The 122,868-nt window shown below is 44.0% G+C and overlaps 1 protein-coding gene across 6 annotated transcripts; it reads left to right on the forward strand.

Moving 5' to 3' along the window:
- Positions 1-38,135: 38,135 nt before the first annotated feature.
- On the forward strand, positions 38,136-121,486 carry ACCS (1-aminocyclopropane-1-carboxylate synthase homolog (inactive)). 6 transcript variants are annotated; one of them, XM_084631670.1, is made up of 17 exons: positions 38,136-38,250; positions 69,659-69,797; positions 74,775-74,886; positions 104,155-104,777; positions 106,327-106,386; positions 108,848-108,918; positions 109,550-109,619; positions 110,156-110,222; positions 110,803-110,900; positions 111,579-111,656; positions 113,458-113,558; positions 114,229-114,318; positions 115,404-115,449; positions 115,601-115,742; positions 116,383-116,525; positions 117,171-117,324; positions 117,534-120,928. In XM_084631670.1, exons 4-17 carry the CDS (start codon positions 104,190-104,192, stop codon positions 117,830-117,832), a joined length of 2,007 nt encoding a protein of 668 aa, XP_084487796.1. In that variant the 5' UTR covers positions 38,136-38,250; positions 69,659-69,797; positions 74,775-74,886; positions 104,155-104,189; the 3' UTR covers positions 117,833-120,928. The 6 variants fall into 6 exon arrangements, with proteins under 6 accessions (XP_084487796.1, XP_084487795.1, XP_084487798.1 ...); XM_084631669.1 differs by lacking the exon at positions 74,775-74,886; XM_084631673.1 differs by lacking the exons at positions 38,136-38,250; positions 69,659-69,797; positions 74,775-74,886 and adding exons at positions 84,508-84,515; positions 94,342-94,399 and having other exon boundaries at positions 117,534-120,929.
- Positions 121,487-122,868: the final 1,382 nt, after the last annotated feature.

The following is a 122,868-nucleotide window of genomic DNA, read 5'->3' on the forward strand; positions in this document are numbered from 1 at the left end:
GTAAATGCACTGAGGCTTTCCAGTTGCAATTTAATTCCAATCCCAAAGGCAACAGGACATTTCCACCCTGCTAACTGCATACACGGTTCCTTTATTTGACTCCATCACCCAAAGTTTCTGAACTGGTGGGATGTTGTTCTAGTCACCAAGTGTTTAAAACTGATGCAGAGTTTCTAGGTTTATATCTGGGTTCCCCCCCCCCCGCACTCTGAACTCTGGGGTACAGCTGTGGGGACCCACATGAAAGACTCCCTAAACTTATATTCTACCAGTTTAGGTTAAAACTTCCCCAAGGCACAAATTCCTTTCCTTGTCCTTAGTATTGCTACCACCACCAAGTGATTTACACAAAAATTGAGGGAAGGGTCACTTGGAATTCCTATCCCCGCAAAATATGCCCCCTGGCCCCTTCACCCCCTTTTCTGGGGAGGCTTGAGAATAATATACCAACCAATTGCCTTAGCAATGTGAGTACAGACCAGACCCCTTGTTTTTAGGACACTGAAAATCAATCAGGTTCTTAAAAGAAGAACTTTATTATAAAGAAAAAAGTAAAAGAATCACACCTGCAAAATTTGGATGGAAGGTAACTTTTACAGGATAATAAAAAGATTTAAAACACAGAGGATTCCCCTCTGGGCTCAGCTTCACAGTTACAAAAACAGGAATAAAACTATCTCTGTAGCATAGGAAAAATTCACAAGCTAAAACAAAAGATAACCTAATGCATTTCCTTGCCCTACTTACAATTTTTGTGATTTTAAATGGATTATTCCAGGTATATTTTCAGGAGATGTTGTACTGTTTGGCTTCTCTCTCCATCTGGAGAGGGAACAAACTAATCCTTCACCCCAGATTTGAAAGTATCTTCTTTCCTCATTGGTCCTTCTGGTCAGGTGCTAACTAGGTTATTTGAACTGTTTAACCCCTTACAGGTAAGGCAATTCAGTACAGCTACCAAGGGGGGATTTTATGTGACTCTTTCCTCTATATTTATGACAATTTATAATAACCCTATGAGGACTGTTTTGTGTTGTGTGGTCATTGGTACAAATAGGACACCTAAACTGTAGAGGTACAGGGCTCTCATAACTCCAACTGACTTCAGTGGGGTTCTGGGAGGTCAGTTCATTGTAGAATTTGGTCTGTGGCAAGCAGTTTCTTTGTCGTAGTTCTGTTGCATTAGATATTGATAAACAAAAGCAGTACTGCTAGCTTGGCTGCTGTTGGTCTGATCCTGCCATACCACTCAAGCCTGTGAAAGGACTGCATGTAAAAATAATTGCATACATAGTTACTTGACTTACATAGTAACTTCAGAGCTACAGGACAGAACAAAAACAGGAATATATACTTAATTGTTTGGTTAATAGTGAACTATAGTTACTATGTAACTACCTGCTGGTTTAGTTAATAGTGTAGAGAGTGATATATATTAATAGCTCCTGTCATATACAAGGGTCCCAAATGATTTCAAAAGAGCATAAGAGATGTTGCAGCCAGACAATCTGTGGCTGCGATCCTGTTGAAGTTCACACATTAAGCAAAGTGGTTTAGGACCTGTATCTGGATGGAGGACCTTAAATGAACACAGGACACTGCAGAAAGTGTTCCTAGTGATTCCGGAGGTGGTGGTTTTTCTTCTGAATCTGTACTGAACCAATGCCCCAGTGTGGGATTAGGGGGCACTCTACTGGTAGAGGTCTGTGGTAAAATTATGATCCTCATTCCTTTCATCCAGGGGATGAGCCTTTGTGTCCTGGCTAAGTTCCTCCTCGGGGAATTACATTCTGCCTCCCTAAATTCCCCTCGCAGTTTCCATTGGGTACAGTATTAATCATCTCCTGCCCTAAATGATTGTTTAGTGTTGCTGCGGACACTTAAACTTTGCCAAGTCTCACCCCTGAGGTGACTGCATCCAAGTGATGGATGATGTGATTCCTGCCTGTAGCGTATACCATTTCAAACTCCTAACACATTTTTGTACTGTAGAAATGTAAGGTATTATCAGGGTAAATTGTAAAAGCAAACACAGAAATCATTGTGCCCAATATTAGCTTTCACAAGCACGGGCCATCAGCTCCTGTTTACTGAGAAGGGGATGTTGCACGGGACAGTGGGATTATTATTTAGCCCTCAAGGCTTTCTCAAAAATCATTATGGGCTCTTTAACTCCCAGCTGGGCAGCCACCTGAACTAGATAGAAGGCAGTCCAGTTTAACATTGGATCCAAAGCATCCTGTAATGGCATATTACTGTTCCCTGCTCAGTCCATATTGTCTAGAGGCAAGAGTGTTACCAAGTATGTCAACACCACCTGGCACTTAAATATACAGGGCAGCATTTAATGCCACTTAACTGATGGTACAACCAGTTTAACTGATGCCAAGGGACACTGAGTACTCCTTTTGGCTGCACAACTAACCAGTAACTGCAGTGTCATTATCATGTAATTCTCGGGAGTCAGAGCATTAGTATCAAGCCTAAATGTATGACCTCCATAGTTACGCACTTAGGACTTCTGGGTTAGCAAATGTCATCAGTGGGTGAGTGTGTTCTAACTACCACAGGGCCAGCTCCTGATGTCAGATGCAGTGGTGGCAAACTGGAATAATTTCACTTACTTTCTTGGAGTTACTCTAGATTTGCCCCCATATAAGTAGGATGAGTCCAGTTCTTGCTATACCCCTGGTATTACTAAGCATGTTTCTGAACCTAGCACAAATGTGCAAGCCATTGTTTCTCTGCTGCATAACGCAGATGCTACCATTTTGCTTAGAACAGTCTTACAAAGTTTAATCTGATTTGTGTGCCAGAAGCAATGCACAGTGTGCGCCAGCAAGCTTGACGACATCTGTTTTCTGCTCAGACACAAGAGTCTGTGGTAACAGAATCCAATTGGGGGGTGGATTTGGTATTTCTTCTGGAGTTTGTATTGTTTCTGAAATGCAATGAGACTTCTTTCTCTCCCTTTCAAATTAAAACAGGGTCTATTTGACTCTGATTTCAAACAAAACAAGATCTGAGATGCTAATTTATGAGGTGACTCTTTGTTTCCAAATATTTGCATTGAGGAGGTTGAGTTTATTTATTGGTGGATGGGAAGTTATTTTTCTTAGTCTGATTTAAAACCCTGTTGTTGTGGAGGATTATTTTCCCTGTGAAGAAAATGACCTTTCTTGGGCAGGAGGAGGTGGGGAAAGAAGAGGGCGGGATAGGACACAGCATGTCTGTGAAATTACTCTTGGGTAATAGAAAACTGTATGAGGGATATTTATCTGCTTGTTACTTTCCATCTCGGGTTCTGGTAACTCAGTATTTTCCCCTTTGAAAAATGTTCTGAACCCTTGACCCCTTGTGTTCATCAACAATCTATCTCATGGCTCTTTTCACAAGAGCATGTCATGTCCTAGGGTAATTACATTCTGCTGATCCAAATTCCCCAGCCAATTTCACTTAGAAAACATACTTTTTTCACTATTCTTAAAGAGTGCTGGGTAGTTAGTGCCTACTTTTAAACAGCTGCTGTGTTCCACACAGGAGGTGGATGCATTTGAGTAGTGCGTAAGTAATGTCTGTATGGCACTGGTATATCAGCTGGTAATGCATCTATATAGGTATGTTTCACAATGATGTTGTTCATTGTGTTATTATGGTCATTGGAGCCCCAGGACTCCCTGACACTTTCAATATATAAATCAGTGCAGGCTAGATTATCATATTTTGGAGGATGGAAAAAGCCCAGAAATCTTACAGACAGAAAGAAGCCTGGAAAAATGTAAATCTGATTGTCTGCAGAGAGGTAGTTAGGATACAGCGTTCTCTGGGAATGGAACTGCTGGACTGGAATCAAGGAAGGGGGGAAAAACTAAAAGAAATCCAGGGAACAAAAAAGAAGATAAAAAATAAAAAACCCAACCCCAGAGTGGAATTGGATGTGACCCATATGGCTTAGAAGGCAACCTAGAGAGTCTGTTTATAATCTGCTCCCATAAGCAGCACCCATAAGCCCAAGCACCCACCGAAATGTGAATAGCTTTGCCTAGTCATTCTAAGTATGAAGTGTATTGAACTTTTTATTTGGATCCTTTGTTTGTTTCCCAAAATAAACATTAGAGCCATGAGCCATATTAGCTTCTCTCATTCTCTCTTGTTTCTGCCTATTACATTTGTTTTATGGATGTTTATTGCTGGATAAACAGTGTCCCTATGGAGTCAAATCATAAAAATGGAGAGAGACTGTAAATGGGTCATTAGAACAGGGGATTGGGTGTCAGGACTTCTGGGTCTGGAAGGCAGTATGGTCTGGTTAGAGCATGGGGTTGAGAATCAGGACTTCTGGTAGTATTCCTGGCTCTGCCACTGACTCATTGTGTTATTTTGAGCAAGCCACTCTGTCTCTGTGCCTCAGTTTCCCCATCCATAAACCCAGGGGGTTGTGAGGCTTAATTCATTAATGCTTGCGAAAGTAAACTGCTATGTCTGAGTATTATGCAGGTCACTAGAAACAACGGTCCGTTTGCTGAGAAAGGAGAGGATTGCTGAAGAGACAGGACTTGTTCTTGGGAAACCAAACCCTCAGCAATCTGATCTCAGAGTTTATATAACAGATAAATTGCAAAACCACCTGCTGTACCAAATAATAAGGGCTTACGCTGCCTGGGACCTGAGGACAAAGACTGGCCCTGTCATGTTCAGACTCCACTGTATAGATTAGCACCAATAAAAGACAAGAGTGGCAGCCCATAGGATCAAGGCAGGCCCCTCCCCCTGCTTACACTGCAAGGCAGATGTGTTAATAGGAAGCCTAGGTAAGTAAATGAGAGACAGGATCCTGCAGCTTGTTTGTGAGCCGTGTTCGGGATTCCAGTCTGAGAAAGTTGCGTAACTATATTCACACTCTGCTAGGCTTCCATATACCCTCAAACAACACCATCTCTGTGAGCTCTGGGACATGGGTATGGATTCCCCACACCCTCCTCCCCTTTGCCGGGATCAGGTGACGCTTCCACTTTAGGAAAGGGTTTATTTCATTAGCACATGTGGGGGCAGCCTGAGCCTGTGGGAAAGGATGGATTTCTTGTGATTTGGGCAGAGTGCATACTGCCTGGGGAGTCCTCAGAGCCAGCCCTTGAAAAACCCAGAAAAGTCTCTAGTTTATATGTTTTAGTCATCTGTGAGACTGCAGCCTTGTAATCACAAAACAAACTTCCCACATGCTAATGGATCTCACCCTGACAAGAAAAGGCTTCCATTGGGACATGGAGTCATGCCCCTGGAGGCACGGGGTACATACACACGTTTTACTGTCCTGTTGATGTCCCACTCCAAAAGGCTGCTAGTCTCCTGCATTCTCACGCCTGCTCTTTCTCATCCTCCCTCCCCTCCCAACTTTACTGTTAGGAGGCTGCCTCACTGCACTGAATAGTTCAGTCTGCGTGACCCCTTCAATCCATACCCTTTCTGCTGAGTGGCAGCCACAGATCCAGATAGGGCCACCTGAAAGAGGGAATTTTGAAATGTGCATAACTAAAAACTAAGAACTGGGGCCAAGACTCACCAACTCATTTCACAGAGTTTGCAAAATGAAACAGTAACTCAGTCCCTACGGAACCGGATTGGATTCAGACTCCCCCCCAGACGTTCTTATTAAACCCTGGATTTGTGCTGGAAATGGCCCACCTTGATTATCATACACATTGTAAGGAGAGTTGTCACTTTAGGTAAGCTATTACCAACAGGAGAGTGGGTTTGTGTGTGGGGGGGGAGAGAAAACCTGGATTTGTGCTGGAAATGGCCCAACTTGATTATCATACACATTGTAAGGAGAGTAATCACTTTAGATAAGCTATTACCAGCAGGAGAGTGGGGTGGGGGGAGGTATTTTTTCATGCTTTGTGTGTATAAAAAGATCTTCTACACTTTCCACAGTATGCATCCGGTGAAGTGAGCTGTAGCTCGTGAAAGCTTATGCTCAAATAAATTGGTTAGTCTCTAAGGTGCCACAAGTACTCCTTTTCTTTTTGTGAATACAGACTAACACGGCTGTTACTCTGAAACCAGACAGGTTGAGATGATGAAAGGCTACATATCCCATTACAATTCCTGTGCATCTACCCATCCATCTATCAGTGCATCAATATCGTGCTCATCACTGTGGTATCCAAACATCTGATTCTCTGAGTCATTTCAGTTTCCATGTAGAGTTCAGAGTTTCTTTTTTCTCTGCAAGTTGAGGGCACTTCTGAATATCTCACAAATAGGCAGCTGGTAGCCCAAGAGGCTATGTGTATATGATGTATAACACAATGAATTCATTTGTGTTGAGTCAATTTACCTTCTTGGAAAAGGGAACACTTCTCGGTCTTCGTTTATATCCTGTTGGATTCAGGTGATTCCCAGGAATATATTTGCTATTTCCTTCTTTTGCTTTGATTTGTCTATATATTATATAATGTCAGATGAGTTAGCTAACTCCTAAGTACATTTACATCACATATTCTGCAGCATGTTCTTCCAAATCCCACCGGGCACAATCATGGAAGAGACCACATCAAGAACTGCTGGAAACTGTCACCATTGAAGTCTTATCTTTGCCAGAATCTAGGGTCAAAAGGTTGAAAAGAGGTCACTGATTTTGAGAGTGCAAATGTCAAGACCCCTGAGGCCTGGTTTTAAGAAGTGCTGAAAATATGCAATTGCAGCTGAGGTCACTGGGAGGTGGAGATGCTCAGCACTTCTGAAAATCAGGTCCCCGGGGTCTCAAAATTTGGGGATCCAAAATTAGTAGCTATTTCTGAACATTTTGGCAGCTTTATGAGCATGAAACCATGATAGCCCCCAAGGTAAATCACTGTTGCATATTCCCTGTGGATCTATCCCAGAGGTATGTTTGATTTCCTGTTTCTGTTGTTAATTTCTTTCTAAATATCTGGGGCCTGAAGTTAAACTGACCAACAGCAACCAACTCCAGAAAAGTTCTAAACAAATGGATGTTAAGCATGGTGCTGGGATTTGAGGTTTTTTCAAATCCTGAGTAAGCCATGCAGAGGAGCTTGGTGATTTTCCAGGGTTAATATAGAATGGAAAATTTCGGGACCATGGTTAGAAAAAATAAGTTTTTCCCAAATAAAAATGGACGTGGTCCAAATTCTGTGCTGACTCAGTAACTCCATTGCAGCTAATGGAATTATACCGAATGGGGGATAAATCAGCCTTGAATTTGGCTCCGTGTGAGTTGCTGAAACCCAAACCTCACTAACAAGTAGAACAGAATAGTAGGTGGAAAGTGGGAATTTGTTTCTTGCTGGTAGAAATGGGCAGGGCACATTTGGTATCTGATGCATTTCTAATTCAGATAGCATGGACTGAAAGTCTCTTGACCCTGATCACACCCCCCTCTGATTACAGTGGCTCCCAGTGAGAGGAAGACACAGATAAGTTCATACTGCTACATGGGCATTTGGATGCTTCTCTGATTCACACCAAGAGCCTGAAATCTTAGCCAGATAGGCTGTGGTGCTGGGGTTTCTGATACTTCCTGCTTCTGTTCAGGTTGCCAAGATCTGGAAAGGACCCTGATGCTGCTAAACCTGGCACTGTCCTGTGTGGCAATGCTTACCCTGGAGGAAGAGCTGTGATTGCTGAGTAGACCCCTTTTCTCTTCCTCCTGGGGAAAGCCTATCACACCACTTCACCTCCTCTCTCCAGAAAATCATATCTCCTCCCGCCACCCCTCCACTTTCTTATCAAGCTAATGAAGTTTGTACAGACCTGGGGCCTGCAGAGAGGGCAGTTCCCACCTAAGTAAAGGATCCTTGGTTTGTAGCAAAAGTTGTCTCAGCTATAAAGCAGGAAGAGACTAAAGGGAGAAGCTGCTGCTATCTGATATATGGCAGGGTGCCTCTGGCACTCAGTGTGTGGGGGAGGACTGTGACAGAGCTTACTGCAGGTGGGAGGCCTCTCTGGCTCTCAGCCTGTTGCTGAGGTAGGGTCCTTTAAGGCCAGACGTTATACAGCAGACATATACTGTCTGGGAAGAGGATGTGGGGTCCATCACGTTCCCCTCAGTCCTGGCTACCTGTTGTGTCCTTCACTCCTCTCTTGGACTCACTAGGATTCCACATCAGACTGACCTCTCTTGGAGTGAAATGCAAAATCATCTTAATAAAATGACGTCAGCACTGATGAAAGGTGGCCGAGACTAGCAAAGTGAAAATCTGCTTGCCCTATCTGGGAGAGATGCACAGAGACCTGCCAGGACGTGCCAATACTGTGGTGATCAGGGCTGCAAGGGGATGTATAATGATGCTCGGTTGAACAGAGATACAGAGTGATAAGCAGGTGAGCCACCATAACATGCAATAAGTCTTGGCTGTGCAGTGACACTGGGTTGAGCAGATGCATGGGGACTCAGAGATGTGCAGTAACTTGCACAACTCAGTGGCTGAAGGCAGATGTATGGGGACACATTGGGACACAAAGTGATTTGCAAGGACGTTTGGAAAATGTAAACCGGCTTTTTGGATGCCATGGGTTTAATAAACTTCTGAAATCCTCAGTGCTGCTGCCCAGTTACAGTGCCACATCCATGACCACTCTGAAGTCCTGAAAACACTCCCAGTGCCATATCTTTATTTCCCATAGTATCTAGTGAAGATAGTTTTAGCCCTGAGGAATCTATTATAGCCTGTACTATGTACCAGATAGCTTCCCAAAGTGACTGGCTCTTTGTATTCCCCAGTCAAGCCTGCTGCAGTCCTACCACAGGCTCTGGAGTTATATTATGTGTTCTGCTGGAGAGTGCAGTGTTTTTCCCCATCTCTCTTTTCTGAACAGTAGGGAAAGAAACATTCTAGCAAAACTTATGCCTGTTTGTATTGTTGATTAGCTGACAAAGACCAAGAGCTCTTTGGAGCAGGGTCTATCTATTTCTCTGTGTTTGGAAAGTGCCCCGTGACCTTGAGCACTATTGTAATCCAAATTACATTCACAAAACTATGTTAAAAGAACTCTGTTAAGGCTGCAAAGTCAAGCACTCAAAAGTTAGGCAATGCCAGAATTCAGGTTTTCTGTGCAACCTTAATTCAGCCCCCTTGGGCATATTTATCATGATACAGCCTAAAATTACATGATCATATACTATTTTTTACACAGGACCCTGCTTCATTCAGTGCAAAGGATGGGCAGTGGTCACTTAATATTCAATATTTTGTTTTATCCTTTTTGTTCAGTGTGTGACCTTGCTATAGAATTATTAATTTCCTCCTGGACTTTTCTATGCTACTCATTACTATAGTATTTGAGTGCTTAATGCACACTAATGGATTTATTTCCACAACACCTTTGTGAGATAAGGGGTTGTTATTATTCCCATTTTACAGATGGGAAAAGATTAAGATCAAAAGCGTCCATGAATTTTAGGAGCCCAATTTGAGATGCTTAGGGTCTGGTGGGGGTTTTTTCGGAGAACTTAACAATATGTAGCACTTTATATGCTCAAAGCACAACTCCTATTGACTTCAGTTGCAGTTGTGAGTGCTCAGAACTTCTGCAAATCAGACCCCAGAGTCTAAGGTCAGGCAACCAGAAAATGAGGGACACACAATTAGTGACTATTACAGTTCCCAAGGTAACTGCACCTTTGACCCCTTTGTTGCCTCACTGAGAGCATCTCATGTAAGTCTCCGGCCGGCAGGCATCACCACCGACAGCCGTCACCTTTCTCAGGACGAAGTCCGAGGACTCTCTCCCTCTAGACTGGGGAGTTAGGCTGCAGTTCTTCCTGTTATTCACTGTAATTACCCCCAGCAGGTCTGAGCTTAGTTCAGTACCAGCAGCTCTGCTCTCTCTCAGGGGCAATGACGGGGTTAACCAGTGACCAGCCAGCCTTTAGAAAGCAAAGAGAAAATCATTACAGAGAAAACATAGCTTAAAAATAATAAACAGCTTATATGCAGGTCTTAGTTTATCAGGTGCCACCCATCATCCCCAGAGAGACCCTGGTAGGAACAAAGGTCCAGATTCTGATAGGAACTTAGGCTCCTAACTTCCACTGATTTCAGTGGGAAAAAGGACCTACATACTTTTGAGAATCTGGGCCAAAGTACTTCAGACCCTTTCTTCAGGGACCATGCCTTTGAGTCGCACCGTCATGTCAGTTCTTGGATCAAAGGACAGTGATTTCCTCCCTGGGCCAGTATGGTCACTTTTTGACAATTCAGTTCTTTGTTAACATTCTTTAACCAGTTCAAGTCAGTATAGCCAGCATCCCCTAAAGGGGAGAGGCTTCCCCAGGCTTGTTGACCTGCCTGCAGATTTGCATTAAATATCCCTCCCCACTGCCCCATGGTTTTAGTTTCTGCATCCTGGGATAAGCACTAGTTCTTGGGAGACTTAAACTCTGATCTAATCAGCATGTATTGGATTCTGAAAGGGAGAGCCACCTCCTGATGCAAATCTATCCGCCCCATCCCCCAGTAACATGTGTTTGAATAGACCAAAGGAAAGAGGATATTGTTCTACTCTTGTTTGAGCTCCTCGCAGAATGACTTTGAATGATGTTCTGGGTTCATGCCTCAGCCGTTCACTTTAGAGAGTTAGCTTCAAATCCTGCCTCATGTCATAAGTGAAGAGGAATTCAGGGGGCCCACACTTATCCTGCTAAACATGAGTAGTTGTCTCTGCTTAGAGGAGGTCTACAGCTGGAACAATAGGAGGCCTGCAGGTCTGGACTGATATGCATCAATTGAGCTGTGTGGGGATGGGGCTGCAGATCAGGATAAAGGTATTAGAGTGCGTTATGGGGTACACAAACCCACACTGGCCAGGAAGGGTTAATGAGCTCCTGTAGGCTCAATCAGCCCTGCCCTGTTTCACCTGCAAGAGCAATCAGGCTTGGGAGGCGGTGGGGGGTTCAAAGGAGAGAACCCACTTAATTGGGGGCAAAGTAAGAAGGAGCGTGGACTGGCAGTTCTAGTGTTGTGTGAGAAGACTGAGTGGGCCCAGGAGCTGAGTGAACACTGGTCTGCCAAGATCTCTCTGTGAGTGTGTAGGCCTGACACAGACTGTTAGTTTGAGTTGTTACCAGGACCCTGTTGGAGAGTATTAAGACAAGCTGCTGCAGCTGGGGTGCCTGAAAGGAAGGGGCTGAAAGCTGATCCCACCTGGGCAGAAGATTCTGGTTGTTTGTGTTTATGTGGGACTGTGAGATGGAGATGCTGCTACCCTGGAAGAGGATGAACTTTTTTAGTGGTTTGGCTGGAGAAGACTCTGGAGGAAACTGAGGCAGAGCTGCTGCAGTAACGTACTATGTCATGAGGGAGCATGCAGGAGCCCAGGCCTGGACTGAGGTATGTTGCAGAGCTTTGTGGAAAGAGAAGCTTGCATAATACTCTGGCCAGTACAATTGGGAGGTACTTTCTTGAGCACCATATCCATCCACATCTGTGACTTGCTGGGGCTGTTAAAGGGATAAATGTCATTTGGGCAACAGAGCACCAACTCTCTGAACTGTGTCCCCCAAAATTGCATTGGCAGTGCCCTGAAGCTTATTTTAGCAGCAGTGGGGAAATTTCCCCATACAGTTTGTCTCTGTAAAGTCTTGTGTGAATACAGCTGGCAGTTAATGTTCAGAGCTGAACAAAAGCTACCCCCAGACAAGAAAACTAGGCCCCATATAGAGCAGAGAGCCTCTTCTCCCACTTGTTCCATCCATCATGAAACACCCTGTGATTTCTTGCTGTCACCCAGAAGCGAAGCTGTTGAATGTACCTCAACAAGAGCAATAATTTTGCCTGATGTTACAGCTGGCTGACTGCTTCTTCCCAGCCCTCCACACACCCTCCACACTGATTTATAGTTTAGAGACCTCTTGCCTCCATAATCCCAGCAGATTCACATTTTCCATTTTATAATCACTCTTCCCGCTTGACACACTCATGAGCAGGACAGGGTGCCTGACGCGGACTCCCTTCAGCAGATCCTACCCTGTATCACATTTTTCAAAGTAAATGTTATTGTTATTCTCTGTCCTCCTCCCACCTCCCTTGATGAAACTGATCTGAAAGCAGATCTTAGTCTTGCAGATTGCAGCTGGGTTCTGATCACAACACGTGTTTTTTTTTTTTTTTTAGCAGACCGCTTGCACAATATTTAATAATCTGGTAGCCACCAGTAGTCAACTGTTTGTATAAAAGAATCCAGGGCTCTAGGCCAAGGAGAAACCTTTTTTCTATTCCTCTGCATGTCTTTGGGATTCTCCATTAGAGTATAGCTTTTAGAAAAATAACCAGTCTTGATTTCAAAATTCTCAGTGATGGAGAACCCGTCATGATCCTGGGTAAATTGTTCCAGTGGTTAATTACTCTCATCGTTTAGAAATGTACACCTTATTTCTAGTCTGAATTTGTCTAGCTTCAACTTCCAGCCATTGAATTGTGTTGCACCTTTCTCTGCTAGATTGAAGAGCCCATTATTAAATAGGGGTTTCAGAGTAACAGCCGTGTTAGTCTGTATTTGCAAAAAGAAAAGGAGTACTTGTGGCACCTTGGAGACTAACCAATTTATTTGAGCATGAGCTTTCGTGAGCTACAGCTCAGCTCACGAAAGCTCATGCTCAAATAAATTGGTTAGTCTCTAAGGTGCCACAAGTACTCCTTTTCATTATTAAATATTTGTCCCCCATGTATGTACTTATAGACTGCAATCAAGTCACCCCTTAACCTCTTTGTTAAGCTACACAGATTGTGCTCCTTGAGTCTATCACTGTAAGGCAGGGTTGTTGTGGTTTTTTTTTTTTTTTAATCATTCTCGTGGCTCTCCTTTGAACCCTCTCCACTTTATCAACAACCTTCTTGAACTGTGGACACCAGAACTGGATACAGTACTCCAGCAGTGGTCACGCCAGTGTCAAATATAGAGGTGAAATAATCTCTCTACTCCTACTTGAGATTCCCCTGTGTATGCATCCAAGGATTTCATAGCTCTTTTGGCCACAGGCTCACAGTGAGGGCTCATGGTCAGCTGATTATCCACCACAAACCCCAAATCTTTTTCAGAGTCACTGCTTCCTAGGATAAAGTTCCCCATCCTGTAAGTATGGCCTAGATGTCTTGTTCTTAGATGTATACATTTAGCTGTATTAAAACACATATTGTTTACTTGTGTCCAGTTTACCAAGCGATCCAGATTGCTCTGAATCAGTGACCTAGCCTCTTCATTATTTACCATTCCTTCAATTTTTGTGTCATTTGCAAATTTTATCAGTGATGATTTTGTTTTCTTCCAGATCGTTGATAAAAATGTTAAATATTATAGGGCCAAGAAGCAATCCCTGTGGGATCCCACTGGAAACACACCCACTTGATGATGATTCCTTGTTTACTGTTACATTGTGAGACCTAGCAGTTAGCCCAAGAGGAGAGATTGAAGTGCATCATGGGTGGTAGAGTGTAACCAGGGAGCTTGCCTTATAAAGGAGAATGGGGGCACACGGCATCCAAACTACAATTCCTGTGAGGGACCACGGTGGCATTCCAGAATCAAAATATTTTGATTTTCAATGTTTTGCCAAACAAAACTTTTCCATGGGAGGTAGGGGGAATTTTCTGACCATCCCCAGTTAATGGGAGTTATATGGCTGTGCCATGGGGATATAAGACACCCTCTTCTTCCCCCGCACCAACGTTGCAGTAGTTCTCATTTCTAGTGTGACTTCCTGTTACCGTAGAAACGTTTTGGAACCATCCCCTCCCATCTATCCATAAAGAAAGAGGGTGGACACAACATCCTACCTGAGAAGCTGACTATACATATAGCTATGGCAGGCCCAAGCACATCAGAGTGCTATACCAGTTCCTACCATAAGAGGACAAGTTGCATTCTGCCTGCTTAAGCACCATGAAGTCAAGTCACCTAATAATGCAGTTCAGTGCAAATGTCTTGCCCCCATCTCTGAGAGCTCTGCTTCCCTTTGGGCAGTACTTTGTCCTGATTATAACTTAAAGGAAGGGCGAATGTTTGACCTTGGTGAATTTCTCACCCAGGATATTTAATACTGTACCAACCCCAGCTGTTCTCACCCTACTCTAGCTCCCTGGAAACCATCTACCGCAACATACACAGTCACACCACCCACACAAGCTACTCCTAGACCTATGCACATAATACACAGCTATCCACCCGAACCAGCACATGCCACATATAACCAAGCACACAGCCTATGTACGCTCATGCACACCACACGCAAACTGGCAGGTACACCCAAAGTCTCTACCCCAGCACTGAGCATGCACAAACACAGCACCCCCTGCCTCCTCACACAGGGTTCATCTGTTGACTTTCCTGCATAAGCAATAAAAACTAACTGGACAACCAGTTCGGCAGAGGGAAAAGCTAAAGCCAGAATCCCCCCTGCAAGCTGAAGACATCAGGAACCAGCGCTGCTGATGGGTGGCTTTGCACTTGGAGCTGAATCAGCTGGCTTCTGCCATAGAGCGAACTGCCAGCTAAACACAAAGGCTCCTTATAGTCTGTAGCTTGTATGGCTGGATTGAGCCACAAAGAAGACAACTGCAGGAATATGTACCTAAACCACACATGCACACACAGCTGCACACACCTCCCACAAATCACACACACACCTTCCAGGAGATGAACATGTGCATATACTTCCATACACAAGCCCACATGCAGGTCCATGCACACATCCTACAAAAGCTCATTCACAGACAAAGTGCTTTACAACAAAGCCACATGCAAGTCCATACACACATCATATGCACACATTCAGGAAGCTACAGTCTCCAGGCACTAGTTGAAGTAGATGGAGCAGGCAAGGCTCTTAGAGATGTTGAGCTGTTATATACAAAAGCAAGACCTCAAAAAGGAATGGTCAGCAAGGAGTTTTGAATCTGCACTTTATGGCACTTTAATATTAATTACAGAAATGAAGGGCTGGAAAGGACCTTGAGAAGCCATGAGGAAGGACCAAGTAAACCTAGACTATCCTTGACAGGTGTTTGTCCAACCTGTTGTTAAAAACCTCCAATGATGGGGATTTCACAACTTCCCTTGGAAACCTGTTCCAGAGCTTAACTACCCTTTTACTTAGAAAGTTTTTCCTAATATCTAACCTAAATCTCCCTTGCTGCAGATTAAGCCCATTACTTCTTGTCCTACCTTCAGTGGTTATGGAGATCAATTGATCACCATCCTGTTTATAAGAGCTCTTAACATATTTTAAATCTGTTATCAGGTCCTCCCACAATTTTCTTTTCTCAAGACTAAATATACTCAGTTGTTTCTAACCTTTCCTCAGAAGATTTTCTAAATCTTTTAACATTTTTGTTGCTCGCCTCTGGACTCTCTCCAATTTGTCCACATCCTTCCTAAAGTGTGGGGCCCAGAATTGCACTCCAGCTGAGGCTTTACCAGGGCCAAGTAGAGCAGGACAGTTCTCTCTCATGTCTTACATGAGACCGTTTGTTTACATTGACCATCCGCCGGGAATGGCGAACCGCGGCCACTGGGAGCTGTGTGGCTGGGCCTACTGATGGTCAATGTAAACAAACGGTCTCACGGCCTGCCAGCAGATTATCCTGATGGGTCGCAGATTGCCCACCACTGCCCTAAATGCTCAGTTCCTAGATATGCCATGCAACCCAATGATCAACTCCTAGCTAGACTAAGCCACCTGAGATCAGTTCCTTGCTAAGCCACACTACCTATGCCAATATTTATGAGACTAGTACGGGTTTCTTTTTAAAGTGGCGGCCCAGGACAATAGCAGGCGTGAAATGTCTTTACAGTGTCACAGCATGGTGTTTGAGTCACAGTGTGGTGATGCAGCACCAAGGCTTCTCAAAATGACTCAGTCCCTTAGGACAGAGTGCAGTGGCTATAGGGTATTGAAGCATAGAAGGAGATGGTGTCAGGGCTACTTCACATCCTTTTGCCTGATAAAAGGTCTGCCACAGATTTAAAGCACATTGACTAACCTAATGGTTTCCTGTCCCTTGATCCCCATCTTTTCTCCTTCTGCCACATTATAGGGGCTTATCTTAAGGTTCTAGCTAAATACTTTTCCAGGGTACGCTTCTGAGGGGCAGGCCCCCTCTCTTTTCACCAAGTGTTTATACACATCATACAGTTATGGCAATGTTAAACCTGGACTGATATTCAGAGAATCTGAGCCTAAGTACAGTGAGAGTTTGGTACCCCCCCGGAGCAAACTCTTAATGGACTTACGATATAGGAGAGAAACAGTTGATCCTTTACAACACTGGGCTGCAAAAGGTTGTTGTTCTGTGGGTGTCTGTGGCTGCATGTGGGGGCTGGCAGCAATTGCTCAGTTCTGTGTGTGCTGAGTGTGTGTGGTAACAAATTTGAGATGTCTTCTGTATGAACTGTTTCCTCCTGGCTCTCACGGATGGGTCTGATCCAAACAGCCCTTTGGCTGTGTTGCCTCAGCTTCCCTCCCTCCCCCCGCCCTTCCCCTTTTCAGTTCTACAGAAGGGATTAATCTGATTTCAGCTTTCAGCAGTTAGCTATCCTGGGGGCAAGTAGAAGAGGAATATAAGCCAGAAGAGAAATGGTGCCTGTTAGTCTTCTCTGTGTGTCTCAGAGAGTGAAGTTCAGCATTGTTGTTTAAAGGCTGACAGCTCTCCTTCTGCACAGTGTTCCCCAGAGGCAAGTGCATAAACCACCAACTCCTCATGTATCAAGTTCCAGCAGGAGGGGATCCAAAAAGGCTTTTAGATGAGGGATTGCTGCTCTCTGACTATTGATTGGTGGGAGGGAACAAAATGCTCTTCATGAAAAGAGAACCCACATATCTCTGCATCTAAAACCATGAAGCTTAACCCCAGCTACTGAGCAGGAGGGCACACCCAAGGAGGGAGCATTGGGTGACAGGGAATCTCTTAAGACACAGCTCATCATGAGGGGACTGCTAGGTGCCTGACTTCTGATCTTGGTTACTTCTCATAAATGGACCATCAGGTGTGATTTAGTGGTGGGAGCAGGGAGATGGGACTGGTGGGTTCTCTTCTGTGCCTTAGTTTCCATATCTGTAAAAAAGGGAATAATACTTGTCTTCCTCAGGATGTTGGTTAGGGATGTCCATGGTATTGGGAAGGGGTTGGGGGTGCATGGCATTCATTCATGCCTTGCAGCATTGGGCACTTGCAGCTAGCCATTTACCCTTTCCTTTCCTAATGAGCACTTCATGCCAGATGCAGAGTGGGGCTGTTACAGCATTTTTAAAGCAGATGGGCCAGCAAACAGTGCCAGGAACAAGTGCTGTGATCTGTTATTCCACTGAAAGAAAAGGAGTACTAGTGGCACCTTAGAGACTAACCAATTTGTTTGAGCATAAGCTTTCGTGAGCTATAGCTCACTTCATCGGATGCATTCAGTGGAAAATACAGTGAGGAGACTTATATACACGCAGAATATGAAAAAATGGGTGTTATCATACACATTGTAAGGAGAGTGATCACTTAAGATGAGCTATTACCAGCAGGGGGGAGGGGGAGAGAAAACCTTTTGTAGAGATAATCAAGGTGGGCCATTTCCAGCAGTTAACAGGAACGTCCCAGGAGCAGTGGGGGGGAGAGGGGTGGGGTTGTGGGAAATAAACATGGGGAAATAATTTTACTTTGTGTAATGACACATCCATTCCCAGTCTCTATTCAAGCTTAAGTTAATTGTATCCAGTTTGCAAATTAATTCCAATTCAGCAGTCTGTCGTTGGAGTCTCTCTTTGAAGTCTTTTTGTTTTAATATTGCGACCTTTAGGTCTGAGATCGAGTGACCAGAGAGATTGAAGTGTTCTCCGACTGGTTTATGAATGTTATTTATGACATCTGATTTGTGTCCATTTATTCTTTTATGTAGAGACTGTCCAGTTTGACCAATGTACATGGCAGAGGGGCATTGGTGGCACATGACGGCATATATCACATTGGTAGAGGTGCAGGTGAACGAGCCTCTGATAGTGTGGCTGATGTGATTAGGCCCTATGATGGTGTCCCCTGAATAGATATGTGGGCACAGTTGGCAACAGGCTTTGTTGCAAGGATAGGTTCCTGGGTTAGTGGTTCTGTTGTGTGGTGTGTGGTTGCTGGTGAGTATTTGCTTCAGGTTGGGGGGCTGTCTGTAGGCAAGGACTAATACGCCTTTTCTTTTTGCGAATACAGACTAACACGGCTGCTACTCTGAAACCTGTTATTCCACTGAGATGAGCTATTTCATGTCACCACTTATGGGAGATGTGGGCTACTTGGTGCATACTTTGGTAGGATAAAGGGAAGCCAGCATCCATGCCATCAAGTGAGGAGTAAACTCCATCCAATACAGAGCAGGTCTAGTGATGTGTAAAGTGCTGCTTCTGGCCTTTCCTTATGAATCAGGGTATATGCTGATCACCAGCTGGGAGCCTCAAGAAAAAATAACCCCCACCACCATCATTACATTGAGCATTCAGTGGGAAGATGGGTTATGCCGTCTTCTAAAGAATCTCACAGTCTCCATTGCTGGAGACTAGACCCCAGACTAGATGGACTTTGGGTCTGCTCTGGTATGGCAGGGAGCCAGGGATATTAAACAAGATGATACAGTACAATAAGCAGGCAGAATAGTAGCCTATCTGTACCAGTAATTCTAGCTTGTATGGCAGGCTGGCAGGATGTGGCTCTGTGTGTGTGTTTGGAGCTTATTCTCTAAGCTGGAAAGGACCCAAGGTCCTTGAATAAGGTCCCAGATGCTTGATCATGCTCTAGTTAGGGTTTAAAGGACTATATCTGCATCCTAAATTCTGTGAAGATCCCTTATTATCTAAGCTTTCCCTACTGCTGGCTTACAAGGGTCACATCAGGCTCTCTCACAGATACCAAATACCCTTCTCTCTTCATGGTCACAGCTGAGAGTTCAGAATGAAAGTGATGCTCCAGATGGGAAACTAGTCTCTTCTTCTAAGGATGAACTAAATAAATGTCACTTATATATAGGCTGTTACAGCATCTCCCAAGAGATGTGTGGGAGAGTGGATTAGGCCCGGGAGCCATTCCATGGACAAGGGAGGTGAATGGCTGAAAGGAAAGAACAAAGCACATTTAGGACAATTCCACTAATTATGGACCATTCATTTTCATCAATTTTGTATCCTCTTAACCAAAGGATCTAGGTAGGTTTTTAATTCTGAGATGGGGCAACCATTAGATCACGGGAAATGCTATTGGTCTCCCCCTGCACCCATATGAGCTATCCACATGCCTCATTCTCTCCTCATCTTGTATGTAAATGATGTTTTGTGTCCTGTCCTGTGCACACATGTTAGTGCACAGCAGTAGATGCTACATGTCTGTATTGAAAACTGTGGGAAAAAATTGTACAGTATATGTAGTATTTGTGAGAGAAAAGAGACTGTCTTACTACAGGAGCTGTCTTTGTTATAATGCCTGTACAGTGCCAAGCACAATGGGGCCAAGACATTTTTAAATCAGCAGATCCAGATAATTTGCATCCAAGAGTTTTAAAAGAGCTGATTGAGGAGTTAAGTGTACCATTGATGTTGATATTCTGTGAGTCTTGGAACATTGGGGAAGTTCCAGAAGACTAGAAGAAAGCTAGTATTGTACCAATATTTAAAAAGGATAAATGGAATGACCTGGGTAATTATAGGACTGTCCATCTAATGTCGATCCCGGGCAAGATAAAGGAGTGACTGATACAGGACTCAATTAATAAAGAATTTAAGGAGGGTAATATAATTAATGCCAATCAACCTGGGTTTATGGAAAATAGATCTTGTCAAACCAACTTGATTTCTTTTATTTGATGAGATTAAAAGTTTGATAAAGGTAATAGTGTTGAGATAATATACTTCGACTTCTGCAAGGCTTTTGACTTTGTACCTCTTGATATCTTGATTCAAAAACTAGAACAAATATAATGAACATGGCACACATTAAATGGGTTAAAACCTGGCTAATGATAGGGTCTCAAAATATAATTGTAAACATGGACTCATCATCAAATGGCTGCATTTCTAGTGGGGTCCCGCAGGGATCAGATCTTGGCCCTATACTGTTTAACCTTTTTTTTAATCAATAACCAGGAATAAAACATAAAATCATCACTGATAATGTTTGCAGATGACACAAAAATTGGAGGAGAGGTAAATAATGAAGAGGACAGGTCACAGATACAGAGCGATATGGATCACTTAGTAAACTGGGTTCAAGCAAACAATGTGCTTTTTAATACAGTTAAATGTAAATGTATGCATCTAGGAACAAAGAATGTAGGCCATACTTGCAGGTTGGGGAACTTTAACCTGGGAAACAGTGACACAAAAAGATTTGGGGGTCATGCTCGATAATCAGCTGAACGTGAGGTCCCACTGCAACGCTGAGGGCAAAAGAGCTAATGCAATCCTTGGATGCATAAAGAGGAAAATCACAAGTCGGAGTAGAGAGATTATTCTATCTCTGTGTTTAGCACTTGTGCAACCACAGCTAGAACACTGTGTCCAGTTCTTGTGTCCACAATTCAAGAAGGAAATTGATAAATTGGAGGGGGTTCAGAGAAGAGCCAAGAGAATGATTAAAAGATTAGAAAACCCGCCTTATAGTAGTAGTTTCAAGGCGCTCCATCTATAACTTAACAAAGATAAGTTTAGGGTTACTTGATTACAACCAGTAAATATCTCCCTGGGGAACAAATATTTGATAATGGGTTCTTCAATCTAGGAGAGGAAAGTGTAACACAATCCAGTGGCTGGAAGTTGAAGTTACGCAAATTCACACTGGAAATAAGGTGCAAATTTTTAATAGAGAGTAATTAATCATTGGAACAACTTACAACTGTTATGGTGGATTCTCCATCACTGACCATTTTAAAATCAAGATTGGATGCTTTTCTAAAAGCTCTGCTCCAGGAATTATTTAGGGGAAGTTCTATGGCCTGGGCTATGCAGGAGGTCAGACTAAATGATCACAATGGTCCTTTCTGACTTTGGAATCTTGGAATTTCAGAATCCCCCCTAGGTGCTACCACAATACCTATAATAGATTAGATTGTCTAATGCATTTTCACCAGAAGCAAAGTTAAGGCGGCAATTCACATTTAAAATTAGCATTTTGCAATGTTTAAGTGCTTATTAATGCAATGTTAATGTTTTCTTAACATAGCAAATTGGTTATATGTCAGGGTGGGGAGGGGACGTGACTGTAATTGTGATGGGTTCGGTCACAGAGATCCTCTTGGGACTGTCACCTGATGTGTTGAGATTACCTCTGAGCCTGTTTTCTCTGCCAGTTTGGGCCTTCAGAACCCTGCCTTGTTGAGCCAGATATGCTAATCTGCTGCAACACAGACCCAAGGTCTGAGTCATGCCCCTAAAGCTGCAGACTTAACTGAAAAAGCTTAGCAAGTGCTCCTGTCTCCAGCACCCAGACACCCAGCTTCCAATGGGATCGAAACCACAAATAAATCTGTTTTACTCTGTATAAAGCTTATACAGGGTAAACTCATAAATTGTCTGCCCTCTGTAACACTCAGAGAGATGCACAGCTGTTTACTGCCCCAGGTATTAATTACTTACTCTGGGTTAATTAATAAGCAAAAGTGATTTTATTAAATATAAAAAGTAGGATTAAAGTGGTTCCAAGTAATAAAAGACAGAAAAAAAGTAAGTTACCAAGCAAAATAGAACAAAACATGCAAGTCTAAGCCTAATACAGTAGGAAACTGAATACAGGTAAATCTCATCCTCAGAGATATTTCAATAAGCTTCTGTCACAGCCTGGACTCCTTCCTAGTCTGGGTCCAGCAATCACTCACACCCCCATAGTTACTGTCCTTTGTTCCAGTTTCTTTCAGGCATCTCTCTGGGGTGGAGAGGCCATCTCTTAAGCCAGCTGAAGACAAATGGAGACGCTTCCAGGGTCTTCTGTATTCTCTCTCTTGTGGGTGGAAACCCCTTTGTTCTTCTGTGAAAAGTCACAACAACAAGATGGAATTTGTAGCCACCTGGGCAAGTCACATGTCCATGAATGATTCAGGTTTTTGCAGGCTGACACCATTTTTTACATGTTAGTTTGAATGTTCCCAGGAAAGCTCAGATGTGGGTTGGCATCTCCCAAAGTCCAGTGTCAGTTAAATGTTTCTTGATTGGGCACTTACTGAGTATAGTCCTTTCTCAAGAAGCTGACCAAATGCTTCACTGAGACTACTTAGAATCAAACACATTGAGATACAAGTACATAGCCAATATTCATAACTTCAAATACAAAAACGATACACATATATAGACAGCATAATCATAACCAGAAAACTATAACCTTTCCATAGACACCCCACTTGACCTCTTCTGTACAAGACCTGGTGCAACTATAGAACTCTGGTTGCAACAATGGTCTATGCTGTCACAGTTCATGTCAATAACATCACAGTAATTATCTATGGTCATCTAGGGCTTCCTTGGTGTCACTGTGCTGCACACCATGGTTCCTCAGAACTTCACAGCAGCAGTGAGAGAAGTTGGATCCTCCTGCTCTGAAAGCACAGAACCCCAAACACATGATTTAGAGAAGAATCTCTCTTAAATGGGAGCCTATGACACAGAGCTGAGCAGTTTTGATTCTAACCAGTAGGGGCAGCAGTGCACATTACAACACAATGTAAATGCAATTTAAAATGTACTCTGTGTTAAACATATCTTTCAGATTCTCTCCCCACCCCTGATATTTAAATGAAGCTGTCAGTATTGCCATCGCCAGGCATTCAAAAACCATGAGTCAGGTCCCTCAAAAATCATGAAATATGGTTTGAAAATCCTGAGATTTTAAAAATTATAATATATTTTGGATTTTTTCTTATTTGCCTTCTAGCTTGTTAACTCGTTAAGTGCACTGGGATCATATTTTCAAGCTTTTCTGCAGAACCATGCGAGATAGAAACTTCTTTTTAAAAAAATGAAAGCTTTGATTCTCACATGATTCCAGAAGCTGGGACTTCAAGAAAAACAGCAAATATTATGAGACTTGCCAACACTGCTCCCTACTGACACCTGAATTAGGGCTCAGATCAATCAAGAAAGCAGGGTCCCACAAACTCTTCTTCAATTGTGTGTATGAGTGGGGTGGAAGGTGACAATTACTGTAAAGATCAGGTGTTGGATAGCATAGGATCAGAGTTGGGCCTTCAGAGGTCTGGGATTCTCCTAGTACCATCAGACTACAGTGGCACGATTAAATTAGGCCCTGTCTCTGCAGCTGTCCGATCTCTGAGTTTCCACTGGTAGGTGATTTTGGGGAGTTTCCCCCATAAACTGCAGTCTATGCTACAGTACATACCAAGGCAGCCCCTAGCTCACAGTTGTCCACTCCAGGAGTTCACATGTTGACAATCACTTCTGGCCCAATTCTCCTGGAGCGCACATCAGTCATCACCAGCACGTGCTGCTAAACTTTTCGATGAAGCAACTCTGCACTCTGTCCCCTGACATCATGTTCAGCTCTGCTTAGTAGTTACCTCTTCCTACTACCCACACACACTTACTCCCTCTGTGCCCTCCAGTGCAATTATTTGTGGAACACATGATAGCTGCATGTGTGGAATGTCCTGTCTTTCTGCTTTCTCCTCTTTGAAAGTGATGCAGGGAAATTCTTCTCCTCATGCACACTTATGGATGCAATGTTCATACAGATCTCTCTATATAAAATAGCCAGGGTCACTTCTCTATTTTTAGTCTGCCTGGAAATGTTTTCCTTGCTGTGCATTTCTTCTGACACTGATTTCCAGTACTGTTTTGTGGTTACTGTTTATTTTTTGTTTTTCATCATAAAAAGCCCCACAAAGGCAATAGCTTTGGTTCTCTTGGCCCACGGATCAGAGTGGAGGTAAGTAGGAAACAATGGCACTCAAAACATGCCCACAAACCCAGGCTCCACCCATAATCCCAAGGCAGCTGGATATTTCTGCTAAAATGATCAACAGACATTCAACAGTGGAAGTTTCTGATATAATCATTAGGATTCTGAGAGAACAGCCCATTAAAATGAAAACAGACTGCTCACACCTCTCAGAGTCTGTCTGCAGACTCAGACAGGTGGCCCTGCAACAGGCATATTCAGTAGTTTTCCTCCTAATCACTGGGGTTAGAAACAAGCAATGCTTGAACCCTGCAGAAATCTGTTGGAAGCTCTGGTACAGATACCACCCCTCAGTGACACAAGCCCACCCCGTGTGCCTATTCTATTTAATGCTTATCTAGCACAGTGGATCCAACTGCATTATTTCCTTTTATTGATTGCTGTTTGACTCTCTGGGACAGCTCCAGTAAGCATAGATGAGACGGAGTGAAATAACAACTACTCTATTGCTGTGCCAGTATCTTATGTGTTAGGTGCATGGTAAGTGTTTCCTGCTATGCCTCAAATAATTTGTTACCGTCACCACTGTAATAAGGAATGAAGTGCTAATTCTGGGCAGCAGCTGGAAACTTCATGGGGTTTGATTTCTGTATTCACTCTGTACGTTGCTAAAGTCAAGGCATGTTTGAACAATTTTACAGCACAATGTGTGTGTGTCTAACTGTTGTTTAAGCCCCATAATAAAGGGGCCAGGCAGGTGGCTAACTCAAAGCACAGGGGGCAAGGGAAAGAGAATGTACAGAGACAATGAAATGAGGGCAAGAGGCAGAGCTGGGATGAAGGACAGAGAGAGAAGAGCGGAAGAAGCAGCATCAGGAAGGGGAGTGAATTCTGGAGAGCATCATTATTTCTTTATCTTGATTCTCAGCAGAATCTCTGTTTCTGGATCAGGATGACATGCCCTTCCCCACTGATTCTGCTTTTGAACTGGGCTCATGCACCCTTCCAGCTGGCTCCGCATAGCACTTTTTCTGAAAAAGACTTAAATGTATAAACCCTGGGAGTTCTGGGATTAAACTGTTACGGCCACAGAACTCACTCCAATGTCTATATAAACAGCACGTGTTTTGGCTTGCATCCATAGGGGGCTTGCCCCCACGGAATGATTTACTTTAAAGAGCTCTGGTATTGCCAAGTCTCACCATTTTATTGCAAGTCTTGCAATATTTGGTGTTTTTTCTTAATACCCCAGCTCTGCAAATATTCTGGTTAGGTGAGAATCTGCTTTTTTTTTAAAAAGAAGTTTCTAGCTCTCTGGGCTGCAGAGAAAAGCTTGAATATGTGTTCCAAGTGCACTCTGTCAGCTCAGCAATCAGCAGGCAATTTTTAAAATTTCATAATTTTTAAGCCAGTCTCATTTTGGGTGGGGCTGATTCGCCATTTTTGCACACTTGGTGTTGGCAATGCTGGGGCTCACACCAAACAAGCATTCCACAGCTCTCTTCAGCTCGGTAGCTGAGAAGAACAGTAAGGTGAGGGGAGAGCTGGCAGTAGCAGGAACGGAGACCCACAAGTGCCCCCTGTGACCCAGAAACAGGAAAACCCCCCACAAAATGGAGAATTGACAGGAAAAAGAGAAATAGCAGTGCCCTTAGGGGTCAGTTCATTCTCACGTCTGTGCAGGCCAAATCCTTCCCGAAGTTACATCTCTGCAACCCCATGGATTCAATAGGGTTGTATGGTATAATCAAGAAAGGATTTAGCCCCAGAATTAGGTACCTAAATACCTTTACAAATCTGGGCCTAAATTCTGAATCTGTTTTCCTATTGACAGAATCATCCTGTAAAGTTTCTGTTGGTTCTGGTATTTGCAAAGCACTTACCTCAAAACTAACCATTCCAGTTGTAACATGCCCTGCAGTGCTGTCAATGACATCTCAAGTTGGGCAGAAGACTATTGCACCTTGCTTTCAAACGGATGATGTGGGCTGTGTCTTGCCTTAAGGGGTATGGCTTGGGAAGAAGGACAAGAGTGGGATTTAATTCACTCCCTTCTCCTGTCCTGTGAAAAGGTAGTGACTTATAAGACTTCATGTCTTATGAACCCTGTGAGAACTTGCCCCATGATGGAACAGCCAGAGACTCTGATCTATTGAAGTCCTTGGCAAAACTGTCATTGACTTCACTGGTTGTAGAGTTAGAACAATGCTGAGAGCTTTTGAAAATCCCACCCGAAAATGTCAACCAGGCATGTTTCCTAAAGCCACAGGCTAACCGGAGTTTAATTCATTCACTTTATATCCTGTATCTAGCAACCTCTCATTCAGCCTTAGCTAACCAGCTTCCACCAGAGCAGAATATTTTAATTGCATTCTGTTACACAGTGATACAAGTAATGGCAGGAAATCTCCACTTTGCTTATATCAACTCCGAAAACACTGATATCTCTCTCACTACCAACTGGTTGTTAGGAGACCATTTCAGTCTCCAAGGGATTGAGGAACAGTCTTCAGGGAACATGAGGAATAAAGGATCTTCGGTGCATAGACACCAAGGTGATTGTTGCCTTTATAAATAAACACAGGTAGAAAAGACAGAACCCAAGTTGGGCAGAGAACCCACAATAAGGGAGTCCAGATTTGTTGGCTCTATGTCATGGTTAGAAGAAAGGATGGGGAACCAGAAGGAACCTGGGCTTGAATCCTGGCTGATCCCATTTTCTCCTTCCATTAACAGTGAACCCTATGCTAGTTATACAACCTCCTTGTTGTGCCTCAGTCAGTTCAAATGGAAAAGTGGGGGTGAAAACCAAAAATAAATTGCCACCAAAATAATCCACTCCAATCCCCATGGAATTGCTGAACAAGATTGTTTGTTCCACTTCAGAGTAGCTTTCAGAGGTTATTTTAATCCCTTTTTAGTTGCAAATATCATTTATCAGAAGAAGCATGGGCTGGTTGCCAGCTCTTTCAGAGCTTTGACAGTCCAGATGGGAAAAGGCTCTCAAAAATAACTGACTGCCCTTCTACTGCATATTTCCCTGCCCAAGGGATACTTGGGATGTAATAATGGGAAACAGTCATCTGATGGAGCAGAGCTCAGGGACTAGTATTGTTTGCTTGGAACCAAAGATTCCTGTGGCATATTCACTAGTTAGTTCCCAGGCTTCAGAGCTTCCTGTCACTGGTGTTAATGTCTTCAAAATCAACACAACAATCATTAGGAGGTAAGAGGCCTGGGACTGGATGAGCAAAGGGCTATGGAGTCCCTCATCTCTAGGTCACTGGTCTGAATGTGAACCTAGCTAATAGTGACCATTTTATGGGATTTAGTGGTCTCAATGGGTTGATGGTTTCAACCCGATTCGTAGTAGATCTATCCATTTTTGTGTTTTGTTTTTTTTTTTAAAAGCATCATATTTGACACTAATTGGCATTTTCAACGGAGAAGCAAAATACAGAACAGGCCACAAAGCCTGAACAATTTTCCTCTGAGCCATGTTGACAATGGACAGATTATGGGAAGCTTCTCTACTTCTGTGGATAAATAAAAGGCTTCAGACTCCACTGCTGTTAACCTGGGATCTTTTACAAGCACCAACTTAATTTAAAAATGTTCTAAGAATAGACTGTGAGCTGTGGCCGATCATCAAATTTCACTGCACAGGGGGAGGTAGGCAGAAATGAAGGGGGCGACAGGTGGGTATGTACAGTACAGTGGATATGGTTTGGTGGGAAGGGTGTGTGGAAGGACTTGAGAGGTTTTTTTAATTCTCCCTGGAAAATGTTGCTAGATTTTGTTTTTCTGTCCTTCTCTAGTGTTTGCATTGACTTTGAAAGTTGTCGACAATGGGAACCTCAGCCAGAGAGTCTTTCAACAGCAGTGTGCTTTAAAAGGGGCATCTGAAAAAGTGGTCACCAGGAGAGCCACAAGCAAGTACTAAATAAGTCTGTGTGAATGGATGGGATACCGGGGCCTGTACCAGTCTTGGGGAGAGTACAGAGAGGAGGTCCCTGGGCAAGTATGTTTATAATGGCTATGAATTATTTGCACCTAATTTTTCTTTTGATTTGATACAATAATACCCATTCCCACCCCACTACCCAAGGCCTGATTGTGTAACTTGCCCCATCATGCAAATTCCTGTATTTTGCAAACCATGGTATAAATTGCAAATTGTGATAGAAGCTGACTTCATACTGCATTAGTAGATACTGATAAGCCATGCCCATCCTGGTAACATCCTTGTTTCTTTATGTTCCTGATATGTTTCAAGGAAGGGATTGGGGTAACTAAAATAAGTAAAAACAAAATGTAAGTGATAGAAATAGAGCTGCTCAAAGATGTCAAGATTTAGATGAAAAAATGTCAGCGGATATGTTTTCATTTTTTCACCAGCTAGGTGTGAAAATACAGTTGCCCAGGGAGAATGGGGTGGCACATGTGTTTTGGGTTTTTTACAAGTTTACTGGTTTTTACAAGTTTAACTGAGGGTATTGCTCCTAATGGGTCTGCCAACCTGTCATTTGTAGAACCCTGTCACTCTCACTGCAGAGTGAAGGCACCATGACTTGTTTCAGAGTAACAGCCGTGTTAGTCTGTATTCGCAAAAAGAAAAGGAGTACTTGTGGCACCTTAGAGACTAACCAATTTATTTGAGCATAAGCTTTCGTGAGCTACAGCTCACTTCATCGGATGCATACTGTGGAAAGTATAGAAGATCTTTTTATACACACAAAGCATGAAAAAATGGGTGTTTATCCTACACATTGTAAGGAGAATGATCACTTTAGATAAGCTATTACCAGCAGGAGAGTGGGGTGGGGGGAGAGAACCTTTTGTAGTGGTAAACACCCATTTTTTCATGCTTTGTGTGTATAAAAAGATCTTCTATACTTTCCACAGTATGCATCCGATGAAGTGAGCTGTAGCTCACGAAAGCTTATGCTCAAATAAATTGGTTAGTCTCTAAGGTGCCACGAGTACTCCTTTTCTTTTTACCATGACGTGCATCTCTTCCTGAAAAAGTGTAGATAAAAATTATTGCTGGCTTGTGTTACATCTTCTGAAATCCAACAAGCCAAATATTCTTTTTTTAATGAAGTACGACTGTAATTTGATCATAAAAATAAGAAAAATAAGGTAACAGCAAAGATAAATCTACTCAGCACAGTGTAGTATTTACCAGTTATGTCCAATCCCATGTCATTATTTGGTTCAGTCATAAAATTGACTGCTGACTTTAACCTCTGCATCAGAGAGTGTCCCATAACTTGAAGGTATTATAATGTAGATTGAAATGGGAGTAGGAGATCACCACGCAAGCAGGGTGGGGGACTGCTCCCAAGCCAGGGAAAGGAAGAGGTGTATTCTCTCTCCTCCCCTCTACTTTAACCTCAGTTTAGAGGTGCATTATTCACACAAAGTCACCCACAGTTCAAGCTCCATCCACCATTGGTCTGAACCAGAATCCTAGTTCCTAACACTCCAAAACTTGGTGGACCTTCAAATCTCAATCCATACTTTGCTGTTCAGACCCATCCCTGATATAAAAACTTAAAAGTGCTGAATTCCCCTGTGACTTAGAGGGACGGGCCCTGCAAGTGGACCTGAAGTTCTTTGAAACCTGCCAGGGACTCCATGTGGACGATGGGTGGCACCTGGTAAGCTAAGACCTGCACAGCAGTTATTATTTTTCAAATATGTTCTCTGTACTGCTTTTGTTTGAATAAATAAGACTGATTTTATGAAGGCTGGCTGGTCACTGCTTAACCTTGTCATTGCCCCTGAGAAAACAGGGCTGCGGGTGCTGAACTCAATTCAGATCTTCTGAGGCAATCCTACTGAGTTTGCAGGAGGAATTGCAGCCTAAATCCCTAGACTAGAGGGAGAGTTGTGGGACTCCTCCCTGAGAAGATTGGTAGCTAGAGGCTGAAGACCAAAGTGGCCTGCCCTCAAGAAAACCATGAAGAGGTCTAAGGTACAGTTAGCTCTGGAACTCTAATAGCCTCTTCACATATGCTCTCTGGTCCTCATGCAGTTAAATGTGCCAGGTGGAAATGTCCTTCTCCCTGCAGTGTCTCCATTGGATGAAATTCAAAAGGTTCAAGTGTGGTGGGAAACATTGATGCCATAAGTGGATCTCTAATCTGGAGAATAAAGGAGTCCGGGTTTCTTTGCTGCTATAGCCACGTATATGTACTAGGCGTCTGAGACATCTTAAAAAGTTATGACTTCTCAATGTACACGTGCTGTGATTGATGAGGACACCAGGTTTTACACATAAAATCCATATTTCAGCCCAATGTTAATGGTATTACTAATAAAGGAAAGAAGTAACACATTAACCACTTAAAGGCCTGATCACCACTGACGTTTATGGGCTTTGGATCTAGCCTTAAAATTCAAAAATTCGGGGGAACAAACATGGAATAAGGGAGAAGACCAAAGAGTCTTATTCAAGAAAAGGAGGAGAATTGAGGGGGTCTGAGGCGGACATCAGGTGTATTGATCTGGGTTGCTTTTCCTGTTAAAATTGAATTCATTTGTAATGAACTTTGGAGATTTTTGGTTTCGTGAACATCACAAATTCTAACTTTCCTGTTCTGGGTTTCCCCCCTCATTTCTAGGCTTGTTTGTAATGGAAAAATCTGAGCTACTTCCTGTAAATAGCTTCACCATGCGCTGTGGCTGTGCTGAAGTTCACATCTGGGGGTTTTCTGTAGCTTTTTCTCAGCATGCCGTGAAGTGCTGTAATGTGGCAGCACTCCCAGTCCTCACTGCAGGCCCAGAGAGAATGAGAATGGTAGAAGCAGTTGTAACCCCAAAACCCACAGAATGGAGCAGAGCACTCCCAGCTGGTGCCCCTGCCACCCAACTTTCTTTGCTGCATTACACTTTTTTCCACTGTGTTTTTTGCTGGCCAAAGCTCCTTGAAATCCACTGTTGATTTACTTGGTCAATAAATATCCTGAGGAGGAGGAATGAAGATGTAAGCATCTCTGCCACATCTGAGCACTGTGCCAAAGCTTCCAGAAAACAATTCCAAATGGTTCAAGTGAATGCTGGAAGGGCTGATTTAGTGTCTCAGCACAGGTTTGAAAATGCATAGATCCCCTCCTCACCAGATTCACTGCCTAAAATAACATCTGGGCTGTCTCTGCGCTTCATCCTTCCTGTACAGATAGGTTAAATCTGATGTAGATTACTCTGTGAAGATCTGTTGGGTCAGATATTAAAAATGGAGGTTCTGTATGGACATTAAAGCTGCCATAGTGCTTCCTGCAAGGGAGGGAGTTTGTTCTTGGCCCAGAGGTCCTCTTCCCATTATATTTTTGCAGTTTGGCTGTAGCCCTCCACCCCAGAGGTGAGTGCACTTCAGTGCATTGAGTATATGTTGTATGTAAAGTGCTTTAGGATAAAAGTTGTTATATTTCCATATTGCTGCTAGTGGTTTTTTGCAGTAGCCTCACAAACTTTTGTTGTTGTTGTTTTGAGGGAGAGCAGAAAGGAGACTGAAGTGGGGGTGGATTGTGGTGAGGTGAGAAGGGTTTAGCGAATCGAGGGAGCAAAACAGGAAACCAGAGACTTGGGGGCAGAAGACTGGTGGAGGGAGAAACCCAGACGGATGGAGAAGAAAAGAATGACACCTCTCTACACCTTAGGGGCTGGGGGGGAAGTAAGTGGAGTCCCCTTCCTAGTAGTCAGTGGGGGAATGGTTTACTGGTGTGGTTTTTTTTTTTTTTTTTTTTTGCATGTCTATTTAAGGTTGGAATTTTCAGCTTCTAATGATCACATACATTGGTGGCACAGTTTCCCCTAAAAGCCCATAAATCACACTTAAAAACAGTGATTTCTTATTTCTTTGAATCACCTAGTTTGAAGGCAATCTCATGATTTTTGGAGAAGTCTGACTCATGATTTTTGAGCACTTAGGATTGGCAATACTGGAACAAAGGATTCTTCCTTCACTGTGAGCTGCATGCACTCATCTGTAAAATGCCTATGAATCCTGAACATACTGTCCAGTCAAGAGGCATAATCTCAAAACTCGGGGAGGGTTTGTCCTCTACACAGCAGTCCGGAGCTTCCTGACTCCTCCTCCATTTTAGAAAGATCATTTGACACACTACTTTTTGGGATTGGTGTCAGAAGACATTTTAAGGCTTTCAGTTTTTTGATTGATAGCTGGTAAAACTTGCCCAAATTATACAGCTTTTTTGCCAGTTTAAAAAGTTCAAGAAGCCCTTTCCTGCCCTCTTAAAAACAAGCACAGGAAGTACACAGTAGGCACCTCTTGATTGCCTTTATCTCTCTCCCTTTCCTCATATTTGTTGGCCTTGTTCCAGCTCTTGGTCAACTTTATGCCTAGGAAGCTGATTGCTGGCAGTGACAATCAGAGGGGCAGGACTTCTAAGGGCCAAAACAACCAAAAGTTGCTTTCCAGCATCAGAGAAAGAGAATAAATTCCCTTGATTTTTTCACTGATAAATGAATGTACCATTAACTAGAAAATCCAAAGCGAATCTGCACTTGCAAGCACATGAATTACTGCAGAGAATGCACGCATCTTTTAACAGATCATTGACTAAGAGCAATCTTGATGTAAATGTAATCATGTAACAGACCTAGAACCATGGACTCCAGCAAATTCCAGATAGACAGCATTGCTCCACCCTTAGAACAAGGAGTTGAAGCCCTCATGAATCATTGTCATTGTATACTAGTCTTGATGGTTGACATGCTGGCCTACTATGGCCCTTCATTCCGATCGCCCACACACATTTCCTTGGGTTTCTGACACCATGTGCCAAATGAAGGAAAGGGTGGACACGCCAGCACTAGTGGTAGAAAATGAAGACTGGTACAAACAGGATGGAACATAATGAATGCTTCCAAGCCTATGCTGAGGCTGTATTACAGGCCAAGAAAATCTTCCTTTCTGCAATGTAATGCTAAACTGTATTATATGGTTCAGCCACAGTAGACCCTCGCTATAATACCCTTCGCAATAGCAAACCCTGGGTTATAGCAAATGTGGTCCCTAGATCCCATCGTCATCCCTGAGCGCTGAGAGGTCCTCCCAGCCCTGGGGCTGCGGCAGGGGCTGACTGGTCCTCTGGCCCTGGGGCCATGGCCAGGGCACAGTGCTCCTCCAGCCTTGGGTCACAGCGCTGAGGCACAGAGCTCCTTTAGTCCCGGAGCTATGGCTGAGACTGAGAACTCCTCCAGCCCTGGGGCCATGGCAGGAAGAGAGAGCTCCTCTGGCCTTAAGCTCACAACAGCCATCAGTTAGTGCATAAAAGTGAACTTGTCTCTTGTGTATCTCTCTGAGAAGGAAGGTCTGTAGCCATCCCAAATCTGGTACAAGAGCCAGGGCTGCTAGTAGCAGCCCTGTAATCTACTGTGGAAAAGTATACGTGACATGATGTCGGAAGAAAACTAGTGCCAGAGGAGAATAGAAACAGAAGGAAAACTGCAACAAAAGTTGCAGAAAGAAGGGGGGGGGGGAATGGTACAAGGGTTGTAGGATTGATCTATCAACATGCCGCTCTTCAGTGTCCTAGAGAACTTCAGCTTTGGTAGACCGTCAGAATGAACAGAGTGGAAGCAGTATTCTGAAAGATTTTGCATTGCTGCAAAACTCCATAAGAAACAGGAGATATTCAAGTATCCTCTTTAATTTTATGCTATGAGAAAGCAGGCAGAACATACGTTTAAATCATTTACCTTTACTGAAGACAGTCACAAAGATGACTATGAAAGAGTTCTGGCTATGTTTGATGCATTCTTTAGTCCTCAGAGAAATGTGGTTTATGAAAGAGCATGTTTTCACCAGATAATTCAGGAATCAAGAGAAAATGTTAAATCTTTTATAAGAACTTTGCATGCACTGTCTGAAAACAGTGACTTTGGAACATGAAACATGAAAATATCAGAGACAGGCTGGCTATCAGGTTATCAGATGAGAACCTCTTATAGCAACTATAATTAAAGATAGACTTAAATCTACCCACAGCTAAACAGATAGTAAAACAGTCTGAACTAATCAAACAGCAGAACAAAAGGCAGGAGCAACTTGAAAAACCTGAAACTAGCTTAGATGCTACAAACAGACACAGCATGAGTGGTAAAAGTAATTATCATGAGACCCTTAAGGCTCAGAGGCAAATTGCAGGCAAACTACAAAGCCTTTCAGACTAAATGTACAAGATGTGAAAAAATTCATAGCCCGACAGATGTATGTTTAGCCAAAGGCACAAGGTGTAATGAAGGCACAAAATATGGGCATTTTGCAGCAAGGCAGTCAGGGAATTGACTAATATTACAAACAATCAAGAGCCATTGTTTCTGGGATCTATCATGTGTGATGACAGAGCCTATCTGGAGGGTGAAACTGAATATTAATTATAAGACTTTCAATTTGACTCAGGAACAGACATCTCAGAAGGAATTTACAATCACCTTCAACCCCTCCCAGAGATGAAATCACCTGACACAGCCCTGAGGTGTTCTGAACTGCATGGGTCAGTTCACCACAGAAACAACTTACAAAGACAAAAGCTATGCATTCAGTGTGTACATGATCAAAGACCAACAACAACCTTCTCAGCTGCAGCATGGCAGCTATGACAGGCTTAATGAGAAAGATGGAAGAATTTGATGGAGTATGTGGTAATATTGGACTTTTGAAAGGAGATCTAATACAAATAACCTTAAGAGACTAATGCTGAACCATATGGTGTACATCCACCTCCTAGCATTTCTATTCCATTATTTCATAAAGTGGAAACTGGCTTAAGGAGAATGGAACATTGTGGTAATCAAGACAATCTGTGAGCCAACAGTATAGTGTGCCCCAATGGTCCTGGTTATAAATGGAAAAATACAAATGTGTGTGGATCTTAAAAGACTTAATTAAGCAGTTGTGAGAAAAAAATATATTCTCCCAATATGGAGTGACTTTCTCTCCAAAGTAAAAGGAGCTACAATATTCTGCAAAATGGGTGGCTCAAGTGGATTATGGCAAATTCTTTTACCCAAAAAAAGTATTAAACTGACTACACTGATCACACCCTTTGGCAGATTTTTCTTTCAAAGATTACCTTTTGGGATTACCAGTGCATCTGAAATTTTCCAAAGAAAGATGGCAGAATTGATAATGAATACAAATGGAATTGTTGTTTTCCTGGATGATACTTTGATATTTGGGTCTTCAATGGAAGAACACAACAAAAAAATCTCACCTCAAAGAGCTATCCTGAATAGGTAATCACTTCATCAGTCCTAAGTGCCTTCAGCGGACATCAGAATAAAGCACCAAGTGCTGTGAGGAACTATCATCCTTCTTCACTGAAAAGATCATGTAGATTCCAGAAAGCTTCCAAACAACATGGATCCATTCTGCCTGCATACACCAACCAGCAGCCCACCTACATTCCCAAAGTTCAGTACGTTTACTCATCAAGAAGTTCTGGATGCCCTAAAGGAATCTCAGCCCAAGACTTATGAATCTAACTCATGTCCTTCCTGGTTTGGGAAAGAGAGTCATGAGCAACCAGTGCCACTCCTGACCAAAACAGCAATGCCTCAAAGAGGGAATCTTCCCTTCCTTCTTCAGACACACAATAGTCTGACCAACACTGAAGAAACTCACTCTGGATACATTGGCCCTACCCAATTACTGCCCAAACCTTAATTCCTGAGTAAGATCACAGAGAAGCTAGACAAAAGGTAACTATAGGGTCATATAATTTAAGCTAATATTCTAGACCTGGCACAATCTGGATTCATGCCAGGACACAGAACTGAAATTACTTAAGTGGCACTGATGGATGAGCTCTTCCTGTCAATGGACAGAAGGCAGACATGATAATCCATTTTCATCCTCCTGGACCCCTCTGCAGCATTTGAAATGTTGACCATGAGAGAGGCTGTGATTTAATCACGAAGTCACAGCTTCTGTGACTTCCAAAGACCTCGGTGACTTCAGCCAGCCCTGGCTAGGAGCTGCACCAGCGGCAGCAGGCGGACCTCCTGTAGCTCCTGGCCACCGCAGGCGGCAGGAGGACCCTTGCAGCTCTCTGGCAGGTGGGACCTCAGGAGCTCCGAGCCTCTTGGCGGCAGAGGGATCCCCCAGAGTTCACCGCCACCATCAGAGGGGGACCCTGGAGCTCTCAGCCCACCTGCAGCTGCCCTGGCTCCTCATTTTATCATGGATATTTTTAGTAAAAGTCAGGGACAGGTCAGGGGCTTCCTGAATTTTTCATTATTCCCCGTGATCTGTCCGTGACTTTTACTAAAAATATCTGTGATGAAAATTTTAGCCTTAACCATGAGATACTGCTGTCTTGCCTGTGAGAAGTAGAAGGAGTCAAAGGTAAGGCACTAAAATGGGTTGAGTCCCTCCTGGAGGGAGACACCCTATGAGTAGTGATGGCAAATGGCACTTCACTTGTGGAGTCCCACAAGGATCAGTTCTCTCTCTGGTCCTTTTCAACACCTACCTGCAACCACCAGATGAACTAGTCAGACATCAGGGCCTCGATTGCCAGCAATATGCAATAACACAGCTGATGAGGATGAAGAACAGCTGGTTGAAACTGACCCCAAGCATGACAGGAGCATATGCTGGTGGGCAGAAGAAAGGGCATTAAAGAGTTTGCAGCCACAGTGCAGTCTTCTTTGGGTGAAGGTACTCACCCATGATTGGTCAATTCAGTCCATAGATTAGAAGTGTTCTGGGATGCCTTCTGGACACTGAGCTGTCACACACAATGCATTACTTGTGGATGCTGCTACCATTTCTGGTCAGCTAGAAAAGTGGTTCTCAAAAGGGGCATGTATACTCCTGGAGATACAGAGATCTTCCCAGGGTACATCAACTTATTTAGATATTTGCCTAATTGTACAACAGGCTACATAAAAAGCACTAGCGAAGTCAGTACAAACTAAAATTTCATACAATGACTTGTTTATACTGCTTTATAGACTATGCTACTCTGAAATGTAAGTACAATATCTGTATTCCAATTGATTTTATTATTATATGGTAAAAATGAGAAAGTAAGCAATATTTCAGTAATAGTGTGGCTGTGAGACATTTGTATTTTTTTCTGATTTTGTAAGAAAGTAGATTTTAAGGGAGATGAAACTTGGGGGTATGCAAGACACATCAGACTCCTGAAAGGGGTACAGTAGTCTGGAAAGGTTGAGAGTCACTGAGCTAGAAGACTCCATCCCACCCTGGTGAATGATGAGCTGGCCTCAGTTATTCATGCATTCATCATCATTCAGCCAGACTGCAATGCAATGCAACATACTTGGGCATGAAGCCTTCAGCACTGAAGAAACTCCACCTAGTACAAAATGCTGTAGTATGTCTCTCAGCAGCACGGGCTACCATAAACACATCAAACCTGCCCTCCTGCTTCCCATACCATTTCAAATCAAGTTCAGGGTCTCAGTCCTTATCTTCAAGGCACTTCATGACCTGGGCCCTGGACAGCTAAAAGCCTGCCTAAAGCTCCAGGATGAAGACTGTGATTGAAAATGCTGCTTCTCTGGCCCAATGGAACTCTCTACGAGAAGGATAAAGCTTGTTCATGGGGGAAACAGAACTTTCTTGGGGGCCAAGCCAAGATTGTAACATGAATTCACCCAGGAACAGGAACCATCACAAATCTCAGCTTCTTCCTCTCCAAGTGCAAGGCACATTTCTTTGGCCTTTGCCTTCTCTAACATAAGCATATAGCAACATGGATATTATATTAAAAAAAAACAAAAACCTAACACCTTACCAAAACAGGACACTTCACTGTGCATGCTTCTCCCCCTGGGGAAAGGATTAGAGAATGAACAATGGGTGACACTGTACGGGGAGACTTTGGCAAACCAGTAAAGTGCCTGAAACCACTATGGCTTTTTGCTAAAACCAGCCAAGTCAGCAGGCTGTAAATAGCCAAGTCAGCAGGCTTAGCTTAACCAAGGATGGAGGGGAGGGGGGTTTTTGGTGCCACAGAGAGGGCAGCTTGATCTCCTGTCCTTCCTGATAAGGATTGTGTTGAAGTTGCTGATACATGCATCTTAGAAGAGCAGGATCTGCCCCAGGAATGTCTATTGGGGCCTCAAGGCTGCAAACTCTGGGAAAAACCCACACCTGGTTAATCGATAATCAGGAGGAGCCTTTTGCTTGCTTAACAAGTTTTCTTTAAGGGACATGTCATTCTATTACTAATGTATAAATAACAGGGGAAAGTTTGAGGTTGGGGGACTCTTCAGGACTGGACTCTTTTTCTCTCTGGATGCATCTCGTGCTTCCCAGCAGCAGACGGGCTGCCACTGTGCCACTCGAGAGTCACATTCAGCTTTGGTAATTATCAAGGGTTTGGGGTGTTTTACTAACCTCTTGCGGACGTGTGTATAAGCGCTTGAGACTAAGTAAAGTTTAGTTTTAAGTGAAAGCACTCTTGTGTTGTCCTGTTTGTGCCAGCCATCTATGGGTCGGATGGCTGTCTCCCCTGATTTATTTCCTGACACCACCTCGCACAGAGTAAAAGTTACCAAGAGCTTTGGGTTGAAAGAATCCCGGGTAACAACAGATGTGTTGTAATATCGCTTAATGCTCCCCTGTAAGGTACTCAGATACTGTGATGATAAACACAGTATAAGAACCTATGTAGACGAGAATAGATAAGCAGTTACTTTCTTTGGTATTATTTATACAGTGATTATATGTGTGTATTGCACTTTACAGATACTTAAAATACACAGTCTCTGATGTTAAGAGCTGTACTTGGGAAGCCATTTGTGGTACATAACAAATTACTGAACCTACAAATGTATGAACAATGATATGTATGGTTGTTTCAGCAGATAGCACTATTTATATTATCTACATAAACAGATCTCTCTTTTATATATGTAAGCAGAGTCAGGATGAGCTCTACCCTGACATCTGGTGGCGAGTCATGGTGGATTGTGGAAAAGAACTTTAAGGGCTGATCTCATTTGCATAGGCACACCCACCCTGCCTAGATAGTCACTTTGGCTGCTCTAGGAGCCCCAGTTTCTGTTGTTGGTGCAGGAATAAATTGTTGTTATCCTGATTATGTGAATCCAGGACAGTGGAACTGTACTTGGCCTTTTGTTAGGATGGAGGGACTCACCATCAACTAAGCAGCACTTGCTAAGCAAGGGTCATGGGTTCCAAAACCCAGTGAAGAGAGAGAGGTTGAGGGACAAATATTAATACTTGGTGGTATGGCTTGCCTTACATGCTAATTGCACTTTTTCCTCTCTCCACTGTGGAATATCAGAGCTAATTTTGATTCCATTAGGAATCTAGTTACAGGCTGCTGAGCTGACTGCACTTTGAGCCTCAGTGCTGGTACACCACTGCCCCCCCCCCCCCCCGCTACAAGCTGAAATCACAAAAGAGCTAAACTTACTAAGAGCTGAAATCACTGAGTGTTGTGTTAAGTAGTGGAGGAGCCTGAAGATATCTTGCAGAGCCGTTTACGGGACAGCTGGCAGAGCGGAGTGGCTGGTGGAGCAGAGCAGTTTGTTGGATGCCTGGAGCAGCTCATAGAATCATAGAATATCAGGGTTGGAAGGGACCCCTGAAGGTCATCTAGTCCAACCCCCTGCTCAAAGCAGGACCAATTCCCAGTTAAATCATCCCAGCCAGGGCTTTGTCAAGCCTGACCTTAAAAACCTCTAAGGAAGGAGATTCTACCACCTCCCTAGGTAACGCATTCCAGTGTTTCACCACCCTCTTAGTGAAAAAGTTTTTCCTAATATCCAATCTAAACTTCCCCCACTGCAACTTGAGACCATTACTCCTCGTTCTGTCATCTGCTACCATTGAGAACAGTCTAGAGCCATCCTCTTTGGAACCCCCTTTCAGGTAGTTGAAAGGAGCTATCAAATCCCCCCTCATTCTTCTCTTCTGCAGGCTAAACAATCCCAGCTCCCTCAGCCTCTCCTCATAAGTCATGTGTTCTAGACCCCTAATAATTTTTGTTGCCCTTTGCTGGACTCTCTCCAATTTATCCACATCCTTCTTGTAGTGTGGGGCCCAAAACTGGACACAGTACTCCAGATGAGGCCTCACCAATGTTGAATAGAGGGGAATGATCACATCCCTCGATCTGCTCGCTATGCCCCTACTTATACATCCCAAAATGCCATTGGTCTTCTTGGCAACAAGGGCACACTGCTGACTCATATCCAGCTTCTTGTCCACTATCACCCCTAGGTCCTTTTCCGCAGAACTGCTGCCTAGCCATTCGGTCCCTAGTCTGTAGCGGTGCATTGGATTCTTCCATCCTAAGTGCAGGACCCTGCACTTATCCTTATTGAACCTCATCAGAGTTCTTTTGGCCCAATCCTCCAATATGTCTAGGTCCTTCTGTATCCTATCCCTCCCCTCCAGGGTATCTACCACTCCTCCCAGTTTAGTATCATCCGCAAATTTGCTGAGAGTGCAATCCACACCATCCTCCAGATCATTTATGAAGATATTGAACAAAACCGGCCCCAGGACCGACCCCTGGGGCACTCCACTCGATACCGGCTGCCAACTAGACATGGAGCCATTGATCACTACCCGTTGAGCCCGACAATCTAGCCAGCTTTCTACCCACCTTATAGTGCATTCATCCAGCCCATACTTCCTTAACTTGCTGACAAGAATACTGTGGGAGACCGTGTCAAAAACTTTATGCTAAAGTCAAGATACAATACATCCACTGCTTTCCCTTCATCCACAGAACCAGTAATCTCATCATAAAAGGCAATTATATTAGTCAGGCATGACCTTCCCTTGGTGAATCCATGCTGGCTGTTCCTGATCACTTTCCTCTCATGTAAGTGCTTCAGGATTGATTCTTTGAGGACCTGCTCCATGATTTTTCCAGGGACTGAGGTGAGGCTGACTGGCCTGTAGTTCCCTGGCTCCTCCTCCTTCCCTTTTTTAAAGATTGGCACTACATTAGCCTTTTTCCAGTCATCGGGGACTTCCCCCGTTCACCACGAGTTTTCAAAGATAATGGCCAATGGCTCTGCAATCACAGCCGCCAATTCCTTCAGCACTCTTGGATGCAACTCGTCCGGCCCCATGGACTTGTGCACATCCAGCTTTTCTAAATAGTCCCTAACCACCTCTATCTCCACAGAGGGCTGGCCATCTCTTCCCCATTTTGTGATGCCCAGCGCAGCAGTCTGGGAGCTGACCTTGTTAGTGAAGACAGAGGCAAAAAAAGCATTGAGTACATTAGCTTTTTCCACATCCTCTGTCACTAGGTTGCCTCCCTCATTCAGTAAGGGGCCCACACTTTCCTTGGCTTTCTTCTTGTTGCCAACATACCTGAAGAAACCCTTCTTGTTACTTTTGACATCTCTCGCTAGCTGCAGCTCCAGGTGCGATTTGGCCCTCCTGATATCATTCCTACATGCCTGAGCAATGTTTTTATACTCTTCCCTGGTCATATGTCCAACCTTCCACTTCTTGTAAGCTTCTTTTTTATGTTTAAGATCTGCTAGGATTTCACCATTAAGCCAAACTGGTCGCCTGCCATATTTACTATTCTTTAGACTCATCGGGATGGTTTGTCCCTGTAACCTCAACAGGGATTCCTTGAAATACAGCCAGCTCTCCTGGACTCCTTTCCCCTTCAAGTTAGTCCGCCAGGGGATCCTGGCCATCCGTTCCCTGAGGGAGTTGAAGTCTGCTTTCCTGAAGTCCAGGGTCCGTATCCTGCTGCTTACCTTTCTTCCCTGCGTCAGGATCCTGAACTCAACCAACTCATGGTCACTGCCTCCCAGATTCCCATCCACTTTTGCTTCCCCCACTAATTCTACCCGGTTTGTGAGCAGCAGGTCAAGAAAAGCGCCCCCCCTAGTTGGCTCCTCTAGCACTTGCGCCAGGAAATTGTCCCCTATGCTTTCCAAAAACTTCCTGGATTGTCTATGCACCGCTGTATTGCTCTCCCAGCAGATATCAGGAAAATTAAAGTCACCCATGAGAATCGGGGCATGCGATCTAGTAGCTTCCGTGAGCTGCCGGAAGAAAGCCTCATCCCCCTGGTCCGGTGGGGGTGGCTGGCAGAGCGATTTGTGGGACGGCTGGTGAAGTGGAGCGGAGCCCCATGGAGAGGTGGGGCAATCAGCTTTGGACCATGTAAGGTGCCCCTTAAACCCCGCCCCCATCTCCACCCAGGTTGGGAGGTAAAACTCTGCAGATAAATTTTCAAACTCTGGGGCTGTCCTGACCAGGGACAGACTTTTGGGTTGTTGGACTTTTGGGACTTTGGGTGATTTTGGGTTGCTGGTTTCAAGAACCAAAGGGAAACGACATGCCTCAATTTGCTTGGGGTGGGGTTTTTGCTCATGGGTTGTGTTATGAATCCTGTTGGTGGTGTTTCCCCAACATAATGCCACATTGTTTCTCTCTGTTATTAAAAGGCTTTTGCTACACTCAGACTCTGTTTGCAAGAGGGGAAGTATTGCCTCTTGGAGGCGCCCAGCGGGGGTGGTATATATTTGTCCCAGGTCACTGGGTGGGGGCTCTAGCCGATTTTGCATTGTGTTATTGGAATGGAACCCCTAGATACTGAACCCGGCCCGTGTTGCTGCCAACTCTGACGGGCAGAAGGGTTACATATATACCTCTTGTAACACCTGCCTCAAGAAGCTCACAGTCAGTTTGAACTTAACACAGAGTGAGGGGGCTACACACAAGGTAGGGATGGTTAAAAGAAGTGTTGCAATAGTGTGTACTTATGAGAGATGCTGACTGTCATGTGCCTATCTTGTTAATTCCTCCCTGGATTTTTTTTTCAGTATCTACTTTAGAATATTTTTCTATCTTGGGGGGGGGGGGAAATCATGGAGGGAGAGGGTTGAAAGTTGATCTGTCTTGCTCCCAGTCATCACCTTCTGACACCATGTCTCCGTAAAGATGAGAACCCTAGAGTTTAGAGCTGAAAAAGATCTATTAGGTAGAGCTGTTAAAAAGTCAGCCAAAAAAAAATTCCCAAAAATTTTAGGGGCTTACCAAATTTATTGAATTTTTTTTAAAAGGACCAACTGGTCAAAAACCAAACAATGAACCCTTTTTATCCATTTGTGGGGGGGTCAAATTTTCAGCAAAAAATTTAATTGAAAAATGTTGGCCAGGTTTACTATTAAGGGCAGTGGGGAGGGTCTGCATCAATCATCAGGCCCCTACAGTTTGGTTCCCAACAGGACATCATCTAGTGTTTTTGTCAAACCTAGTTTTAAATATCCTGAATGATTGGGCTGGTACCGCTTTCTTAAGGGCGATTATCCAGGCTTCAGCTTTAGGGATATTCAGCCTCAAAAAATCATGAAATTAGATTAAAAATCATGAGGTTTTTTTAAAAACAATTATACATTTTGGGTTATTTTTATTTGACCCTTTCGTGTGCACTCAGTTTTTCTGTGACTATGAGAACTAGAAACTTTTATTTTAATGTGAAAGCTGAGATTCTCACCTAATCACATGCTTCTAGAAACTGGGACTTCTAATAAAACATCAGATATTTCAAGACTGGCAATAAAATCATGAAAGTTGGCAACACTGCCTTCCATATAAACACACAGCCCTTACTTGTCACTAAACCAAGTTATAAGGAGTCAGTTAGTTATTTGAATTATTTTTCCTAAATACCTCCTGAGATACCTGTAGGAGTCGACAGTTTCCAGATCTTGCCTGAAGAAGGATTTTCAAGAACATATAACCTCGATATATATGCACATCATGGGCGGCGGCTATCACAGGCCAGGGGAGGCTCCTCCCCAAACAGCCCTGCATGGCCCCACCCACACTCCTCCCCCAGGCCGCTTCCTGCTGGGGCTAGTGTGGTCCGGCCTGCGGCCCAAGACTCTGGGCAGCTGGGGCCAGTGCTTGCACTGCACTCTGGTGCTCTGGGGTGTTGTAGAAGCCAGGCAAGGTACTAACAAACATCAACATCTGAACACCACACGGGGCTGGGGGCTGCGCAGCCTGCCCCTCTCTCCGGGGCTGGGGGCACTGGGGGCTGCACTCTCGGTGCTCCAGGGCTGGGGCACTGGGGCCTGCGCCGCCCGCCTGCCCGGTGCTCCAGGGCTGGAGGCGCTTGGGTATCCCGGGGCTGGGGCGGTGGGGCTGGCAGCCGCAGTGCGGGGTTCTGAGCTCTAGTGGGGGAGGGGAGAAGAAAGGGCAGGGGCTAGCTTCCCCAAGCCGGTGGTTCACACACCACCCATGATGCACATGCACATACTTGTCATCTTTTCTTAAAGGGCAGAAGGAAATGAAGGCTCCTGTACAGTAAATTGGCCAACGGAGCTGGCTCCTAACCGCAGGGGACCGTTGCTGATTCAGTGAAAATAGTATAAGCAGCTCCAGCTCCCAGAACATCTCTCTTCCAGGCAGGGATGCCCCCTTAATGTCTAGTGAGAATAATGGCTCTGAGAGGTTCATGCAACCTCTGTTCAGCTCCTTGCTGTTAGTGACACATTTGGAGCTCACCTGGTATCCCCTCTGCCTCAGGAGCTATGCCAGCAGATCCTTGTGTAGCATAAAGTGGTTTGGAAGGTAGCAGAAACTGTGTATCTGGCTTATGGTCTCAGTAATTGATTGTTTGAATAAAGTGAAACCCTCATGCTCCTGAATGTCCCTGAGCCTTTAACTCTCAATTCTTTTGTTCATTACAAAGAAGTCCTGGTCAGTGCAGTCCCCTAATATCATTCCAAAGAGTCTGAATGTGGCCCTGTTTTGCCCTCCTGATTAGGTAGATTCTTCTGATCTGTGCCATGGGAGATCTCATTTGGCCAGCTGTGATTGTCACCTGATAACCAGACTCTAGAGCAGATGTAACTGATTAGGGCAGACTTCTGCATTTGGTGACTGGATTTTTGTGTACAGTATGTGCATCCTGCATGTTGGCACAACCAAAAGTGTGGTCTGCAGGCAGAAATGATATGTTTTTTTCTGCTTTTTTTGGGGGGAGACAGATATCCTGATGATGAGTCAAGACAAGTTGCTGCTCTGCTTCCTGTAGATCAACAGCAAGACATCTGGTGTTGCCTTTTCAGTTGTATGTCTATTTAGCCACAGCCCCAAATCAGAACCAGATGGTGGCAGTCTGGGATTTTTTTAAACAAACATATTCTGTGCAGCATTATTCTGTTTTGAGTTCCTGTTTCCTTTCCCATCTGTCTGAGAAGCTGATTCATAAATCTACTGTACATGCTTCCTCCCTCCTCATTCCACTACTCTCCAGATTCCAATAAGACAGTTTGCAGGCATGGGTTTACATTGCTCACTAGACTTGTGCAAAGCATGGCGAATTCGCATCAGAGTGGTTTTGTGTCAACTTTTTTTGTTCTTGTTTTCACCTGCTTAGGGTTTGACTCCTCCTGAGTTTTCTGGATTTGAATGACCCCAAAATCACAAAACAAAACTCCATTGAAATGGACAGGTTTCATCTGGTTTTGCATCATTCATTCAATGCAAAGTGAGTGTAAAAGCCTACCATTCTGATTTGGTAGTATTTTCACCCACTGTGCATAGTCCTAAGTAACAATACCAGGGTCAAGGCCAGGGAGAAATAGGTTCATGAGCTGGACAAAAATATTCCCAAAGAAATTTTAAAACCTCCAAACTGGAAGTTTTCTCATTTTATTTTGATTTGGGGGGAAACTGTCTAATTTTATAAAAATGCAAAATTTTACATTTAAAAGTGTAAGCCAGATTCTACTCTCAGTTACTCCAGTGTAAATTTAGGTTAAGTTCATTGACTTCAGTAGAGTTATTCTGGATTTACATTTGTTACACTGAAACAAGACTTTAGCCCCATGTCCCTGTTTTTCCCCCTCTCCAAATATCCTTTTTCCTTTCAAATGTTGTCAGCTATGTGAGGACAATTCCCATTTAAGTTTTCTTCTTTATTCTATTGAAGAAACTTTTTTTAAAAAGAGATGTACTCTGCCTTGTAATTACAAATAATAATTAAAATTTCCTCTGTATCACACACACATTTTCCTCTGAGATTTTTAATAATTTTATAGGTCAGCAGGGTTTTAACCAGGCATGCATTGCCAAGAAAGCTGTGCACCTCTTTAAAGACTTTTCATAGAGTCATAGATTTTAAGACCAGAAGGGACCATTATGATCAACTAGTCTTACCTCCAGCATAACACAGGCCAGAGAACCTCACCATATAATTTGTTCTTCAAGCCCATAACTTCAGTTTGAGTTATAGCATATCTTTTAAACAGATATTCAGTCTTGATTTAAAGACTCCAAGTGATTGAGAATCTGTCACATCCCTAGGTAAATTGTTCCAGTAGTTAATTACCCTCATTATAAAATTGTGCCTTATTTCTAGTTCGGCTTTGTCTAGCTCTGTTGGATCTTGTGATGCCTTCTTATGCTAGATTTAACAGCCCTCTGCTATCAGACATCTCTTCCCCATGCAGGTACTAGATTGTGATCAAGGCACCTCTTAACCTTCTCTTGGTTAATCTAAACAGATTGCGCTTCTTAAATTTCTCACTCTAAGGCAGGTTTTCCAGACCCCAAGTCTTTCTTGCAGCTCTTTTCTGAACCCTTCATAATTTGTCAACATTCTTTTTCAAGTGTCAACACCAGAACTGGACACATTATTCCAGTAACAGTCTCAGTAGTGCTGTGTACAGAAGTTTTACCACCTCCTTAGTCCTACTTGATATTCCCCAGCTTATCCATTCAAGAATCATGTTCATTCTTTTAGCTACAGCACCACACTGGGAGTTCATATTCAGCTGATTATCTACCATGAGGCCGAGTCCTTTTCAGAGTCGCTGCTTTCAAGACACACTCCCCCCATCAAATAAGTGTGAGCTACATTCTTTTTTTCTAGATGCACAACCTAACATTTGGTTTCAGAGCAGCAGCCAGGTTCGTCTGTATCCGCAAAAAGAATAGGAGGACTTAGTCTCTAAGGTGTCACAACACATTTATTTGAGCATAAGCTTTCGTACAGCTCACTTCATCAGATGCATTCAGTGGAAAATACAGTGAGGAGATTTATATACACAGAGAACATGAAACAATGGGTGTTATCATACACACTGTAAGGAGAGTGATCACTTAAGATGAGCTAATACCAGCAGGAGAGCACGAGGGGTGGGGGAGGGGACCTTTTGTAGTAATAATCAAGGTGGGCCATTTCCAGCAGTTGACAATTTCCAGCAGTTGTAAGAATGCTTGATAGAGATCTTGTAGGTGTTTGTCTCTGTCTGAGGGGTTGGGGCAAATGTGGTTGTATCGTAGAGCTTGGCTGTAGACAATGGATTGTGTGATGTGATCTGGGTGAAAGCTGGAGGCATGTAGGTAGGAATAGTGGTCAGTAGGTTTCCGGTGAACTTTGTGACTTTGTCCTCACCTATAACTATTTCACATTTGGGGGCAATGTATACCTTCAAACCAGCGGCACTGCTATGGGTACCCGCATGGCCCCACAGTATGCGAACATTTTTATTGCTGACTTAGAACAACGCTTCCTCAGCTCTCGTCCCCTAATGCCCCTACTCTACTTGCGCTATATTGATGACATCTTCATCATCTGGACCCATGGAAAAGAAGCCCTTGAGGAATTCCACCATGATTTCAACAATTTCCATCCCACCATCAACCTCAGCCTGGACCAGTCCACACAAGAGATCCACTTCCTGGACACTACGGTGCTAATAAGCAATGGTCACATAAACACCACCCTATACCGGAAACCTACTGACCGCTATTCCTACCTACATGCCTCCAGCTTTCACCCAGATCACATCACACGATCCATTGTCTATAGCCAAGCTCTACTATACAACCACATTTGCTCCAACCCCTCAGACAGAGACAAACACCTACAAGATCTCTATCAAGCATTCTTACAACTACACTACCCACCTGCTGAAGTGAAGAAACAGATTGACAGAGCCAGAAGAGTACCCAGAAGCTACCTACTACAGGACAGGCCCAACAAAGAAAATAACAGAACGTCACTAGCCATCACCTTCAGCCCCCAACTAAAACCTCTCCAACGCATCATCAAGGATCTACAACCTATCCTGAAGGACGACCCATCACTCTCACAGATCTTGGGAGACAGGCCAGTCCTTGCTTACAGACAGCCCTGCAGCCTGAAGCAAATACTCACCAGCAACCACACACCACACAACAGAACCACTAACCCAGGAACCTATCCTTGCAACAAAGCCCGTTACCAATTGTATCCACATATCTATTCAGGGGACACCATCACAGAGCCTAATAACATCAGCCACTCTATCAGAGGCTCGTTCACCTGCACATCTACCAATGTGATATATGCCATCATGTGCCAGCAGTGCCCCTCTGCCATGTACATTGGTCAAACTGGACAGTCTCTACGTGAAAGAATAAATGGACACAAATCAGATGTCAAGAATTAAAACATTCATAAACCAGTCAGAGAACACTTCAATCTCTCTGGTCACTCAATTATAGACCTAAAAGTCTCAATATTACAACAAAAAGACTTCCAAAACAGACTCCAATGAGAGACTGCTGAATTGGAATTAATTTGCAAACTGAATACAATTAACTTAGGCTTGAATAGAGACTGGCAGAGGATGGGTCATTACACAAAGTAAAACTATTTCCCCATGTTTATTTCCCACAACCCCACCCCCACTGTTCCTCAGACGTTCTTGTCAACTGCTAGAAATGGCCCACCTTGATTATCACTACAAAAGGTTTTCTTCTTCTCTCCCCCCTCCTCCCCCCCCCACTCTCCTGCTGGAATTAGCTCACCTTAAGTGATCACTCTCCTTACAGTGTCTTTGATAACACCCATTGTTTCATGTCTCTGTGTATATAAATCTCCCCACTGTATTTTCCACTGAATGGATCCGATGAAGTGAGCTGTAGCTCATGAAAGCTTATGCTCAAATAAATTTGTTCGTCTCTAAGGTGCCCCAACTACTCCTTTTATTTTAACATTTGATTGTTGTTGTGTTAAAAATCATGTTGTTCCAAGGAGCCCACCTTACCAAGTGATTCAGATCAATCTGAATAACTAAACTGCCCCTATCATTACTTACCACTCCACCATCATTTACCACTCTGTGGGGGCCTCACTAGAAGCAACCACATAGGATGATGATTCCCCATTTACAAATTACTTTTTGCAATCTAACAGTTAACCAGTATTTAATCTATTTACTATTGGCTTCAGTGATATTGTACAGTACTATTTTTTAGCAGAATGTTACGCAGGCCTAAATCAAACTCCTTACCGAAGTCTAAGAATATTATGTCAACACAGTTACCTTTATCAACTAAACTTATGACCTCATAAAAAAAACTATACCAAGTTTGTTTGAGAAGACTTACTATCCATAAAAAATGTTGATTGGCATTAATTATGCTACCATTTTTAATTCTTTACTGATTGAGTCCTATATTAGCCTTTTCATGATTTTGCCTCAGATTGATGTCAAGGTAACTAGCATATACATTCCCAAGTCATCCTTTTTATCCTTTTTAAATATTAGCACAACACTGGCTTTTTATCTAGCCTTCTGGAACTCCTGCCATGTTTGAAGATTTAGTAAAAAGCAATATTAATGATTCATAGAGCTCCTCACCCAATTCTTTTAACACTTTTATGTACAAGTTATCCAGTCCCGCAGATTTAGAAAAGTTTAACTTTTAATAGTTGCTGTTTACCATTCCCCCTACTTGTTGATGGAATAATATGTACTTCATTATCATTTTAAAATAATCCTTCATCTTTCAAAATACAGAACAGAAATATTCAATACTTCTGCCTTTTCTGCATCATGATTGACAATTTTACCATTCTTGTCTAGACCTATACTATTGCTAGGATTTCTTTTGTTCCTGATATATTTAAATAATTTCTTAATATCCTTAACTCTACCGGCCACAGACTTTCCATTAGTGCTTAAGCTTTCCTTATTAATTGTCTATTTCCTAACAGCTGATTTATACTCATTGCAATCAACTTCTCCATTTTTCCATTTGTAGATATGGAATTATATTATACTCTCTATATATAAAATTGATGGTTTCTGAGAGGGAAAGTCATCAAGACCTAATTTCTTGTGTTATAAGCAAACAGAATATAGTCCTGACCAGTCTATATATATATATATATATATTTTTTTTTTTTTAAGTAAGAAGCCTTCTTTTGTAGCTGTGAATTGTGGGGGGTTTAGGCATCTAATAAAGCATTCTTAAGCAATTCCCATTATTATTAATATTTTGGGGTTTAAATATTTCCTCCCACTCAATCTTGCTCATGATTATTTTCAATTTTGGGAATTTGTCCCTTTTAAAGCACCAAGTATATATCTATTACTGGTCAGGACTATATTCTGTTTGCTTTTAACAAAAGAAATCAGGTCTTGATGACTTGCACCATGGTCAGCAACCATTGATTTTTAGTTCAGAGATCAAGTCATTTTAATCTATCAGAACGAAGCCTAATATAGACTAACCCTGACTTGGTGACAACATATTTTGAGTTAGAAAGGTATCTTCTATAATTTTTAGAAACTACAAGAATGTTTTACTAGTGGCAGCATGTGACCTCCAGCACATCTACCCCACTTTGAAATCCCCCATGATGATGCAGTTTTTCTTTCTACACATAATAAATAGCTGCTGGAGGAGTGGCTCATCCTGTCCCCTCCTCTGATTTGGTGGGCTTTAACAGAGCCCCACCAATACCCTGTCTTGGGGTTTATCAATGAGACACGGATCCACAAGTATTCTAGTGTGACGTTGCACTCCATATTTTTTATGGAAATATGCTTATGAGTGTGAATATGATGTAACTGGAATATGCTTTATGCAAAAGGTCTCTTATAAGGTATCATAATAAAGGTTATAACCTACTGAATATATTCCTCCTATTTGTATGCATGTATCATTCTCGCATCTGAAGCTAGACATATGAAGTATAATTCTGAGGTCCTATTGTAATTATGCAAAGTGTGGGCCATTAATGGTGGTTTAGAGTCTTGATGGCTCCCATTGACTCGGACAATTGGTTGTAAATGGTTTATTTACCTGTAAGTCTTCCTGTGTATGTGTGGGCCAACCCAGGAAGAATGGAGACTAGGGGTCTTACAGTGACATGTGACCATGTCACATGATACCGAAATCCATCTTAATCCTTGTACTTTTCCATTGATGAGGCAGGGGTGGGGACAAGCACCGACAAAAGATTCTTGCCATGTGCCAAAGCTATAAAAGGGGGTGGAGCAGAACAAAAGGGGCAGCCAGTCATGAGAAACCCCCTGCTTACCACCTGAGATGTCTGCTGGAACTAACAAGGACTCTACCAGGGGAAAGGATTGGACCCAGACTAGGAAGGAGTCTCATCTGTGAATGAAGCTTTTTGGAACATCTCTGAGGGTGAGATATTACTTGTAATCAGTTTCTTAATGTATTAGGCTTAGCCTTGCATGTTTTTGCTTTATTTTGCTTGGTGACTTACTTTGTTCTGTCTGTTATTACTTGAAACCACTTAAATCCTACTTTTTATACTTAATAAAATCACTTTTGTTAATTAATAAACCCAGAGTAAGTGGTAATACCGGGGGGGCGCAAACAGCTGTGCATATCTCTCTATCAGTGTTATCGAGGGCAGACAATTTATGAACTTACTCTGTATAAAGCTTATACAGGGTAAAACAGATTTATTTGGGGTTCAGGCTCCCAGAAAGGCTGAACACTGGCCTCTGGGAAAGTCCCTGTTAACTGAGAAGCCTCTGGGCTGAGTGAATCTCAGTTTCAGTGAACTGCAGATAGGCATGGCCCAACCTCTGAGTCTGTGCTGGAGTGTCTAACTCAGCAAGACAGGAGTGGAGGGGCGCCTGTTCTGGCAGGAGGGTTGTTCTCAGTGGTATCCCAGCTCATCGAGTGACAGTCTCGAGGGGAGTCTCTGTGACCGAATCTATCACATCTAGGTCTTATCCTTATGACTTGTCAATAGCTCAAAAGCAATTGATTTTGTCTTTAATATAAAGTGCCAACCACTCTCCTCCTCTGCCAACTCTGTCATTCTTATATGCGTGTATCCAGTGACTTTTAACATTCCAAGCATGTTAATTGTCTCACCGGGTTTCAGTAATACCTCATTTCACAAATGAATATTTCAGTTTCTCTTTTTTATTACTTCCTTGGACTTTCATTGTTTGAATCCTTATTATATATTATAAATATCCATTCCTAGGTCCTTGTATAAGTTGATAGTTAATTAGTGGAATAATAGTTTACAGTGTTTGTCAAGGCTGATTCCCCACTCTGGCACTTCAAGTGCAGAAGGTGGGGGCCCACAAGGATTCTAAAAATTAATACTGACCACTCCAGGCGTGTATTTAACTCACAAGATTACAGCTTTTCTCTGACCTTGGATGGGTAGATGCTGCCACCACCCAAGTGCAAAACTCCCTTTTGAAGCCCAGAAAGGCGCACTTGGGAATTCCTTCCTGAGTGTTACCCTCAAGCCCTTTCAGTCACACACACACACACACACACTTACACACTCTGGGGAAGAGCTGAGAAAGAAAACAAAGGAAATCATCTGTTGCCACCAACTAATTAAACAACATATGCACAAACCTCTTAGGACACAAAAATCCAATCCTGTTCTTAAAAAAAGGTAAATTTTATTAAAAACAAAAAAGAAAGAAAATACATTTGGAACTTAGGCTTTTTGCTAGATTTTAAAAAAAAACAATTACAAGGATTAAGCATCAAGATAGCTCTCTTGAGGTCCATCTTAAAGGTTACAAGCAAAACAAAAGCACCTGGGGTTAGCAAAGAGGAGTCCACAAGCCATAAAGAAATAGAAGAGATAAACCTAATCGCATCTTCCTAGACATTTCCTGATCTACTTACATATCTGGGGTTTCAAATGAGTAGTTTCTAGGTATGGTCTGGTGATTTTCATACCTGGCCCACAGCTTTTTACAGCATAGCTCCAGCCCTGTCTCTGCTCTATCTCCTCTCTCCAGAGAACAACAACAGATAGACAAAGGGGAAGTTTTTTCCCAATTTTAAAAAGTTCCAGCATTCCCATTGGCTCTTTTGGTCAGGAGCCCACTCCCTTCCTTTTACCTATGGACTTTTTTAACCCTTTACAGGTAAAGCAAGTAGAAAACAGCTACTAACAGGGATTTTATAGCTAACTGGCTGGCTGGGTGCCCATAAAAGGGAGCTACTGCCACTCCCTTCATTTATCACAGTGTTAGGAATGAGAAATGCATGTAATCAGTGTAACGTGGAGCCAGATGCCAGCCCCCATCACTTTTAAAGATGTAAATGTGTTCTACAGAGTGTAGAGGCCCAGTGTACAATGCTCCATTTTAATTTGAATTACATGCTGCAATCTGAAGTCCCCATGGGCTGCACTTCTGTACTGAAGGTGCAGGTGGATATGGGCTGAACCATTGAACTCGGAATCACATTTAGGCATTGCTTTGCCCCTGAGTTAGAACCTTAGACAGCAGGACCCTTCTCTGCCTTAATGTCTAATTTATACCCTTGTTTATATAGCCATGTTCTCCATGTGTTTTTCTTGCCATGGATTCAGTTGTTTTGAATATGGGAGGTGCAGTGGTTGGCATGTATATTGTACACTCTGTTCTTTCAGCAGATTTAGTTTAGTCTATCCGGTGTGTGGATTATTTTTTACAAAAGGGGCATTTTTTATTGAATGCCATCATTGGTCTAAATATTTGGTTCAGCTTCCAGTCTGGCAAATCCGGTGAGATAAGAGTGGAAATCTTCTATTCCTAGTCTGGCTAAGAGGAAGCCTCAGTGTTTTCTAAGAAAGCTTTATTTCAGGGCTTGAGAACATCTGAACAAAATAAATACTTACTCTGCCTTTCTCTATCTGAATGTCAGAGTTTTCTCAGGCTGCTCTTGTCTGTGGTTTTTGTCTGTATTCCATTTCCAGGATGACAGCAGGGGAATAGGTTGACAGCCAGACACATCCCAGGTGGGAACTAGCTCTGGGGATAGAAGTGCCTTCTGCACAGAAGGGGTCTATTACTGTGGTTTTGGCAAAGCTGAATCAGTGACTTCATTTGATCTGAAGTGCCAGGAACAGCCGTCAACTTCTGTCCCAGGGCATTCTCCTTACTGAAACAATGGACTGAATGCTGCCCATCAAGGTGAGAATCCTGCTCTAGTGTCTGATGTCCAGGACTGTGTTCTATGCTGTTGAGGAAGAGAGCCCATGTCCCTTGGATAAAAAAGGTACTATGTTCATGATGACCCATCAGCGTGAAATATTACATATAGACTGAGACCTTATTACTTGTTAATAACAACTGGTGTGCTGCCAGCTTTACAGACCTATAAGAAAAGCAGTGCTCTTATTCTGCTCTCAATTACACTGGTATTTTAGTGGTGTAACTCCATTGGCTTCAATGGAGTTACTGTTAATTTACATCAGTCTAAGAACAGGATCAGGTCCCTGCCCTGAGGAGTTTATAAACAAAGACCTGATTTTCAGAGTGGTTGAGTATCTGTAGCCCCTGCTGAATCCAACTGGAATTGTAGGTGCTCAACAATTCTGAAACTCTGGCTGGTAGAGGCTCTTGGAGTGCAGAGTGCCTTCAACTCCCACTGACTGGCAGGGTCAGGCCTTAAACAACAAATAATGATGGCTGAGCATTGGGGACAGGGAGCGATGAGGAAAGAGGACAGACTGGCAAACAAAGGAAGAGGGGGCTCTGCCCTGAGGAGCAGGAATATGGATCATATAGTTTGCTCTGTTACATTTTCTTTTTTTCAACTTTGCGTGAGCAGGCATCATGGTGTGAGTCACTGAAGTTGGAATGAGGATTAAGGATGTGCATCAAAAGGGGAAGGGAGCACAAGATGCACAGGTGGGCACACAGGAAGAGTGAGCAGTTGCAGGTGTAGAGACAGCATGTCAATAGGTCCAAAGCTGCTAGTAGGGGCCTTCCTGGTTCACCTTGTGTCACTGCTTACACCTGTATAAAGTGAGTGTCAGAAACTCCCATCTGTGTGAGTGAGTGGAGGATACTGATCTGGTAGCATTTTACACCTACCTTGTAGAGGGGTAAGTGATGCTCCAGGTGGCAGGCCATGAAGAATCAGGACCCATGGTGTGTTATAGAGAGAGGAACAGGCAGAGCGCATTGGGTATGAAAGGGAAGACAAGACACGAGAGCAGAAATATAGCCACAGACAGAGCCTCAAAAGTCAGGAAGAGGAGTTTGAGAGGATAAGGATGGGAGAAGAGAGAGAGACCCAAGAAAGGATGCATGTGGGGAGAGTATGGTTGAAGAAAAAGATAGTTTTCTCTGCAGAGATCCAGGAGAGAAGTACCACAGTCATTGTGATGGGTTCAGTCACAGAAACCCCCTTGGGACTGTCATCTGACATGCTCAAATTACCTCTGAGCCCATTTTCCCTGCGAGCTTGGGACTCCAGAACCCTGCCTTGTTGAGCCAGACATGCTGGCCTGCTGCAACACAGACCCAGGTCTGGTCCATGCCCCCAAAGCTGCAGACTTAACTGAAAACAGCTTAGCAGGTTATCTGCCTCCAGCACCCAGACACCCAGTTCCCAATGAGATCCAAACCCAAAATAAATCTGTTTTACTCTGTATAAAGCTTATACAGGGTAAACTCATAAATTGTCTGCCCTCTATAACACTAATAGAGAGATATGCACAGCTGTTTGTGCCCCCAGGTATTAATCGCTTACTGTGGGTTAATTAATAAACAAAAGTGATTTTATTAAGTATCAAAAGTCGGATTTAAGTGGTTTCAAGTAATAACAGACAGAACAAAGTAAGTCACTAAGCAAAATAAAGCAAAAACACGCAAGTCTAAGCTTAATACATTAAGAAACTGTTTACAGGTAAAATCTCACCCTCAGAGATCTTCCAATAAACTTCTTTCACAGACTAGACTCCTTCCTAGTCTGGGCCCAATCCTTTACCCGATACAGTCCTTGTTAGTTCCAGCTCAGGTGGTAACTAGGGGTTTTCTCATGACCGGCAGTCACTTTGTTATGTTCCACCCCCTTTTATAGCTTTGGCACAAGGCGGGAATCTTTTGTCTCTCTGGGTTCCCACCCCTCCTTCTAAATGGAAAAGTACCAGATTTAAGATAGATTCCAGTACCAGGTGACATGGTCACATGTTCTGTGAGACCCCAGCCTCCATTCTTCCAGGGCTGGCCTGTATGCACCCAGGAAGGTTTGCAAGTAAACAGAGCCATTTACAGGCAATTGTCATAGAATCATAGAAGGTCAGGGTTGGAAGGGACCTCAGGAGGTCATCTAGTCCAACCCCCTACTTGAAGAAGGACCAATCCCCAATTTTTGCCCCAGATCCCTAAATGGCCCCCTCAAGTATTGAATTCACAACCCTGGGTTTAGTAGGCCAATGCTCAAACCACTGAGCTATCCCTCCCCCCCAATTCTGGGAGCCATCCAGAATCCAAACCACCATTAATGGCCCACACTTTGATAATTTCAATAGGACCCCAGAGTTATACTTCATATTCCTAGTTTCAGATACAAGAATGATACATTCATACAAATTGGATGACCACACTCAGCAGTAGTAATGATACTTTACAAGAGACTTTTTGCATAAAGCATACTCCAGTTACATTATATTCACACTCATTAGCATATTTCCATCAAACATATGGAGTGCAATGTCACAGTCATGTGCTGGAACCTTTGAACAACAACATCCAAACTCTTTCTAACTTCATCTCTGCAGAAAGCCAAAAGAGGAAGATGCAGAGAAGCTCATGTTTGATGGTTCCCTCCTTCCCCCATGTTTCTTGGTGCCTCCTTTGTTTATTTTGCTTGTATTTTTATTTATGTAGTTTCCATTATCTTTCTCTTGGTTCATCAACCTCATTTAAGGGCCAAACTTCATTCAACTACCCATAATCCCCACTGCAGAATCAGTGGGGTTGGTATTTTTCACTTCCTGTCCTAAACTATGGGGTAACATTCCTATAATTCTGATCCCAGCATCCCCTGTGGTGCCTGTTGGAGGGGAGTCATGTGTCCAAGAGGCCTTGCAGGAGCTGTTGCCATCACAGAGAGTAGTTTGGGAGCCAGATTAGCGATCAGCATTACCCAAAAGAGCCACAGTAGTGTGAATTCATTGTTTCATTGACTATACTACTGTATATTCATATTAGTCTCACAGCAAAATGTCTGACCAAGTATTATTATTTTATCAACTACAACTGGTTAATAACATAGTAAAAGCATCCTGATTGGTTAATAATTAAATCACACAGTGTTTTAATATCATGTGCTGCAAAGAGCTGCAAGAGACCCATTAAAGAACCACTTGTAGCTCCCAAGCCTCAGTCTGAGTATCATGGGATAGAGGTACCTTCACGAAGCACCAGACAGGAGGGGACCTGTAGGGAGCAGGGACAGCAGCCAGATTTCCATCCTCACTGCAGGTAACTCTTGCTACTGTCAGGAAGTGGAGAAAAGTGACTTGGCTCCTTTGTCTGCTGCCCCCCATTCCAGTTCTCATGGTGAATTGTGAAGCTAACCAGCATCAGAGCAGCCCCTGCAGAGAGACAGGGAGTAGCAGCCTTCTGTGCCAGCCACCAGCAGACATGTAGGGTGACCAGATGTCCCGATTTTACAGGGACAGTCCAGACATTTGGGGTTTTTTCTTATATAGGCTCTGATTACCCTCCAACCCCTGTCCCGATTTTTCACAGTTGCTGTCTGGTTGCCCTACAGATATGGTAAGTGCACAGAGAAACTGAGAGGGTAAGTGAGGCAAGACACTGGATGGTGAGGGGATTGGCAGCGCCATCAGAGATGGAGGGAATGGTGGCAGGGTTTGGTTGATTCTAGGAAGCTGTAAGTGCAGAGCTAGGGAAGAGGGACACTTTGAAATTGTGTAGTAGGGCCTACTTAGGCTGTGCAAGTTTCCTTTACAGTGCACTGCCAACATTCCTCAGCTCTGCCCTGGAAGGACCATCTCTAGTGTAGGACCTTGGCCTCTTTGCTGAGACAGTTTATAAGGGCAATGGTGCCAATGGGGGGGGGGGAGGGCAGAAGCCCTTCCCCCTGAGTTTCATACAGGAGGTGTGCAAGCTCCCAGGTGGAACTCTTACATTTCACACTAATGCTGTGCTATGGTTAAGTTCTGCAGAGGAGAGGTGCCCCTGTGGTAGGGAGTCAGTATTTTGTTTACAAACAGAGGCAGGGGGATTAAGATAAGAAAGGGCTGGTGATTAAATTAAGGATATGGAAGTTTGTAGTGAGGTAACACCTCTAGAGCCCCAGGCAGGTGCAGTATAAACTCATAGGGCCTTGCCCTAGTCGGATGTTTCCAAAGTTAAATGATCTATTCCAGGCTTGGTGAACTGCAAAAAATTGATAGAAAGTAATCTAGATTTTTCTACAATGGTTTCAATTGTTGTAGTCAAGAGTTAGTAACAAAGAATATACATTAAAATTTTAAACCCAACCAGTGTTACTTAAGTGACTTGACACAAGGTGTGAGAACATGTTAGCATTAGAGCTGAGTGGGTCTAATATTTATCTGCAAAAAAAAAAAAAAACCTCCAGAGTTTCAGGAGCCTAAGTAGCACTTGGAATCAGAGTTAAAGTCCCCACCCCCAATCTGAAATGGCACCCCTGTATAAGGGAGCAACGAGTGTTAGTTGCTTAGGTGTATTTGTTGGATTGACACGTGTCCACTGATGTATGCAGCACAGTTGTAGCCTTGTTGGTCCCAGGGTATTACAGAGACAAGGTGGGTGAGGTAATGTCTTTTATTGGACCAACTTCTGTTGATGAGAGAGAAAAGCTTTCGATCTTACACAGAGCTCAGACATGAAGGAGACACAGATACCTCACCCCCCTTGTCTTACTTGTCCACTGAGAAATATACGGTGACCGACCAAACCCATTTCACCTAAGGGCCACCCAACAGCTGTCTGATGGGAACAACTTCTAATCCCTACTCAAATGGCTTGGATTTTCACTCTAGGGCTAGAGTTAAGTCTCTGCCAATTACCTACCATAATTCCAAATCAAGGGTCCCACACTAGCCATAGTTCTTCCCCTGCCTGCATGTATACCTTACAATTCGAGATGCACAATCCATTTCACTTACCTGCTTATATAAGGCTGTTATTGTAACAATGCTGCTTTAGACATTGTTTAATACTGCATCGAGTCTGTTCATTTATTTCCTCCTCACACCCACACCCTGTTTGGAGGAGGAAGCTGTGATACCTATGGGACTTCTCTTTCTCTGAAACAAAAGTTGGGTATAATTGCTTCATTTCAGCTCCTATAGGAAACACAGCAAGGGAACAAGCTGGATTCTTTCCTAAGACCTCATTTATCGGCAGCATTGGGTAGAAGGCACATCAAGTGAACAAAGTCATGGGTGGGAAATGATGACGGCAATCTTTGGGATTAGAGAAAAAATTGAAGGTGGGGGAGAGGAGGGTTTGGGGGAAAACAACAACAAACAGATACACTCTGTTCTGTGCTGCTTTCATAACATGAGAGCTTCTATTCATCAGGGCTGCATCTGAGTCATCCCTTCAGCGGAGGAGCTATTAATCAGGCTTGCCTCGTTGTAATATAAAAGTCCAAGGTGTCTGTGTGGGGAAAGGCAGCCTTCTGGTACAGCACAGCTGTGCTTAGCTCATCCAGGCTCCCACTATTAGCAGTGCAAGGCCACGGGGCTGTAACTCTTTTGGATGTGACTGAGAATTGTCTCTGGCATTTCTGTTAGGAAGCCTCCTGGGGGAGAGAGGGCTATGCAGCTCCATCCAGAATCCTCCAGCTAACTTTGATAATGTCTGTGCTAAGTACACCAAGCCTGCCATCAAATCCCTGTCAATCTCAAATACGCCTACCTTTCAAATCCAGTACTCAGATCTCAGTGGAAGTCCCAAGCCATAGCTGAATCCAAGCTGGGACCTTACAATGGAAGAGTGTGTATTAAAAGTCTTCTTGTGGGGGAGGGAATTGTATCACCAAAGATACCAAAGGGCCTAACGAAATCTGATTCCTATGGCTGGCTTCATTGTTGAGTCTGACACTCAAACAGGACGTATGTGGTCTGCCACTTGAGCCTTTCCCATGGTTGGAGTTGCCTCTTCTGTAACCAAGCTGCAAAGAGCTGCTAAAAAGTCTAAGATGGGAGTCTGCTCTCCCTGGCTGTGCTGATAGGAACTAGGCTGAGCTGCTCTCTGTTCATAGAATCACAGAATCATAGAATATTAGGGTTGGAAGAGACCTCAGGAGGTCATCTACTCCAACCCCCTGCTCAGAGCAGGACCAACTAAATCATTCCAGCCAGGGCTTTGTCAAGCTGGGCCTTAAAAACCTCTAAAGATAGAGATTCCACCACCTTCCTAGGTAATCCATTCCAGTGCTTCACCACCCTCCTAGTGAAATAGTGTTTCCTGATATCCAATCTAGACCCTCCCCCATTGCAACTTGAGACCATTGCTCCTTGTTCGGTCATCTGCCATCACTGAGAACAGCTGAACTCCATCCTCTTTGGAACCCGCCTTCAGGTAGTTGAAGGCAGCTATCAAATCCCTCCTCATTCTTCTCTTATGCAGACTAAACAAGCCCAGTTCCCTCAGCCTGTCCTTGTAAGTCATGTACCCCAGCCCTCTGATAATTTTCGTTGCCCTCCACTGGGCTCTTTCCAATTTGTCCACATCCTTTTTGTAGTGGGGGCCCCAAAACTGGACGCAATACTCCAGATGTGGCCTCACCAGTGCTGAATAGAGGGGAATAATCACTTCCCTCGATCTGCTGGCAATGCTCCTACTAAAGCAGCCCAATATGCAGTTAGCCTTCTTGGCAACAAGGGCACACTGCTGACTCATATCCAGCTTCTCATCCACTGTAATCCCCAAGTCCTTTTCTGCAGAACTGCTGCTTAGCCAGTCGGTCCTCAGCCTGTAGTGGTGCATGGGATTCTTCCGTCCTTAAGTGCAGGACTCTGCACTTGTCCTTGTTGAACCTCATCAGATTTCTTTTAGCCCAATCCTCTAATTTGTCTAGGTCACTCTGGACCCTATCCCTACCCTCCAGCATATCTATCTCTCCCCCCAGCTTAGTGTCACCTGCGACCTTGCTGAGGGTGCAATCTATCCCATCGTTCAGATCATTAATAAAGATATTGAACAAAACTGGCCCCAAGACCGACCCCGGGACACTCTGCTTGATACTGGCTGCCAACTAGACATGGAGCCATTAATCTCGACCCATTGAGCCCAACAATCTAGCCAGCTTTCTATCCACCTTATAGTCCATTCATCCAGTCCATATTTTTTTAACTTGCTGGCAAGAATACTGTGGGAGACCGTATTAAAAGCTTTGCTAAAGTCAAGATATATCATGTCCACCACTTTTCCCATATTCACAGAGCCAGTTGTCTCATTATAGAAGGCAATCAGGTTGGTCAGGCATGACTTGCCCTTGGTGAATCCATGTTGACTGTTCCTGATCACCTTCCTCTCCTCCAAGTGCTTCAGAATGGTTTCTTTGAGGACCTGCTCCATGATTTTTCCAGGGGTGCTGCCTTCCTGTGGTCTTGCTAGTAAAAGCCATGTTGATGTAATCCTGGCCTGAAATCCCTTCCCGTCCTGGATGAATCAGGTGAAGCCACACTGAGTTGGTCTTGGCTCGCAGTGGCTCTTTGAAGGTCTCACAGTGGATGTGATAAACCGCTGTGGGTAAAACCAGAGATTTGTCCATGGGGATAATTGAGGTTGGCTCTGTTTGCTTTATTCAGGTTGCCAAGGCCTTGCTTATCTAACCTCCACTCCCTGTTCTGCTCTGCATGGAAACATCTGTATTTATGCAGCTGAGACAGGAGTTCTTTTTGTTTTAACTCTTAAAAGTTTGCAAAAAGAAAAGGAGTACTTGTGGCACCTTAGAGACTAACCAATTTATTTGAGCATAAGCTTTCATGAGCTACAGCTCACTTCATCGGATGCATACTGTGGAAAATACAGAAGATGTTTTTATACACACAAACCATGAAAAAATGGGTGATTATCACTACAAAAGGTTTTCTGTCCCCCCACCCCACTCTCCTGCTGGTAATAGCTTATGTAAAGTGATCACTCTCCTTACAATGTGTATGATAATCAAGGTGAGCCATTTCCAGCACAAATCCAGGGTTTAACAAGAACGTCTGAGGAAGGGGGGGGTTAGGAAAAAACAAGGGGAAATAGGTTACCTTGCTTAAAAGTTTGAAATCTTGGAAGACTGTCCTGACTCTCTCTATCTCATTGGCTAAAAGACATGTATAAAAGAGTGTGTATATGGAGAGCCCATGTTCCCCTTTTTGGAAACGTACATATTACTCTGACTTGCCTGCATTCGCCAGTCCGTTCAAATGCATGCTGTTCCCTCAGCTGTTTTACGTCATTGATCACTATAATTATCAGAGTAGCACTGAGAAGCCCCAAACAAGATGAGGGCCCTATTCTGCTAAAAACCAGTCAGATGAATAGCAAATGACAGTCTCTTCCCCAAAGAGGACATATCATGGCAATGAGGCCTGTACTACTTTGTCCTCCTCTTCCACTCACCTTCTGTTTCCTTAAGCTACTTGTCATCTTGTTCCCTTTGCTAAATAGACTTGCACACCTGATGGCCACCTGCCATCTTTAACTATTAGAGTGGCGACCCCGTGGGCCTGATTCTTATTACTCTAGTGTTACACTGATGTAGTTCAGGGATATGATTCCTGATTTATGCCAGTGTACGTGAAAGGAGAGTTGATATTCTGCAGAACATTGTATGCTTTTCGAGTCTGCAGCTGCCAGAAGGGAGCTAAATGGCCCTGACATGGCAGCTCTACCCTGTGCTGTGTGCTACCAGATGGGCTATTGTGAAAGGATGCAGCCATGAGCTTTCCCATGTGTGTGAATTTCTTTCAGGGACTCCTGTTATGGAACTTTCTGTCTTTGTTTAAGTACTGCAGGCTCAGGGTGCTCTGTGTTCAGCACAGTGTGTACAGCAACAAATAGGAGTAAGTTGTGAGTGATTAATTAGAATGTGATTTGCTTTTTATCAGTTCTGTGCTGTTACAGAATGTACAGGTGCTGTTTCCATAGCAAAGCCAATTTCTATGGCTCACAACTACTCCCAAGTTGAGGGAGGCCCCTACCAAGTCGTGGCCTGGCCCCACCATGCTTTATGAAGAGGTCTTATTGAGTTACAGAGTTATCCAGTTTTGTATGCAACTTAAAATATTTAGTGTTCCACAGCCTATTTTTAAATACATGAGCAACAATATACTGTAATGAACTAGCTGGACTATGCATATGTATGCCCCGTTCCCTCTTCAGGAGGGACTCAAGATTGTTCATCAGTGTGCCCTAGGCCCAACACTGCTAACTGCTAAAGAAGATTCTTCTTCAGCCTAACCGGAGGGAGTCTGTAATTTTTGTAGCAGGCGTCTCCAAGTTCCATCCTTGTCGTCACTGTGAGGTTCTGTGTGGCATAGTGATAACCATGCTATTCCTAGATAGCAGTGAGTTTGTTGCAGTACAAATAACTGCACATTCTGATGCCTCTATGTAGCCCTCAGTGTCTGGCATCCATTAGGTAAGTGGAGACCACACACATACACTTTCAGGGCAGAGCAAACCTGGTAAAGCCCAGGAGATATTATAAATTCAAAGTGTTTGGCTTTGAAGGAAAAAAAAATGTGTCTTATTGGTTCTAATACAATTTTACTGTGTTCCATCCCCTCAGAACATATTTGAAATTGAGTGGCAAATAAGTGTGCTGGGATTTCCCACATTTCTCTAGGAGATGTGACACATTTCCTGTCCTATTTCAAATTCCCAAGAAAAGAATATGTTATGTCAAAAGTTTTAAAATTTAGAGTTAACAATTTCTACTAACAGAGCTTATCTACCTAAATTAAGAACTCTATAAAACCTACAGAAATAATACATGTGTTTGACTATTACCTGCATTGGCCCTATGAGTCAATGCCATGCAGATAGTTATATGATGGACTGAGGCAAATCTAGGGCAATAACATGCCCACAACCTTCAATTATTAAAGATCTCACAAGGTGCTCAAATTATACTCACTGTGTGACACTGAATCTTCCTATGCCTGAGTCTTGCCATCTGTAAATTGGGTATAATAAGAAGATATTGACATCATGATGAGATGAACGTCTAGATTTGTTGTCCCTCAAGGTATATGCTGATCTCAGGTCCAGCTCAGTGAGTATTTACCTCTTAGGTCAATAAATCATGAGCTTACCTCAGTTAAAGTTAAGATCGGCTTGTTGTCCCCCTTTTAAAGATGGGGAAGCCAAGACATTGAGTTTGAGTGACTTGTACCAGGTTACATAGTGAATGCTGGACTGATTTGGGAATAGCGGGGCCTGATATGCAGATTTCTGCTTTAACCACTATATCATACTCCGTCTCTGCCATTGTTTGTTTTAGTGTCTGGGCTGCTGAAGTGGTTAATGTAAGGATGTAGGTGTGTGTGTTTTAGGGGGAGAGGTGGTTTCTCTTCTTGATCAGCTGCAGCACTTCCCAAAGGTGAATAAGATAAGCTTGGTTATTCGAGTCTTTAATGTCCTTCAGAGAGGTTTGTTGTTTGCCTGTTGCTGAGAACGTGCTGATGCATATCATTGGACTTGGCCGAGCAGCACTTCACATGACCTCGGTAGAGTATTTTGGAAAGAAAATTAAAACAAAACCAAACTGGCCTTAACGAGGAGACCTTTTCAGTAAGTGTGTTGCAAGCATTTACGTCAAGGAACTCGTAAACCATGCAGAAGCTTTCCCCCTGGATCTTGCTTTCAGAGCAGAGTGAAAATGTTGGTGTGAGTTGATTTGTGGAGGTGCTGGCTGCTGACACAAGGACCCTTGTGCTATTTATCTGAGTTCTCACTTTGCCTTTTGTGATATTTACAACATGCTTGTTGCTACCAATATATCACTGGAGCCGAAGGGGCTGTGCCTCTGTCTCTCACCCTCTTCCCTTGCCCCGCACCCCGAGAGACTGGAGATTGCTCATCTGCCCAGTCACCAGGGAATTTTTATTTCTGCTGTAGGTTTGATTGGTTTGTCATGTTCCAGGAACTCTGGGGTGGGTTTTAGGCAAATGTTTCTGCTTCTGATCAACAAACTGCGTGTGGGGAGCAGGAGGAGAATAATAATAATAGTAATAAAAAATCCACAGAGGAAAATAAAAATGAAAAATGTGGTACTTCTTTTCAGCTCCTGCCATACTAGAAAGGGGGCTAATGAAGGACTGTTGTGTGGCATCACAGGTCTGTCTTTCTCTTTCAAATGTCTGCAGGAAATCCACAGGTACTAAAGGTATTGGCGAGCTGCTGCACTTTCAGAAGGAAAATATGAGGGGATTGTAATGGGGTGCAGAGGTCACTTGGTTCAAATCTGGTCCCCATTTGGTAAGGACCCAAACTCATGATAGCTGTTGAATGGCTCTCTGTGAAATGAACGACTGTCTCTGCTTATTTCTTATGAGAGTTGGTGTCCCCCTCAAAATATACTCCCTTCAAAATATGACTTTAATGGGACTTAAGTGGTACATAGACTTCATGCTAACCTTCTGCACAGGGGAGAATTTCATTTGGAAGTGTGTCCTTAGAACATCCTCCCCTCCACTTTCGAACGTCCCACAACTTAGCCACGTAGCTCCTGTTCACTTCACTGAGATTTGCAGCTAGTTCCTGGGCTTGGCTGGGTCAGTATATTTTGTGGGAGAGGTCAGCTACAGCCATCATGATATTGACCTTTCATGTGAGGTCACAGGCAAATCACAGGTGTCCAGGGAAGGACTCGGTAAAATCAAGGCTTTGAAGTTATTTTTATCCGTCTGTGGCCTCAGTCTCTAGGTCTCATTCCCCAGCAAGCCTTTTGTCAAGGTAATGTGTGATATTGGGATATTTTCACCTCACTTTTAAATGTTAAGTCTATGCTTTTACCCACCGGCCTTTCCCTCTCCTCAGATGTTGTTTGGCCCCACAATGTCTCTGCTATCCTGACCCAGCCAAGGCCCTGCACTTTGCTGGAGAGAAGAGAGGCAAGGCATGGAAGAACAAGCTGTTCCCTCATTTCAAGGAAGGAACATAACCCCACAGCCGTGATTGCAGTTACCAAGCACATCAAAGATTGCCTTTATAGTGCATAGTCCCCATCCAGTGACAATACCTCTGCTAAACTGGCAAGAGCCCCAGCTGGAGACATCTGTTCTGCACATACTAACAAGGGGTGCTGCGTGGAGAGAATTATAGGTCTCTTCCCTGCAATTACAGCCCTTATTTTGTCATTTTGCTTCTCTTCTTGTGGAATCAGCCAGCGATCTGTACTTGCTTTGTATTATTCCTTCCCCCCTCCCCCGGCTGCTGAGAGCTCGCGGCAGCTTGCCCCTGGCTGCTTTAGCAGGGCTGGCAGACCTGCTGCCTCCCTCTATATGACGTGGATCCAGCTGCTGCTAAAGTTTTCCTAGCCAAAAGCATCAGGCACCAGGGTTCACGTCTGAGAAATGCCGGCATGTGTTCAGCAGTGCTGGGAGATAGACCTTGAAGGTTCAATAACTTCTATTTGCTGCCTGCGCCAGATATGAAGACAAGTGGAGCTTGTCCGGGATGGCAGACATGTATATGTATGCATGGGGGCGTCATTTATATAGAGGGGGAAGGACACACTATAGAAGTCAGGTTCAAAGTGGTCAGGCAAGACATTTTTCTTTAATTTTGAAAAATCCTTTCTTTTCCTCACTGGTGTTTAAAATATCCCATTGGAAAACTCCACGCTGAAATTGCTTTCCTCATCATTTTTTCCCCTTCCGTCTAGTGGTTTGCAATTGTAGAGTCACTCTTTATTACATAGTTATGTGTGAGTACTGTGTTGCACGCACACTGGTTTGTGGGGCCTGTATGGTTCAAAGTACAATGGATCATGCAGGTTAAAGTCTAAAACACTGGAAGAAGTTGTATCTGACACACTTAACTATCCACATTATGCTTTTTCTTATGCTAATTCTGAATATTATTGCCAAAGCTTCCCCCAGAGATGGTACTTGCAGAACCCTCCGTTACACTAGGTAAAAGGTATTTGAAAGATCATTTTCAAAGCAGAGCTGTTTTTCTTAGAATATCTTAGGTAAGGAGTGACCCAGCCAGGAGGAGTGACCAGTATCATTTTACTGGGTTTAATCTAATATCTGAGAGACTAATTTTGCCATCCTTTCTTACATTGCATAGCACCTTACTGCATACGTGGCCCTCTGAAATCAGTGGGCCTGTCTGTACAGTAGGTTACCAGTCCACTTGAATGAGGGTGGTAAAATTAGAGTTTTTGGGGTATGTCTACACAGCAACTGGGAGGTGCAGTTCCCAGTATAGGTAGGCAGACTCCTGCCAGCTCCACTCAAGCAAGTGCACTAAAAATAGCAGTGTGGACGTTGTGGCACTGGCAGGGACTCAGGCTAGCCGCTGAAGTCCAAACCTGCCTGACCCCATGGGCATGAACCTATGCCACAGCGTTCACACTTTTATTTTTTAGTGCGCTAGCTTAAGCAAAGTTAGTGTGAGTCTGTCTAGCTGGGCTGGGAATCACACCTCTCAGCTGCAGTGTAGACCTATCTCTAACTGAGTGTGTTCACATATCACATCCGCTATCCAGTTCATGAGTGTCTGGATGGAAGAGGCCAAGGCCTAGAATGGGGTATCACAGGTCAGGACTGAATTGTGGGGGACTGGAATGGTGGGACAGAAGCACAGGTCAGGATTGAGCTGTGTCACAGAATTGATGAGGAGGAAGGCTGCACCTTACCTTGCCTGCATACTGCCTCTCTCCAGTCAGTGTTACTTTTATGAACACAAAATTTGCCCCAAATGGAAAATCTCCTTTAAGCTATAAACTGGAGTGAACAGATTGGCTGTGTGGAGCTTGATGTAGTAATGGGAAGACTCAGAGGAAGTTGGGATTCACTGAATAAGAACTTCCAAATATCTGGTGAGAACTCACAGGTTCGGCAGTTTTGGGGGCCAGGGATGAGGGGGATGCTGTGCAGTTCTGCAGATCTTTCTTCCTGATAGAACCAAGCCCAGGGGCATGGAATTACTGCCCAGCATGGCAGCTTTCTCTGCAGAGATGTTTCGGATCTTTAAAGCAACCTCAGTACTTTGCTCTTCCAACAAACAGGGGCCTGATGTTTCATAGAATCACAAAAGTTAGAAACAATATACAATATGCCTTTTCCCTCCAGCCCTGCAAATGCAAGCTCCTTCCCTTCATAACATTTTTTAGTGTCTTGTCCAGTCTATCTTAAAAATTCTCAAGCGATGGTGCTTCCACCATTCCCACAACTTAATACATATCACTGTAAGGCTAGCTTCCCTGATCTTTAATCTCCCCTGTCTTTATATCATCCCATTTGATCCTACTCTTACCCTGCCCATAATAGCACAAAATAATTCCTCTTCTATTTTTATTATTTGCACTCTTCCTACACTTTAGACTGTTATAAAGTCCTCCCTTAGTTGTCATTAAGCCAAGCTACAAAGATTTTTAGCTCTTTTAATCCTTCCTCATAACATAGCCCCTCTAGCTCCCTGATCATTTTTGTTTTTTTTCCCTGAACTCCCTCCTATTTTTTTCAATATCTCCCTGATAATATGATGCCCAGGACTGAGTGCAGTAAGCCAGATGATGTCCCCCAGAGCCCTACCCAGAACTCTCTCTTCTCAGCTGCATGACATGATTTCTTTTGTAGCCGTATCTTATTGCAAATTCATTTTCAAAGGAACACCACCTCCTCCTGCAACAGAATGTAGATTTAAGCCTTCCAGGAGAGGTGGAGGAGACTTCTAGCAAATATAATCCCACAGTCTCTGTGGAAACCTTCCTCTCCCTATCACCACTGAAAGGGTAGATGTAAACACACCACTTATATATAAACAAGAAAATCTCTAGTACCATCAATGGCTCTACTGTTCCAGTTTTCAAGGAGATCGGATCTGTGATAATCAGCATCCAGACAGCCCAAGGTGAGAACCGAAGGTTTAAACCAATGGTGTGCAAAACTGCGGCGCACACCCCCACCCTCACCCCCAGTGTGGGCACAAGAGGTTCTCGCGGGGGCTGGGGGACAAAGAAACTGGGATCCTATTCCTGTGACACTGCATGGAATCTGGGAGACACTTTATGATATTGTTGTTACCAATATTATAAAATTGCAAGGAATCTGACTGACCATGTAAGGTACCTGTGAAAATGCTATGATTTGCCAAGTATGACGATCTTGTTTATATGTTTGTATCACCTTTGTATTGTGAGTTATAGATAAGTAGGGTATATCTGCAGGGTATATTTCCAAACTTGTGCTGTGTTTCTGGGTGATACCCCCAGACAGATTGGCAGCAGCACTGCCTAGCCCGTTTGATGGCCAATCAAGGGTAATCAGCTGTACAATGAATCCATTGAAAGGAGCCGGGGGATACACCTTATGAGTCAGCAAGGCATGTAGGGGCAAGTTGGTGGACAGAACTCTAAGGCTTTTCCATGCCATGTGCTGCGAAACTTGTGTTTGGCATACAGGAAGTACAAGCCACATGGAAAGAGAAATATAAAGGGCAGCTGCATTATTTCCATTTTGTCTTCAATCCTTCCTGCTTCTTACCCCCAGAAGCAACTTTTCTACAAATGAAGCTCTGAACAAAGGACTGAATGGCCCATCCAAACTTTGGATGTGTTCCAGGGGGACTTGCAAGCCAGCCAACTGACTAATACTGCTAAGAACCTGACATATGGACTTCGAAGCATCTGTATGTATCTGATTGCTTTACCATTTAACAACTTTTATTTTCTTTTCTTTTCTTTTCTTTTTTCTAATAAACCTTTCGTTTTAGACATCACAGGATTGGCTGGCAGCATAGTATTTTGAGTAAGATCCAAAACTGTACTGACCTGGTAATGTGGCTGGCCCTTTGGGGTCAGAAGAACATTTTGTATAGTGAGCAGCATTTTTAGGTAACTTCTCACTGTACTGGATCTATGTCTGATTGGGAGCCAGAGAATTGGGAATGCAGTAAAGGGGGCAGTTTGATTTCTTTATTGGCTTCTTGAAAACCAGTGTCGGGGATCAGGAGCACAGTTTGTGACTGGTTGGTAAATCTAACTTCAGTGTTAACCACCAGTTTTGGGAGAATCTGCTATCCTTTTTGCAGCCTGGCATTTTCAGTGAGGGCTGTCCCAGGCACCCTGAGTCACACTACCACAACAGCAGGAGCAGGATAAAAATAGAGTGGGTATTGTGGGGTGGGACGGGAGCTGTATTAAAAAAATAGTCCTTCCACTTGGCAAACAACATGAATGCCCCGGCCAGCAGCCGCTGCTCTCTGGCCACCCAGCTCTGAAGGCAGTACTGCCACCAGCAGTAGTGCAGAAGTAATGGATTACTTCAAATTACAAGTGATGGGGGGGTGACAAATTCTATAAATGGTAAAGGGGGTGCGACAAAAAAAAGTTAGTATGTCACTGGGTTAAACCCCCAAAATGAGCAGTTGAATCAACTGATTGCATACTATATTATTGTACTATCACAGTGTATCAAGTAAGGTCTTCCATGAAAGCTTGTAGTGTTCTGAACTTGATGGTCATGAGATAGATTCATAACCACAGTCTGTATGTATATGCATTTATGTATATAGAAAACTCAGCTCATAACCTATACTACAATTTCAACCACACCTTATAGCAAGGACAGGTTTCAGAGTAGCAGCCGTGTTAGTCTGTATTCGCAAAAAGAAAAGGAGTACTTGTGGCACCTTAGAGACTAACCAATTTATTTGAGCATGAGCTACAAAAGCTCATGCTCAAATAAATTGGTTAGTCTCTAAGGTGCCACAAGTACTCCTTTTCTTATAGCAAGGACAGGCACCTCTCAAGACAGGTGTTTACACAAAACCAGCTCCAAGTAACAACCCTTTGTCCAATGAAGAAGAGACAATGGGGGACCATTAATGTTAATGGGAAGACATTGAAGAGACAGGTTTCAGAGTAACAGCCGTATTAGTCTGTATTCGCAAAAAGAAAAGGAGTACTTGTGGCACCTTAGAGACTAACCAATTTATTTGAGCATGAGCTTTCGTGAGCTACAGCTCACTTCATCAGATGCATGCTGTGGAAACTGCAGCAGACTTTATATATACACAGAGAATATGAAAAAATACCTCCTCCCACCCCACTGTCCTGCTGGTAATAGCTTATCTAAAGTGATCATCAGGTGGGCCATTTCCAGCACAAATCCAGGTTTTCTCACCCTCCACCCCCCCACACAAATTCACTCTCCTGCTGGTGATAGCCCATCCAAAGTGACAACTCTTTACACAATGTGCATGATAATAAAGTTGGGCCATTTCCTGCACAAATCCAGGTTCTCTCACCCCCTCACCCCCCTCCCAAAAACCACACACACAAACTCACTATCCTGCTGGTAATAGCTCATCCAAAGTGACCATTCTCCCTACAATGTGCATAATTAAGGTGGGCCATTTCCAGCACAAATCCAGGTTTTCTCACATCCCCCCCACCCCCATACACACACAGACTCACTCTCCTGCTGGTAATAGCTCATCCAAACTGACCACTCTCCAAGTTTAAATCCAAGTTAAACCAGAAAATCGGGGGGGGGGGGGGGTAGGAAAAAACAAGAGGAAATAGGCTACCTTGCATAATGACTTAGCCACTCCCAGTCTCTATTTAAGCCTAAATTAATAGTATCCAATTTGCAAATGAATTCCAATTCAGCAGTTTCTCGCTGGAGTCTGGATTTGAAGTTTTTTTGTTTTAAGATAGCGACCTTCATGTCTGTGATTGCGTGACCAGAGAGATTGAAGTGTTCTCCGACTGGTTTATGAATGTTATAATTCTTGACATCTGATTTGTGTCCATTTATTCTTTTACGTAGAGACTGTCCAGTTTGACCAATGTAAATGGCAGAGGGGCATTGCTGGCACATGATGGCATATATCACATTGGTGGATGTGCAGGTGAACGAGCCTCTGATAGTGTGGCTGATGTTATTAGGCCCTGTGATGGTGTCCCCTGAAAACCCCTCCAACGCATTATTAAGGATCTACAACCTATCCTAAAGGATGACCCAACACTCTCACAAATCTTGGGAGACAGGCCAGTCCTTGCCTACAGACAGCCCCGCAACCTGAAGCAAATACTCACCAACAACCACATACCACACAACAGAACCACTAACCCAGGAACTTATCCTTGCAACAAAGCCCGTTGCCAATTGTGCCCACATATCTATTCAGGGGACACCATCACAGGGCCTAATAACATCAGCCACACTATCAGAGGCTCGTATACCTGCACATCCACCAATGTGATATATGCCATCATGTGCCAGCAATGCCCCTCTGCCATGTACATTGGTCAAACTGGACAGTCTCTACGTAAAAGAATAAATGGACACAAATCAGATGTCAAGAATTATAACATTCATAAACCAGTCGGAGAATGCTTCAATCTCTCTGGTCACGCAATCACAGACATGAAGGTCGCTATCTTAAAACAAAAAAACTTCAAATCCAGACTCCAGCGAGAAACTGCTGAATTGGAATTCATTTGCAAATTGGATACTATTAATTTAGGCTTAAATAGAGACTGGGAGTGGCTAAGTCATTATGCAAGGTAGCCTATTTTCTCTTGTTTTTTCCTACCCCCCACCCCCGATGTTCTGGTTTAACTTGGATTTAAACTTGGAGAGTGGTCAGTTTGGATGAGCTATTACCAGCAGGAGAGTGAGTTTGTGTGTGTATGGGGGTGGGGGGGATGTGAGAAAACCTGGATTTGTGCTGGAAATGGCCCACCTTAATTATGCACATTGTAGGGAGAATGGTCACTTTGGATGAGCTATTACCAGCAGGATAGTGAGTTTGTGTGTGTGGTTTTTGGGAGGGGGGTGAGGGGGTGAGAGAACCTGGATTTGTGCAGGAAATGGCCCAACTTTATTATCATGCACATTGTGTAAAGAGTTGTCACTTTGGATGGGCTATCACCAGCAGGAGAATGAATTTGTGTGGGGGGGTGGAGGGTGAGAAAACCTGGATTTGTGCTGGAAATGGCCCACCTGATGATCACTTTAGATAAGCTATTACCAGCTGGACAATGGGGTGGGAGGAGGTATTTTTTCATATTCTCTGTGTATATATAAAGTCTGCTGCAGTTTCCACGGTATGCATCTGATGAAGTGAGCTGTAGCTCACGAAAGCTCATGCTCAAATAAATTGGTTAGTCTCTAAGGTGCCACAAGTACTCCTTTTCTTATTGAAGAGACAAACGCTCTTCAATCAAGAAGGATTTCCACACTAAATAAACATGAGTCACCATGGCCTAAGAGAAGAAAAATAAAAAAGAGAAAAAAAGCCTTTTAAAAGCAGGCTTGTGTCTGAATTTTGGGATCCAGAAACTGAGGGACAGTCACTTGGCAGGTGCTGTCTGTGAAATGCTGGATCCCCTCTATGGCATGGGATATGCTGGGAAACTGTTCAGAGGCAAGAGAGAACTTTTTTTTTAGATAAAATCCCTTTTCTAATACTAGAAGTGTAAAGCCTGAGGTTGTGCCTTTGTTTTCTGTGTAACTTTTATGTGTTTGTTTTCCCCTTACTGTTTCATCTTTGAATCTGTGGTTTTTCTATGAAACAAACCTTCTGTTCATTTTTACCCCTCTGTTCTGCTAACTGTGTGTCAAAGTAGGCTGGTGGTTGTGGGAACTGGCTTCATGCCTTTAGAGGGTGACGAATTGGCAGGAAAAGTCCGAGTGTCTGGTAGTTAAGAACTTGGGGAATATGGATTTAGGAAGACTCAGGACTGGAAGGGCTGTTGGTGTTGGTGTTACCCTGCAAGGAGTACTTGTGGCACCTTAGAGACTAACAAATTTATTTGAGCATCCGATGAAGTGAGCTGTAGCTCACGAAAGCTTATGCTCAAATAAATTGGTTAGTCTCTAAGGTGCCACAATTACTCCTTTTCTTTTTGCGAATACAGACTAACACGGCTGCTACTCTGAAACCTGCAAGGAGTGACTAGGCTGGTGGAAGCCAGGGTGAGATCTTGTGCGTGTGTACAAGCTACTAGTGTCAGGGGTCTGAACAAAAGCTGCACAACAAAAGGCACCCAAGGTTACAGAGCTGGCAGTAACAGAACCCCTTACTGGATGATCCCCAAAATATCACAGTTTTCCCTTCCCTTGGGTCCTGTTTCTCTTCTGATCCTCATAGTGCTCTGGGGAAGAGCAACTAATGGACCAATACAACCATTTGGAAGGGAGCATGACTCCCTTCAAAGAGTCTCAGTGCTGACATTTTTGGTAACGCTGTGGTAGCTATTTTCATTTCTGGGCAATTTTGACTGCGGATACCAGGCCTTTGTGGCCCCATACTGGAGGCTCTGTTACACCCTGCCCTAGAAAACAATTAGTAGTGAGGAAAACAGCAGCCATTTTGGGAACCAGTGAGATCTGGTCATCCAGAAGACAGAAGGGCTAGGAACTAGCAAAAGCCAATTAAGACCCACCAGGCTGAAATAAAAGGAGCTGCCTGCTGCCAGAGAAACCAGGCAGGGCCAGGGTCTCTTGCTGGCCACAGTCAGTGGCAGGGGCTAAGAAGGAACTTCGCTGATTCCGTCCCAGAGAGAGAGTTTAACCTAGAAAGGGTAAGAATTGATTTTGTTTATAATTGGCCCAGAAGACAAGGAACAGTTTCAATTTTTGAGTTTGTTATTAGGGGTTTTGGAGTATGTGACCTGGATGGAGGGCCAAGACACAGAAGACTCACCGAGACAGGCTGATAGCTTTCAGGGGTGCTGGTAGCCAAAGAGAAAGGCACTGCTCAATAGGTGAGTGCAACCCACCACAGCAATGCTTTGTAAGTTGCATGGTCTGTATTAATGTTCTCTCACTGCAGAGGCTGTGCCATGTATGAACTGTCAGACTGCATTTTCTGGAGAAAATAATCCAGATCAAAGCTTGATGCATCCAAACTGAAGGTGTTTTGGGTCTCTCAGTGGGAGAGAGGGGGATATAACATAAGTTATCCTTCTGTAAAGATCTCAGTTATTTACAAACAACAATTGACTTAGCTTCACAATTCCCTGTGAAGTAGGTAAGTGTAGTTATTCCTATTTTACAGATGGTGAAACTGAGACATGTTAAGGGACTTGCCCATGGTTAAACAGCCAGTGAATGGCAGAGATGAGATTAGAATGCAGAAGTCCTGATTCCCTGTCCCTTGCTCCAACCACTCGATTACCCTTCGCCTTAGTACAAATGGTAGAAACGATTGCCTTTGCTGGGTGAAGGTTTCAGAGTCTGCACCAGCAAACTATAGCCTCCAAACTTTCAGACAAAACGTTTTCTGCATGGCAACAGTAAACTCAAACTAAAAGCCCTAAGAATGAGCAGGGAAGGGGAGGGAAGGAACGGCTGGAACAGGGAAGAGGCCATTCCAAGTCTTACAGAAGGTTGAGAAAAGGAAACACTTTTCCCGCGCTGTTTGGCCAAAGAGAAAGAGGGGTGACAAAAGGGTCAAATTCAGCTTACACAGCTCCCTCTTTCAGGCATCTGGCCCAATGGCAGGAGAGCTGGGGTGATTAGGCTGAGTTTTTGGCACGTACTCTGGGGACCAACAACTGTCACTGACTTCCTGGCTCTCTTTAAACATGCAGCTGGACAATTCTCGTGTCCTGCTGGTCTGGCCCCATCTGCTCTTTGTTTATGCTGTGATACACTCCACCTGACCCAGGATGACAACACTTCAAACTCACCCTCCTGTTACAAATCTTCTCCATTGAATATATTATCCTTTGTCTTAGTGCCCAGTTTGGTGTGAGTCTGTAATAAACCTGCTAAAGAGTTCCCACACTCTCTAAGATGGGATTGTGCGATGTATGAGAATAAACAGGCATAAGCCAGTGGTTTTGATCACTGGGATCTTGGCCCAAAGCTTGAACTGAACAAAATTTTCTCTGAGGTTTGAAAAAGTTCAGTTCACTTTTTTTCCCCTTGATTTTTTAAATGTTTATTCTTAATGTCCCCATATCTTCAGAGATCTAAACTGCCGCCCCGAAATCCCACACAATAGGCCCTTTCTACAATATTCCCAGGCAGGAGCAGGAAATATGGAGTAATCTCAGGTTTTCCAACCTGAGTACTCTAGGATCTTATAGGTTTTCCAGCCTGAGTACTCTAGGCCACACAGGTTCAGAACAGACCGAGATGGGCCTGAGTGGCAAAGTTCAACTCCTCCTCCAGGGTTTTGATTTGGCTTCATTACAGAAGTCTTGATATTATGATGTTTGGTTTGGGCCCCATCTCTGCTTGTGGTCAGGATCCAGACTTTCAGGTAGATGTCTGAAAGAAAGTTCCAGATCTACTCCTGACTAGTCCTTACACAGAAATGGGAGTAGAGATCAAAACACCTCTGGATGTTCTGATCACATGGATGTTCACTATCCTTGCAGGGTGTGCCATCCACGTTCCACTTTTGCTTCTGTTGAGGTTTGCATTGAGTGTCAAGTTTGAACACCCATCCTATCCCCCAAAGTTAAGTACCCAAAGCAAAATTCAGGCCAAACCTCTTGGCTCTGCACATTGTCTACCCGGAACAGTGAGGCTTGATCAAAACTTGATCCAACCCTGGCAAAAAGTTTGTGAACTTAATGTAAGGGGACTGTTGCCCCGTTACTAACATTCAGTGGGGGTGTTTTAGTTGCTATCTCCCAGTACTAAAAAGGGGGAAGGGTCGATGGGGAATCAGGACCCTGAGACTGACAGCCCTCAGGAACAATGGGGAGAGGCCAATGTTCCAGGTGAGCCTGAATGACAGGGCGGGCAGGCTAATCAGAGAGTCAGGAGGCCAGGGAGGTCCCATTCTCCGTGTGAGCTGGATTTGCCTGGGTCAGACAGAGTGGGGCTGAGCTAAGGAGAAAGCAGGGGCCCAAGCTGAGCTGGGGAGCAGAGCTGTGCCAGATCCAGAGGGACCAGAAAAGCAGCCCAGAGAGAGCAGACCCTGTCCTGGGAGCAGAGCTGCAGCCCCAAAGCCAGAGGCACAGCCCAGAGAGAGCAGACTTGCCCTGGGAGGACAGCTGCAGCAACCAGAGCCAGAGAGGCCAGAAAAGCAGCCCAGGAAGCCGGTCAGTGCTGGGAGCAGAGTCACAGAAGCAGCCTGCAGAGCAGACCTGTTCTGGGAGCAGAGCTGTAGCAACCAGAGCCAGAGGGGCCAAAGAAGCAGCCCAGGGACTGGAGGCAGAGCAGCAGCAGTGCAGAGACAGAGTGGTGCAGCTGGGGCTGGAGCAGTCTGGAGCTGGGTGCGGTGAGCAGCTGGGGAAACCTAGGGGGACCCTGGGCAGCGGGGCCAGTTCAGGGAGATGCCTCAGCCAAGAGTCTCTGCAGGCCAGGCTTGGATCGTCACCCCGACAGGGCGGGGGCGTTACTGGGAAGAGGGGTCCTACCACTTAGAGCCTGAGAACGTGTGGCCACCACCAGAGCGAGCGTCCAACCCACAGCATCACTGCAGCACAGCCAGGGCCTGAGAAGAAGGCCTGGGACTTACAAGGAACAGACTGTGGACTGCCCTGATGTTCCAGAGACACTGTTTGTGATGTTCCCTGCCACAGAGCAGGGTGATATGTTTCCTTTAACCTTTCCCATTTTTGCTTATTCTTTTTAAAATTAATTGTTGATTAAATAACTTGCATTTGCTTTAACTTGTATGTAATGGTCAGTGGGTCAGAGAAGTGCCCAGTGCAGAGAGAGTACCCCGGAGTGGGGACACCCTAGCACCCCTGTCCGAGGTGACCACAGCAGGGTTGGGGGTCGAGCCCCCCAGGAATCCTGGGCCCAGCCTTGTTGGGGTTACGAGGACTCTGCCAGACAGGAGAGTGGAAGAGGAGTCCTCAAGGGCAGGGAGGCCACTGGGTAAAGGAAGTGGGAACAAGGACTCAGATCCTTTCGCTAGCCCACTTCACCGGGGTAGTGCAGAAGCCAGGAAAGTTCCCCACAAGAGCAGGACTATTTCCCCGCTTACATTAAGCACACCTGGCTTGAGCTTCAGGTTTGTAACAAAATCGCAAACCTGCTGAGCTTCAAATGGTTCCAAGTTCTGTTAGGAAGGTTTCACCCAGCTGCTGGGCTAAATTACAACATAGTGTTAGTTTTTTATTGATTAGTCAGTGTACTCTGTGCTATACAATAAAAAGGGAAAGACAAGCTCCCTACTCTCAAATGGCCTGTAATCTAAATGAATGGGTAAGAGACCAGGCATAATCTTTTCTCCCAAGTGCACTGGGAATTTTTGTTCATAAATGTAATTTGTTTGGAAAAAGGTCGCTGAAGAAATGAATTTTGAAGAGGTTGAGTGGCATGCACAGTGGCCCAATGCATCCTTGGTGTAACTCTATTGATGTCAGCTCCCAGTGCCTTATGCAATCCGGGATCATTGCTTCTAGTTCATATTCTCTGCCTGTATTTGTATGGTCTTGTATCTGGTTCATGCTTTTGTTACTGCAGCTGTGTGCTGGGCTGACTGTTTCAGTGATTTCCCCCACAATCATCACTCCCCTGCACGCATCCTCAATTCCTTCTCTGAAGCTCTGTGATTGTTCTAATAAGTGCATATTCCCCAGCTTGGCTCCCTGTTCCTAGACTAATTTATATGACTATTATCCTCTTTGTTGGTGCCAGTTTACTGTGAATGCAGAAATTTCATCATTATGATCTGAGCTATTCTTTAAAATGCCAAAGTAGCTAAATAGTGAATAGAAAATGCCATTTGTTTATTAAAACTCAGCAATCAAAAATGCTGCCCTTTGATGGATCTGACTTGTGGGGCTGAGTCTCCTCATAATGTGTGGAGTAGATAATGGGATCCTGCAAACCGTTGTGCTTCTGGGGAGACAGGTAGGGGACAGCATTACCAGGCTACAGCAGGTACAGCTGTGCAAATGCTGTCATGGACAAAGCTCTGCTCAGATATTAGCAGATTTTGCAGCTCATATTGATCAGTAGGAGGAAGATAAGTGAAAATCAAAGGCATAGGAATTGAGGAAGGAAACATGGATTTCATTCAGTAAAGCTGTGCTAGAAATCCAAATGCCCATCATGACTATACCAAACTATTGCTCTGTGTTGCTGCTCTGGTGGGAATTGAACATAGTAATTGCCGTACTAGATCAGACCAATGGTTAATTTACTCCAGTATCCTGTCTGTAGCAATGACTGGTATCTGCTGCTTCAGAGGATGATGTAAAACTCCCATGTAGGCAAAACTATGCCTGCAGGGGAAGTTTCTTCCTAATTCATGCTGCAATGTTATTTTTGCTATTATACAAATGCCTAACAGATTTTTTTAAATCATACTAAGCATTTTTCTTTAGACTGTAAGCTCTCTGAAGTAGAGACTGTCTTTCTAGTTACTGTGAAGTCCCTAGCACAAATCTGTGCATCACAAAAATAACAAATGGTAATAATTTACTTCAATATTTTGTGACTGGAAGTTCCACAGGTGAATTATGTGCTCTGTGAGCGGGAAAAATCCTTTTATCAGTTTTAAATTTCTTATCTTTTCAATTTAATTGGGTGCCCTCTTGTTCTTGCATTAAAATAAAGGGTAAGTAGGTGTGCTTAACTGACCTTGTCTACAGCAAGGCTTATTGTGGATACCCCATTATATCCCCTTTTATTCACTTCCTTTATAAACTAAACAATTCAAATCTTTTAATATCTCTTTTCATATGGGAGTCTTTCCAAGCCTCTAATAATTTTTGTTGCCCTTTTTCTATTTTTCTGCTATATCCTTCTTGAGATGAGTTGACCAAAACTGAACACAACATTCTAGATGAGGATATATCAAAATTTACAAAATGGTTTTATAATATTTTCAGCATTGTATGTATTCCTAAGCTTGCTTGCTTGCTTTTTTTTTTACTACGGCTAAGAACTGAGCTGATATTTTCATTGAGATATCCACAGTGATGCCTGGATCTCGTCTCAGGAGTGGTTATATTTCATTTACAAACCATCAATGTGCATGAATAGTTCAAAGTGGATATTACTCTGCACTCTTCTCTGCTAAATTTTATCTGTTCTCATGTTGCCCAATTGCCTCATTGGCGGGCCTTCTGAGGCTCCTTACAATCTTCCTGGCTTCATATCATTAAGTAACACCTGTTCAAATTCAGATCATTGGAGTACTTCACTATTTACCTCCTTCCACGTTGAAAACGTCCACTTATTCCTGCTCCTTGCTTTCTGTCTTGTAGCTGAATTCATGATATTCCACTGAGTATGCTGGACTTCTCTGGATTGGTATTTCTGTCCCAGTATAACATAGGTAGAGGAAGACTGTATTTTATCAGCAATTCGTCTATCCTTAGGAATGATCACTACAGCAATCTGTTATAGTTACTGCTTTTTAATAGGAATATGGCTGATTTGCTCATTAAATTTTTTATACAAATGATAGAGTATCAACCTACTTGCTTCCTGGATGTACTTTTCACCTTGACTCACTGAAGGTGCTGGATGGCTCAGGGGATTGGGAAAGGATAATGGACCCTTTAACTCTAATAATTCAAACTCTAGTTTGAATCCTCCAAGGGTCAGTAGTGAGCAAGTTACCATCTGACGTTTTATCAGTGGTTTTGAGAAGCCAGGTGTCCCCATCCCAAAAGCCATCATCACAATTGCTACTCTTGTGGACCATCTCAACAGGGAGACCAAGGTTCGAAGGAAGGATGGAGACTGAGTTCCCCTTCCCACCTGCAGGAGGGGGTGGAGCACCTTCTGTTTACCCTAAACCATTAGTAAATATTATTATTTATTATTTATTTTTTCAAGTTACTATAACACGAATATCAGCTCTGGAAGCTGGCCTCCCTTGGTCTGATCGTTCTAGGCCTCCATTCGCAGTGTTATGGTTTATGGGAGATGAGGAACACTCTTATGAAAGTCACTGTTGAGGTAAACTTTGCAGGCCCAGGCTCCTCACATTGAGCTGTCCAGTATTGGAGACCGGAGACAGTGACATGTGGTTACATTGAAACTAAGAGAGAATTCCTATAAACAGGGCCAAATGCAGCAGAAAAATTTCCCATATAAGGCAACATGCTTATACCTGTTAGTTTGCATTTGTCTTGCTGGCGGGTTTGAGCTTGTGCTGGCACCCACGGCTTTTTACATTCTTTTCCATGTATCGTTTTCTCCCCTCCTCCTTCCCTCCCTTAATTTTTATGTTTTGAACTAAAGCTGGACACAGCAGCTGACACATTTGAGCTCCCCCCCCCCCCCAGTCTCCCGTCTCTTATTTATGTCTGTAAATGTTTTGTTTTATCTGAAGTGAATTTGCCAGAGAAATGTTGGGCCCAGCTCCAGGCAACCCCATTTCCTTCTTCCATCTCAAGACATTCCTGAGTCTTGCAGCACAAACTTGCACAGCTAAATATTTAGAAGAAAGCAGAGGAGCTGTGTCCCTCAGGGGAACAGAGTGTCACTTGGGATGAAATGGGCTAACTAGCTGGGTGCCAGGAGAAGCTGTATCCTGCTGTTCTATGCATGGGTCTGGGACAGCTTGGAAGAGGCTTATATTCAAGTCTTACCTAATGTGATAAATGCACCTTCCCAATTGACCCTCTTGCCAGACGTGAGGTGTCACCTTTTCCAACTTCTCTTCTGGACATAGAATATGTAAATGCCATGTTTTGATGGTGGTACCTCAGCCCCAAAGGCATTTTGGGACTTTCCCAGCCTGCAAGCCCTGTCAGCATTAGGATTGCCCCATGAAAATGGGATGGGTGGTTGGGGGCCCAAATTCCCCTTTGTCCCACAGAGACTGGCTCTTCTGTCGCTCTTATCATGACAGTGCTACTCCTTTGGTCTTCTGTAGCAATTTCCACTGGAGAATCTTAAAGTACTTTTCAGACACTAGGCTGAAAATCAGAATTAAGCCTTGGTGACATAGAAGTTGGTCAGTGCATAGGCTGGTCTCCTGCATAGGGCTAAATTTCATCTACTAATATGGCTGATAACCGCTCCCAGAGTTTCAGAGAAGCATCAGGACTTTGGTGCTTGTCTGAACCAAACTTCAAACCACCAGATATCACTCATCCATAAAAATGACCCTCCATGCTCCATAACCACCTCTAGACAGAGGGGCAGTAAGAGGAAAATTAAAGTAGCAATAGAGTTTCTGGAAACAGGGTACTGGAAATAAAGGGCCAAGTTTCCCTCCCTTAGAATGGAGTACCTGGATGAATGGACTCTAAGGTGGATAGAAAGTTGGCTAGATTGTTGGGCTCAACGGGTAGTGATCAATGGCTCCATGTCTAGTTGGCAGCCGGTATCAAGTGGAGTGCCCCAAGGGTCGGTCCTGGGGCCGGTTTTGTTCAATATCTTCATAAATGATCTGGAGGATGGTGTGGATTGCACCCTCAGCAAGTTTGCAGATGACACTAAACTGGGAGGAGAGGTAGATACGCTGGAGGGTAGGGATAGGATACAGAGGGACCTAGACAAATTGGAGGATTGGGCCAAAAGAAATCTGATGAGGTTCAACAAGGATAAGTGCAGAGTCCTGCACCTAGGACGGAAGAATCCCATGCACCGCTACAGACTAGGGACTGAGTGGCTCAGCAACAGTTCTGCAGAAAAGGACCTAGGGGTGACAGTGGACGAGAAGCTGGATGTGAGCCAACAGTGTGCCCTTGTTGCCAAGAAGGCCAATGACATTTTGGGATGTATACAGCAGATCGAGGGATGTGATCGTTCCCCTCTATTCGACATTGGTGAGGCCTCATCTGGAGTACTGTGTCCAGTTTTGGGCCCCACACTACAAGAAGGATGTGGAAAAATTGGAAAATGTTCAGCGGAGGGCAACAAAAATGATTAGGGGACTGGAACACATGACTTATGAGGAGGGGCTGAGGGAACTGGGATTGTTTAGCCTGCAGAAGAGAAGAATGAGGGGGGATTTGATAGCTGCTTTCAACTACCTGAAGGGGGTTCCAAAGAGGATGGATCTAGACTGTTCTCAATGGTAGCTGATGACAGAACAAGGAGTAATGGTCTCAAGTTGCAGTGGGGGAGGTTTAGGTTGGATATTAGGAAAAACTTTTTCACTAGGAGGGTGGTGAAACACTGGAATGCGTTACCTAGGGAGGTGGTGGAATCTCCTTCCTTAGATATTTTTAAGGTCAGGCTTGACAAAGCCCTGGCTGGGATGATTTAGTTGGGGATTAGTCCTGCTTTGAGGAGGGGGTTGGACTAAATGACCTTCTGAGATCCCTTCCAACCCTGATATTCTGTGATACCTCCATTGATTTCTATGGAATCACTTTGTATTTAAACCTGCTTGACAGAGCAAACTTTGGTTGCTAGTGTATATTTACCCTACCTGTTAATGACAAGGATATGTTAAATCTCCCAGATGCCCTCTGTTTGTCACTGAGGTTTTAACACCTCTTTATTGAGCAAGAACAATGATGTGTGTGACCCGTTGTTCACTGGCTGGCATAAGGACTCAAAATGCTATGGGAGCACTGAGGACAAACACAGCACAGCTACTCTGATTGTCCAAGATATCCAGGCAAATATTCTCTTGCTTGCTTTTTTTTGTTTGTTTGAAAGTGGGGTGTAAAACAGAGGGATATTGTCAATTTTAATGTGTCTGTTTTTCTTACATAACTGTAGTATGATAGAAAAGCTTATATGGAATTTTTGTGTTAAGTTTCAATTATAAGTGTTTTGTAAATAAAATGAAAGCCTCACAATAGATTAGTCTCGCAGTGAAATTGAATAGAAGTGAAGCTGACAGATTTCACTATCCAAGCAGATTGCAAATATCAGAGTCAACTCTGGTGGAAAAACAAATGATACTCTTAACCTTTTGTCCATTTTAATAATCCATAGTGGTGGTATAAGGACCACACGGAGTGACATTTTTATTGCATATTTTTTTTTATTTTGGTACTGTCCCTTTAGCCACCATAGCAACTGGAGACGTTTGTGCTGGGTGTATTATTAAATGAGAATAAAGAATGGAGCCAAAGGGGTGAAACTCGTAAGTGACATTTAGTGACGTCCTCCCCTCCTAGAAACTTCTCTTTAAATAATTGTGATTATTTTGGGAGTGGAGAGGGGGGCCTTGGCTGCCTAATCATGGGAGCACCTGTGCTTTTCCCCTTGTTTCTGTTTGAAAGCCTCCCAGCGTGTTCTGTGTGGGGAGAGCATTTTAGCTTGCACTGGCGTCTGGGGAGATGCCCGTAGTGGTCTCCTTCTCTGTCTTCCCCAGTGGTTTGGACCTCAGGGGATGAAAGGTGGAATTATGAAGCAAAATGATGACTCCTAGTGTGTCCCAGAAGGCTTCCTGCTCCCATGCTTTCCTTGCTTGGAGATCGTGTAAGTGATAGACGATTCTGTTTCCCTTGCAGGAGTCAAGCAACTATAGTCATTTAGCTGAATTCCTGATTCAAAGGTTAGTGACACAAAAGAGATTTGGAGTGGTTTAAAACGGAGTGCTACTCATTTAAACAGATCACAACTAGCTTGATCAGACTTGGCTGCTTTCTGAAAGATCAGGGAGGTATCATTTTCAGACATGGGGCATCATTCTCTCTGCATCCAGAGAGGGTCACAGAGAGCTAACCAGGAGATTTAGTTTGCAAAGCTTGATGTCCACACTGGCTCTCTGAACATGATCATCTTCTGGTTGTGTCTATCTTTCTGTGATTGAAAACTGTTGTGTGCCTGAATTTAGAAATTGTGAATGATGTCAAATTGAGATGGGGGGCAAAGAAATCACATCCTATCCATGGGCAAGGGCTGGACAAGCCTTCCCATGCTGCCTGCCAATGTGCTCGTTCGTCCTCTCCCTCTCTCCCCTGACATGAAGAGTCCAGTTCTACATGTGGGAGGATAAGTCTCCATGGCTTCTCTGCTGACAATAGTGCTGGTAGATTTTGCGATATGCACACCTCTCTACAGAGAACTGTACTGAGAACCACTTCACAAAGGCCATCAAAATTTGGGGGCACTGTTGACCCAAGATTGGGTTGCAGCTAAAACTGACCTCAGAAAGCAAAGGCGGTGATATATATAATGATGATGTATAAGCTTCTAGTGTGAGGTTTAATGTGTGCAGCCTTCAGAGACTGTCCTCTTCAGTCTCTTGTGGCAATTTATCACAGAACTTTTAAGAAAGGAAGAGAACCTAAGCTTTTGGAAGGGCAGGTTTAAATGTTTGTTAAGTCAAGGATGAGCAGGACACTTGCACAGTGTATAGTAAAATGACTGGAGAGGGACTAGATGGCTGTGGGAATGGGATATAGAGCATTTCACCTGTAAACCACTAAACCTAATCCATCTCAGATTAGTAGTGGCTACAGGTCATTGACCACTGGTGAGTATGTGTTACAAGTCCCCCTCTGTGCTTGATCTGCAGAGGGTGTGAGTCTGCTACAGCCCCATCTAGAGTACTTTATCTCAAGCAGCAGCAGCACCTCGTATGCTTTTAGCTCTGGAGGTCCGCAGTTCAGTCCCGAGTGTGTCAGCCAAGGTGGTGGCCATCCAGTCACTCTGTGACAGTTGTTCAAATGGCAGATGTGAACTGAGTTGGATCTCTGTTCCTATTGAACAATATCCGTATCACAAAAAACACTGTTACAACAGATACAAACCAGCCTCCCCATTTGAAGTCTTACCAGAGGCACCTTGGACAGAAGTAGTTAGAGACTGAACAAACTTCTTACACCCCAGTGGTGACCTTCCAGTTCAAAATTGAGTCACATTCTTAGGGCAGTGTTGGGGAAGCTTCCACTCTGACAGGTCATGATGTACCTGAACTGGGGATAAACAGGGGACTTTGGTTCCCTGACCTGATTTATGAGCACCAAATTCACTTTACCGTTCTTTATGGAAATGGACAACATGTTTGGCTGCCACCACTACATATAATACATTTGTAAAATGGTACAATGCATGTCAACAGGATTTTAAACATAAAGGAGTAGAGATTTGCATTTTGTAGACTAAGGATCCTGCCTAGAGTAGTGGGTGTTGAGTTGCAATGGGACCTTTACTGGTGTTGGAACGTGAGGTTTCAAACATTCCCAGACACCTTGGGATTGGAGTTCTTAGACTGCTGTCCAAAATCGGGATTTTATCTCTGCAGAGTCCCCTGTTGTCTTTAGGATTTGAGTTTTGGAGGTGGTATCATCATTGGGACTGGAATCCCTTGGAGGACTGGCAAGATCCCTCACATCCAGATCAGTGAGCAATCAAGTAGCCTTTTATGTAAAGTTTTAAGAAAATCTTTAAAGTTTTAGAAACTGTTAATGATGTTGAAAACTACTGTCAAGGTCTTCAAAATTCATCACTGCTTAGGTTTCAAAACAGTTCAGTAAACATTGTACAGTTAAAGTGACCAAATGTGCTGTAGTCAGTAATGAGACTAAGTACTTAAAGAAAGACTGGGGTTTGCCAAAAGCTATCTGCCATTTCTTTACTTAGCCTAATACAAACTCCTACAGGTTTAGGGGGAATTGGATTTGCCAACGGTAACTCTAGCTTTTCTAAATATTCTCAAATCTTGTGGTGATCACTACATTACTAGGATTAATAACCAGTCCATGTGTTCCTCTTTAATACCTCAGTGCAGTGCCCATATGACACTAAGCAAATGCAGAGGGATGCTTCCTGTTAAGGGAGTATGTGTGAGATTGTCACACAGACTCCTCTATCAGGTGCATGACACCATCTAATTTTAATGAAGAAACCTGTCAAACTAAACAAACATGAAAAGGAACAGGACTTTCCCTAGAGCACCAGGATGGCAAAAGTAAAACAAGAGGTGTGTCCAGGGCTCGTAAGCAAAATATCAGCGACTACCCACGAATACACTTCTACTACTGCTCATGGATTTAACAGGTAAAAGCAAAAAGTCTATATCTTCTTATCGCTTTAGTTGCTTCTGCTCCAAATTGTAGGTCTCAGTTTTCATTTGTTTGTTAAGACAATGGGGCCCAACTCACTTCTAGTGAAGGATGATCTTGCAGTTGAGGCACTGAATTGGGACAACAGAGACATGAGTTCAGTTTCCACATTGGCCACGAACTTTCTGTGTGACCTTTAGCAAGTCACTTAATTTTGCTTGCCTCAGTTTCCTCATTGTAACATTATGGTTGTGTTGTGAGGCTCAATTAATTAATGTTTGTGAGGCAGGTGGGTGTTACAGTAGCCTTTCCAGATAGGAAGGAAATGAGGCGCCTACCCACTATCCTTTAGCAGCTTTGCCTTCTTTTATTTTGAAAACGTAATGACTGGCTGTATAGACCTGTAGCAGGGTCCTCTTCAGTGCTGGAATCTGAATGTCATGGGGTCCTTTGGGTTGCAGGGACCTGGGACATGGGGGTCTAACCTTCAAATGCATCTTGGAGTGTCCTTTTCAGGGCTGTGATTTGATTTCTGGAACATAGATGCCCTTCTTTCTAATGTTGCTATCTGAGTTGAAGTGGTAGAGAGGGGCCTCTGCCAATCTGATTTCAGGAGCTGCGCCAGTCAACCCATTAAGCAATCCTTAATTCACCTTCCTGAGCAGCCGGACAGCAGTAGTTTCCCTCAAGTATTCTCAGGAAGCTGACATGGAGATAATGTTCCCAAAATACTGAGGTGTTTTTTTGTTGGGACCATGCCTTGTGCAGAAAAATCTAATATCAATCAGCTGAATGTGACTACAGTATTTTATGGAACAGGCTGGCAGCGCTACACAGGTCAACAATGACTGACAATGCTGAAAATCTGGTCTTATCCCACAGACTCTTAGGCTATTTCCTGAGTGAACTGGTAGTTACATAAGATAACCAGTGTAACTAGGACCAAATATGGAGGTTTTCAAGACAACATTGTTGAAGTTCTTGTACAAGATGGTGGGAATGGGGTGGGGAAAAGGACAAATGAAGATCACTAGCCCTTGTGAACTCCCTGCAGAAAGAAGCCAAGGCTGGAAAATTGCTGTGACAGGGTTATGCGGAGGATGTTTCCAGCTGAGGATTTCATTTAGTTCAGGGGAGAAGCTCAACACACCTGAGCAGGAAAGAGATGGCTCATTAGATTTATACTGTCTCTTGCCTCTAGGAATTTTTATTATTTGGATTACTAAAGCACCTTGGGGCCCTAGTTGTAGACCAGGACCACATTGTGCTAGGTGCTCTACAAATATAGGGGGAAAAGATGGTTCCTGCCCAAAGGCGCTTGCAATCTAATTATAAGACAATTATAATTATAAGACAGATTGGGAGGTTTAAGTAAACAATGAGGCAATACTGGTCAGCACGATAAGCAGTGGTATCAGCACACTTGCAGCCTAACTTGTCAAAGGAGAGTTTTGAGGGGGTATGTGAAGATGTTCAAGGCACAAGTGACATGAGTTTGGTGTCCTCAGTCAAGAGGGTAACTATATGTCACAAAACAACGAGTGAATGTTGCATAAGAATATAACAGCATAGGACTAGAATGGAGCTAGATCATCGAATCCGTCAAATCTCCCTCTGTCACAGGCAACAGCATCATAGAATCGTAGGACTGGAAGGGACCTCGAGAGGTCATCTAGTTCAGTCCCCTGCATTCAAGGCAGGACTAATTGGTTACACCATGCACAAAGGATTCACAGGACAGGTATGGCAGAGAGTTGTCAAGGCCAGGACTGAGGGCAGTGGTGGTGGTGGGGTAAGGGGGATTCAGCATAGTAGTTGTCTGGGGTGGTGCAGAAAGTACATCGGTGGAACTGGGTGCTGCTGGCCAGAGTAATGTACATCAGCAGAGCTGTGTGGGAGAAGCCTGCTCAGTGGCTGCTTGCTCTGATGTTTGTGTTGCAATGCCATGTGCTGACACCACACATCCCAGCGTGTTGATGATTGTATTCCCAAAGATAATTTGGGACTCTTGTAATATTGGTCTTGCGAGGTGTAGGACAACTGTATTGAAAGTATGATTCTCCTGTGATGTCCTGAATGGGCAAGTGACCTTATTTTTTCTAGGCTGTGATTTCTGTGAACCACGGATGCTAATATTTAAGGCCCCAGGTTAAGGAAGGTGTCACTGGGTGCCTCCATCACTATCTGCTGAACCTCATTGCCCAGTCAGTTCAGATGGTTTCATGGTCACAAATGTACTTCAGGCTGTTTATCTTTCACCATTTATTTCCCTCTTACATAACCATTTTGTGCAGCAAAGGCTTATAGCAAAGACAGGCTTCCCTGCAGCCCTCACTCCCCAGCCCAAGCTCCTCTTAAGCTTCCTGTTTCCTCCCTTTATATTCTCCCCAATTACCTTGTTAGCCCAGTGATTGTCACCCAGATGCTCACAATCCCCCACCAAACAGTAATTCCCTTGACTGGGCCTGCAGCCTTCTCCAGGCTGCAGCAAGGTCAGTGATCAGGGTGCTGCTGATAGCACCCTGTCACAGAAGGGTTCTTGGTTTAATTTCCATGTGTTGTCCTGAAATGACCCACATCCTTCTCTTACAGCACTTAGCAGAGACAACCTTTAGACAGCCCCTTTAGACAGACAGCACTGTTTATGCTACTTGAGAACAGCGAAGCCAGGCTGAGGAGACGTAAGGCCAAAAAGGGAAGAAACGAATAAACAAATAGAAACATAGTACTGAGCTAATACAAACAGTGCATCAGGCCTAAAACAAAGATCTTCACAGTAGTTGTCTCAGAGCTAAAGCCAGTGCCTCCCTTGCCCTCTCCTCTTTCCACCACTGTTTCTTTCCTTAGTCCCACATAGTCCCACTCCAGGATCAGTTAGCATGAGGAAGCACTGAGAGCAGCAAACTTTGTCAGCTGTAGCAATACTCGTAGGGGAATTCTGCACCAAAAAATTAAACATTCTGCGCACAATATTTTGAAATTCTGCTATTTTATTTCTCAAAATAACACCATATAATCATGCTCCTACTGTGAGCCCCAGGCAACTGGGACTCCCACTGTCAGCTACCCGGGGCTGTTGGTGGAAGTCCCAGCCACCCGTGCCAGGGTGAAATACTGAGGGGAAATACTGAAGGAAAAAATAAAATTCTGCGGGGAACATTAATTCTGCAGTGTGTGGTGGTGCAGAATTCCAGCAGGAGTAACAATGTGTTAGAGTGAAACCTCTCATGGACTTCCTTCTTAGGGTGGGGAGGAGCAAAATTAAGAAGGAAACAAAAAATTGACAGATATAAATAACTACAGGAGTGGGGGTAAGAGGTGCAGGGTGGGATTTTAACCAGCACTGCATAGAAATGAAATCTACGTGTGTGTGTGTATGTACAAATGATGATGAGATGTAGTTACTAACTTTGTACAAACACCTTGGCTTTGGGATGGCTTCCAATACACTGCTGAAGGTCATACAGGATTTACAATGTGAGGAGAACCTGCTATTTTCTCAGCATGTACTATTACTAGTGTTAGTTTTGTACTAAGGAGTAAATGTATTTCTCCTTATGGATCAGAACATTGGTCCATCTGATCTAGGATTCTGCCTCTAGCACAGGCTGATACTATTGGATCCTTAAAAGGGAGGTTAAAGCACCCTGTCATATTCTTGGTGATCTGTGGAGTACTGTGCAGAGGACAATTCCTTCCTGTCTCCACAGGCAATCAGCTCATGCCCTGAAGCCGATCATTGGTTTACCTGCAGAACTACTACTAATTCAGCGTCAATTGCAAAAATCATGTGGTGTCAGCTAAATCTTCAGGATTTTAGCAACATGAGAACAAGAAATGGAAAACTAATCTCTTTTTGTTTTGGTCTGATCCACATCCAAAATTGTAAGGGTAGGTTGAATGCAGGAGTCTGAATCCATTTCCCCTCCCCTTCTGAACTGTAAAGGTGTTTTGGATTGAAGGTTCTAGTTTTTAGTATGTCTCTAGTTGTTATTGGACATAGAATTATCTAGCCCTCTTAAAAATCAAACCTGTACTTCATTATATGACTTTCTGTGTCAAGGAATTCCACAGACTGCCTATGCCAATTAGCTACAGAGGACTGGGGTTTAAACCCTTCTTAGGGAACCAAGATATACAAGAAAATGCTAAGGACATTTAATTTCCCTTTTCCTGTGTGACTGACATGGTGTTAGTCAATGGGCATTGGGGATGTTCAGCGCCTTTGAAAAGCAGGCCCTCAGTCTGCAAACAGTCATACAGCTCCCACAGTTTTGCCCAGTCTCTCACAGAATGTATGACAAACTATTAAATGAATTAGAAAACTGACATTGGAAAAAAAGTCAGCTGAGGAAAAACTACCAAAGTGGTTATAATCAGATGCTATTTGTCTGAGGAAATTTACCCCATCTCATTGTCCTCTGCAGCAGGTACCTAATGGCCACCGGTCCTTCAGCAACCCTTACTGGGCTTTCCTGCCTGCTCTGTGGGAAGTGCTCTTAATAACCCTTTAGCATGTACTCAGATGGTAAACAGTTCCCCCTAGAGGGCTTTGCTTCTCTTCTCTTTTGTCCATGCACTGGATGCTGCTTATTAAAGTAATGACCTAATTTTAACAAGAATAACTGTGTCCTCTCCCCAGTTCCTCAGACCCCACTTACAGCCCTGGATAGGAGGCCTGGAACAGGACATCTGGAACTTTGTTGGGGTTTAGTTGTTCTGAAAACCAGTGGAATACAGACCTGTATCAGAAAGTGACAGGGACTGAGCAGGAAGGGCCAGCACGAAGTTAAAAAGGAAAAAGCTGATACAAATGGAAAAGCACCCTAGAGCGTCATGTCACATCCATATAGAGTTAGAAACACCTTATATAGAGTTAGAGTAAGAAATACCTTGCAAGTACAGCAACAGGTGTGTTATGCATTTCAGTAGGGACATGTTGTGTGCGCACTAAGAGAAGAGTTTGCTTCTTGAATGACAGAATGTGGTTTGTCCCTGAGAGCTATGGAAGTTATCTATCTTAGGGTTTTATACTGCTACTTCTCATTGCAATGTCTCTACACACCTTCCACATAAAATCAATAGCTAAGTCTCTACTTTTCTTCATGGAGAGTCTAGCACTTCTCCCTTTTCAGAGTAAAAACTCTGCATGGGGTAGAGGTTGTGGTTTTAGAGTCCAAGAGTTTAAGGCCAGAAAGGACCACTAGATCATCTAGTCTGGTGGCTCTCAACCTTTCCAGACTACTGTGCCCCTTTCAGGACTCTCATTTGTCTTGCATACCCCCAAGTTTCACATCACTTAAACTATTTGCTTACAAAATCAGACATGAAAATACAAAAGTGTCACCACACACTAGTACTGAAAAATTGCTTACTTTCTCATTTTTACCATATAATTATAAAATAAATCAATTGGAATATTAATATTACATTTCAGTGTATAGAATATAGAGCAATATAAACAAGTCATTGTTTGTATGAAATTTTAGTTTGTACTGATTTTGCTAGTGCATTTTATGTAACCTGTTGTACAACTAAGCAAGTATCTACATGAGTTGATGTACCCTCTGGAAGACCTCTGTGTACCTCCAGGGGTGTGTGTATCACTGGTTTAGAACCACTCTGACCTCCTGTATATCCCAGGCCACCAACACCCACACCCTGAATTTTTTTAGATTTTTCTTTTTTTAATTTCATTTTGGTTTGTTTTTAGGTTGCTTAATGTCAGGGTTGTTTGTTTTATTTTGGCGGAGTTTGGCTGGGTTGGGGTTTTTTGGGGTAGAATGGGGTAAGTGCCATACTTATGGTGGAAAGACGGCCAGATACAAGTTAAGACTTTATTTATTTACTTTAGTGCTAATTGACAGCCCAAGAAGCTGATATTATCTAGGGAATAAATGTGACACAAACAGAGCCAGGGTAAGCTTCTTCCACACCATTTCTGGCCAATGTGCCTAATTCTGACCCCAAGGGAGCCCCTTTAGTAGTAAGAGTGCTTCATTCCCCATGACCTATTCAGTTCTTGGTCTCTGTGCTGAGATGGCCAGAAAGATGCCAATTAGTGTCAATTGGCAGGATGTAAACACTTGGACTGCTAGGAACTAGACTGAGATCCACTACACTCATTTCACTTAGATGACCAAACAGACAGCCATAGTTGGTAATGACTTTGTTACTATATTTCAGGGCTTATATGTGGCCGACGCAGCAGCTGCTGTAGAGTCCTAAGGAGTTGACCTGCAAAATGACATTTTGAAAAACAGTTTATTGTCCTTTTCCACCAGATATAAAAATGGTGAAATTTTGTTTTTTAAACCATACCGGGTTAGACCTTGTCCCATAGTGAACTTTGAAGAGCAGTCTACTTAGCCCCTGAAAAACAGGGCTGCCAAGCAATTAACTCTCCTTTTGAATCCCATCCTGTTGTGCTTTTCAGTCTGCCAAGGTCTCTGTGCTTGAGTCTATTCTCCCTGCTTCCCCCTTTGGTATGTTCCACTAGGTCAGTTCGCACTAAAACTCCAAATTAGGCTGCAAGTGCACCATGGCTTTTCGTGGGCCTGCAGGAATATAGCAGGGATTCCGCGCCCTCTGTTGGTAAATTCGTCTCACAGCAGCTTCTGCAGACCCTGAGGTTTGGGAATCTGCAAAAGAAACCTGAACACAACTGGTTTTAACCCCCCTGAGGAAGCATCTAAAAGCGATTGAATGCCCCTGAGATTTTAATGGTGCCAAAAGAATAAAACTTACATGTTGTACTCCTTTACAGGGAGAGGCCTTCATTCCGGATTAATTTAAAATAAAGATGAATCTGAGCCAACCCCTTCTGAATTTTGTGGACGTTTAGATTGGGATCTGATTTTTCAGGAGTGGATTACAAGCTCTATGAACCCCTTTCTCTTGAATGGGTCAACCCAAAGCTCAGCCTCCAAACAACTTCACTCTTTGCAATGAGGGGCCATCTCTCACTGAAAGGCAGATCTCATTCTTCTGATGGAAGATCTTGCAGCATGCTTCCATCAGACACTTAATCTCACTCTGGGTGAAATGAGTTAGGATCTCAGTCCTGTCCTTAGCTGACAAAGGTCTCCATTACATAAACCTCATCACTATTGTCTCACTTATGGGCAGTCCCAGCTAAAGACATGGTATTCTATGGGCCAAGGAGACTGAAACCTATTCTTAAAGGGGGTCTCTCCATGGGAAGGCTGAGGCACATTAGTGGGGCAGGAGGAGGAGTTGCTACTGTAAGTGTGCTGTGGATAACAAGACTGCCTAGTTTCCAGGGTTTTCAGTCCAGCGCTTTTCACCAACAGCAAATTGACATTTATTCTCTAATTCAAAATTATTGCAAATTTCTTTCTAATGTCATAGCTTGAAAGTCCTGACAGAGAGCAGAATCACCCAGGACAGCCACTGTGGACTGTATACGGTAAAAAATTTTTGTGTGGGATTGGTAGATTGTTGATAATTCACATTAATGACCAGTAGACTCATTATAAATTAAATTTTGCGAATTAGTAAGACTAAACCCCATTCATAGAGGTAGTCTCTCCAGGATAGGGCTGAGGCACATTTGTGGGGAGATTAATGCTGCAAATTAGTGAGCATGCTAGGATACTACCTCCCATAAGGGATTTTGTTCCATTTATTTTACAAGGGTAATAACTGTTCTTCATGATCACACCTCATGGTGTACTAGGAAATTATCTGCAATATAGTTTGTGAAGGTAAGGAAGATTTAGGCCTGGTCTAGGAGTCGACATCCCTGCAATGCTCATGGATTTGAAAAATCTTCACCCCTGGTCTAGACATAGCTAGATCAATGGAAGAATTTTTCCGTTGACCTATCTACCCTTACTCAGGGAGGTGGTGTTCCTAGGCCAACAGAAAAATCCCTTTTGTTGGAGTAGCCTCTGTCTACACTGTGAGGTTGGGCTGGCATAGCTATAGCACTATACCTATGGCTCAGTGGTCCCTGTAGCATAGAAATGGCCCAAGTAACACAACACCTCACTACTGGCACTGTGAAAACAGAGGAACTATCCTCTATGGTAGGGGTTCTCAAACTTCATTGCACCACGATTCCCTTCTGACAACAAAAATTATTATATGACCCCAGGATGGGGGACTGAAGCCTGAGCCCATCCGAGCCTGCCACCCCAGGTAGGGGGCCAAAGTGGAAGTCTGAGCCCTGCCAGGCGGGGGGCCATAGCCAAAGCCCAAGGGCTTCAGCCCCAGGCGGCAGACTTGTAGCCTGAGTCCAGCCACCCCAGGAAGTGGGGTTCGGGCTTTGATCCTGGGCCCCAGCAAGTCTAATGCCAGCCCTGATAACCCCATTATAATGGGGTCATGACCCACTTTGGGGTCCTGGCCCACAGTTTGAGAACTGCTTCCCTATGGATAGTACTGTGTGTTTTGTACTTTTGAATTGACTGCACGATAGGAAATGCAGTGAGATTTTTGATAAGCTAGTGTCAACTGAATTAGTCCAAAACCTCTGCAATAAATATAGGTTTCAGAGTAACAGCTGTCTTAGTCTGTATTTGCAAAAAAGAAAAGGAGTACTTGTGGCACCTTAGAGACTAACCAATTTATTTGAGCATAAGCTTTCGTGAGCTACAAATAAATTGGTTAGTCTCTAAGGTGCAATAAATATGAAACCCAGAAAGTACACTTCATGTTCAAACCTAAACCTCTTCTGAACTTTTCTCCCTTATTGTTCCAACTCTGATCTTACAAGAGGGGTGATCAGCTAACAACACACTGCATCCCATGACAAGTTGCATAGCTGCCTGTGTAATGTGGCAGAGCCCCAAGACCATCAATCACTCAAGAGGCACAGCTGTCCAGAGTAAATTAATGTATTGGAGTACTTTGCCAAAGTCCTGTAGGAGGAGGTTAATGTGAGCCAAACGGATTATTCCTAGTAAATACATCTTAGTTTAAAAAAAAAAAAAATGCATGCACAAACCCATTTCTGCAGAGCATGAACCACCAAACAAAACAAGAAAACCTAGGTAACTTGCACTATGCAAATCTGCACAAAAATTCCAGGGTTCTTACACCTTGTCAGCACAACACCCCTTATCGCTCATTTCATCTTAGTGCATCACACCTTTATTTTTAAAGCTTGACTCCATATCAGATTAGCTCTGAGCTTTCCAGTGTGACCACTGCTCCTAATTTTGTTGTGTGTTTCATAGAATATCAGAGTTGGAAGGGACTCAGGAGTCATCTAGTCCAACCCCCTGCTCAAAGCAGGACCAATCCCCAATTTTTGCCCCCAGATCCCTCAATGGCCCCCTCAAGGATTCAACTCACAACCCTGGGTTTAGCAGGCCAATGCTCAAACCACTGAGCTATCCTGCCCCTCTGATCTCTGCTGGCCCCAGCTGTGTCCCCCAACTCTTGCTCCATACAGAATTGCTGCTCGACAGCAACACCCGGCGAAGTCCAACCCAACCGCCGCCGGTTCGCAGTGCGTTGGGGCCGCCTCCCGGTCCTGGAGTAGATGCGGGCAGACGCAGAGCCATATACAGCTTCTCCACTGGGCCAGCAAGGTACTCTTATTGTGTATACGCACCGACCCACGCCAGGTTGCAGACACAGGTTTTTCTGAAAGCCTCAGATGCTGGAATTAAGAGATTGCATAAGAATTTCACTTTAATTTAAAAATAAAGTTTCTTGCTCACATAGCAGTGGAGGAAAGCTTGAAAATGTGAAGTGAGTGCACCCTGAAAGCTTAAAAACTGGAAGACAAAAAGAATCCAACATTTATTATTTTTCAGAAAATCTCATCAATTTTGAGACCATCTCAGGTCTCTCTGGGGACCTCATTCATGCTTTTTGAATGCTGGGATGATCAATACTGACTTCCTCTGAACCCTGACTGTGGGTAAACTCCTAGAATCCCAAACTGTTGCCTGGCTCAGCAGGGCCACCTTTTAGGGATACAGGCAGGGCAGGGTTCAGCAGGGGCTCTGCTCTGGGATCCTCTTCAGGGGCTGCCAAAAGACCCCTGCACCCGGCTACAAAAGCCATTTCTGTGTGCTGCTATGTGTGAGGATCTGTAGGTCCTGAACGTGGGGCCCATGGCCGCATCCACCATGTCACCCAATGGTTCTGCTAGTGACAAGAGAATTGGGAGCTCTAACGCCTTTTGCTCCACTAAAGGTACTGCCCACTGGGACCTGAGTGGAGGAACTCTGGAGCTAGGGTTGCCAACTTTCTAATTGCACAAAACTGAACACCCTAGCTGCACCGCTTCCCAGAGGCCCCGCCTCTCACTCACTACATTCCCTCTCCCCCACCCTCACTCACTTTCACAGGGCTGGGGCAGGGGCATGGGGTGTGGGAGGGGTTATAGGCTCTGGGCTGGGGGGTGTGGGCTCTGGGGTGGGACCAGAAATGAGGAGTTCAGGGTATGGGAGGGGGCTCTGGGCTGGGGCAGGGAGTTGGGGTGTGGGCTCTGGGCTGGGGGGTGCAGGCTCTGGGGTGGGGCCAGGGATGAGGGATTTCAGATGCAGGAGAGGGCGCCAGGCTGTGGGGGTGGGGCCAAGGGATTTGGAGTGTGGGAGGGGGCTGTGGGTTGAGGCAGGGGGTTGGGGTGCAGAAGAGGGTACAGGCTCTGCGGTGGAGCTGGGGAAAAGGGGTTCAGGGTGTGGGAGGAGGCTCGGGGTTGGGGTGTGGGGGGGTGGTGAGGGTTCCGGCTGGGGGTGCAGGCTCTGGAGTAGGGCCAGGGATGAGGAGTTTGGGGTGGGGGGAGAGGGGGCTCAGGGCTGGGGGTTGGGCTGTGGATTTACCTCAGGTGGCTCCTGGTCAGCAGTGCAGCAGCCCTAAGGCAGGCTCCCTGCCTGTCCTGGCTCCGCACTGCACTCCGGAAGCAGCCAGCAGCACGTCCAGTTCCTAGGCGGGGGGGCCAGGAGGTTCTGTGCGCTGCTGTCACCTGCAGGTACCGCCCCCAGCGCCCATTGGCTGCAGTTCCCAGCCAACAGGATCGCAAAGCCGGTGCTCAAGGTGAGGGCAGCACATGGATCCTCGTGCCCCCTGCCTAGGAGTCAGACCTTCTGGCCGCTTCCGGGGCGCAGTGCGGAGCCAGGACAGGTAGGGAATAGCCTGCCTCAGACCTGCAGCACTGCTGACCGGACTTTTAACCACCAGGATCCCTTTTAGACCGGGCATTCCAGTTGAAAACCAGATACCTGGCAACCCTGTCTGGAGCTGCAGATTGGGTTCAGTATACTATTTAAACCAGAAAGAGACACAGGAAGTTGTCTGCCCAACCAGGTGGATCCTGCAGCAGACCCTTCTACCTGATTCCTGGCCTCATCCCTGGTTTCTGACTTCAGCTCTACCCTGTTGCATGTTCCCTGTGCCTTCAACTTGTTCCAGTCCCATTACCCTGTGTTCTGATTGCTTTGGCCCTGACGTTAGGCTGCAGCTCTTTGGTTTCCAGCTCAGCACTGACCCCTCAGCTTTGGCTTTTGTTTCCTGCTGATCCTGGCTCTGACTTTCAGCTGACACCTTGCTCCTGACTTTGGACCTGCCCATTGGCCTCTGGTTCCTAAACATCGCATTGACTGAAACTTCTTGCATCCCTTCCACGGACCCTGTCACTATGGGTATGTCACGATGGGCCCAATTCACTATTGCCCTATCCCTTGTGTAGTCATGTACACAAGGTGCAAAGTCAGTTTAAAATGCTAACAAATCAGACTGATCGTGTTTATCACTTGCACTGGTGTAAATGACCAAGCAAGGTGCAGCAGGGTAATGGTGAACTGGGTCCGTGTCTCGCTTTTGTCAGCATTGATAACTAGAGAACAAAACATAACCCCTGAGTCTAAACCAGTGGTCCCCCAACTTTTCCTCTCATGCCCCCACCCCCCTTACCAGTAATAGAATATTTCAGTGGCTTTCGCCCCGCCCAGGCCAGGAGCAGACTTGTGGGGCGGCTGGGAACTGAGGGTTAAGAGTAGGGACAAGGCTGGCGGATGAGCCGCATCTGGGAGCAGGGGCAAGGAGTAGAACTGGGCCACTGCGCCGCCCCCCGCCAGAAGTTCCCCTCCCCTGCACTCCTAGGGGGTCGTAACCCACAGTTTGGGGACCACTGGTCTAGATATTCCCAAAGTTTTGGAAATGTTAAATCCACAAGTGGCAGCTCATCCTCACCTTTGGCTAATAACAGTGAAGGTAGTTTTTGTTGGTGGTAATCGTGCTTTTGGATTTTAGGGTAAACTGTTTCCCAGTTCTAGACAGAGGGGACGCATATGGGCCGCTGGAGGCAGGGTCGCCCCCTCCCCATTTGCTGCTTGGTTTGTACTGAGCATGCGCACATGGACTGAGCATACTCAGTAACACTGCTGAAGCCGGCTGCCCTCACTCCACCTCTCCCCCCCACCAATCGGCAGGCACGGGTCGCCTCTGGTCCCAGAGGTGGATATGAGGGGAATGGAAAAGCAGCTGTGGACGTGTCAGAAGATCCTTTGACACCTTAATGAACTTGATCTATGCTGACAGGATACAGCCAAGGTTGTTATGTCTTTCACATTCTTAATCTTCAATAGTTTGGTAGTTGTTACATTTGGTAGGACTCTAAGGAACCGAAGAGCGTACAGGAAAGCCTTTCTTAAAGGACCACCCAACAGTGTCCGCTTTGCAAAGTGGTACAAAACAGTTCTAGTTAAAAGGATGAGTGCTGCTATTTGGAGAGGAATCATTAGGATTGTTTAGAGAGAGAGCATCAGGATTTTTGTCCCCATTTTGAAGATTGGGAAACTGAGTCATGGAGAGGCTAAGCCCTACTCAAGTCCACAGAAGGAGTGAGTAGGAGAGCTAAGATTTTAGGAATTCTTGTGCTCAGACCACTCTCTCTAAAAAGAAAAGCACCTTTTGTGTGATTAACACTATGGAAACTAATGGATAAGCGCTGTGATGTGACAGAGCACATGCATGCATTGGTTTATTATTTAATAGATGACAGTGCTATCAGTGTGCGTGCTGCTTCACAGACAGTAAATGACAGGACCTTTCTTACACCCCAAGAGCTCAAGTCTGGACTGGAAATTTACAACTGGATGTGCTACGGATTGAACTAGAGTGGCCAAAGTACAGTTTATTAAATTCCACGATGCTGCTTCTAGCCACCATCTTCATCTTTAATGTGAAGAGGCAGCTCTGTTAGACTTCAGATCTGTGCCTCGTGTCTAATTTGAAATAATCTTTATCTGGAATCATGAGGGATTTGAGTTGGTGACTGCAGAAGTAAAAAGTCCCTTCATCTGCTTCCCCACCTTTAATCACCGCAGTTGTTCGAGGGACCATTTCGCCTGCCCAACAAACCGACTATCCTGTGTTCTTGTAAAGCAAAAAAGACTCGGGAAATTTTGGTCTCATTAATTGCAGCCAAAAATGCGGCTCTGGCACCTGTGGCACACACATTCCCCACAGATCCACCACGGGAGGAGAGTCTGTGAAGCTGTAGTAGAAAAACAGGCACGCTGGACAAGGGTCCAGACGCCAACACCTCTCCAGAGGCAGAGTAGCTTGAGGGACCACGGTCTTTCCCCTGTCCTAATAAGGGTCCTCGGCGAAGGCCAGAGGAAAGTAACCGCGGCGCTGCTGCCCCTAGCGGACGCCACGCCCGAGGAGCGGGCCAGGCTGGTTCTGTAGAACGGGGCTAAAGGCCGTTTAGGGAAAGGGGGCTCGGCCCGGTTGCAGCAGCGGCGCTCCCCGCGTCTGCAGTGCCCGGCCGGGACCGTGCGCGCGCGGCATACCCCTACCTGCGGCGCCCCCCAGGCCCGCGTCCCCGACCCGCGTGCGGGGCGCCACCCCGACAGGAAATCAGCGGGAGAGCGTCCGCTCCCTCCAGCGCCCCTCGCTCTGCTGCTGGGGGATCTCGGCGCGGTTCCCGGCCCGGGCCCCGCCCTACTGCCTCCTCCACCCCGGGCTGCGTCCGGTCCCTCAGCACCTGGGGGCGGCAGCGCCGAGCAGAGAACAGCTGAGGCTGGGGCCAGGACAGGGCGGGGGTTCAGTAAAACCCGGGGAGCTGCTGGGGCGCAGGCAGCCCGCCGCGGAGGGGCTAGGGGAGAACGGCTCTGCCCGGGCCGAGGAACTCAGCTTGCCGCCGGGCGGGGCCGTGGCTCTCCGACAAACCCGCCCCGCCTCCAGCGCAAAGTTTCACCCTCAGCCCCTGCCTGGGCACAAGCGCCGCTGGCTCCGCCCGTTGTTGGAGGAGCAGGAGCCGATCGAGCGCAGGGGGAGGGGCGGAGGCGGGGCCAGGCCGGAGAGGGGCTCCGTGCGGCTCGCCCAGCCCAGCCCGGCCGCGGGGAGCGAGGCGAGTGACTGACACGGACCAAAGTTATCCCGGAATAAGGGCAGCACGCATGTGCCGTCACCCCGGATGTGAACATGCCGCCCTAGTCCCTCAGAAGCCCGGCTAGAGCGGACTGGCTGACCCGTGCTGGGCTGAGCCGAGCCTGGCCGGGCCCAAGCGAGCTAGCTGTCCGCCTGGGGGGAAGGGAGGCAGAGCCTCCGCCCGAGGGAAAGGGAAGTGGCAGAGCTCCCGCGAGGCGGGGAAAAGGGGGGTAGAGCCCCCCAAGCCCGGGCAGAACCTTCTTGAGGCAGCTGAGGTGGAGAATTGCCCCAATGGTTTGGCTAAGCCAGGCCTTCCTGTCACAAATGACCCCAGCCCCGTGTTAGTGGCCCTTCCGCCGCCCCACCCGCCCCGTTCCTGGGGGTTTGTTACACCTGGGCTAAGTACGGAAACTCTGTCACCATCTCCTCACCCCCCATCCCTTCAGTTACTCCTGGCCACGCGCCCCAGGAGTTCCTGCCTTTACTGGGGTGGGGCAGGAATAATGGATTTTCGGGGGAAGAAGTACGAGCGGGGCAGTAATTGGTCAGACCCTGAAGTGGTGGAGCTCCTGCAGCTTTGGGCTGATGAGTCAGTTCAGATGGAGCTGGAGAGCTGCCTGAGAAACCAGCATGTCTTCAACCGGATTGCTGAGGTGTTGAGGGAGAAGGGCATCCACCGGACTGGGGATCAGTGCCGGGAGAAAATCAAAAAAATGAAGCTGGAGTACCGCAGGATCAAGGACAACAACAAGACCCCAAGGGGTGGCAGGACTTGGAAATTCTATGAGGTGATGGACCGGGTGCTGACCAGCCGGCCCTCCATCTCCTACAGTTCCTTGAGTGGCAGTGTGGTGTCTCAGCAAGCACTGCAAGGGAGCATGGTGGAGAACTACCATCACCACTTCACCCCCTCAGCTCTACCTTTCGGACACTCTCAGCACCCTGAGCTGATGGAAATCAAATGTGAAGAGGTGGACTCTGATGAACACTGCTTGACCCCGGAGCCCCCACTATCCATGTCTTACCAGCAGGGCTCCCCTGAGGAGCATGAGATGGAGAGAGCTTTTCTGGACAGGGCCCAGAATGACTCTCCTATCTCCAGGGTGGAAATTCCCATTGAAACCAGTGTTTCACCTTCAGGTAGGACAGTCTCTTCTCATTCAAGCCTGAGGCTTCTGTCTTATTTCCCACAGACAGTGTGCGTCTCGATGTTACCACCTCTGTATTCTGTTGAGTTTCCTTATCCCAAACAATTTTAATGTAGAGTAATAGGATCTGCATTAATGGCCTTTCAGTATTTCCTGAAATGTCCCTTAGTGCAGGTTGGTATAAAAGACATAAAATCAGTGCACTTTACGGTGTGTGAAATTGAGGGACTGACACCTCCTAGAGGCAGGCATAGGTGCTGTGCAAGATTCCTACATGTAGTTAATTCTGTCAAAGCATCTCAAATCCAGATAGAATTTTCATATTTTGTGGTCTCATTTGAACATTAAAAGGGCTCTCTTGAGTCCTCATACCACATTGTGATAGGAGTCCCTGTTCTTTTCACTGATAGGCTAGAACCCTCTGGATGAATCCACTGACCTTGCGTTCCTAGAGCCCTGTGCAAATACAAAAGATATATATATATATATATATATATATATATATATATATATATATATCAGAGAACATGAAAAAGTGGAGTAAGAGGCTAATTAATTAAGGTGAGCTATTATCAGCAGGAGAAAAAAACTTCTGTAGTGATCATCAAGATGGCTCATGTAGACAGTTGACAAGAAGGTGTAAGGATGCTTACCATGGGGAAATAGATTCAATATGTGTAACGACTTAGCCACTTCCAGTCTCTATTCAAACCCAAGTTAATGGTATCTAGTTTGCATATTAATTCAAGCTCAGCAGTTTCTCGTTGGAGTCTGTTTTTGAAGCTTTTCTGTTGCAAAATTGCCACCTTTAAGTCTGTTACTGAGTGGCCAGAGAGGTTGAAGTGTTCTCCTACCGGTTTTTGAATGTTATGATATCACTACAAAAGTTTTTTTTCTCCTGCTGATAATAGCTCATCTTAATTAGTTAGCATCTTACTCCACTTTTTCATGTTCTCTGTATGTGTGTGTGTGTTATATATATATATATCACAATCTTCTTACTATATGTTCCATTCTATGCATGAGGTGTAGCCCACGAAAGCTTATGCTCAAATAAATTTGTTAGTCTCTAAGGTGCCACAAGTACTTCTGTTCTTTTTGTGGATACAGACTAACACGGTTGCTACTCTGAAACCTGTCATTGGGATTTCAGAGCAGTCTGGAATGGATGGAGTCGTGGATACATACAGCATGGTGGTGCGGGAGAGAGACAATGACCTCATGCTGATCACTGTGAGGTCAGGAAGGAATCCTCTCTTCCATTCACCCTTATGCTTGCTCAACTGGCCAAGTGCACTATTTAGGAGAGGGGGTTTGTCATTCATTAGAGTTAGTTTGGATCATTGCCAGAGGCAGAATACTGAACTAGATAGACCAGTGCTTGGTTGCATAATGTCAAATTCAACATATGAGGTTAAAGGGAAAACATGTTTTTGTTTTTTTTTCTTTTCAACATTCAGGATGTACCTAGTAGATTTGACTTCACCCTTCCTGTGGGATTCTACCATGGACAGATCTGATTCTTGTCAGAGAAAGGCAATGGGGCTACTTAAGCAGACCTGGGTCAAACTGGTCCAGTAGAGGGCAGTAGTGTATGATCACATCAGTTAGTATGCTGCAGTGTCATCATTAGAATGAATTGCTGCAAATTTAGTTTTCCCTTGTCTCTGAATATCTGCAGGTTTCAGTGAGCCCAACCTGGCTTCCTCATCCCGGATGCAGAGTGTGGGCCCTCGGCCTGGCTTCTCCACCTTGCACCGCCTTCGGAAGAAACGGAAAGGCCAGCGAGTGAAGGACCCCCTTGATGACCTCCTACTGAAGACCCTGACATCACAGCGGGCCATGGAGGAGCGCTTTCTGCAGATGGAGGAGCGGCGGTTACAGCGGGATATGGAAGTGGAGGAACGGCGGATGCAGCTAGAGCAGCGACGTTTTGAACTGGAGCGGGAGCATGAGTTCCGCATGTTCAATGTCTTTGCTCAGATGCTTAGCATCTTAAAGCAGAGCAACAGTGGCTCCTCCTCTTCTGTTGCACTGCCCCGGGGCTTGGATTTCATCCAGGTGCTGTCTGACATCGCTGGGATGGGAGGAGGAGGGGGCCTACAGGAGGCGAGGGCCATGCATGTAGGGCGACCACATTCTGAGAGAAGGACCGACATGTACAATTTCTGTAACCCTGGCGAGTTCCAGAGCAGCCCCTTCCTCTCAGCTCGTGGAAACATTGCCAATCTCTTTCGTGGCTCGACAGAAGAGGGATACAAGGCCTATCATGCTGACAAGTACGATGAAGACAAAAACCCTAATGTGAGTGAGGTTCCGCTTCTGTGCGTTTCTTTCTTGCTAGGAGAAACACCAAACAGGGTCATTTCTTAGACTCACCGACAAGGCTTGTGTTAGAACATGACTTTTTTTATCTCACAGATGCCAGTCAGGTCAATCTTTTCATTTTAATAAAGCATAGAAAATTCATTACATAAAATGAGCTCCCCTGTACAGCAGGGAGCAGCACCCTGTGTAGCTTTGGGTCATGGCTGCTCAATTTCCTGTCAAAAACTATTGTTAGGCCTGTAGAGCCAATAGAGTTACAGGAGAGCAAGTGGAACTTTATTCTCCCTTCTGCATCATCTCCAATGTCATCCACTAAGTTCCGGTTGCAACATGTTATCACTGTTGATGATGCAAGAGGCAGAAAGACCCAGCTGGCTTTTCAGAACCCAAGGAGCAGTTTGCACCATTGACATTTAGAAAGCTGTCTTTTTTTTTTTTTTTTAAATTCACCATTCAAAGCTGATGCTGCCGTTTACCTTTTGCCTGTCACTTATTCTGTACAATATAATCAGGCTTGTTGCAAAGGTATGAGATTTACAACATTTCAGGGTAATGTATTTTTTTTTAAATTTTTAAAGAAATAATTATGTGAGCTTTTTACAAATAAGCCCTAGGTTCTGAGCCTAAACATCAACTATTTTAACTTAAAATTACTAATCTTAACTTCATCAAACACTGTCTCTCCTGCAATGCAGTATCATGAGAGTTGCATATTAGAACCTTTAAAACAAAGTATACCAATATCACATTATTATTCAATACAATAAGTGCAACCCAAGGAACAAACGTTATCATTTCTTCAGTGTTGCCTACATTTGTTTACAAGAGGTATTAAAATTCAATACCTAAAACTGGCTCCAACCTGTAATAATGTCATAAGTATACCACCCTGTGTATTTTTTTTAATTTGTTCAGTGACCCACCCTAGCCTCAGAAGTGAAAATATGTTAATGTTTTTTTTCTCTCTCTGTACTTTATTGTACTTTGATATGAGCATGCCAGGAGAAAAGGCTAATGCTCTAACCTGCCTTCATACTTGGCACTGTGTAAAAAATAAAGTTTCCATATCCATGAGTAAATTGGTGGAATACAATGTCATTATCTGATGAACACACATTTTGAACATGGAAATATTTCCAAAGCACAATTTGTGTGTCACAGCAATATAAATCCCAGCTTTCTCAGCTAGGAAAAATTGTATAAACTTGTGTTAAGGTCAGATTTACATTAACAAGTCAATTTAACGTTAAATTACTTATACACATTATATAAACTAATATAAACCCTTGTTTTGTACCCATCCCTAGAGAATTTACTGACTAATAAATTAAGCACTTGTATAAATTACTAGTTTATACATATGTGATGAGTGTTCTATGAAGCTTGTTTTTCATCCATTGTTATCTCCTTTACCTTGCTAGGATTTTTGAGTAACAGCAGCAGGGGCAACAGCAAAGCTGAAATGCAAGTAGTGCTGCCTAGTGGTAGTTTGTCTCCCTAAACAATGATTTATTTCTTTCTCCAGGGAATAATTAATTTTGGTACCAGTGAGAATAAACTCTGCTTTGATCTAATGTCCAAGCGGGTAAGTCCAATCCCCAGAAGAAATATGTAATACTCCACTTAATTTCTACTTAGTACTGATGATGTGCTTGGATTGCAACTGTTGCTCAGATCCCTCACAGAGCAATAATTTCCCAGAGCGCTTACCTTTCAGCTGTCATGTCTCTTCCTTTCTTCCATGCTGGCACTGATGCAGAAGGTCATTGGCTGTTCCATTTTCCCTATTTCATTTTGGGTTGTGCATTTCTTTAAGTTATCTTGTCAGAGATAGATTGGAAATGGTGGTGTCTTCTAATCACCCAGTTGTGGCCTTGCCTTTGGGGCACTGCCTGGAATACAGAGCCAAATGAAAGTAAAGTACATTTGCTTTTCTCCTGCTGACAGCTCTTCAATTAACATAGAGGTGAGCCCAAGTCTCACAATTCAGGGGTGTCCAGATCTAGGGACAGAGGGGGCTTGATTTGGGCCGTTATCAGGCTGCACAGTTCTGATCCAATTCTGAACTGTCTCAAAGCTTGAGAGGATTTGGTACCAGTGAGGGTATTACTAATAAACTGGGTGAAGCACTAACTGGTGGTCTTGCTTAGTTACACCAGGGAAAGGCCTAGTACAGACAGTATAATTCAAACTGTAGACTGCTTGGGCCAAAGGAAACTGTCTTGTTTCTCATTAAGCCATGTACCCAGATTCAGGCTATTTTGTGGGGAGACAGCAGTTTGTCCTAACTAGAGGTGAGGAAGGGTGGGGTACTCAGTTTGTGGCACAGCAAGTCTCTACTGTAGTTGGTTAAAGTTCTTTCACTCCCACTCCATCACTGCCAACCCTCAAAATGTTCCTTGTTTTATTTCTGCCTGCCATGCCACTGACTCGGGGGGGCATTACCCCAACACTCGGCCTTCCAGCTAACAGAACAGGTAAGGCAGAACTTCTGCCTGATAGCTGTGTGCAGAAGCCTGAAAGGTGCCTTTTAGGATGTCTAGGCTGTTCCTTCCTTTCCCCCATTACCTCTTCCCCTGAGACTTAGTGTAATGTCTGCAGTTAACATGTCAGAGAAAGAACAACTGCATCTTGATTAGCCTTGTTATGAAAGTGGGTTACTTGCTCCTGCCTATCAGCAGCAACCAGATGAGCTTGTTCTCGTGCATACTGGAACAGGCTCAGAGCTGAGAAAAGATGTTTCTTCCAATTTATGAACTGCCACATTCTAGTGCTACTGCATTGACTCACAGAACAGTATGCTACTGGAGGTTATTAGAAGGCAATCTTGCCACTAACTTGGAAGCCAATGCCTATATTTTGTAAGTGAAAACAGTAACTGACCAGATTTCTGTCTGCAGTTCATTACCCCTAAGTCCGGTGATGTTCTGTGGACTTGACAGCCCAGAGATGAGGTCTCGGATGTTCTTCCCTACCAGTTGGCCCAGTTGGCTTCATCATCCTCTGCAGCATCACCCTCAAGGACTCCTTTACTTCCCATTGTGTTGTCATTTGGGCCAAGCCTGCTGATATGTTCCAGTTCTGTGCCAGCTGAGTTTAGGAGAGAAAGCAAATGAGGCACACTTGTGTGTTGCACAGACTTCAGGATACATATCCAACTGTGTAAATAGAGTAAAAGATTATACCGCCCAAGGTTATTATTCTACATGGGATGAAAGGCAATACCATTAAACCCCCAGAGCAGTAGCTCAAGTCATCAGAGCCCCAGCTCACGGCATCAGAACCCCAACCCAGATTTTTTTTAAATTACTTTATAAGATTTAACATCTGCATGTTGGTTTTCCTCTTAGTCCTTTGCATTTCTTCCCCCTTTGGTCCCCACCCTTAAATCTGGGCTCCTTTTATGAAATCTATGAGAATGCACCATATGTAAATGTTTCTTGATTCATTTCCATTCATATAAAATACACCCCCTCTGATCACTGCTTTGCTTCCCTTTGTGACTTGTTTGGACTGGACTGTTTGAAACTCTGCGAGTTACAGCTTTGAAAATAATTAAATGAAGACCGTATACTTACTTTTTAAGTGTAATCTGGAAAAAAATTGTTAAAGGCAACTGATTCAGCCCCTCAACTAAGGTGAAACTCCCTTTGAAACCCAAAGGAGTTCCTTCCTCATGAGAAAGACCCAAAGGAGCACTTTCAAGAAGTTAACTTCACCTTTCCCAGTTAGTTGAAAGCTACTATCCTCAGAACTTGGGGCAGGCCCTCATCAGGGCCCTAAGGACTGCTTTGTTCAAAAAGTCCTCCACAGAGATCTCTTTTCCATGGGCGTTCATTTTGTATTAGCCTTTGTGCTTCCTTTTTGCAGATCTCTGTGCAAGGAAGCATTGCTGCATGATTTTGATGGCCAAGTAGTTTCTAAAACCCTCATAAGGCTGCTGAAGTCAGTGGGGGGTGTGTGTATGTACATGTGAGTATGGTCCATAAATTGGCTTGTGCTTCTGATTTTAATGGTTGTACCTGTCCCTTTCTTGTTGCTGACAGCTGACGCAGAGTGATATGAACCTCATGGAGCCTCCACTGCTGCAATATCCTGATTGGAAAGGACATATGTTGTAAGTAGCCTCATCTCCCAGAAGTTTCCCTTTGTAAATACTTGCTTTCTAAATATAATACAGATGTTCTCCTCATGCATCTATGGGAAAAGGCCACCTTGAGGTTGTTCAGAATGCATAAGTACAAACCAGCTCTGCTGGATTGGTTGGATAAAGCTTCTCTAGGCTATTAAATCCTTCTCCTCTTCCTCCTAAATCCCTACGTGATCGCCTTGTCTGTTCATCCAATTCCAAAATATCTGAGTGGGTTCCAGTTTGTGTTTGTTTTGTTTTTTAAGAAGAGTATTGTGCATGTCTAGTAGGTGGGTGTGCCCACTGTTCTCTACAATTGTAGTGGACATTGCTGGACCATTATTCCTTCCTATGTTCTATGTCTTGACAAATTAAATTCTTCATAAATATATGTGGAGTTATAAATCATTTCCATGACCTTTGCTGTGTATGCAAGCCACCTCCATAGTATGGAATAAGTGGCCCATGGTATGTGTTTTCCTCTTTGTTTGTTTTTTCCTAGCTGTATACATTAGTCTGTCAAGTGTCCTGGCTTTATTTCTTTGTGATGAGGACCTGTGGAGAGCCCAGCCTCTTGGAGAATAAACTGAATCAATCTTTGCTTTTTTGTCTTTCTCAGTTTACGGGAGGAAGTGGCTCGATTTTTGACCTATTATTGCAAGGCCCCTGCACCTCTCAAGGCAGAAAATGTGGGTATCTGCTTTTCACTGATGTGTCTTCTAACATATTGCCATGAACTGTGAAACAGGTTCTTCTATCTTATTTTACTAATGTTTAAGTGTGACCTGTCTCAATCTTTTATCATGTAAATGGGAGGGATTGATCATTACTAGTGTCAGGAAGGTGACATGCAACGTTTCCAGACATTCTTCACATGCAGCTCAGCTAATGTATTTCAGTCCTACAATGTAGCTTCCTTTGTTCTTTCACTCTTGCATCCAACGCCATCCTGCAAGTGGCCCTCAGTCATTCTTTGTAGTAACCCCTTTTGCGCCAGTCTTGAGCCCTACTATGCCAGTGCACCTTAGTCATTCCAGTTCCAGGGCCCCCTTGCACTGTTCTGCTGATTCACCTGAAGCTGGATTCATAACTGAGTCAAGAGTAGTTTTGCTCTGCTAAAGGATTCAGGAGAGAGCAGATTCCAGTGCTATTGTCAAGAATTATTTTTGTGGTGGTGCATTCCAATGAACAGGATTAACATCAGCTCCCATTGTCTCTTTTGTAGGTTATTGTGTTGAATGGTTGTGGCTCTCTGTTTTCTGCATTAGCTACAGTTCTCTGTGATCCAGGGGGTAAGTGGGGTTATTGGATGATTTTTTGAAAATATACTTTTTTGTTTGGTGGCAACATGGTAGTCAAAATACAACAAAATACAAATACTGTATGTTGGGATGTGACTGCAGAGTGGCGGTGACTTACTGTGGAATTTCTGACAAGTTTCTGCCAAATGCCATATTTTTTCAGTGCAGCCTCAAGTGAGGAGGATGTCTCCTCGAACTTTTTACTATCAAATGTATATCCTCCTCAGTGGGACTGTAGGTCTCCTGCATTCTCACTTCTGGTTCTCCCTGCTCTCTTTCCCATTTTAATGTAGTTGCACCTCTGGATGTAGCTCTAGAAATGTGGACTGCACTCATGTTGAGTGGATTCTCAACAGGGAATGTTTGATGCTCTGAGACCTGGAATTGGGAGTTAAAAGTAAAACAAAATTATTGCTAAAGGGAAGCAAACAAAATTTAACTCTTAAACATTCCCGTGGACCTCAAAAATGGAACCATAAGCAAAAGCTTCCAAGCTTGGATGGAGTGCCCTAGTAAGGAAGAAAAGATCATGAGTTTAGTGGATAACTGGCTTTGTTTTCTTGATTTTTAGAAGCTGTTCTGATTGCCACCCCCTTTTATGGTGGTATCACCCACAGTCTGTTCCTGTATGGCAACGTCAAGCTGGTCTATGCCTATTTAGACAGTAAGGTAAGAATTGGGGTGGGGGGACAAATCTTTGCAGGTGGAAAGAATTGGTATTGGTGGAAGGCACAATAACACTGCCATTGTGCTTTCTGGCTTCAGAGAGCTTTGCAAAGAGTCCTCACAACACTCCTTAGTTGTAGCTTACATGTAGCACCACCATTTTACAGTTGAAGAAACTGAGGCACATAGAGTTTAAGTGATTTACCAAGCCACAACGAGATTCAGTGTGCAAACCAGGATTAGAATTCTAGATTCCCTGACTGGCTTCCAGTCTTATGATGTGATCACTAGATTTCTGTCCAGCATTTTACTCCCATTAAACAAACATTAATGGAATTTTGGAAATTTGCAAGCCTGCCATTTTTTACAGAGCAAAACCAAGAATAGAATAAGTCTCAACTGAACTCTCCTCCTCAAGGTGATCCCAGGGATGGGGCAGCATATGGGAACTTTGCATTGTCCTGTCTGTCCAAGGATAACCAGACAATATGTGTGTATATGGCAGATCCAGTATCGATATCTCCTTGATTTTATTTATTTCCTTGTTCCCTCCATAGTGTGAGGAAGAGGGAATCTGGTTGTTGCTGGGCTTTTGTGGTTTGGGAAATACTTTTGTGCAGAAATGGTTGATGGAGGATCTGTAGAAACATTGTTTGCTTTTATCTTGTGGGTGCCTTTCAGATCACCGGAACAAGCACCCGGCCCTTCCAGCTCACAGTGGACAAGCTAGAGAAGGCCCTACAGGATGCCCGGTCAGAGGTGAGTGTGGCTGAACCTGGCCTTGTTGGGACCATTGGTGGTGTCTGCAGGAGAAAGTGGGGGTGCAGATCTAGAAGGATGAAGAAGCGTTGGGCAGATTTTAACTACAAGTTCTAATACAGGTGTAGAACCTCCTCACACATACTTCTGCATCACTGGAACATCATCTGCTCTGGGATCTCCCAGGGTAGATTGATTTTTAAATCACCAATTTTAATCATGATTCAAATCATCAATCTTAATCATGTTTTTCCTTTGCACTTTTTATTTATTTGCCTAAAGAAAGGTTGATTCTCTTTGGTTGGAAACCATTAAAAATGTTGATTTGAAACTAATAGCCTTTACACTAAATGTGGTGCCTCTTCCTGCTAGCAGGAGAATACACTGTATCTATGCACTTTTATTTAAGCAATTATATCATTTGACTTTTTACTATTGATTTGTGTCAAGCTTTGTTTGGATGGAAATGCACAATAACAGCATTTTTTAAAAGAAATAAAATGACCTTAAATGTGCAGGGTACATATAGAAAAAAAATTATCAAAACCTGTATGCATTTAAAACTAATTATTAAACAAATGAAGTATTATCTGTAGATAATGAATTCAGTTGTTTCTGGTCACCATGTTCTTTAAGATTTTAGAACTAGCAGATCTCATCTTCTCACACCTAATTCTTTTTTATTGATTGGAAGAGGGAAAACGAGCTTTCCTGCTTTTTCAACTCCTGGTTAGGTTCTTGACTTTGAATTAATTAATCATTGAACTGAAAACTAGTTGAATAAACTGAAATGGGGAAAATATTCTCTCTGTATCTGCGGAACTGGCTATGGCTGTCAAAAGCTGGTTTAGCATGTCAACGGACTCTGGTTCCAGTTGCTTAGCTAGTGACTTCCAACGGTTCAGTGATCTGACTTTCTTTAAAACTTGGCAGCAGAGATGTACTGCTTAATATTATAATTTTTATTTTATTTAAATTATTTTAATAAATTATAAGAAGTTTAGGCATTAATGTAGGTTGTCAATTTCTAATTTAATTTAAATTTAAAATGTTGATTTATTATTTTTTTAATAATCATTTTTTATCCACTCTGTGGTCTCCCATTCCAAAGAATTGCTGGGATGTGAGCAGTTTCTGATCATGCTCTTGGGAGTTCTGACTTCTCCACTCCACTCATTGATACCATCACCACTCTATTCTTCCCATCTAAGGCTTGGTCTACACTAGGAAATTAAGTTGGCTTAACTACATTGTTCAGGGGTATGAAAAATCCATGCCTCTCAGCAGCATAGTTAAGCCATCCTACCCCCTAGTGTAGACTGCGCTAGGTTGAGGGAAGAATTCTTCCATTAACCTAGTTACTACCTCTCAGGGAGGTGGATTACCTACACCGATGAAAGAATCCCTCCTGTTGGCGCACACAGTGTCTACACAGAAGTGCTGCAGTGGCACAGTTGCAGCATCTATTCAGCTCCTCTTCACAGTGGGGAAAATGTAGGATAGTCTTTGTCAGGGATGAGTATACCAGGTGTCAGTGGTGCTTAAAACCAGAAGCTCATTCATCCCTCAGGCCCCAAAGTACTTTATGAACCAGGTAGCTTCAAGAATCTCTTCATCCTCCTGCTAAAACATCCCATAGTTGAATTTCTCCTACAGCTCTGGGCACTGGGGTGCAATGCCATTGCTGTGCATGGTGAAGGTGTGAGTTATTAGGGGAGTCTCATGGTTTTAGAAAAGGGAGTTGAAGATTTACCCCACAGGTATTGTTCCTTTAACATTATATTGTGTTTTTGTTTTATAGGGTGTTGGTGTGAAAGCCTTAATTCTCCTGAACCCCCAAAATCCCTTAGGGGACCTCTACTCCCTGTCAGAATTACGGGACTACCTGGAGTTTGCTAAAAGGTGCGGCAGTTTAAGGGTCTTAGGAGACCCAGATCAAAGATGGCTTTCTGAGTCTGATGAAACAGTCAGTGTGTCTGTGTCTTTCTGGCTCTAACTTTCCTCTCTGCCATGAAAATAACTTATTCTGGTACACACAGCAAAGGGCTTAAGACTAGAGAATGGGGAGATAGGATGGTGGACCACGCAGTCATTTCTCCACCCTTGGATTGGCCAACCACTTGCCCAAAGAGAAACTGGTCATACCAGTTTATTGGAGTTCTAGTGAGCTATGCAAGATGCTAATTTACTATGTCTGCTGTGTACTCATGGGGATATGGTGAGATACAGCAGCTCTGCTATGCTCCTTTCATGGGATACAGCTGTTCCATTTGTGCACATTAGAAGACAGACAGTTGTGGGATTCCAGCCTTCTCATGTACCACCCGCTCCCGTTTAAATTTCTGTCCATCGTTTGTAGATGGTGATAGAGTTTACAATATCAAGTGGGATATTAAATGAGAGAGTTAGTAAGCCTGCATTAGCAATGACTAAAAACTCTTTCTGTGTCATGGCTGTGGTGAGTGACAAGAAATGAGTTTGATGGACCTCAGTCTGCTTTTCTGCATACATGATGCAGCCCTCACACTATGAGAGTATAATTCTCTCAGAATCTCCATTTTCTCCCTTCCAGGCATGAATTGCATGTAATAGTCGACGAGATCTACATGCTGTCGGTTTTTGATGAATCAGCCACATTCCATAGCGTTCTGGGCATGGACAGGTAAAGTCTGCACTGCTTCCTTGGCCACCTGTTAGCAACTGTGCAACATGTTGTCATGTTGGTGGTTTGTGGCTGGGATTTGACTTGTGCCCCAGTAGACTCTGCCTCATGTTGATTGCTTCACAGTTTCCTTCTTGCCAGTGCACTTAGCAGGTTGATACACTTTTGAATGTGTTTATTAGTCCATTGTTTGCAAGGTTTCTAAAAACTTGAAAAGGAGGTTTCATTTCCCGCTGATCATTATCTTTCTTTTTCTTTGCCAAACACTGCTGCCCCTTCCCCTGGTTCTAATGGTGCATGTAAGGATTGTAGTCTTTTTTCATTCTTTACTTTTGTTTTATGCAGGAGCAGCAGTACTGGGATCTTACTACTTATCCGGGAATGGGTTTTATTAGTTAATGCTTTAAAGGGACACAGCAGTTACAAAGCACATATTTAAAAATATTCCTTGCTTGTGTTGCTAATAACCCATTTGATTGCTGAACAGAGAACTTTTAAATTTACTTTTACTTTTTCCCATTTAATCTGTTTTTCTTATTTGTGCACTATTCAGTTGGGACAGTGAAACTGGATTGGTCCATTTTATTTTCTAGTTCTAGTCAGTTTCAGGTGCTAGCCCACTGTTGCTGAATTTGGATTCACAACACTGCAAGGGAAAATTTAAATCCACCCCCAAAAATCTCATGTTTTCATTGACATTTTTAAAACAATTGGTGGAAAAAGTCATTTTAGTTTTTATAAAACATATTGGCAGGGGCCTGATTCTTTTAGAATTGAGTGCACTTTTGTATGTGCAGCTCTAACAGTCTGGCCTATAATTTGGAACTACAGTATCACACTTAGATAATATAATGATGTATGCCTTATAAATACCTAAGACATACAAAAGTTGGGTCTAAAATGAGTTCCTAGTGTCCCTTTAAGGGTAGGTTCCATTTAGCCTTGTACTGCTTCATTTGTGTTTCCTGGCGTGTTGTCTGTCCTTGTGAAATGTTGCTGCTTTGCTTCTGGAATGTTGCACTGGTGATCCAAAAGCTTCAGCACCTATGACACTAACTGCCTTGTGTGCATCCTTCTACATGCAGATTGCCTGATCCACAGAGGACTCATGTGATGTGGGGAATTAGCAAGGTGAGTGCAGTCATGCCAGGTCTAACTCAGCTATGCAATCAGCCTGATGTTCCACGAGGCCTTGACCCTGCGCTGGAAAGAATAAGATAGAGGTGATGGGATCCTGCATTCCTTTGCAGTAGGGTAATCAGTGTGTGTGTATTTGCTGCAGGATTTTGCTGTCTCTGGGATTCGTTTTGGCACTTTGTATACTGAGAACCAAGATGTTGCCAATGCAGTGGCCTCCTTGTGTTACTTCCATGGAGTTTGTGGACCTGTCCAACACAAAGTGGCACAGCTGCTTCGAGACAGAGGTGAGTCTGAGAGAATGGTTTAACACATAGTCATCTGCCTTTCTCTATTATCCTGGGAGCTCAGAGGATCTGTCCTCTACATTCCCAAGGGGTCTCTAGCTAAAGCAGCTAAAATGACAACCTTCCATAATCCTGGGGCTGCATGTCAGATGTGGTTGACAATTTTACAGGATTGTCATTGAAAGAGAAAGTGCACTCAGGGTGAGCAGGGTTAAAGCAACAGCTTGGAAGTAGTTACTTGGACAACAGCGGTCACCATTTTGAAAAGTCTGCTGGGGAGAATTAAAGGGATATGAGCTTCTGGGAGGAGTGAAACAGAACTAGATTTCTAGCTCTGTCTTGGACTGCACACTAGCAAATTGCAGAGGCTTCACAACAGACATCTGAGGCCTAAGGAAACTTCCACCAGGAGATTAGATAAGAGGATAGAATTCAAGACAGGCACCAAGTTCTTGAATAGTGTTTTTGTTCTAGGGTACTGCAGTGGAGGAGAACGTGAGGATGAAAAAAGAAGGGGCTAGGGTGAAAGATGGATAGAGGCTTTATGATCCCACTCCATATATCAGAGATAATCATGGAGGAAATCTTTTTGGAACTGAATTATTGGTCAGTTTGTGAAGTTTCTTCTCCTCCTGGCTAGACTGGATCAATCAAGTATACCTGCGGGCCAACCATGCCCGTCTCAAAGCTGCCCATACCTATGTGACAGATGAGTTGAAGACCCTTGGGGTTCCCTTCCTCAACCGCAATGCCGGCTTCTTTGTTTGGATCGATTTCCGAAAGGTCAGTGGTCTCAGGAGAGGAGGCTGCTCTTCTGGCTAGGCAAACATTTGGCACAATAGATTCTGGAGGAGAGTTGGATGTAGTTGTATGACCACATTGTTAAATCCTAATTAATCATTCTGATGAGCTGGAGGGAAGGATATTTTTGTAAGCACGGTTCATGGGTCCATCTAGTTTGTATACACATTTTCCTTCTTGCTAGGGATCTTTTCTAACTGCATCCTGTCTCTTTTCACCATCTTTGCCCCAACCCCTCTTCATAGGAACCACAAATGCTTCAATTCCTCAGGGATCCTAGCTACTCACCAGTCTCCCAGGTCCCATGGGGATCACAGCTTGACCCATTCGCAGCAGCTGGGACACAGAAAAATCTCTGCAGGCTGTTCTAGTTTACTCATCTTTTTTCCTTGGTGGGGGCTGCCCACTTCCCCACTCCCCCGCCTCAATTCAATGCTCCCATGTCCTGCAGCTCCTCCCTGTGGCTAAAGAGAGTTGGGTACCCAAACTTCTCCATCTTCCATGTGAAAGCCTTCTCCTTAGAGCTCTGTGGGCTGTGTCCCAATTCCATTACTACTGATATTGAGCACTGAGGCTTCCAAGTGGAGTGACCTGCAAGTTACTAACCCCTTACCCTTCTGCTCTCAGTACCTTAGGACAGGAACGTTTGAGGAGGAGATGCTGCTCTGGAGGCGATTCCTGGATAACAAGGTTCTGCTGTCCTGTGGCAAAGCCTTTGAGTGCAGTGAGCCCGGGTGGTTCCGTATCATCTTTGCTGACAAAACCCACCGACTACAGTTAGGTATGTGGCATTTCTTTCCCCTTTCCATCACCCAATCTTGTCTGCAGCTCTTGCCACCTCATTCCCTTCTCAAATTACCTTCTATTCCTGGGCTCCTCCATTTTTCTTCACTTCCCTACCCCAAGTCCATTTGGATTTGACAAAGGTTTGGGGATTCTTGTGCTTTTGTTGTCACCCTTGTGTTTTTTTTCTCCCTCACACCATCCCAGGCATGCAGCGGATCCGTAGAGTCCTGGAAGAGAGGGAGCACGAGATCCTTTCTGAGGACAAGGACCAGCTCTGCCAGTCGGATCAGGATGGCAAAGCAGATAGTACAGACGAGGTCATCTTTGTGTCCCGTCACCAGGAGCCTGGTTCTACTGGGGGCTCCAACCTTGGTGACCTCATTGGCCTCCTGCAGCAGCAGATGCGCTCATCTGACTGGCTGCAGAAGAACACAGCAGAGCAGTTTGCACAGGAGAAGCCAGAAATCTATGACGTGTTCAGCAAACTGGTGGGGAAACAATAGGGACCCCTGTTCCTCCATGGGCCTTATCTGAGCAGGGATTAACACCGGAGACCCTAAGTGCTTGGTATTTGACTTCTCGCAAAGAATATATTTTCTGTATAGCGAGGAAATCACTTTGTAAAGCCTGCTACCCAGGCCCCCTCCTTGGAATCTTTGCTTTGTATTGTATAGCCCATTTCCCTGTATTGGGGTATGGGTGGGGGATGCAGGGCTCGCTTCTGCCACTGCCCTTTGCCTCATATTTTATAATTCATTTCAAATGAATGAGCTCTTGGCTCTTTTTATAAGGCACCATGGTGTCATCTTTTATGCTGCTTCTTGTTTCCTCTCACTGTTCCCAGGGAGACAGAAACTTGAGATAATTAAGATGTTTTATATTCTTCCCTGAATGAGGTGCAGAGACAACTAATTCCTTCAGCCCCAGAAGATGTTTCCTCATCAAGCCACTGTAATATGACATGTATTGACCGTTAGAACCAAGCACTTGCCCTGACTCTCAGCTGGGGGTAAATAAGCGTGTATTCATATATAGACCACTTAGAGAGAGAGAGAGAGAGTGTGTGTGAGAGAGAGAGAGACATTCCAACAGAGGGGATCGAATGACTTCGGTAACTAGTACTATAGAGCCTTTCACTTCTGGATCACTAGTTCCCCTACAGCCTCAGGTCCATTGTGATTTTAAAATATATAATACAGCAATCTGGTGCCCTGTGTTAAATGAGCTTGGCTATCTCAGTCTAGCTTTTTGTGTTCATATAAAAGAACATCATCACAACTGGGTATGATAGCTTCTCAGCAGGAACTGCCAACAAAATGGGCAAAGGATGCAGAGGGTCCTGGAGAGTAGACAGCTCCACTATGCTAGGAGGATGTTCTGGTTAGAAATAAGGCACTCTGGCAGGACAGTATAGAGAGTGTTCACCCTGCTGCTACCAGGCTCTTCAGAGCCGACAAGTCAGCACCTTCCCCCAAAATCAAAAAACTTGTAATCTAGACTGTTACATCAGACAGGTTCTGAGGGTAACTTTCTGGTTACACAAGATTCTTTAGTTTTCTTTGAAAGGGCCTGTTTGAGTTGCATTCTGTGTGATGGTGGTAAACTGTAATGTAGCTGGTAAACTGATCTCTCGGTGTAAAGCATTTTCCTTTGCCCTTAGTTTGATTTCCTCTGAGACAAGGCAAGATATATTATGGTCACATCCAGGAGTTACAGCGTGTCTACAGTATAGGTGCTACAGCAGCACAGCTCTGCCTCTGTAGGGCTATAGTGTAGATGCTTCCGACAGTGATGGAAGGGTTTTCTCCAGCAATATAGGAACACCGCCTCCCCGAGTGATGGAAGCATTCTTTTGTCGACCTAGCTGCATCTATACTGGGTGTTCAATGGGCATACCTATGGTCTTTGGGTGTAGGTTTTTCACACCTGTGAGTGCTGTAGCTATGTCAACCTATCTTTTTTTAAGTGTAGATTAGGCCATCCATGTTAATGCAGAGCAAGAGCAAATTGTGCCCTGGAAAAGAAAGAAATAATGATTGTGAATATAACCTATGAAGGGGATCTCCACTCCTGTTACGTGCCCAGGTGTACCATTGGTGGTAACTGAGCTTGTATTTTAGCATAGCTGAATTTACTGAAATCTGATAACGGTCACGTCTACCTCTATGAGGACTGTACCAGCACGGCCACAGCACTGTAGCTGTGCTAACAAAATCCTGTAGCATAGCCTATGCCGATAGAAGGGGTTTATCCATCAGTATAGGAAAACTATCTTCCAGAGCAACAGGAGCTACACTGACAAAAGTATTCTTCTATCCAGCCTGGAACTTTCCTCTCAGCATTGATATTATATGCGAAGAGCAAGATTGAGAGTTAACAGAAAGAGGTGGGCTCCCAGATCTCTCAGGCATTCATACCAGCAATGATTGGGGTGTTTCAAGCAATAAGGGAAAGAGCATTAAGTACATACAACCACTCACCCTACCCAAGAAGGTCCTTTCCTGCAGTATATCTCTCAAGAAGCCATTGGCTTCAAAAGAGACACCTTTCCTCTGACTGAAAGACATCGCTGATGCGAATAGCAATTCCCAGCTCACTCCATGCAAGTATGTAGCCTCTTCTCTATCAAGGAAAAAGGAACAGTTAATCTGTATAAAGTGAGGGATAAGGTAGCAGTGTCTATCATTAAATGGGATGGGAAGCAGCTTACATTATCTAAAAATTGGGTTTATATGATTTTAGGAGTGAATTAATTCTTGCCACAATCAATGTGACAAATGCGAATCAAATGTAAAAGGGGGATAATGTTCCCCAGCTTTCAGGCATGGAGTGAGAATGTTCATAAAGTGCTTTTAGATGCCTAAGTGGAGGAGGCTAGGAAAGGGTATGGTTCCAAAACAATGCAATAGTTAAAAGCTTTCTATCTGCTTACTAATTCAGCCTTTTTTTTCTCAGATTTTAGCCATATTTTTTTAGTAAATTCTGTCTGTGCTGATTTAAAATTTATTTTGCATTTACACGAATTTCTGCTTGTGAAAGGTAAAGCATGATTTAAGTTATTGAGATGGTTACATCTTTGAAGAGGGTGAGAAGAGAAATGCCAGAATAGATAGCCAAAGGAAAGACAAATTGACTCCCTTCCCCTTTGTGAAATTCCCAAGGAGTCGCTGAGCTGCACAAATTTCAGTCTAGCAGTAGCAAAGTGAAGAAGGCGCTCTGAAATGAAGAACATGAAAAGACTCTTTAGGCAGTAGTAAATCAAAACACTATTTTATTTTATTTCTTTTTTAGATTTCTGTAATAAACAAAAGCAATCCATTAACTGGTGCTGGCTCTATTTTCTCCTTGGTTTTTAGTAGTTCCCAGAACTGGTGCATTTTAATATACAACTCTGAAATTATTTTAATATATAGCTCTGAAATGGGTGTTTCCCAGCTGTTCATGTTCACTGGTCGGTAAAATGTTTCTTCTTAACAATACTAAGGGGGTTATTTTACTTCTTGTACACTAAAAGAGCCAACGAGACGTGCATATTTGCAAGAGGGGGACTGTTTTGTTTTCCTTACATTAAAAAAAAAAATACTAGAGGGTTGCATGCTTTGTTGTTCACGTGTGCTGCGTGTTAGCCAATTTTTACATGCAAGTGGTTTTACAGGTGTGAGGACCATCTAAGAAGGTATCCGTGGGCCAGACTCTTAAGCTTGGCTGTCCCCAGAAACTGAGAATGTAGCTGTGGAAGCAGAGGCAAGATGAGTTGTGACTTTGGAACAGAAAAGGCAAAGTCTGTCCCAGCTAACACTCTTCAGAAACAATAGACTGTTGTCAGAAGCCCCTTGAAAGTGACTCCTCCCGGCTGGCTGAAAATAAATTGGAAAGATTTCATAGAATTGTAGGACTGGAAGGGACCTTGAGAGGTCTTCCAGTTCAGTCCCCTACACTCAAGGCAGGACTAAGTATTATCTAGACCAACCCTGACAGGTGTTTGTCTAACCTGCTCTTAACTAGGGTGACCAGATAGCAACTGTGAAAAAACGGGACGGGAGGGTAATAGGTGCCTATATAAGAAAAAGTCCCGAAAAACGCAACTGTCCCTATAAAAATGGGACATCTGGTCACCCTACTCTTAACAGTCTCTAATGATGGAGATTCCACAACTGCCCTAGGCAATTTATTCCAGTGCTTAATTACCCTGACCGGAAGTTTTCGCTAATGTCCACCCTAAACCTCCCTTGCTGCAATTTCAGCCTATTGCTTCTTGTCCTATCCTCGGAGGATAAGGAAAACAATTTTTCTCCGTCCTTCTTGTAACAGCCTTTTATGTATTTGAAAACTGTTATGTCCCCATTCAGTCTTCTCTTCTCCAGACTAAACAAACCCAGTTTTTTCAATCTTCCCTCATAGGTCATGTTTTCTAGACCTTTAATCATTTTTGTTGCTCTTCTCTGGACTTTCTCCAATTTGTCCACATCTTTGCTGAAATGTGGCACCCAGAACAGGACGCAATACTCCAGCTGAGGCTGTATCAGTGCAGAGTAGAGCAGAAGAATTACTACTTATGTCTTGCTTACAACACTTGTGCTAATATATTCTAGAATGTTTGCTTTTTTTTTTTTTTTGCAATAGTGTTACGCTGTTGATTCATATTTAGCTTTTGATCCACTATGACCCTCACATCCTTTTCCACAGTACTCCTTCCTAGGCAGTCATTTGCCATTTTGTATGTGTGCAACTGATTGGTCCTTCCTAAATGGAGTACTTTGCATTCGTCCTTTATTGAATTTCATCCTGTTTACTTCAGACCATTTCTCCAGTTTGTCCAGATCATTTTGAATTTTAATCCTATCCTCCAAAGTACTTGAAACCCCTCCCAGCTTGGTACTGTCCGCAAACTTTATAAGTGTACTCTCCATGCCATTATCTAAATTATTGATGAAGATATTGAACAAAACCAGACCCAGAACTGATCCCTGCGGGACCTCACTCAGTATGTCCTTCCAGCTTCACTGTGAACCACTGATAACTATTCTCAGGGAACGGTTTTCCAACCAGTTATACACCCACCTTATAGTAGCTCTATCTAGGTTGTATTTCCCTTGTTTGTTTATGAGAAGGTCATGAGAGACAGTATCAAAAGTCTTACTAAAGTCAAGATATACCACATCTAGCGCTTTCCCCCTATCCACAGTGCTTGTTACTTTGTCAAAGTGCACTTTGTCAAGTGTCAAAGAAAGATATTAGGTTAGTTTGACATGATTTGTTCTTGATAAGTCTATGCTGACTGTTACTTATCAATTTTATTATCTTCTAGATATTTGCAAATTGATTGCTTAATTATTTGCTCCATTAACTTTCTGGGTACTGAAGTGAAGCTCACTGATCTGTAATTCCTCAGGTTGTCTTTATTCCCCTTGTTATAGACTGGCCCTGTATTTGCCCTTTTCCAGTCCTCTGGAATCTCACCAGTCTTCTGTGACTTTTCGAAGATAATGGCTAATGGCTCAGATATCTCCTCAGTCAGCTCCTTAGGTATTCTAGGATG

This window comes from Lepidochelys olivacea (assembly GCF_965140295.1).
Source record: "Lepidochelys olivacea isolate rLepOli2 genome assembly, chromosome: 6".
NCBI classification, from domain to species: domain Eukaryota; kingdom Metazoa; phylum Chordata; order Testudines; family Cheloniidae; genus Lepidochelys; species Lepidochelys olivacea.

Excerpts from the sequence above, each read along its gene's own strand:
- ACCS (XM_084631668.1), top strand. The coding sequence starts at position 101,829 with ATGGATTTTCGGGGGAAGAAGTACGAGCGGGGCAGTAATTGGTCAGAC. Across the intron at positions 109,620-110,155 it reads CACCTCTCAAGGCAGAAAAT|GTTATTGTGTTGAATGGTTG; the intron begins GTGGGTATCTGC and ends TCTCTTTTGTAG. Across the intron at positions 115,450-115,600 it reads TGATGTGGGGAATTAGCAAG|GATTTTGCTGTCTCTGGGAT; the intron begins GTGAGTGCAGTC and ends TATTTGCTGCAG.